We start from the raw sequence: 124,401 nt of genomic DNA, 5'->3' as shown, positions 1-124,401 counted from the left end.
CTCCTCCATCCATGGGGTTTTCCAGGCAGGAGTACTGGAGTGGGGTGCCATTGGCTTCTCGAACTCAACTCTAGGTGTTGCTTATACTGCTTGAGAATTGAAGGAGGCTAATCTAATTGTACAATCAGAGCTGAGTCTAGATGTCATCCAAGTCTATGAGCACAGTTTGGTCTAATGTCTTAGGTCAATTAGGATTCAGCATTAACAGAAGTTAACAGTTTTAAAAACAAAGTATATCAGTTAGGAATATACTCAGCTTTGAGGAATAGAAAACCAAGAATAGTGGCTTAAACAAGTATGGGACTTACATTTCCACACAATAAGAAGTCCAGATATAGGTGGCCCAGTGTTGATGCTGTTACTCAAGAATGTCATTGATGAATAAAGTCCATGTATTTGCCTGCTTCATCATCGTTGACACATGCCTTTGCCCTTATAGTTGCAAGACAGTTGCTAGCTCACCAGAAATCAAGTCCCAGCTCCAGGGAGGGAGAAGGGCAAAGGACAAAGCTGTCTCCTCATGAAGCTTTGCTTTTATTTTTTTCAAAAAAGATATAGAAAAAAAAATGTAGGAATATCAAGAGAGGATGGGGAAGGGATAAATGGAGGTTGGGATTGACATATATATACTGAAATGTATAAAGTAGATAACTGATGAGAACCTACTCTATTGCACAGTGTGGGGGGAGAAAGTTAGATCTGTTTGTAGGACATATATTAAGTTAACCTTAAAAATACATTCCAATATACAGTGAAAAGTGAAAGTGAAGTTGCTCAGTCATGTCCACCTCTTTGCGACCCCATGGACTGTAGCCTACCAGGCTCCTCCGTCCATGGGATTTTCCAGGCAAGAGTACTGGAGCAGGTTGCTATTTCCTTCTCTGGAGATCTTCCAGGGATTGAACCCGGGTCTCCTGCATTGTAGGGAGATGCTTTACCATCTGAGCTACCAGAGAAAGTCAGTAAGTGAAGATAAATACTATTTGATTCCACATATATAAGGTCCTTTGAACAGTCAAATTCATAGAGTCAGGAAATACAATGGTAGATGCCAGAGGTGGGGGTAGAGGGTGGGAGGGTGAGGAGGGGGAATGGGGACTTAGTGTTTAATGGGGACAGTTTCAGTTTAGGAATGAAAAAATTCAGGAGATGAATGATTGTGAGAGTTGCATAACAAAGTGAATGTGCTTAGTATCACCAGATTGTACAATTAAATATGGTTAAAATAGTTGTTTTATATAATGTGACTTTTATCTCAATAAAAAAGTACATTTAAAAATTTAAAAAGAAAGAAAGCCCTCCCTAGGCATTTCTGACTACATCTCATTGGCCAGAATTGTGTTTCATGACCACCCCTAACTACAGAGAAAGCTGACAATTCAAATACTTATCTTTACAGTCTGCATAGAAGAGAACATCAAGAAAGAAATTGAAAGGATGTGGAGTGATCTAACCTTTAATTCTTTAATAACTGCCACAGAAGGGAACCTAGGGTTTCAAGGAAAATACATATATTTTGATGAAAATATAAATATATATTTATTATAAGTCTATATAACACAAATAAATATATTTCTGTATTTTTATATAAAGTATATTAATTTTAACATTAATTTTAAATTTAATATTTCTCCCTGAGGTTGCTCAGGGAGAAAATGTTCTGGTGCATTCCTTTGTAGGGGGTGCTTGACAGTGCTGAATATCACTAGCACCGAAAGTAATAAATGTTATCCTTCTTTTCTATCATGAATATGAATAATGCTCTGAAGGTTGAATGCAACCAAAGAATTTACGTGAGAAATGAGGCATGAAACATTTTTGAAAATATATTAGCCCAAAGTCTGTATTACTGCATATTTTATACCCTTTTCAATATGCTACAAAAGGTTTGAGCCATCAACTGAATGCTGCCAGAAAAGAACAAACAAGAACAAGGATACAAAAATAAATGCTGGGAGTCAAGTTACCCGGAGATGTTCTTTATGGTCATTATAATGATCAAAGGACCAGACAGTCGGTTTTGCTTCAAACTCCCCCCATTAGCACTTCTTCTGCAAGCCTGGTTCTCCAAAGAATTAATCCCAGGACAAGTCAACAAAAAGCTTCATGAAGTGAAGTCAGTTTGGGGAAAGCATTCCATAAACATCTTCCCTCCACTCCTGCCCCTTGGTTCCTTGTACTTTCTTTTTAATACGTCTGAGATCTTCTCATTTTGAGAACATGAAAGGAGCATGTCTGGTTGAGTGTTTTCTGACTGGAAATTCAGTTAATGTTTAAGTCTTTTATTCTGAATGTTTTTTATTGTACAAAATATATTTTGTAAGCATGAAGTACAGTAATGATAACTATAATATGTTTTACATCTTATGAACTTTATCCCATGTTAATGATACTCAGTAAAATGGCCAGTGGTATGAAAATATTTACCTTTTTAAGATAGTATTCAGTATTTTAATCTTTTCTACTCTTATATAGTTCTAAAAAGCTCTGTAATAAATGCATATCATTCCTATAATATGAAACAAATATCAACTTTGGTTTTCCAAAAGGTCTTGTCTTCCCAGGCCCGACCTGAGCCAAATTTGGGCTTAAAAAGTAAAAATGGATGAGACATCAAGGCCACAGACAAGTAGTCATCAATCATCTGATTCCCAGAGTCTCATGGTTCATGTCCTGAGCCTCCTCTGAAAATTCACATAAAAATCCTGATTCCTGGACCCCGGACATGATAATTCACTTGGAATGGGATGTGGCTTAGAAATCTGCATTTTTAACAAATACCCTAAATGAGTCTGATATAGATGGTCCTCAGGCCACACCTGGAGAAACATTGCTCTCCTAAGTCATGTGTTCACGTGATGAGAAGTCACAGTCTGCAAAGTCCATTCCACCTACAGGTCAGTTTTCCCTTCACACCAGAGAATGTTTGCCTCTCTCCTTCATTTTTCAAAGAGTAAACTCATTCTACTTTTCCTCAGTCTCAAGGAGTTAATAGATTAATAATTTGCATAGTACTGCTTAATATTTAATAATACTCTATTACACTGAAGTATGCTGTCATACAGAAAATGTGTTTCTTAATTAACTAAGCTCCACTGAATGCCTGTTATGAATAAGAAGGGGAATATTAAAGATAGATAAGACCACTCCCCAACTCTCAAATGAAGATTTCTAGATTAGCTAGTTCCTGCCTGTCTGTTACTGGGTATGAATTTCCTCAACTAATCTTTAGTGATAAACTACATGGTACATTTGAATGGTTACCATTCTAGAAGGCCAATTAAAATGTACAAGAAGTTTGGTGTTACAGGGCAAGGATTTATCTTTAACCCTTTCTTCTAAGGACATTCTACATCATTTTCTTATTTTTAAGAGATGGTTTTTTTTTTTTTTTTTTTTTACTAAAATCCTAAAGAAGAATTTCGCTGGGCATAAAGCATGTCAGGGGAGCTCTTACTGTAAACCAGTTATTTTTTCCTGGCTATCAGATAATATTTCACTAAGATACTATATCTGAGGTCTTATCTAAATTTGGGAGGATGAGACTGCATGTTTCAGAAATGATCTGCCAGCTGTGCTTGTGACAGTGTCATTAAGTTCCTGCAAAAAGCAAGAGGAGGAGGAAGGAAAAAAATAAAAGAAGAGAGGAAGGTCTATGGTAACAACTGAATTTTTAAAAACATCTCCGAAATGCCAGTCATGAAGCTAAGCAGTTTAATAAAATATCTCATGTAATCCTCATGACAGCCAGGAAATACAGGTTCTTTACAGACTGACTTTACAGATGATGAAAACTGAGGCAGAGAGAGATGAAGTAAATTGCCAAGGTCATGTTGCTACTGCTGCTACTGTCATTTAAGTTGTGGCCGACTCTGCGATTCCATGGACTATAGCCCACCAGGCTCCTCTGTCCATGGGATTCTCCAGGCAAGAACACTGGAGTGGATTGCCATTCTCTCCTCCAAGGGATCTTCCTGACCCAGGGATCAAACCCATATCTTTTATATCTCCTGCATTGGCAGGCAGATTGTTTACCACTGGTGCCACCATGTACCTACGAGGGCAAATTAAGATGCAAGCAGAGCTCTGTTTTTGGAGCTCTCAACCACACATGGCAGGAGAACCCATTGGTAGATGGACTTTGCAGTAAAGTGTAATTGGGTAGAGCTGCCCTCTTGGGAGCACAGTTCCACGACTCAGGCAGCATCAGAGCAAACAGCAGAAACTGTACTTGATCAAAAGTTATGATCCACTGTCTAGGGGCTTCTGACAGCCTCAGAAGTCAGGCTGGCTTTAGAAATTCGAGTTCTCTTTCCTCACCAAATCAACCCCTCCTAATTCATATGCTACATATCCTCTGCCTATTGATCAATCCAGTGCATTGAGGAAGGTCAGTTCTAAATTTTCTAATAAAACTATCAGAATGGTTAAAGAGAGCTCTGTGGCTGTCAGAAAAATATCAAAAATCAGCATGATGCCTGAGTTGGCCCTATTGACTCAGACATGATTTTTTTTTTTACAGGGTGAATAATAATTATTTGACTGGTAATTAATGTTATATTATTGTTATTAGGAAGGCCCAAGGTTCAGACATTCTTAATTGCTTGAACTCCTGGGGCTAATTAGTGCAAGCTTTAAAGGGATATGTCAAAAATCACAGAATATGTTTTTATATCAAACATAGAACATGAGGGACATGCCCCTCACTGAAGGTTGCCAGATAGTTCTAAGCACTTAGCACAGGTCTTGTCAGAGAAAGTCCCAGTATATTAATTTACCAAGTTCAGAGTTCCTTATCAAAAGGCTGTGGAGCATAGTGTTTTGCATAATCAAAGTGGCTTATTAATTCATCATCATTTACTTTTTTCATTTATAGTCCAATTCACAGAGACATAGTCATATCAGTTACAAAACATCCTGCAGTATTTAAATACAAATAGCTACAAGACTAAGTATTGTAGACTATGTACACATCAATAACAAGATGATTTTCACAAAATGCTATATAAATGTTGATTATTTACATTACCTGATAAGAAATATGTTGTAGTTTTTTTCCTTGAAGAGTATGTGCATTATGACTCGAAAGAAAATCATCTTCATTTAGATCTATGAAAAGAGGTGTTATATGAAGATTACCAGAAATTACACAATTTAAGAAGTTTAAGTGCAATTGAATACTTATATTTTTCTTTAGTCTATTAAGGCATTATATTGACTAGATCATAAATATTTACTTTCCTAAAGATATGCTGTTCTTATAAGAAACAAGTCAAACTTAAATAGAAATTAAACAAAATATAAATGAAGAATGTCTCTGACCAGTTGTGTCCTTGAGCAAGTCATGAAATTTTTCTGGAACTCAGTTTCCCCCCATCCTATTTTATAAAACAGTAGCATCCAAGCTACTAAACCACTTCTGACTCCAAAATGCTATGATTTCATGGAACTATCACCTCACTTGTTTCTGTTAAACTCAGCTTTCCATCCCTGGCATTTTGAGCTTCATTAGCTTATGTCTTCGCAACATGAATTATTTATGCTAAAATTGTTCTCTGCCTGCTTTGGTAAAAGCTTTGGAATGTGTCATCCATTCGCTTGCAGCTAAATGAAACCTTTTCAAAAGACTAGCATTCCCTTTCAGGCCCTGAACAAGGGGTCCATTTATTTAAATTTGAAATACACCATGTGCTAAAAGAAGACAGGACTTCATGGATCACTTAATCCAAACCTGCTCGTTTACAGATGGGGATACTGAGACCCACAGAAGTCACCCGGCAATCAGTCCAGTGACTTCTTTTATCACTTTTACTCTGTATTACTTCCAGTCACTACTTCAATTTTCTACTGTTTTTCATTCTTGCATTCTTCAGGGGAGGAAGGGACAGGCAAGGCCTATCCTCTATGCAGAAAACAGGAGCAAATTTTTCCCCAAATCCCCGTTATAGCTATGGTTACAAGCTAAGGTAAATTCACAGCTCAGTCTCAGACTTATTTACACCAATAAGTTAATATTTTACATCCAAGTTACCACACCACAGGGTTCCAGAAAACACTGAAATTTTAAAATGAGCTGTTTTTGTGATCTGGCTCTTCGAAGCAAGATCTTCCATCACAGGGTCAGGAAGCTAGAAGCAGAGTCTTTACAGCCTTTTAAGTTTCTGTAGTTGGAAAAAAAAATGTTCTTTCCTCTATTCCTTTATTTCTTTTTATTGCTTTTCTTTTTCAGATCCCTTTAACCTGAATTTTGGAGAGCTCCCTCTATAATTTTTCTTCTGGGTGCAGGAAAAGAAAGTGAGGTGGACTCCTGTACTCTTGAATCTGGAAGCGTGTGAGTGAGAAAGGTGCACACTGGATTTACCTCCCTTATATACAGTGTGAGGCAGTAAATGAATGACTCAGACACTACTGTGGGGCGAGAACACTAAGCCCCACTGAACTCATGGAAGAGGCAGGGTCGCAGTGGGCTTGAAGAAGGGAGGCAGTCTGGAAACACAGAAGAAAAGTATAAGTTACAGACACAACAGCAATGCTGTCAACACTAACCTGTAGTGTGGAATAAGAGCAACAGGCTTAATTAAAAGTAGAAACTGAGATAGGTCACGTCAGAAGGCAATTATGGATACTGTACGGGAGGAGGTGAGGCTGGGTGGGTGAAGAAGGCCAAATGGTAATGGGCCTTGCGTGCTAGGCAGAGAAATGTGGACATAACCCCCTAGACCAATGTTGCAGATATAAATACCTACGGAAGGCAAATAAGTACTTTAACTAAATGAAGTGAATTTTGACAAGGAGACATGTGGAGATCTTTGGTGAGGCGAAAGTCCACCATTGCTAACGGGCAGCCATTGTTCTGAGCTCTCTCAACTGAAATCACCTCAGATGTTGGACCCAGGATGGACGATTTGCCCCTCATGTTTTTCAAGAAAGTATAAACATATGAATTTTCAGGTGAAATTTCCTGATTTTGAAAATGTTGTCTGACCTAAACAAACTTTTTCTTTTTTTTGTATCAACATTTTCTTTTTTTTTTTTTTTGCTCTTATGTGCATTTATTATTATTATTTTTAAATTTTATTTTCATTTTAAATCCTGAACCCTCCTCCTCCCCCTCCCCATACCATCCCTCTGGGTGTCCCAGTGCACCAGCCCCAAGCATCCAGCATCGCATTGAACCTGGACTGGCATCTCGTTTCATACATGACATTTCATATGTTTCAATGCCATTCTCCCAAATCTTCCCACCCTCTCCCTCTCCCACAGAGTCCATAAGCCTGTTCTATATGTCAGTGTCTCTTTTGCTGTCTCGTATACAGGGTTATGTTACCATCTTTCTAAATTTGCGTTAGTATACTGTATTGGTGTTTTTCCTTCTGGCTTACTTCACTCTGTATAATAGGCTCCAGTTTCATCCACCTCATTAGAACTGATTCAAATGTATTCTTTTTAATGGCTGAGTAATACTCCATTGTGTATATGTACCATAGCTTTCTTATCCATTCATCTGCTGATGGACATCAAGATCATTTTCTTTTTTTTTTAATTTTATTTTATTTTTAAACTTTACATAATTGTATTAGTTTTGCCAAATATCAAAATGAATCCACCACAGGTATACATGTGTTCCGCATCCTGAACCCTCCTCCCTCCTCCCTCCCCATACCATCCCTCTGGGTCATCCCAGTGCACTAGCCCCAAGCATCCAGTATTTATTTGTAAAGCTAGCCATGTGTAGCCTCAGCTTAAAAATTAGGAGAATTTGAGGGTTTTGAACTAAGAAAGGGACACCGGGACAATGGCATTTTATGAAGGGTAGCTATTTGTTTTGTAATCTTATACATTCTATGTATTTGTTATCTCCTGTATGTTGCATCTGTGCATGCTAAGTCGCTTCAGTCATGTCTGACTCTTTGGGACCCTATGGACTGCAGGCCGCCAGGCTCCTCTGTTCTTGGGATTTTCCTGGCTAGAATACGGGAATGGGTTGCCATGCCCTTCTCCAGGGGATCTTCCTGCCCCAGGGAAGGAAATGACATCTCTTTTGTCTCCTGCACTGGCAGGTGTATTCTTTACCACTAGTGCCACCTAGGAAGCCCTAACTTCCAACTGTTACCCTACCCAAAAAAAAAAAAAATTATAAAGATAAGAGCAGTTTGGTCCTAACTATCAACAAAGGCAATAACTGAATAAGGTAATATGCAAGTTACAGTTTCCAAAGACAGCCACAACAATATGTTGTTCTGCAGTGTGACCTTGGCATGCCTCCACCAAGAAACATAATTTAATTCTCCTATTAACTTGAACTGGCCATAATGATCTGTTTGTCAGAGGAGAATGTAGACCTCCAAGTCTGGGTCAGAAGAAGCTGGCAGCTTCTACCTGGATCTTCTGTGATGCTCACTCTCCAGACACTTCCTTGTGTGATATGTGAAGCTCCCTCTGATGTCTCTCCCTCTTGAGACCCAGCCTTTAGCCTGGGAGAAGCTCGAGCTACATGGAGAGGCCACATATTGGCTCTCAGGTGATAGTCCCAGCTGAGCCCAATCTGCAGTTATCCCAAACAGGCACCCAACACGTAAGTGAAGAAACCTTTAGATGATTCTGGCCATCAGACATGTAAGTCCCCCTCAAGTAGCCATGTATGGATGTGAGAGATGGAACAAAAAGAAGGCTGAGCACTGAAAAATTGATGTCTTCCAATTGCAGTGCTGGAGAAGACTTGAGAATCCATTGGACAGCAAGGAGATCAAACCAGTCAATTCTAAAGGAAATCAACCCTGAATATTCACTGGAAGGAATGGTGCTGAAACGCCAATCCTTTGACCTCCTAATGAGAAGAGCCAACTCATCGGAAAAGACCCTGATGCTGGGAAAGATTGAGGGCAGGAGAAGAAGGAGGTGACAGAGGATGAGATGGTTGGATGGCGTCATCAACTCAATGGACATAAGTTTGAGCAAACTCTGGGAGATGGTGAAGGACAGGGAAGCCTAGCATGCTGCAGTCCATGGGGTCACCAAGAGTCAGACATGACTGAGGGACTGAACAACAGCAGCGACAGTCATTTAAGTTTTCCTAAAAGAAGCCTCAGATGTCGTGAAGTGCTGCTGCTGCTACTGCTGCGTCACTTCAGTCGTGTCGGACTCTGTGCGACCCCACAGACGGCAGCCCACCAGGCTTCCCGTCCCTAGGATTCTCCAGGCAAGAACACTGGAGTGGGTTGCCATTTCCTTCTCTAATGCATGAAAGTGAAAAGTGAAAGTGAAGTCGCTCAGTCGTGTCTGACTCTTCGCAACCCCATGGACTGCAGCCTACAAGGCTCCTCCGTCCATGGGATTTTCTAGGCAAAAGTACTGGAGTGGGGTGCCATTGCCTTCTCCACAAAGTGCTAGTTTGACTGAATCCCTGACTTGCAAAATCTATGAGTCTAATGAAATTTTGCTTTATGTCATTAAGGTTTGGGTTGGTTGGTTTGTAGCAGTAGATTATCTGCACATGCATGGACTACATCAGCGGGTCACAAATGACAGTATACTTAAGAATGTATCTTTCAGCATAAACATTCACATTCCAACTACCCTTCAAATGCAGATGCAGGAAAAAAAAGGGATTTGGTTAAAAAATCAATATCTCTACTCAGCTTCAGAGAAGGCAATGGCACCCCACTCCAATACTCTTGCCTGGAAAATCCCATGGATGGAGGAGCCTGATGGGCTATAGTCCATGGGGTCGATAAGAGTCGGACACGACTGAGCGACTTCACTTTCACTTTTCACTTTCATGCATTGGGGAAGGAAATGGCAACCTACTCCAGTGTTCTTGCCTGGACAATCCCAGGGATGGGGGAGCCTGGTGGGCTTCCGTCTATGGGGTCGCACAGAGTCGGACACGACTGAAGTGACTTAGTAGTAGCAGCTACTCAGCTTCTAGGTGATTCTAACGGAAATTAGACTTCTGACCATAGGTAACTCTAATCCTAGTAAGAACTCTCCTGAAGAATGGAAGGGGTTTCAAGATTCTTTTGTACAAAACACTAAATCTTATTATGTTCACATTCAATTCAGATAGATGTCCTTAAAATTAAGAGACTGATTTGGCAGGAAACCTTTCCTCTGGAAGTTTATTCATACATAGCACACAGACAGAGATTCAGGTGTGAAATCAGGCTTCTTTCTGTCATTCCTCACATAGTCCAGTCTAACCTGAGTTAAATCACATGCTCTTGGGAAATAATATCTCAATCAAATTGTGGTTCCTGAAAATTACATAGAATGGTAAATACACTTGTGACTATATACATTTACTATCTTAAAAATGAGGGTAACATGCCAATAAAGAAGAAGACTTAATAAGATCCAGAGAAGTTCAGCCAAAATATTTATATGCTTGCTCAGAAGAGGCTGGCCAAATAATGATACTGACTACAATTCAGGAAGGAATATTTCAAGCAAATGGCAATTCCACTGTTAAACTGGAAGGTCCTAATGTCTCTACCAATGGGATTTTTATAATGAATCTCATCAAAATCATATGTAAAAAGGATTCATTTTAAAAATAATTTTGCAGTAGTATGAGTGGAGTTAATTCTCCTTTCATTACTAACCGTATTTCCTGAGTGTATCCAGCTTCTTACAAACTGTACAAAAATATACCATTTTTTTAAACATATTTTCTGTTTCATTCATGGTATAGTCTACCACATCACACTGTTTGAAAAAAATCTCTGAATCTGCAAATATGTTTTGTTTCTTTTATCTTTTTTAAAAATTTGGCTTTGTTTTTGTTCTTTGTACTTTCTGGTACACAATAATGAAAGCTCTCTTCTTAAAAAATGTCTTTACTTAAATCATAATTTAAAAAAAAATCATAATTTGATCTTGGGTAAATTCCAATGCATAGATTTCAAAAAGTCAATTCTTTTCAGGCTTTTTCCCCCATAAAATTAAGGCCAAAATATATTTAAATTTTTAAAAAATCGATCTTAATTTACTAAAATGAATATTACTAATATTCTGCCTGTTTTGAGTGCTGAAAATAAAAAAAAAATTAATTTCCCTTAATTAATTGGCAAGTTATGCCAATCTTTCAGTTGTAACGTCCTGAGCATTCAGTTTAACCCACATGTATTTTGCAGATGTTGTCTCAGTAGCACGTATGCAGATTGAGATAAAAGTATTCCTAGAAGAAGGAAATGGATCACATCAATGGAAATGCTTCCAGCTCTTAACTTATTGTGATAAATTTTTGTCTTAACCAACATAACACAGTCATATTTTTGGGTTATGTGAATATCTTTATGGATTAAAATACCAGGCACAAATCCTTAGCTTAATATTAATATAACCTGTGGAAGTGTATTTTGTCAGGACTCCAGAGGACTAAATTTTTGCTGTTAATATAACTTGTGTCATGTGGAAACATCATTTTGTAATTGAAATTGAGAGAAATGGAACTTTTTTGGTTCTTGGAGTTTATAATATATTATTTATGTTAACATCACTCTTACAATTTCCCTACATACTTTCTTCTGTTTTATTGAAAGATGATTTTTACAATTTCATCTTTAGTGTTCAATAAAATCATGGGCTGTGGATATTGGCAATGATGTACCTACCTGTCTTCATCTCAGTAAACCTCACAGACTGCCTATCCTCAGGCCCAATAAACCACTCTTAAGTAATTATTCAATTAACAGCAAAAAATAGTGTTTAAAGTGAGAAAGAAATATTATAGGTTGATATGTAGGGCACTAATTGCTTAGAAATATTCTGAGCCTTCCAAAGGAAGCTACTACACCCATAAAATTCAAGTCCACACTTGTGGCTCATCCTTCCCTACTAAATTTCTCCCTTCAATTTACAATGGCACCAACAGCGTTGGTCTCAGGCCTAGCATTAATCCCTAGGCGATGTCCTATGACTCAGCTGGTACTGCTGAAATGTCAACTGAACTTCTTAGGCACATTCGTGAATGCGTGTGTGCATGTGTGCGTGCACAGACAGATTGAACACAGGAGCACTTAAGAATCTGAGAAATATCAAAGTGGAAAAGTCTGTAAAAGCGTTCCTTTTTGTTTTCTGACAAAATGATCACTAATCAGAAAACACCTCACCTTTGGCCAAGATATTTTGCTGCTTTGTCAATATAACTGTAATAGAATTACTTACCTATGACTGCTAATTTTATTTTTTAACTTTACAATATTGTATTGGTTTTGCCATGTATCAACATGAATATGCCTCAGGTATACATGTGTTTCCCATCCTGAACCCTCCTCCCTCCTCCCTCCCCATACCATCCCTCTGGGTGGTCCCAGTGCACCAGCCCCAAGCATCCAGTATCCTGCATCGAACCTGGACTGGCAACTCATTTCATATTTGATATTATACATGTTTCAATGCCATTCTCCCAAATCATCCCACCCTCTCCCTCTCCCACAGAGTCCAAAAGACTGTTCTATAAATTTAAAACAAACACCACAACATTTTACAGAAAGGAAGTTTAAGAAAATAGAACATTTGAAGAAGTTTATGGAAAAATTTATAACAAAAATATTCTATAATATAGTTATAACTTCTTTATTCATAGGTTGATGTGGAATAATCTAAAAGTAACATGCTTATTACAGAGATGGATGAATGAATGGATGGGTGGATGAAAGTTTAATTAACTAACCTAGGTGTGAATGAATATCACTAACATTCATGAGGTAAAGACAGAATTTAATCAAACACAATATAAGTAAAACATTGCCTATCTTATAATTTTTAAAAAATGTCTAATATAATCCCCAAATGTTTCACTTGTTTATTTATTTATAATGGAGAAATCTGTAAGTATTGAAATTAAGCTCAAAACTATTCAGTAGAACATTATTCAATCTTGGATAAAATTGAAGCAGTTCAAAGGAAAATGATTATTTTCATAAATGATTACTTTGTAAATCTATGAGCTCCTTCACAGCACTCAAAAGGCAAAATTTGAACAATCATACTATGTAACTCCTAACTATAAAAATATTTGTCCCCAAATATTAAAATATCTTTTAAAATTAAATTTAAAATTCAAATTAAATTTAAAAATACAAATAGTTAAATAATCAATAACTAATATGAGCAATTATTTATTGTTCCAGTAACACTGAAGGAAAATACCAAGGATATTAATTTTTTATGTTATTGTCCATCTTTGTGAACTCTTAAGACTTTCTGTTTTATTCATAACCTTTCCAAAGTTAAGTAATTTTAATTATGAAATCATTTATTATTAATAAAGTTTTTTACACCTGGCTGCTAATTTGCTCTTCTTAAGACTTTTTTTAAATAAAATGACATAGTTTTGCATTAATAGTCAAGGGTATTTCTCTTAAATATTTAAAGAAAATCTAAAAATCACAAAGGTTAATATATTAATGTTATTTTTATAAGGTTTTTCTATGTGCTGAGTTTTAATATATTTTTGCATTATTTTAGACATTAAAGGATTTCAAATTTTTTGTAACTGATTCTTTGCTTCAACTGGGAACTTAATTAAATTATACTTTCCTTCTGCATGTCTGTCCACTTACACACACAAGTATACATTCTATTAATAATATACAAATTCTATTCTTTTAGTTTTTCCTTCTTAAGTAGACTATAATGCAATGCTTATTTTAATGAAGAAAGATGTAAATTTTTCTTACTTGCCCTTTATACTACTTTGGGAAAATGCAAAGTCAGCGGGAACTAAATTTAGCAATTACCTTTCAGCTGACAGAGTCTTCTCATGTGGGAGTCATTCTCAGATTTGCTGGGTTCCTGCCAAATTGTGTCATTCACAGTTTTTCCCTCTAAAGTAAAGCAGAAGATTGGTTAGAAGTCACAGTAACATCTGTCCAGTAAGTGTAGGAAATTCGATATCAAAACAAATTGAACACACAGGGGTAGCATGGTAAGTAATATGTTGAGAAAGCATCGTGGTCCATTCTGGAGAGTTCTGGTCCCTCATGAATACAACCAACGTTCTGTGGGCTCCCCTTTTTTTTTTTCCTATGAACTAAATAAGGACCTACACGTAGATGGTAGAAGGTTGCTACTGAAATACTCTTGAAAACTTTTGATTACATTATTCTTGGAGTATTTTTCTTGAATTAATAACCATTTATTTTTTATATATCAAAGTAGCTCCATCCTCCACATTCTTCATTCTTTTTAACAAAATGGTTAAGGAAGTATATCGAGAGAACATTGAGCTATTTCAAGAAACTCTAAGACCCTTGACTGGGAGAACAATTTCTTCTAAGTGTTAGCTTTGTTCTCCCAACACCTGGAGCAGGGTCTAAACATGCTGTAAAGAACTGAACTGCACCAGAATGAAGAACTGGAAGCCCTTCTAGTGAATGTCGCTCAGTCGTGTCTGACTCTTTGCGACCCCATGGACTCTGCAGTCCATGGAATTCTCCAGCCAGAATGCTGGAGTGGGTAGCCATTCCCTTCTCCATGGGATTTTCCCAACCCAGGGATTGAACCCAGATCTTCTGCATTGCAGGAGGATTCTTTACCATCTGAGCCACCAGGGAAGCCCAAGAATACTAGAGTGGGTAGCCTAACCTTTCTTCATGGAATCTTCCCAACCCAGGAGTCCAACTGAGGTTTCCTGCATTGCAGGCAGATTCTTTACCAGCTGAGCTACCAGGGAAGCCTGGAAGCCCTTCTAACCTGCTTACAAAGACTAATCATCCCACATGTTGTACCACATCATTGATAAAGCAAAGTTTAAATAATGCAACCAAAGTATTACACAAACTCAGCAGGCTGGGCTGGTTTTTATTAGAGTGTAATTGCTATACAATGTTGTGCTTGTTTCTGCTGTACGATGAAGTGAATCAGCTATACGTATACACATATTCTGTCCCTCTTGGGCCTCCCTACTGCCCCACCCACATCCCACCCATCTAAGCTCTCTGCATTCTACAGCAGTTTCCCACTAGGTATCTATTTTACATGTGGCAGTATATACAGATAGGTCAATGCTACTCTGCCAATTCTTCCCACTCTCTCCATCCCCTGTGCTGTGTCCACAAGTCAGTTCTCCTGCTGTGCTGTTTTTAAAGTCACTATTTCCTTTGATATTTGACTACAGAGAAGGCAGGTGATCATCAAAAACTGTGTTATAGAGTCTTGTGAGCACAAACTGAAAACACTATGACAATGGCATATATAAATGGAAAACAAAAGTTGGCTTGCTTCCTTTCATTTCAGGCCATACACTATTCAAATCAGAGCCGACATTCAAAATATTTAGCAACTACTGCTCACAGGGCCTTGACAAGTGAGACAGAACTCAGCTCCTGTGGATATTACCACTGGTGGAAGCTCAGACCCTATTAAAATGCAGATGTCCTTAGTAGATGCATCCATAGATGATCACCACTTTGGTCTGAGCGCTTTTCATACCCTATCCAGGAAACTGGCTTTCAAAAGAGGAAGACTGGGGTTTGAGTATCCAACTCCTAAGCCCCGCTGGGAAGAAAGTGTGCCCACCACTCTGAAAAACTCCATAAAAAAATGAATTATTGAGTGAATAATCCAGTTGTCTTGTCACTACAGATGTTTTATAACTAGTGACCCCCTATCATCTAAATGGCAAAGAGAAGCATCATCTATTAACTTTCTAAAAATAATTAGATTTTTACTTCAGAATCTGCCTGCAATGCAGGAGTCCCAGGAGACTCAGGTTCAATCCCTGGGTTGGGAAGATCACCTGGATGAGGGCCTGGCAACCCACTGCAATATTCTTGACTGGAGAATCCCATGGACAGAGGAGCCTGGTGGGCTACAGTCCATAGGGTCACAAAGAATTGGACAAGCCTGAAGCGACTTAGCATGCACTAGAATTAAAATACACATCAAACCAATTGCTTCTGTTATTACTATGTATACTATAGCCACAAAAACTGAAGAAAATCGCTGGTACTTGAGATGCTATGATAAGTCTTTTATAATTCAACCATTGTTTATTTCATTCCTAAATTCCTAGCTATGAAAATATAGCTAAGAGATCATCTTGACTATGGGCCCTCCAAGCTAAAGTTGGGAAACTGGAAGGTAATCAGCCAATAAAAGGTTTTTTTTTTTTTTTTTTTTTTTTTAGTAAAAGAAATAATTCTGAATAAGCCAATAGTTTTTTGTCTTCAGTTCAGATCAATTGCTCAGTTGTGTCCAACTCTTTGCAGCCCCATGGACTGCAGAACGCCAGGCTTCCTGTCATCATCCCAGACCTTCTCAGATTCATGTCCATCAAGTCAGTGATGCCATCCAACCATTTCATCCTCTGTTATCCCCTTTTCCTGCCTTCAATCTTTCCTAGCATCAGGGACTTTTCCAATGAGTCAGTTCTTTGCATCAGGTGGCCAAAGTATTAGAGTTCCAGGTTCAACATCAATCCATCCAATGAATATTCAGGACAGATTTCCTTTAGGATTAATGGCTTTGATCTCCTTACAGCCCAAGGGACTCTCAAGAGTCTTCTCCAACACCAGAGTTCAAAAGCATCATTTCTTTGGTGCTCAGCTTTCTTTATGGTCCGACTCTCATATCATATATCTCATCCATATATGACTACTGGGAGAACCATAGACGAAAACCATTTGACTAGATGAGCCTTTGTTGGCAAAGTAATGTCTCTGCTTTTTAATATGCTGTCTAGGTTGGTCATAGCTTTTCTTCCAAGGAACAAACGTCTTTTAGTTTCATGGCTGCAGTCAGCATCTGAAGTGATTTTGAAGCCCAAGAAAATAAAGTCTCTCATTGTTGCCATTGTTTCCCCATCTATTTGCCATGAAGTGATGGGACTGGATGCCATGATCTTAGTTTTTTGAGTATTGAGGTTTCAAGCCAGCATGTTCACTCTCTTTTTTAACTTTCATCAAGAGGCTGTTCAGTTCTTATTCATTTTCTGCCATTAGGGTGGTGTCATCTGCATATCTGAGGTTACTAATATTTCTCCCTGCAATCTTAATTCCAGCCTGTGCTTCATCCATCCCAGCGTACATTCACATGATGTATGCTGCATATAAATTACATAAGCAGGGTGACAACACACAGTCTTGAAATACTCTTTTCCCAATTTGTAACCAGTCCATTCTTCCATGTCTGGTTTTACTCTTGCTTTTTGACCTTCATAGAGATTTTTCAGAAGGCAGGTAAGATGGAGAAGCTCTATACAGTCAGCAAAAACAAGACCGGGAGCTGACTGTGGCTCGGATCAGGAACTCCTTATTGTCAAATTAAGACTTAAATTGAAGAAAGTAGGGAAAACCACTAGACCATTCAGGTATGACCTAAATAAAACCCCTTATGATTATACAGTGGAAGTGAGAAATAGATTTAAGGGCCTAGATCTGATAGATAGAGTGCCTGATGAACTATGGATGGAGGTTTGTGACATTGTACAGGAGACAGGGATCAAGACCATCCCCAGGGAAAAGAAATGCAAAAAAGCAAAATGGCTGTCTGGGGAGGCCTTACAAATAGCTGTGAAAAGAAGAGAAGCAGAAAGCAAAGGAGAAAAGGAAAGATATAAGCATCTGAATGCAGAGTTCCAAAGAATAGCAAGAAGAGATAAGAAAGCCTTCCTCAGCAATCAATGCAAAGAAATAGAGGAAAACAATAGAATAGGAAAGACTAGAGGTCTCTTCAGGAAAATTAGAGGTACCAAGGGAACATTTCATGCAAAGATGGGCTCAATAAAGGACAGAAATGATATGGACCTAACAGAAGCAAAAGATATTAAAAGAAGTGGCAAGAATACACAGAAGAACTGTACAAAAAAGATCTTCATGACCAAGATAATCATGATGGTGTGATCACTCACCTAGAGCCAGACATCCTGAAATGTGAAGTCAAGTGAGCCTTAGAAAGCATCACTACGAACAAAGCTAGTGGAGGTGATGGAATTCCAGTGGAGCTATTTCAAATCGATGCTGTGAAAGTGCTGCACTCAATATGCCAGCAAATTTGGAAAACTCAGCAGTGGCCACAGGACTGGAAAAGGTCAGTTTTCATTCCAATTCCAAAGAAAGGCAATGCCAAAGAATGCTCAAACTACCACACAATTGCACTCATCTCACATGCTAGTAAAGTAATGCTCAAAATGCTCCAAGTCAGGCTTCAGCAATACATGAACTGTGAACTTCCAGATATTCAAGCTGTTTTAGAAAAGACAGAGGAACCAGAGATCAAATTGCCAACATTAGCTGGATCATGGGAAAAGCAAGAGAGTTCCAGAAAAACATCTAGTTCTGCTTTCTTGACTATGCCAAAGCCTTTGACTGTGTGGATCACCAGAAACTGTGGAAAATTCTGAAAGAGATGGGACTACCAGACCACCTGACCTGACTCTTGAGAAACCTGTATGCAGGTCGGGAAGAAATAGTTAGAACTGGACATGGGACAACAGACTGGTTCCAAATAGGAAAAGGCTGAGTATGTCAAGGCTGTATACTGTCACCCTGCTTATTTAACTTATATGCAGAGTACATCATGAGAAACTCTGGGCTGGAGGAAGCACAAGCTGGAATCAAGATTGCCGGGAGAAATATCAATCATCTCAGACATGCAGATGACATCACCCTTATGGCAGAAAGTGAAGAGGAATTAAAAAGCCTCTTTTTAGTAAAAAGTGAAAGAGGAGAGTGAAAAAGTTGGCTTACAGCTCAACATTCAGAAAACTCAGATCATGGCATCTGGTCCCATCACTCCATGGGAAATAGATGGAGAAACAGTGGAAACAGTGTCAGATTTTTTTTTTTGGTGGGGGGCTCCAAAATCACTGCAGATGGTGACTGCAGCCATGAAATTAAAAGACGCTTACTCCTTGGAAGGAAAGTTATGACCAACCTAGATAGCATATTCAAAAGCAGAGACAGTACTTTGCCAACAAAGGTCCATCTAGTCAAGGCTATGGTTTTTCCATTAGTCATGTATGGATGTGAGAGTTGGACTGTGAAGAAGGCTGAGCGCCAAAGAATTGATGCTTTTGAACTGTGGTGTTGGAGAAGACTCTTGAGAGTCCCTTGGACTGCAGGGAGATCCAACCAGTCCATTCTGAAGGAGATCAGTCCTGGGTGTTCTTTGGAAGGACTAATGCTAAAGCTGAAACTGCAGGACTTTGGCCACATCATGTGAAGAGTTGACTCATTGGAAAAGACTCTGATGCTGGGAGGGATTGGGGGCAGGAGGAGAAGGGAACGACAGAGGATGAGATGGCTGGATGACATCACTGACTTGATGGACATGAGTTTGAGTGAACTCCAGGAGTTGGTGATGGACAGGGAGGCCTGGCCTGCTGCAGTTCATGGGGTCACAAAGAGTCGGACACGACTGAGAGACTGAACTAAACTGATTCCTATCTCTTGAAAAATTTTCCAGTTTGTTGTGATCCATACAGTCAAAGGCTTTGGTGTATTCAATAAAGCAGAAGTTGATGGTTTTCTTGAACTTTCTTGCTTTTTCTATGATCCAACGGATGTTGGCAATTTGATCTATGGTTCCTCTGCCTTTTCTAAATCCAGTTTGAACATCTGGAATTTCTTGGTTCATGTACTGTTGAAACCTAGCTTGGAGAATTTTGAACATTACTTTGCTAGCATGTGAGATGAGTGCAATTGTGTGGTAGTTTGAACATTCTTTGACATTGCCTTTTTGGGATTGTAATGAAAACTGAACCTTTTCCAGTTCTGTGGCCACTGCTGATTTTTCCAAATTTGCTGGCATATTGAGTGCAGCACTTTCACAGCATCATCTTTAGAATTTGAAATAGTTCAACTAGAATTCCATTCCTTCCACTAGCTTTGTTCATAGTGATGCTTCCTAAGGCCCACTTGCCTTCACATTCCAGGATGTCTGGCTCTGGGTGAGTGATCACACCATCGTGAATATCTGGGTCATTAATTTTTTTTTTTTTTTGTATAGTTCTTCTTTGTAGTCTTGCCACTTCTTATTATTTTCTGCTTCTGTTAGGTCCATACTGTTTTTGTCCTTTATTGTGCCCACCTTGTCATGAAATATTCCCTTGGTATCACTATTTTTCTTGAAGCGATCTCTAGTCTTTCCCATTCTATTGTTATTTGTCATAGCCATTTAAAATTAGAATAAAACCACATTTCTTTTTTAAATCTTTTCTATATAATTCAAAGACAAATCAATTTGTTTTCATTCATCAATTTCCGTTACTTTATGGCATTAACAGAAGAAAATCACTCTTAGAGAAATAGAATGTATCATGTGCATAAGAAATCTTATGAATTACTAACCAAATACTTTACTTTCAGACATAGATCTCCGGATTGACCTAGAAGAATAAAAGAAACAGATATTTAAGTCTAGATTTAATAAATTATGTTTTAAGTGAAATAGAAATTAGATCACTTAGACATGAGTGCAAAGCCATGGTGAGCAGAAATAAATTCTACCTCTAAGTAAGTTTTACATTTGGACCTGAATTTTCCTGAGCCTAGATGACAAAGTGTAGTTAATCAAAGTATAATCTTGGATTGGAAATTTTCATGCAATATAAAGAAACATTCACAAATCTCAGCACTCCCAACCCTGCAAAAAGAAAACAGTAGGCCATTCTATATGAGTGTACCTCAAAATAATCAAATAGTTCTTCTAAAAATAACTATATTCAATAAATACAGAAAAATACTGCAATTTGAATACAACCACTGTATAATCCCTAATAAAACAATGAAAAATGAAATTCCTCAGTCGTGTCCAACTCTTTGCGACCCCATGGACTGTAGCCTACTAAACTCCTCTGTCCGTGGGATTTTCCAAGCAAGATTACTGGAGCAGGTTGCCATTTCCTTCTCCAGGGACCTTCCTGACCCAGGGATCGAACTCAGGTCTCCTGCATTGCAGGCAGACACTTTACCCTCTGAGACACCAGGGAAGCCCAATAAAACAATAAATGTGTGCAATAATCGCCAATTCTAATTAAAGTTTTTAATTGAAAGGCTGATGGGCAACGTGTGCTGGATGGATCAGTCTGATACCATCTGAACCCAATACGCAAGTTTACAGTCATAAAAATAGAGACAAGCCGATATATGAGCTTCCCATGTAATGCAACAGGAAGTATAAAGTCACTGATGACCTACTTTAAAAATAAATACATAAGACAGAAATAACTTGGATCTTATCAAGCCTTATGAAACTTTAATCTTATCAAGCCTGGAGATCTAACTAAAAATTTACAGTAAACAGAACAGAGAACATGTGTTTAAAAACACACACACACATAGGATGCAATCAGTAAAATTCAAACTATAAAAAATTCCTCAGAAAGAACAATTCAGTTTTTTCAACAAATAAATGGGAGGAGAGACCTATAAATTGAGAAACACGAACAAAATGCAATGCATGAGTCTTCTTTGGATCACGATTCAAATAAACCAGCTACTATTAAAAAAAGCACTTGAGGCTACCAGACACATTTTAACACTGACTCTAGACTTGGTGATATTTGATTATTTTTCTTATTTTGTTCCAGTGTAGTAGTTATGTTTTTTTCTAAATGTGATGTTGTAGTTATGCTTTTAAAAATAATTCTTGTGTTTTTAATGATATAGTGGAACATGAAATTGTATGTCTAAGAAATGCTTTATAAAAATCCCAGTGTGGGTGGTGGGAATGGTGAGTCAGGTGGGTAGAAATGAAATAAGATTGACTATAAATTGATACTTGATTGTGTTAGTCAATTTACACCTTCGGTGAACATAAGCATATTGTGTATGTATAAACAATTTTGTTATAACTGGGGTGTTTTCCATTATTCACCTTTTTTAAGCTCAGGTTTATAAGCAAACTCCTCCATATAGAGTGTTTCTTTTTTCTTAACCATGTTATTTTGTTTTGTTTTAATTTTTTACTGCAAAATACTTATTCAGGACATCTCTTGGGAAGTAGCAAGTGTTCCAAAAAAAAGCTACTTATAATATTATAAAGTGAAGTAGGTGCATAATGACAAAAGGGATTATTCTTTTTAGGGGCGTGATGGGCAAAAGAATTGAGGGACTGAATAAAGTTTTCAAGTTTAACTGGTAGGAATTTGCAAAGCACGTTAATTGATTTGGCTTATGTTTGAAAAACCTAGTTTAGTCATCATCGGGTGCTTTCCCTCTCATTTATCCTGCTTCTGCCCCTCCGTGTTTGGGTATCATCTAATCCGTAGAAGCATCAATCATAAACCAAAAGCTGCAATTTTGTGTAAGTATTTGATTTGGGATTAGCGAGTTCCTTATCCGTGGATAGAATAAACAGTTACATAGGAGGGGCGACTTTTAAGACTGATAAGAGCCCTGATTAAAAAACCCTTCTTTATTCCTACTCATGCTTAAAATGCCACTGATGTAGTTTAAGTAGCTAACTATGGCTGAAATACAACTACCCTGGCAGGTGCTCTAAGCTGTTAATCATGCAATTACCTACTTACTATGGATGCATTTTATATCCTTACTGGGAGAAAGCTTTTAGCAAGAAAGGGAGGAAAGACTATGAAAGCACAAAGTGCTTTGTGGGTGGAGGTGGGGGCAGAGGGAGGTTTGGGGGCTGGTAAGAGCTGTCAAAAAAGACTACATCCAGAAGAAGTTCACATATTGACAATTTAGTCTCAGACCATTCCGGGGTGCAAGGAAGTTGTTCTTCTGTATCATCAGCAACCAATCTGGAAATTTCCCCATAAACCAACTTCCTGCTTCTATGTATTTCCTGCTTATTAGTTAAAAATCCCATTACCTTATGCAACATGTGTGTGTCGCATCCTCTGGCAGCTTGATGTGCTGAATATAAAGCCAAGCCTGACCTAAATAACCCAAATCTCTTTGCAAACACATTTTTATTTGGATTAGAAGAACTCCAGAAGATTAATAGGTCACCAATAGAAACATGTTTTCGAGTAGGCTTCCACTTTAATCTGAACCTAGTTTAGACACGTTTCTTCTTCTGAAAATTTAATTTTTGCATCCTTGTCTACAGCAATGTCACAACACCAGTTTCCTATGCATCAGCATAAATACAAATGGTAGCAGAGTAAAGTATACCTAGATTGGTAAGTGACGATTTTTAAAAAGCACTTTGACAGGAAACCCACTAAAATATTCCATTCAACATTATAGAACTAAGAGAACATAAAGTTTTCAAAGTAAATTTGACTTACTTTCTTTTTGTTTTCCCATTCTCAAAATTAGAAACTTCCTGTAAAATAAAATAAAAAGTAAAATAAAATAATACCCCAAGAAATCATAAAGATATTTCAAGTATAGTTTATCTTTGCGTATAATCCAAATGGAGTTCACTTTGCCTTGTCCTACTAAAATGACTGTATTTTTAAATATATTTAGTATAATCATGGTTCTGGTTTTTACTTTTTTCTCTATTTGTGACTTTGATACATGTTTACCTTAGTGTAAGCCCTTGACAGTTAATAAGCAAATCCTTTAAACAAAAATCTGTAGTTAAATCCTTGTAACCTCAACTTTATATCCTCCATCAACCCTTCAAGACCACAAGGAAAGATATATACGAGTATGTTAATTACATTCTCTTCTTTTGAGAAAGATGGACAGTAGCTTACCACAAAACCCCAAGTGTGCTGAAATACACCTGTGATTCATCCAGGCTTTTTCTTCAGAGAAGCTGATGTCATATCCCTTACACCCTGGCAGAATACAATGTCAACATGTCTTTCACCATCCATCTTTGAAAGGGCTTAAATTGCTTCTAGGCACCTTTAAGAACTCTCTTCAGATTTTCTCTTTATCATTCATCCAGTCTTTCATCCTAAAACCATTTATGTATTTGGTGTCCAAAGTGTTTTTTGAACACATGTTATATGATAGGCAGCAGATCATGTTCTGAATAATTTTTTTGGTGTGGTAGGAATTTTTATAGTAAAGAATTTGGGGACCAATATTCCATATAAGGAGAAAAACATAGAAGCTAAGGCTGAAAGGAGTGGTGAACAAAAATCAGAAGAAGGAAAGTACTTTTTTTTTAAATTAAAGTGTGCTTGATTTACAGTATGGCATTTGTTTCAAGTATACAGCATAGTGTTTTTTGCAGATTTTACTCACAGTTGGTTTTATTACTGCAATGCTTGAGAGCCTGAGTACTGTAAAATCCAAGATAAGCTTTCCCCTACATAGTAACTGAGGGGGCCCTTCCTCAAACCCTTATTATGTTTTTATCAAGATTTAACTTCAAGGACAATTTGAATTACCTATTTCAAGTTGTTGAGTAGAACTGAAAACCCATCTGCTGAAGCAGTCAGTCCCCAAACTTGAACTACTTTTGCCAAATTAAGATGCCTATGGATCACCTAGAGGACAGTCTTGTAGAAGAGAGCTGGGCCAGAAGTAAAGATGAGGGAGTCATAAACCAAGCCCTGACATGAGTTGGAATAGCAACAGAACCTTGAGGAGTTAGTGGTCAGATTGATCACTCCTTCGATTCTCTATGCTTTGTTATCATGTGTCCTAAAAGTAATCAATCTCTATTCATGGTCTTTTTATGAAATTCAGTCTTGGTCTAAATGCCTCTGACCCTCAGCCCAGAAGCTCATTATGTCTTTTCCCTCACAATCAGCAGACACACCAGCTTTGTGAGGGTCATCAGGAAAGGGGATGGCCACCTATCTTTGTGTGGCCATCATATATATGATATATTCCTATCATATATATTTGGAATTTAGCTAGGAAGGACCAAACTTCCCGTCCCCATAAGCATGCAGTTTGGGTCAATTATGTCTCAAAAATCTGAATCCATTGTCCCAGAGTCACATTAATCTGTGTACATGAGTGTAGATAAATCTCTTCAGATCGCAAATCTTGTTCTCTTCAGAATACTTCTGTCTCTTTTGAGTATGTTGAGAAATGGTTAACTCTAAACTAGTTAACCAATACCAAAGACAGATTTGAAACAAGAAAGATAAGAAATGTTAAATATCTTTCGTATTTGTTATCACTTGAAACATATTCTTTTTGAATCCACTTATTGTATCAATAATTCACTGTTTTTTTGCTACCAAAGAGGTTAATTCCAGATGACACAAAACTTGTGTGAAACTGAGCTCCAAGTGTTTGAATTGGGGAAGAGGGCATATTATTCAAGCAGAGTCTCCTGCTTCACCTGGGTGAAGCCTTGGCTAAGTTAATATAATCAGATTTCAATCCTACACAAAGCTGGTTAAATATACATGGCTACTGATGTGGTGAAAGGGACACAGTTACATTAAGAGATGAGGTTTAGAGGTATCTGGACCAAGATTGAAAAAATTTCATGTAACCATACTCGGATACTGGTAATTTTTAAAACAAATATTGTCACAACATTCTCTAGAGACTGTCTACTTTATTCTGTTTTACTGGAATCCAGGTCACAATTTTTGCTTGTAATGAATCAGCTTAGGTTTGGGGATCTTTTACTAAAGAGTTTTCTTTTACTGACTACTTTGAAAAAGATTTTGAGCTAGAATTTCTTTGGAATCTCTATCAAAATGAAAGAGATAATGTGGTGCTTCTTAGGGAACCTGTGTCCTACAAGAGAGTAGGAGAGTGAAGCACACGAAATGTGCTTTCAAGTGTGATGATATGAAGGAAAAGGATTACTCAAACAGGGCAGAAGACGTCTGTTCCCTGGTGTTGCTTAGTAGTAAATGACTACTGAACTGGTTAAGCAATTTTTAGTACTGCTTGTACCGAACAGTCTGCTTACGTAAGCAGACTGTCACATGCTTCGGAGTTCAGACCCTAGGGTCTTTATTCCTGGAGGGGCAAGTCAAGAGGCACCACACACAGCTTTATTTCAGAACTATATCTGTGTGTGTGTCTGTGTGTGTGTGATACTCTGAACTACAAAAGGAAAATATCACTTCAGAGAGTCAATGAAGTCATTCTGTCTACTCCATTAATTTGACACTTGCCATAAATACCAGGTAAAGCGTGCTCCTATTAGCCTTTATTATCCCTTCAGTCAAGTACTAATCATTAGTCTTATCTTTCATTCATTAGGGAATTTGTAGCTTAATTTAATTTTTACCCCTGGCAATTTTTAGGAAAATAAAAAAATGAAATGTAGACAAATTATTATGAATGGGCTGGTAGAAACTAAAAAAGTATGTCTAAGCTGTGTTATTTTTCAAGTAGAAGAGGGTAGGCTCTAGGAGCAAAGCACTTTCACATAACTATGAAACTAGATCAAATTAGGGAAAATTTAAAAACAATTTGAAATGAAAAAAGAGAAGATGCCTTTTAAAAGAATACAGAAATTTTGGATACCAACTGCCATCCATCTAGTCCCATACTGTGGGGTTGAGACTGTCCTTTGGGGTTGAATCTAATATGTGCATGTTTCTTGCATTATTGGTTTTTAAATCTTACTTTCAAATCACAAAGTCAAAAGGAAAAATGAAGCGAATATGTCAGGACTTGTTGTTGCCAAGCTAATGGAAATGTGAAAAGTATTTCTGTACAGAGAATATTGATTGACAGTAAATGATGGTGTAAATCCCATGGTGAGTTTTTAAGACTGAAGAGTTGATGAGATCTGACCTTTGATTTGCAGATGAATAAATTGAGGTCCCAGATGGTAAACTGACTTGTCTAGGGTCACACATACAGTGTTTACCTTGGTTAAACGCTAGACATTTTCATCGCTCCCATATATTCCTTAAAATAATATAATTCATTCATTCATATATCCACAGTTGATTTAACAAACATTAATTGAGCATCTATTATGTACCATACACTCTTTTAGAGTCAAAAAGGTATTGCAACTGGTTCTTCTCTCAAAAGCCATAATTAATGACTACTGCTCTCAGCAGGAGGGTCCTGTTGGATTTCATGATTTTTCTAATTTTGAAGATTAAATGAGCTAGCCTTTATAAAATCTCCAAACCAATCAAGGTACTTACTGATGTTATTTCTCATTAGATTAATTATTCATTAACGGTTACATAGAATTCCGATATTGAGGCAGGAGTCGAACATAAATATGATACACATAGTTGTATACATACATATACTTCTAAGTCACTTCAGTCGTGTCCGACTCACTAGGCTCCCCGTCCCTGGGATTCTCCAGGCAAGAACACTGGAGTGGGTCGCCATTTCCTTCTCCAATGCATGAAAGTGAAAAGTGAAAGTGAAGTCGCTCAGTCGTGTCCGACTCTTAGCGACCTCATGGACTGCAGCCTACCAGGCTCCTCGGTCCATGGGATTTTCCAGGCAAGAGTACTGGAGTGGGGTGCCATAACTTCTTATTAAAATAAGCTAACCCAATTTCTTTTATTTCAACTCATTCTCTTGCAAGAATAAAGCCAATTCACTTGCATAATTAAAATGATTTTAATATCAAAATGCCATTATTCCAAGATTGCTGCACCCAAACTGAATGAGCCTATGTCTGGACATTTCTTAGCCTTTTAGGCTTCAATAAAGGTCCCACAGATGTTCAAAAAAAGACATGGAAATTCACAGAAGTTCCTTTAAGAAAATTCTAAAAGGCATCTAGCAAAGAGGATGCTTATGATGCTTATAAAGTGGGTTAATTTTGCAGTGCATTGAAAGTCACCAGAGAGATGAAAAAATATGTAGCCAGCTTTCAGCTCTGTTCTGAAAACAAGGAGGAGTTTTTTGTGCTGGATAACAAACCATCTCCCTGTGAAGGAGGCCTGCAACCCATGAGTTCTTCCATGCTGTCTCTTTACCAGATTACAAACATGTGGAGAAAAATCACATGAAGAAGTCTCCTAAATTATTGAATAGACAACACCACAAAGAAAATGTTAGTAACTATAGCTAGTCTGAGCCCAGGAGGTTAAAGCAAGTTGCTATTGTTTTTTCTAATTTCTTGATTAACACAGTATCAGAATAACAATGGCAGAATACTCATGGATTATCGAGCATAGTTCCAAATGCTTTATATGTAGTAATTCATTTAATCCTCTCAACAATCTTGTGAGGTTTATATTGTTATAATCATCTTCAATGTACAGATGAATAAACTGAGGAACAGAGCAGTTAAATTGCATAAGGTCACATAACCAGTAAGTGGTAAAACTGAGATTTTATGCCTGATGCCTTAGTGAGTACACAATACTACTTCTATGCATGCATGCATGCAAAGTCACTTCACTTATCTCCGATTCTCTGAGACTCTGTGGACTGTAGCCTACCAGGGTCCTCTGTCCATGGGATTCTCCAGGCAAAGATGCTGGAGTGGGTTGCCATGCCCTCCTCCAGGGGCTCTTTCTGACTCAGGGACCAAACTCACATCTCTAAGTCTACTGCATTGGCAGGTGGATTCTTTGCCACTAGCGCCACCTGGGATTACACAGATAGAAAATCCACCCTTCATCTAGATCAGAGATCCCATAAATGAACGCTGTTGGCCAGAAGGGAGAGTGATGTGAAAAAGAAGAGAAAATATAGTGCTATGTGCCACGACTGGGCTTCCCTGGTGGCTCAGATGGTAAAGAATCTGCTTGCAATGCAGGAGATCTGTGTTTGATCCATGGGTTTGAAATACTCCCTGGAGAAAGGAATGGTTGCTCACACCTGTATTCTTGCCTGGAAAATTCCATGGACAGGAGAGCCTGGCAGGCTACAGTCCATGGGGTCACAAAGAGTCGGACATAACTAAGTGACTTTCACTTTCACTTTTCATATGCCACTATTAAACAGAAAACTCAGAAAAAAATATTCTTAACAAAGCAATAATATGAATAATTTAGTATTTTTGCACATAACCTTTTACTTAATTTTTGGTGGAGTATAGTTGCTTTACAATGCTATGCTACTTTCTGCTGTATAGCAAAGTTATACACATATCCACTCTTTTTTACGTTTCCTTCCCATTTAGGTCACCATGGAGCAGAGTAGAGTTCCCTGTACTGTACAGTAGGTTTTCATTAGTTATCTATTTTAGAGTTGTGCATCCTAGTCTCCCAATTTATCTCATCCCCTTTGGTAGACATGTTTACTTTCTACATCTATATCTACTGTATTCTTGCTTTGCAAATAGTTCATCTGTATCATTTTTCTAGCTTCCACATATAAACAGTATTATACAGTATTTTTGTTTCCCTTTATGACTTACTTTACTCTGTATAACAATTTCTAGGTCCATCCATGTTGCTGCAAATGGCACTATTTCATTCCTTTTCATGGACAAGCAATATCCCATTGTATATATGTACCACATCTTCTTCACCCATTCATCTGTCGATGGATATTTAGGTTGCTTCCATGTCCTGGCTATTGTAAATAGTGCTCCAATGAACACTGGGGTGCATGTATCCTTTCAAATTATGGTTTTCTCCAGATATTTGGTCAGGAGTGGGATTGCTGGATTATATGGTAGCTCTATTTTTAGTTTTTAAACAAACCTCCATACTGTTTTCCATAGTGACGCTACCAATTTAGAGTCCTACCAACAGTGTAGGAGGGTTCCATTTTCTCTATTCATTCTTTAGCATTTATTTGTTTAATGTTTTTGATGATGGTCATTCTGACTGGGGCTTCCCAGGTGGCACAGTAGTGAAGAATCTGCCTGGCAATGAAGGAGATGCAAAAGATGCAGCTTTGACCCCTGGGTTGGCAAGATCCCCTGAAGGAGGAAACGGCAACCCACTCCAGTATTCTTGCCTGGAAAACTCCATGAACAGAGGAGCCTGGTGGGCTACAGCCCATGGGGTCGCAAAGGAGTTGGACATGACTGAGCATGCATGCATGTATTCTGACGAGTGTGAAGTCATATCTCATTATAGTTTTGATTTGAATTTCTCTAATAATTAATGATGTGGAGCATCTTTTCATGTATTTTTTGACCATCCTTATGTCTTCTTTAGTGCAATGTCCATTGAGGTCTTCTGCCAATTGTCTGATTGGGTTGGATTCTTTTTTTAATTGAAGTACAGTTGACTTAAAATGTGTTAGTTTTAGGTGTGCAGCACAATGATTCAGTTATATTTCATTTTAGACACATAGCATGTACTCTTTTTCAGATTCGTTTCCCTTATAGGTTATAATGAAATATTAAGGATAGTTCCCTGTGCTATACAGTAGGTCCTTATTGGTTATCTATTTTATATAGAATGAATATGTAGTTTTATTTGAAGACAAGTGTATGAATAGTAGATTGATGTGTTTTAAATGCACTAATCATTTTGTGAATGCCATCATCATAATCATCAAAGAATACCCAGTAATTTATGATGGCACATTTAATTAAAAACCGGCACTTCAGGAATCATTGAATTTAGATGCCAGACTTCACATTGGAGCCCCCACAGTATATGACTATAATAAACCTATAGTTCTCAGGGAAAACAGATTTTATCCCCCCATGAGAATGCATTCAAGAAGAAGCAGCAGAAGCAATATCAGTTCATTCTGATGTGAAAAGTAGACTTTCTTGCCAGCCCGTCTAGCTCCTGTCAAAGAGTAATAATTCTATGTGCTAATGAATTCTGATTTCCTCAAGAGAAACAGGTGGTGTATGGTATCCCCACAAGGCTCATCATCTCAGGGCAGATCTTAGAACTTGCAGCACCTGGAGAATGCATGAGTACTATGTCTAACCCATCAGGGACAGGGCTGGTAAACTGTGGAGAACTTGGCCATTTGTCTACTGGTGAGCTAAGTGAGCTTTCTATCAATCCCGAACTAACAAACTCCTCTCACAGTGCTATGAACATCCAGGTGGTGAAATAGGTTACTTAGAAGATGGTTATTTGAATTACAAAAGATTCTTCCTTTTCAAAAAGGTTCTTTTCCAGATTTTTTTTTTCATGGAAAGACATCTTATTTTAAAGATAGCTATGCGTAATGTGTCAATCCCAAATTCCCAGTCTATTTCTCCCCACCCACCTTTCTCCCTGGTAACCGTAAGTTGGTTCTCTAAGTCTGTGAGTCTGTTTCTGTTTTCTAAATAAGTTCATTTGTACCATTTTTTAGAACTTGCTTTTGTTTATTATTAGAACTTCCTTGAAGTGAAAGTGTTAGTAGCTCAGCTGTGTCTGACTCTTTGCAACCCCATGGAATGCAATCTTCCAGGCTCCTCTGTCTGTGGAATTTTCCAGCAAGAATACTAGGGTGGGTAGCCATTCCCTTCTCTAGGAGATTTTCCTGGCCCAGAGATCTAACCTGGGTCTTCTGCACTGGGGAGCCACCTGGTAACTTGCTTAAGTATCCTTAGATGTGTTGTGATTCATGAAATTATATTTACACAAGTCTTTAGAGAGAAACAAGGTCCGATGCTGTAAAGAGCAATATTGCATAGTAACCTGGAATGTTAGGTTCATGAATCAAGGCAAATTGGAAGTGGTCAAACAGGAAATGGCAAGAGTGAACATCGATATTCTAGGAATCAGTGATCTAAAATGGATTGGAATGGGTGAATTTAACTCAGATGACCATTATATCTACTACTGTGGGCAGGAATCCCTTAGAAGAAATGGAGCAGCCCTCATAGTCAACAAGAGTCCGAAATGTAGTACTTGGATGGAATCTCATAAACGACAGAATGATCTCTGTTCGTTTCCAAGGCAAACCATTCAATATCATGTTAATCCAAGTCTATGCCCCAACCAGTGATGCTGAAGAAGCTGAAGTTGAATGGTTCTATGAAGACCTACAAGACCTTCTAGAACTAACATACAAAAGTGTCCTTTTCATTATAGGGGACTGGAATGCAAAAGTAGGAAGTCAAGAAACACCTGGAGTAACAGGCAAGTTCGGCCTTGGAGTACAGACTGGAGCAGGGCAAAGGTTAATAGAGTTCTGCCAAGAGAACGCACTGGTCATAGAAAACACCCTCTTCCAACAACACAAGAGAAGACTCTACATATGGACATCACCAGATGGTCAACACCAAAATCAGACTGATTATATTCTTTGCAGCCAAAGATGGAGAAGGTCTATACAGTCAGCAAAAACAAGACCAGGAGCTGACTGTGGCTCAGATCATGAGCTCCTTATTGCCAAATTCAGACTTAAATTGAAGAAAGTAGGGAAAACCACTAGACCATTCAGGTATGACCTAAATACAGTGGAAGTGAGAAATAGATTTCAGGGACTAGCTCTGATAGATAGAGTGCCGGATGAACTATGGATGGAGGTCTGTGACATCGAACAGGAGACAGGAATCAAGACCATCTCCAAGAAAAAGAAATGCAAAAAAGCAAAATGGCTGTCTGAGGAGGCCTTACAAATAGCTGTGAAAAGAAGAGAAGCGAAAAGCAAAGGAGAAAAGGAAAGATATAGCCATTTGAATGCAGACTTCCAAAGAATAGCAAGGAAAGATAAAAAAGCCTTTTTCAGTGATTGGTGCAAAGAAATAGAGGAAAACAATAGAATGGAAAAGACTAGAGATCTCTTCAAGAAAATTAGAGATACCAAGGGAACATTTTATGCAAAGATGGGCACAATAAAGGACAGAAATGGTATGGACCTAATAGAATCAGAAGATATTAAGCAAGAGGTGGCAAGAATACACAGAAGAACTATACAAAAAACATCTTCATGACTCAGATAATCATAATGGTGTGATCACTCACACTCACTTAGAGCCAGACATCCTGAAATGTGAAGTCAAGTGGGCCTTAGAAAGCATCACTATGAACAAAGCTAGTGGAGGTGATGGAATTCCAGTTGAGCTATTTCAAATCCTGAAAAATGATGCTGTGAAAGTGCTGCACTCAATATGCCAGCACATTTGGAAAACTCAGCAGTGGCCACAGGACTGGAAAAGGTCAGTTTTCATTCCAATTCCAAAGAAAGGCAATGCCAAAGAATGCTCAAACTACTGCACAATTGCACTCATCTCACATGCTAGTAAAGTAATGCTCAAAATTCTCCAAGCCAGGCTTCAGCAATACATGAACTGTGAATTTCCAGATGTTCAAGCTGGTTTTAGAAAAGGCAGAGGAACCAGAGATCAAATTGCCAACATTGGCTGGATCATGGAAAAAGCAAGAGAGTTCCAGAAAAACATCTATTTCTGCTTTATTGACTATGCCAAAGCCTTTGACTGTGTGGATCACAATAAACTGCGGAAAATTCTGAAAGAGATGGGAATACCAGACCACCTTACCTGCCTCTTGAGAAACCTGTATGTGGGTCAGGAAGCAACAGTTAGAGCTGGACATGAAACAACAGACTGACTCCAAATAAGAAAAGGAGTACATCAAGGCTGTATATTGTCACCCTACTTATTTAACTTATATGCAGAGTACATCATGAGAAACACTGGGCTGGAGGAAGCACAAGCTGGAATCAAGACTGAAACTAGAACACTTTCTAACACCATATACAAAAATAAACTCAAAATGGATTAAAGATCTCAACGTAAGACCAGAAACTATAAAACTCCTAGAGGAGAACATAGGCAAAACACTCTCTGACATACATCACAGCAGGATCCTCTATGATCCACCTCCCAGAATATTGGAAATAAAAGTAAAAATAAACAAATGGGACCTAATTAAACTTAAAAGCTTCTGCACATCAAAGGAAACTATTAGCAAGGTGAAAAGACAGCCTTCAGAATGGGGAGAAAATAATAGCAAATGAAGCAACCGACAAACAACTAATCTCAAAAATATACAAGCAACTCCTACAGCTCAACTCCAGAAAAATAAATGACCCAATCAAAAAATGGGCCAAAGATCTAAATAGACATTTCTCCAAAGAAGACATACAGATGGCTAACAAACACATGAAAAGATGCTCAACATCACTCATTTTCAGAGAAATGCAAATCAAAACCACTATGAGGTACCATTTCACACCAGTCAGAATGGCTGCGATCCAAAAGTCTACAAATAATAAATGCTGGAGAGGGTGTGGAGAAAAGGGAACCCTCTTACACTGTTGGTGGGAATGCAACCTAGCACAGCCACTATGGAGAACAGTGTGGAGATTCCTTAAAAAACTGGAAATAGAACTGCCTTATGATCCAGCAATCCCACTGCTGGGCATACACACTGAGGAAACCAGAAGGGAAAGAGACACGTGTACCCCAATGTTCATCGCAGCACTGTTTATAATAGCCAGGACATGGAAGCAACCTAGATGTCCATCAGCAGATGAATGGATAGGAAAGCTGTGGTACATATACACAATGGAGTATTACTCAGCCATTAAAAAGAATACATTTGAATCAGTTCTAATGAGGTGGATGAAACTGGAGCCTATTATTCAGAGTGAAGTAAGCCAGAAGGAAAAACACCAATACAGTATACTAACGCATATATATGGAATTTAGAAAGATGGTAACAATAACCCGGTGTACGAGACAGCAAAAGAGACACTGATGTATAGAACAGTCTTATGGACTCTGTGGGAGAGGGAGAGGGTGGGAAGATTTGGGAGAATGGCATTGAAACATGTGAAATGTCATGTATGAAACGAGATGCCAGTCCAGGTTCAATGCACGATGCTGGATGCTTGGGGCTGGTGCACTGGGACGACCCAGAGGGATGGTGTGGGGAGGGAGGAGGGAGGAGGGTTCAGGATGGGGAACACATGTATACTAATTAAATAATTTTCTATTAAAGAAAAAAAAAAAAAAAAAAAATAAAAAAAAAAAAAAAGACTGCCAGGAGAAATGTCAATAACCTCAGATATGCAGATGACACCACCCTTATGGCAGAAAGTGAAGAAGAATTAAAGAGCCTCTTGATGAAAGTGAAAGAGGAGAGTGAAAAAGTTGGCTTACAGCTCAACATTCAGAAAACTAAGATCATGGCATCCAGTCCAATCACTTCTTGGCAAATAGATTTGGAAACAGTGGAAACAGTGGCTCACTTTATTTTGGGGGCCCCAAAATCACTGCAGATGGTGATTGCAGCCATGAAATTAAAAGATACTTGCTCCTTGGAAGGAAAGTTATGACCAACCTAGATAGCATATTAAAAAGCAAAGACATTACTTTTTCAACTAAGGTCCATCTAGTAAAGGCTATGGTTTTTTCAGTAGTCATGTATGGATGTGAGAGTTGAACTGTGAAGAAAGCTGAGCACAGAAGAATTGATGCTTTTGAATGGTGGTGTTGGAGAAGACTCTTGAGAGTCCCTTGGACTGCAAGGAGATCCAACCAATCCATCCTAAAGGAGATGTCCTGGGTGTTCATCTGAAGGACTGATGTTGAAGCTGAAACTCCAATACTCTGGCAACTCTGATGTGAAGAGCTGACTCATTTGAGAAGACCCTGATGCTGGGAAAGATTGAAGGCAGGAGGAGAAGGGGACAACAGATGATGAGATGGCTGGATGGCATCACCAGCTCAATGTACATGGGTTTGGGTGGACTCCGGGAGTTGGTGATGGACAGCGAGACCTGGCGTGCTATGGTTCATGGGGTTGCAAAGAGTCGGACACAACTGAGTCTGAACTGAAGGCTTTAGAAAGGAGAAAGACAAGTAATGTTTAAATTTCATGTTGCCTGCCACTTATATCATTCTTATTTATTCCTCACAGCCCCAAATGGAACAAGAAGAAAACCTGTGAAAAGTGTGATAGGAAATAGATGGGTAAAGCTATCAAGCTCCATTCTTACAATGAACAAGCACTGGACTGGCACTCCAGAACCTGGCTTGATTTCCCAGTGGGTGTGTGTGCTTGGTTGCTCAGTCACTCTGATTCTTTGCGATCCCGTGGACTGCAGCCCTCCAAGTTCCTCTGTCCATTGGAATTCTCCAGGCAAGAATACTAGAGTGGGTTGCTGGCTGCCCTCCTCCAGGGCATCTTCCCAAACCCAAGTCTCCTGCATTGCAGGCAGATTCTTTACTGTCTGAGCCACCAGCAAAGCCCAAGAATACTGAAGTGGGTAGCCGATCCCTGCTCCAGAGGGCACCAACCCAGGAAGCGAACCGGGATCTCCTGCATTGCAGGCAGATTCTTTACTAACTCAGTTGCCTGGGAAGCCCTGATTTCCCAGGTCTGCTACTAAACTAGGTAAGGTCCAAGAACCTTCTCAGAACTTTAGTCTCTACACCTATAACATGAAGGTTGGTGAACAAGAACTTGAAAAACTCTTCCAGTAGAAACAATCCATGTTTCCTTTTCTACAATATTTCAATCCAAAGTCAATAGGGATGACAGAAGCTTTTAAGAGAAAATTAAAATGGGAATGGGCTTTTTTGCTTTACAGCCTTTTCTTTAAAACATGATTAAAGAGATAACATGGCTTTCATTCGATTCAATTAGTAATTGTATCCTGAGCTTAGGAAATAAAAAAAGAGAATAGGGAATAATTAACCTTAATCTATTGATTTCATTTTAGTTTAATATATGTCTCTATTTACAGGAGGAAACTATTTAAAACCACCAGAAATGGTTCACATACGAAATGGTGGCAGAAGAATAGTGATATGTGACTAGATATAATGAATAAAAAATAAAAATGAAAGAAAAGTGCAGTTTTTTTTTTTTTTTTTTTAATTTTTTAATTTTTTTTTTTTTTTAAATTTCAGGTATACACGTGCTCCCCATTTGAAGCTGATCTGTGTTTTTTATGTCAACTTGTTATGAGTCATTTCACAATCTAGAAATCAAGAAAAGGATTACATGCATTGTTTTGACACTGATTCCTCTTGTTCATAGTTTGATGAAGGCCTGGCTGATAGGATGTCTTTGTTAATCTCATTTTCTTCCTTTAGTGTCTATGTTATTAATAGCTATGTCAATGCTGATGCTAATATGGAGACAGAACAAAAAAATTCCCAATTTTAGTAGTTTGGAGGCAAGTAAGAAATGCAGTTGAATGGTTAGAATACCAACCTGGGAGTTACCTACTTTGACTTCATTACTCACCTATTCTAAGATGACATGTCACATTTTGGTGTGTTCATGTATCCATTTATAAGACACTCAGTTCTAAGTGCTTTTTAAGGCCTTTTGTGGAAGATGCTAAGACAGGGTGCAGCATTAATCTATTACTTACTTTCCCTTCACCATTTTTTAACCCTAGCTCTTCCTTTTCAAGCCCAGCTTAAATTTTACCTTCTCCACTGAACTTGTACCATTAAACCACAAACCACAATCATGTTCTTAGTGATAACGCTTACTATTGACCATCTATTTTGTGCCTGCCACTGCGCTAATAATGTTAACTGGGCTGTCACCTTTTATTTTCAAATGATGAGTGAAAGTAACAAGCAGTTTATTTTATAGGAGAAGAAACTGGGTTTAAAGGACTTGTCTGAGATTACATAGCTGGTAAATTTAAAAGCTGGGACTTTTATGTTTGACTCTCACATTTTGTGCTCCTATTGTATTATTTTTTTGAAATTCCTTCTGAGAATTATTGTAGAAGTTGGGCTGTATACTTATAATGCAGCATTTAATTACATGGTGTTTCATGTCATCTCTAGATATTTTTGATATATATATTTCCTGCTGTAGCCAACATCTGTCATTCACTAATCCTAAAATCAATGTGTAGAAGAAGGAGGAGGAGAGAGAAAGAGAAGGAGAAGCAAAGGAGGGAAAGAGATAAGGAAGGGAAGAAGTAGAGAAAGAGAGAAGAATCCTTTCGTTATTAGGGTAAGATGTGTGTCTTAAGTTCTATCCATCACATGGACCAACTGAAAACACTGATTCAAAACTGACTAACATGAGAGAAAAAACAAGGTGGGTATCCATTTTTATTATCTCAAATCTCAGCAGAGATAGTGTAGTTATGAAGCCTGCTGCTATAATAGTGGCATCTGGATTTCACCACTTATGATGGATGATGCTGGAAGCAGCGGCTCTCTTCCGGATGGCAAGTTTTGCAGTGTGCTTCTCAGTCATTTCTTCAAACTCAGCTAGAGGATCTATCTTCAACCTCCCAACAATTTGGAGAAATTTTAAGCCTGCAATCCATTTCTTTCTGTTTAAATGAGCTAACTTGGATTTTGGTTATCTGCAAAGACCTCTGACCGATAACTTATCAAGGTAATTTTAGACCTGCATTAGTTCGACTTCACTTTCACTTTTCACTTTCATGCATTGGAGAAGGAAATGGCAACCCACTCCAGTGTTCTTGCCTGGAGAATCCCAGGGGCGGGGGAGCCTGGTGGGCTGCTGTCTATGGGGTCGCACAGAGTCGGACATGACTGAAGCAACTTAGCAGCAGTTATCTATTACTATACAATATATTACTTCAAAATGTAAGGCCTTAAAACAATACAAATGTATCATTTCACAAGTTCTTTGTGTCAGGAATATGAGCACGGCTTATGGGGATCCTCTGTTTCAGGTTTGCATTCAAGCTATTGGCCCAAAAGTCTGAGGTCTCATCTGAAGGCTTAGCTGGGAAAAGAATCCTCCTCCAAGCTCTCTCAGCGATTGTTGACAGCATTGTTTTCTATAGATTGTTGAAGTGAAGGCCTCTGCCCTTGCTGATTGCAGGCTGAATGCTGCTCTGGGTTCCTGGCCACACGGGCCCCTTCTAGATGGGATCTGGCTTCACGGTAACATGCAAGCAAGAAAGCAATGGGGAGAGTCGGCTTGTAAGACAGACGTTATAGTCTTTTATAACTTAATCATTGATGTGACTTTCTATCACCTTTGCCAAATTCTGCTGGAATCAAGTCACACACAAAGAAAGGTGAGTATTACATAAAGACATAAATACCAGAAAGCAAACGAAGGTGAATTCTGTAGGTCAATTTGGCTAGGCCACAGAACCCGACACTTGGTCAAACACCAATGAAATTAACACTGAAATAGACTTTGAGTAAAGCAGATTACTTTATATTATGTGGCTGGACCTCATCTCAACAGTTGAAGGTCTTAAGAAGAAAAGACTGTAATCCCCAGTGAAGAGGGTTTTTGCCTCTAGACTACCTTTCAACTCCTTATTACATCAGCCCTTCCCTGGGTCTCAAGCCTGCTAGCTTGCCCTCCAAATTTCAGACCTGCCAGCCTCCCTACTGGTCAAGTCCTTAAAATAAATTTCTCTTTCTATATATCCACATCCTATTAGTTCTGTTTCTCTACAGAACCCTGATTTTTTCAGTAGGGTTTATTAAAGGCCATCTTAAAAGTCTGCCTTCAGTTTCAGAAGGAAAATATTAGTGTTTTATCTTAAAAAAAAACGTTCCTTCCAAAAAAATATTAAAACGTACCCATGGAACCAGCAGCAAGGGGACTTGGAGAACATCTAGTCTAATCCTATTATCTTATAGAGGTGGCAATGAAGAGTCAGATTATGTAATGATTATTCAGTGCTATTTAAAAACAAAGCCAAGGCAAGAACTCAGTTTTCTCTTTTAATGCCCTTACCATTGCCCCATAATGAAAGTTGCTCAGTCATGTCTGACTCTTGTGACCCCGTGGACTATACAGTCTATGGAATTCTCCAGGTCAGAATACTGGAGTGTGTAGCCTATCCCTTCTCCAGGAGATCTTCCTGACCCAGGAATCGAACTGGAGGTCTCCTGCATTGCAGGTGGATTCTTTACCAACTGAACTATCAGGGAAGCCCACTCTTGCCCCATAAATTCTGCCAAGTTGAAAGCTGAGAATTGCACTAGTGGCCTGAAGACTGATTATAGGGAAGTAAAACCTTCATGGGCAGATAAACTATTGGTCAGCTGGGTTGTTCTTCCCTTCAGTGGATCTCCGTGTAGTGGGTGATGGTGCCACCTCATCCTCTAACCCAGATTCCTTAATGATCAATGGCAGGCATGGCCAAGATGGCAGGCTGGGTCATGGATCCTGCCAGTGGCTATGGAACAGAGCAAAACCAACTGGCCAAGAGGGGATTAAACCCTTGACCTTGGCCTCATTAGTGCTGAGCTCTAACCAACTGTTAGACATGCATCGTATCATTTGTCTTTAAAACTCTGTTTGAATCTGCTATATTACACTCTCATTAATATCTGGTAGCTGGGAGCAATTTAATTGATTTCTCCAGTGCTTTTTATCAGTGCTGAATGTTGATGAGTAAGAACATAAAAATAAAGAAATAAATAAACTTGCATTTAAAAAATATTTAACTTAAAATGGACCAAAGAAACACCTGAAATATAAATTAAGATAATAAGAGTCACTGTGATAGATTTTCTTGTTTACTATTATTTACACATGGAGGGAAATCTCAGAATGAATGTCAAACATTGCACTCAAACCAGTTGTTCATGATTTGAGGCAATTTGTGGAGATTAAAATCTTGGGTTTTCTAATGCACATCAACAATAAATCCTGTTGCTTCTTCCTGTCCAGCCTGGTAAAAAATCAATGCTTTTAGGTAAGCAGTGTTGATTACAAATTTTTTGAGCAGTTATTTTAAAAAGACATCCAAGCTCAAGTGAGAGTTTGACTTAAAGTCATTTAATCAAGGATATTAAATTAAAGGATCACTCTGCCCTGGTGTGATGGGTTGTAGAAGGAAGCAAAGTGAACATTAACATACATTATGCCAGGTGCTTAACATGTGTTATAACATTTGATCCTCACTACAAACCAAGAGACAGACATCTTTATCCATATTCTATTGCTCAGAAAACTTAGGGTCAGAGAAGTTCAATAACATTTTCAAGGATACAGAGTTTTCAGCTGCCTGGGGAGCAGGAATGAAACTCAAGTTTATTAACTTCATTGTCCATCTCAAGTTCTCTCTGCCATGTCATATATATTAGATTAGATTCAGTGTATATAACAAGGTTGGATTCTTTATCTTTCTGTCTTCCCCACCTCTTCACTTCTCATCTCCCCAAAACATATTCTCCCACTCAGCCTCTCCTACTCTCTAGCCTACTCTCTTGCCTAGACATGCAAAACATACACACACACACACACACACACACACACGCATGCTTGGACAGAGAGGTTAAAGAACAAGATTAGTATTTGAGAAGCCAGAACTGCAGTCTTGACTGCATCCATTTCAGACACATCACTAATCTCAGCTTCCTCGCTGGTTAATACACTTATTCCCTATAGTCTTGTCTCTTAAAAGTATATAACTGTTTATCATCAAGTATTTTTATACTTTGTATTTCCCGAAGTAAAGTGGGGAGTTAATATTATTTGGTTACTTGGATACCTCAACATCACCAGCAATTTCAAGCCTCTAATTCTACACTGTCCAGGTCAGTAGCCATTCTGACTGTATGTGGCTACTGAGCAATTGGTATATGGCTAGTCTGACTGAGGAACTAAATTTTAATTTAATTTAAATTTTGAAATTGAAGCTGGCTCAAAAATACACGTTTTATTGTTTCATTAGGAGCAGGATTCACTTTAACCACTGAAGTTTTAGCATCAAAATTGAGATGTATAAGATACACATCTTATTTCAAAATCTATGTGAATATAAAGTATCACATTAACTTTTCATAATAATTACAAGTTGAAAGATTAAATCAATAATATTTTACATATACTTAAGTACAATATTATTAAATTAATTTCTACCTGTTTTTCTTTTTAAAAATGTTGCTTGCTAGATCAGCAAACTTTTTCCATGAATTGTCAGATGGAAATAGCTTAGGCTCTGTGGGCCACATACAGTTTCTATGGCATGGTCTTCTTTACTTTTGTTTTTATTTATTTTTTTAATCTTTGACAATTTTATTCACTAATATATGCCAACTGACTCTAACAGTGCCTCACACAAAATAAGTGCTAAAAAATTAATTAGAAGCAATTAGCTGATAAAATTCAATAGTGACAATTATCCCAACTCTTTGGAATTCTTACTAGATAGATATTTGAGATAATTTATTTATCAGTGTTTAAAAATTAAAGGAGTGGCCCTTCTCATCTGGCATCAGACAGTAGAATTGCTGCAGGGCTGAGGGTAAGGAGAAATAGTTGTAGCCCACTTATGGGCTCCTCTAGAAGCCCAGACAGTAAAGAATCTGCCTGCAATGCAGGAGACCCAGGTTTGATCCCTGGGTCGGGAAGATCACCTGGAGAAGGGAACAGCTACCCACTCTAGTATCCTTACCTGGAAAACCCCATGGACAGAGGAGCCTGGCGGGTTACAGTTCATGGGGTCACAAAGAGTTGGACACAACTGAGCGACTAACACTTTCCCTTTACAATGGGCATACTTAATTGTTTTACTGTAAAAACTGTTCCTAGCTCATGGGCAGTACACATACAGGCTACCCAGGGCAGCAGTTCTAGTCACAGCTCTATTGTAATACATCTGTCATTCTAACTTGAGCACTCAATGGAAAGCCAGGATGCTCTTCTCTGAAAATGAACTAGGCTGAATCCATACAGAGGATTGTTGTCCTCATTCTACAGAGGAGGACATTGAGGTCTAGGGAATTTTAACAGCTTTTACAAGTCAAATAGCTAGTAAGTGCAAAGTTAGAATGCCCACCTCCAAAGCTCATGTATGACACTGCATCATACTTTCTCCATAATTAAGACTTTCTTTAGCGTGACTAATAAATTTTCACTGATTCGTTCATTTAGCTTACCAATATTCATTGAATGAATATTTATTCATTCTACAAATAATAGAGATACATCCCCTGTTCCACATTTAAGCTCATTTTTGAGAAGGGCTTCCCTGGTGGCTCAGCCAGTAAAGAATCTGCCTACAATTTGGGAGACCCAGGTTCTATCCCCAGGTTAGGAAGACCCCCTGGAGAAGGGAATGGCCGCCCACTCCAGTATTCTTCCCTGGAGAATTCCAAGACAGAGGAGCCTGGTGGGTCCCAGTTCCTGAGATCACAAAGAGTCGAACACAACTGAGCGACTAACACATTAACACTTGAAAAGGCTTAAATATCTTACCGACTTAATTTATGAGATACAAAATGAAGTGGAAAACTGACAATTATTGGCTTTCTCCAATCAATATAGATGGCAAGCTTGATAATTCAGGCTTGATCTTGTTAACCCCAAACTGGCAGAGGTACAAACATTTTATGTTCTCACTTTTTTTCTAATTCAAGATCATTTATTAGCTTAAGACATAATAAAGTGGTGCTAAAATAGGTACAGAATCAAGCAGTAACAACCGACATTTTAATTAACGTAATAAAGTAATCAGTCTTTAGCTAGGCTAGTATGTTAGTCTATTTTCTTTCAGCATATTTGCTTAGCTGCATGATTATTCACTCTATCAAACTTTTTAGCTATTATTATTATTGTTAATCTTTTTTTGGTAGTAGCCCTCCAAAACTCTCTGGCTTTGCTATATATTATAAATGAACCACTTATTATTATCTTCATAAAATTTAGTAAAGTCTCATTTAAAATAAGTTCTTCTTTAGACTATTTAGCTCTCCATTACCAATCCCTCCTAGAAATTCAATTAAAATGTAAACTGGATATTTTTGACGTTCTTCATTTAAAATCCCAACATTACTTTTTTTCCCTTAAACATCTCTCTAATTATGCAGTTGGTCTACACCTGATCTTCTCTTTGGGGGCCCTGGAACATCTTACAACCCTTCTCACTTCTAATAAGTATGCATAAATAAAATAGGTTAAGAGAAACCTAGAGGCCTAGGATTCTTCTCTCCTTTTGTTTTTCTTTTCAATTCATGTGGCAAATGACATTATTTTTAGTATGAACTATAAATTTCCACTCTATGTATGCGGTTGGGTTGGGTGTAAAGTGTTTAAGTTTGAGAATACCTCTCCCCTACAGGAAAATTACAAACACATTTGGGCTGAGGACTCTCAGAGTTGAGGAATAATTCCATTAAGTTTAGACGTCTTTTCATAGTATTTTCAGAACATTAATCCATAAAGAAGCATCTATTTTCAATACTATTATAACTGGTCCAAATATTTTCCCCCTTGAATTAGGAAAAAAGAAAGGGAGAGTAGTAGGAGAAAAAAGGCTCCATTCTTCAGAAACTTAGATGGAAAGTCAGGAAAGTTCTAAAATCACTAAATTTCATGATTAAAAGACTAATTTTGTTTTATCCAAGCTATGGAATCATTTTCATCAGGAATAAAATAGGTGTCCATAATAATCTGACACAATTGGTGTAATTCAACAATTGAATACTGGAATCAATAATTGAACCAGTTGCTTTTCAGTGTGACTGTGTGTATATATACACATAAGCATGTGTTAGTTGCTCAGTTGTGTTCAACTTTTTGTGACTCCATGGATTGCAGCCCACCAGGCTCCTCTGTCCATGGAATTCTCTAGGCAAGAATACTGGAGTGGGTTGCCATTTTCTTCTCCATATATACATTCATATACTGGCTTCCCAGGTGGCGCTAGTGGTAAAGAACCTGCCTGCCAATCCAAGAAACATAAGAGACACTGGTTCAATCTCTGGGTCTGAAAGATCCCTTGGAGGAGGGCATGACAACCCACTCCAGTGTTCTTGCCTGGAGAATCCCATGGACAGAGGAGCCTGGTGGGCTACAGTCCGTAGGGTTGCCAAGAGTTGGACACAATGGAAGTGATTTATCACAAGTGGATATTTATATACATATAAACATTTATGTTGATATATATGCATATATTTTAAAGTTAAATTGTGATACATATATATTTATTGTATACACATATATAAAATGTATACATTTACCTGAGTAATTATATATATATGGAAATACATATAAATATATATATATATATATATGGCTCAGCTAGTAAAGAATCTGCCTGCAATGTGGGAGACCTGGGTTCAATCCCTGGGTTGGGAAGATCCCCTGGAGAAGGGAAAGGCTGCCCATTCCAGTATTGTGGCCTAGAGAATTCCATGGACTGTATAGTGCATGGGGTCACAAAGAGCCGGACACAACTGAGTGACTTTCACTTTCACTTCCACTTTCACATATATATATGGAAAGAGAGCTGTAACAATTTAAATCATGTTTTATTTTCATCTACTTTTGCAGTGTAAATGAAGTTCGATAACAATCCTAGTAAACTAGTTGGCCATGAACTTGTTTATTTTTCTTGCATACTTATTAAATTCATACATTTAAGGAAATATCTTGAATCTTTTAATCCTATTCACCTTTTCTTTTTAATTATAGAGAAAAAAATGCTTACATTTTGCAGTGTCAATTGACATTCCCCATGTAAACGGTCTCTCTCTCTCACATTGAGATGTAAAAATACTGCTGCTTCCTCTTAAACATATCTTCAGTTCAGTTCAGTTCAGTTCAGTCGTGTCTGACTCTTTGCAGCCTCATGAACTGCAGCATGCCAGGCCTCCCTGTCCATCACAAACTCCCAGAGTTCACTCAAACTCACGTCCATCGAGTCGGTGATGCCATCCAGCCATCTCATCCTCTGTCGTCCCCTTCTCCTCCTGCCCCAATCCCTTCCAGCATCAGAGTCTTTTCCAATGAGTCAACTCTTTGCATGAGGTGGCCAGAGTACTGGTTTCAGCTTTAGCATTAGTCCTTCCAAAGAACACCCAGGACTGATCTCCTTTAGGATGGACTGGTTGGATCTCCTTGCAGTCCAAGGGACTCTCAAGAGTCTTCTCCAACACCACAGTTCAAAAGCATCAATTCTTTGGCACTTAGCTTTCTTCACAGTCCAACTCTCACATCCATACATCACTACTGGAAAAACCATAGCCTTGCATATCTGTCAACATCAATATTTTAAGGATATTGAAAAGGATACAGAGTGGAGTTTCCACTGCACTGAATTTTTTAAATTATATTTACTTACTGAGACTTATTATTGAACTTGTTTATTGGAGGAAATGGCAAACCACTTCAGTATTCTGGCCTGGAAAATCCCATGGACAGAAGAGCCTGGTGGGCTACAGTCCATGGGGCCACAAACGCGTCAGACAGGACTGAGCAACTAGGCACACACGCATAATAGTATATTAGCCTTTAGTTGATCTAGGTTTCTGGGAAACAGAAACATTAGGTAAGCTGGGAAAATAAGTTTCCAATGTCCCCAACGAATAAAATAGGTAGCTGTGCAGGTTGGTATAACATTGGAAGGTATTTTAATCTAATCTTTTCTCATCCTCTCTTTAACTGGGAAAGTTATTTAGCCTTTCTCAACATTTCTAAACTTCTATAATGTTACTGTGAGGACCAGCATAAATAATTTCATATAAAACATCATCCAGTATAGTCCCTGACAAAAAGAAAGCACTGAGTAAATAATAGTTGATATTATTTTTTGTTGCTGTTATTGAGGAAATACGTGATTACAAAGGTAAGAGGTGACTTCTACATCTGTAAGTATAGAAAATTTCGTTATTTGCTGCAGACATAGGACTTTTTATATCGTCCTAAGTCAAAGTAGAAATGAAATAAGTTTATTAGAACGGGATTAATTTAATTACAGCACAATTGACTAAGAAAACTGCCTGCACTGTAAAACAGGAACAGGGCTAATTTTGCAGAGCATGGAGAACTCTCTGCCTCTGGTAATTATAAATATAATTCACAAAACTATTTGCCTTTGCATCCTAATAATACTCAACATTTTGTAAGTTGGTGGTGTGTGTCCATAAATTTAAGCAGCAGCTTAGTAAAGAAGTAGCACAGATTTTAAAGCAGTGAATGGTATGCTGAAGTTGGTGCTAGAAAGAATGAATAATTAAATATTCAGGAATTGTAAACCTGTTATTAAACCATTGGCAGCTTGAAGTCAACCATAGTAGGACCATTCAAACCATGGGAATTGGCAAATGCTACAAATCTCAGGTTCTCCCCACTCATCCCGAAGACCTGGTTTACCAGTAAACTTCTGATGTGGACATATATAAATGTGTATTTAATTGCCAGCTTTAACACTAAATGGTTTATAGACTTTAACAGGTTATGTTGTATTTCTCTCCTGCAATTTCATCATCTGGAAAGCAATACAATTACTTCTTTGTCATAAGTTTGCTTTTGATTAAATAATTTTAGCTACATGATCATTTAATACATACTTTGTAAGTGGTAGCTCATACTAATAAGCCAAAATCACGTAAGACAAAACCATGAAAAGTAGAAATTAAAAGTAAATGAAGAAGTTTCAGAAAACAGGGTCTTTTGCCATATGTACATGCTTCTTTAAGGAAGTGATTCTACATACACAATAGAAAGGAGGTGATTCACTCAAGTTTCACTCACCGTGAAGAGAGTGCTGTGTGATCTTCCACTCTCCTCAGAGCGTGAGAAAAAAGAATCAGCTCTACCCGAGCTCCTCTCTTGGTGAGCTTGTTGCTCTGGGACTGGCTCATATAAGCTGTCCATAGAGCCTTCCTGCAGTAGAGAGATTTCTGAGTTAATTAAGGCATAAGGAAATGATAATTTTCATTTGGAAAGTTGTCTAACCATCTACCCACCTTTATACAGTACCCTATCTAAATGATCCTTTGCACTGGGATTATACTTTATGGTATGTCAGTGTTCAACAATGAGCAAGACAGCAAAGAGAGGCATTCTCAGCACTCACTAGAGAGCCAGGAATTAAAATAAAACTCTAAGTGTTGGTGAAAATGAAAGGGTTAGTTGCTCAGTTGTGCCCGACTCTTTGCAACCCCACAGATGTCTGCTAGGCTTCTCTATTCATGGAAATCTCCAAGCAAGAATATTGGAGTGGGTAGCCATTTCCTTCTCCAGGGGAATCTTCCTGACCCAGGGATCAAACACAGGTCTCCTGCATTGCAGGCAGATTCTTTACTGTCTGAGCCATGAAGGAAGCCCCAAATGAGGCAGTTTCTCAAGAAGCATGATGAGAACATAAAGTTCTAGGTAAGAAAAGACCTCTTTGGACACCAATAAACTTCACTGGCTGTCAGGTCAGAGTTTTTAGTTATATGCATCCCTCTGATGGGAATACCAATTAGTACTATGTCCTTGTATAAGAAACACAATCTGTACTTCAGCTTTCTCAATTGTAAAGTTGCAGTTTCATTCACCTTAAAAGAAGAACTCGGAATAAAATTAAATACAGTGTATGCTTTGAAATAGCAAAAATATCTCACAGGTACAATAAAGGCATTAACATTTATGTTTAAAGTATTTATATTAATAAGTTATATTATTCACTTGTTTTTATCTTTTTGGAATAATGAATTTTAAAATGTATGACTCTACATGTAACACTATTGTGAACTCTATGTATTTGGGAAGCAAACTTACTGACTAATTAACTTGTTATGATTTTTTTCCTTTTAAGATTAAATTGTATTGTGTGGCATCAGCTGGAGACAGTCTTAAGGGAGAGAGGTATACACTCAATATACTGAAAATTTCCAGTGATAGTAACTGGTGATGCTGATAATGATGTCATCAATATAAATGTCTGCTGGATTACAAAAAAAGCTTTCTTGCTTGAAACAATGAGTGAGAAATCATAGTATTGTACAACAAATGTTCTCATCTTTAAAAATACCTCTTGTTAAGATTCAAACAAAATAAAGATTGAATTGTATTCACATTGTCTACCTTTAGAAATTTCAACCAATAAGCTCTGTGCTACAATTCCATAATTCAAGCAACTTGAGCTCCAAATGAATTATTGGGAAAATTTAAAAGACCTAGGTTAAGTCCTAAGACATGTATGCTCTAAATGCCTAAACATGTAGGAAAGTTGAAAGCCTAACAGAATCACAAAGTGGTGACTGGAGGTTAAGCTTTGAACCTGTTAAGTGTCTGCCCACAAACAGGCAGCACTGCCGGATCTTGGATCTTGTGGTATAATGTGTGATGGTGGTCCTCCACATGAAGCAAGCACCCTGATGAAATCCAGGGGCTGTAGCAGCACCCACAGGAGGCTGAAAAATGAAAGGAGGAGGCGGAAAAAATCTCCTTCCCAAAGCTGCGAGGCTGTTGCTTCTAGGAAGCCATAGGCCAGAAAAGTAAAATTCAATGCAGCCAGCAAACTGGGATCAGAGACAAGCTGCCAACTGATTCAGTGACTGGATCAGTAATAAACCAAGAATCACCCTGGGATGAGATACCTGGACCAGCAATGCAAACCTTGTTTCTAAACTGGGGCCTCAGAAAGACTGGAGATTTTTGCCTCACAGCTAGATGGAGAAAGGTAAAGAGGCCAGGAAGGAGAGAAAAGAGAGAGAGGAGGATGGAGGTGAGAGGCAGAGGAGAAGGAAAGACAGACCGAGACACTCGGAGACACTCAGAGAGAGAGATGAGTTATGCTCCAGCACCGGCCAGAACACATGTAGGGATCAAAAGCTGAGAAAAAGTCAACTGAACTGACAGTCTGAGAATAAAGCCATTTCCATTTCCATTCCATTGCATGAATGTAAAATCATAAAACAGGTGAAAAATAATTTAAAGAGAACATTTATCATCTTCACATGAGCTAAATAAAAAAGGAATATTACAATTAAAATAATTAACCCATGATGAAACCAAAACAGGCAGAAACAAAAAATAAAACAAGAAGTCTTGACAATAATATAACCACAGACATTTGTATTAAGTAATCAAAAATTGGGATGAACTCTAGACCTCTCAAAAGAATTAAAAAATGCTGACGAGTTCACCCAAAGTACATAAAAGAGTAAACAGAAAACCCATGAATCATGCGGGTAAATATGTGGAGGACATATTGAGGCATTACAACATCAGATTATCAGGAATTCTAGCAAAATAAAGTGAGAGATTTTTCTTGCCAATCAAGAAAACAAGGGTCCAGTTTTACTTATAGTTTTAAGAACTCCTAAATGCAATGTTAGCAAAATTAAATTTAATAATGTATTTAAAAATTCACCATGGTCAATTACAGGAATACAAGGATATTTCAACAGTTAAACATAGTGTAACATGCTTAAAAATTTTTTATCACTTCAATAAATATTTTAAGGCTTTAAACAATGTATTATTCATCCTTGATAAAATCTCAGCAAATTGGGAAAAGACAGGACTTCCTCAATCTCATTAGGGTTATTTATCAAAAACCTCAGGAAGACTCAATTAGAAGTAATTACATGAACGTTAGAAGCAAGACTAGGATGCCTGCCATATACTATTTTTATTTGTCAATGTTATAGGAGAGAGAGAGAGAGAAGCTGAGAATGATATAATTGCTACAGAAGAGGAAAATTTACAGATTATCTACATAAAAAGTACTAGAAAAAAACATAGATTGTTAGAAGCAGGAAGACCAAGGTTCAATTCCTGGGTCGGAAAGATCCTCTGGAGAAGGAAATGGCAACCCATTCCAGTATTTTTGCCTGGAGAATCCATGGACAGAGGAGCTTGGCAGACTATAGTCCATTGGATTGCAAGAGTCAGACATGACTTAGCAACTAAACCACCACCACTTCCTTGCAATATCAATATTTGAAAATCAATGACACATCTACAAATCAGCAAAAACAAATTAGGAAAAAAATCACAATAGCAACCAAAATTCTTTAGACTACTAGCAATTAACTTAGCAAAAGTGTACAAGAATTTTTTAGAGAAAATTATAAAACATCTTTAAAGGCCATGAAAGATTAGAATAAGAGGAGAGTTATACACGTTTGTGGATGAGAGAACTCAACCTCAGAATGAAGTCAATTTCCTCTAAAGGTGTAAAATTTAAATTTATTTTAATCAAAATCCCATAAAAATCTTTCACATAACTTGATAAGATGATTCAGTATATTTATAGAAGCAAAGAGATTTAAAAAGTCCACATTATGAAGATGAACAAGAAGAGGACATTCTTAGGAGTAAGATATCTGCTGGGCATTAGAATTACCTTAATAGGTATGTAGAACAGTCAAAAAGAAAAGGATGGAGATATACCAATGGGATAAAATATATAAACCAAATAAAGATAGGGGCAGCATTGCAAATCACTGAAGAAATGGTGCACGGGAAATTGATTTGTAACCTTACTGGGTTACAAAGTCAAGCTAAGCTCAATATCTCTATGATGAGCTCAACAAAAAAATCATCCTGCTTCTAATGAGCAGGTTTTCTAAAAGCCTTATCACCATGTAAAACTCTAAAAAAATTTCTGGATTCAGAGTGGCCCACATAAAAGGATAATCCTGCCTCCCTTTTGAAAAATAGACCCCATTTGGAGTTTATAGATCCAAAATAATAGCAATCACCTTTAATGGATTATTTATAGTATCCTTGGTTAAAAATGGGTAGTTCATTAAGTTTGGCTTTATATTTCTCTTAAAAACCCCATTTACTAAAAGATTTACAATTTCCCCCTACACTTAAGAGAATGTTTAACTCATTCATTGACTTTCCTAATGCTAATCTTTATGCGATGCTTATTATTTAGCATCACCTATTTCTTAAAGATTTAAAGGTCAATATGTTTATTTACACTTCCATTTTTAAATTCTACAATCTCTCCACTAAGTCAGTAGTTTTTAATCTCTTCTTTAAAATGCTGTGCCCCATGTGTTCACATTCCTATAGGCACAGATAAAATGTGTTTTGAATTACGCACCAATTCCTGGCAAAAACTGTGACCCCACCCCTTTTTCACAGCTCATAACAGCATGGTAGGGTGTCACAACACCCTGATTGGGAGCCCATATGCTAAATAACTTTATTTATTTATTCCCCAAGAAGGAATAAAAATATCTAAAATAGTTGTAATTTTTTTTTTTTAACCAAGTACCTTGTGGACATTTTCTTATTATAGAAATTACTTTTAACCTTATATAAACTTCGGAATGCTTACCCACAATAAGTCAGTGTTAATGATGGTTAAACCTAAGCTAATACGTTTCTGAACAAGGCTGGTTTAAAGAGATGGAAAAGAGTTGGCAGTTAAACTGAGTACATGAGGCATGTCTTTGAAGCAATCCTTTTTGAGGGCATGCCACTTTCCCTATATTACAGAGAAAGACAATCACACTCATTATATGGTTATGTCTTTACTAGCAGGATTACAAAGCATATGCCATGCTATGCTGAGCTCTGCTATGTTATAGAAACATTAGCATACTGCTTATAGCACCACTCAGCCTGATTTCAGAACAGGGTCGGCTCTGCCGCTACACTGCCTATTTCCATGGGAAGTATATTCCTGTAAACCACATATAGCTCTTTTAGAGCAACTAGAAGCAAATGCATAATACCACTTAAATCACCTGAAATGGGATTTCTCCAGTCAGATTTATATGGCACAAAGCAAAGTTGAGCACTGGCGGTTATTTTGTAAATTAGGAGTATATAGGCAAGCTGAACTCGATGATTCAGCCTGCCACAACTCACAATTGCATTTTATTTTTCAAGATGCTCTAAGATTAAATCCCATATCTTGGCTTAAAATGCCTCCTGTTTAGGTATTACAACTATGTCAGCACCATCTCTAGCACTTATGTTAATCTTATTTGCAATTTGGAAAGAAAACAAACATCAAAGTAAACCATTTTATTTCCTCAAATGACAGGGATCTCCCATTGACATCTTGAAAAACCAATGAATAGGCATAATACCGTGCTGTAAACACAGATAGAAATGAATAAAATTATTTTTGAAATCCATTTTTAGCATTGGCAGATGGTCACAACTGCAGGTTGGAGTTATAAAATATTTCCAGATCTATGACTACCTGCTAACTTCCACTGATCCACTTCAGGCTAAAAGGAAAAAAAAGCCATAATGTAAAAAAGAATTTGAGAGCTGCCTACTCCCTTGAATGAGCGCATCTGCAGGACTGGATTAATCTATTGTATCTTGCATTTACAGGGCTGTATAACTCAGAAAGCTGCCTCCATGGTGGGTTTAACCAAACCAACATTGAACTGAATCCATTACTCAAACAATAAAGGAGGAATTTTGATTACTCAGAATGTCCCAAAGCAAAACCAGTAAGCCCAATGCAGCATATTTTGCAAAATAAAAACTCTTGTGCTCAATAATGAAAAGAAGAAAATAGTTCCTCAAAAAGACTATCTACATCTCACACTTAGAAATTCAATATCAAACTGTTAAGTAATTAATCATTGTTATAGATAAATATATGCTGCTTTTGTAAATTACTTGCCTCGGCACACAGTTGGCTAAAGTTCTTTAATGAAAATGTTTCCTTATTTTTCTGACATAGACTTTCTTATGAAATCCTACAATGTATCCTAAAATATCACCACTTAGGGGGTTTAGGGTAGACCCTAGTTCCAGACAATAAAATAAAAATGAGGATATAAATGGTACATGTATTAAAAATCTTACCAGCGAAAAGCAGAAAAGATTCATTTTGGTCAGTTTCCGCTCCTTGTCTCAGTGCCCTCCCTTGGCTTCACAGCTGTTTGGACAGTGCTCCTGGGAGATTACTCCAGAGTAAAATCCTTGCCGTAATCCCAGGGATTCACAGACCATTATCAAATGAAACAGGTCTTTGTTGAACAAACAATTTTCTAAATTAATGAGGAGCCCTGACTAATAAAAAGAGAGAATGAGACTAACCATGATCTTTGTAAACAGATTTCAATGGTGACAATAATATTCCTAAAATCTGGGAGAAAAATGCAGTGGGAACAACCATAGGCCTATTTGAGTTAAAAATATGAAGCACACCCTGGAAAAAATGGCATTCTCCAACATGAAAGCAGCCCCTTCCCTTGAAAGAACTGGTTCAAAGCTCAGTACCAGGTGCACCCCATCACCCATGTCTTCTTCCTCTTCCACTGATTAAAATAATGTTGGATCCCTTACTCTTTTTATGATGGTAAATTATGCATCATTTAAAGTTTCCCATTTTAACCATTTTTAAGTGTACAGTTTTGTGGCATTGGGTATACTCGTGTTATTGGGCAAACATCACAGCCATCCATCTCCAGAACATTTCCGTCTTATAAAACTGAAATTCTGTACCCATTAAACACTAACTCTCCTCCATTCCTCCCTCCCCCCAGCCCCTGGTAACCACCATTCTACTTTTTGTTTCTGTGAATTTCACTATTCTAGGTACCTCATTTCGGAGAGGGCAATGGCACCCCACTCCAGTACTCTTGCCTGGAAAATCCCATGGATGGAGGAGCCTGATGGGCTGCAGTCCATGGGGTCACTAAAAGTCGGACACGACTGAACGACTTCACTTTCACTTTTCACTTTCATGCATTGGAGAAGGAAATGGCAACCCACTCCAGTGTTCTTGCCTTGAGAATCTCAGGGACAGGGGAGCCTGGTGGGCTGCCGTCTATGGCGTTGCACAGAATCGGACACGACTGAAGCGACTTAGCAGCAGCAGCAGGTACCTCATTTAAGTGAAATCATGCACTACTTACCTTTTGTAATTAGCTTCTTTCACCTAGCATAATGCATGTATCAGAATTTTATTTTAGTGTAATTGAGAGTCCCTTGGACTGCAAGGAGATCCAACCGGTCCATCCTAAAGGATATCAGTCCTGGGTGTTCATTGAAAGGACTGATGCTGAAGCTGAAACCCCAATACTTTGGCCACCTCATGCAAAGAGTTGACTCATTGCAAAAGGCCCTGATGCTGAGAAGGATTGGGAGCAGGAGGAGAAGGGAATGATAGAGGATGAGATGGCTGGATGGCATCACCGACTCGATGGACATGAGTTTGAGTGAACTCCGGGAGTTGATGATGGACAGGGACGCCTGGCGTGCTGTGATTCATGGGATTGCAAAGAGTCGGACACGACTGAGTGACTGAACTGAACTAAACTGAGTGTTCATTGGATGAATGTACCACATTTTTCCAACAGAAATGGAGATGATTAATTCATTTATTTATTCATTCATTCGTTTTTATCGGAGTATAGTTGATTTACAAGGGCTTCCTTGGTAGCTCAGTTGGTAAAGAATCTGCCTGCAGTGCAGGAGACCCGGGTTCAATCCCTGGGGTGGGAAGATCCCTTGGAGAAGGAAATGGCAAACCACTCAAGTATTCTTGCCTGGAAAATCCCATGGAAAGAGGAGCCTGGTACGCTACAGTTCATGGGTTGCAAAGAGTTGGGCACAACTGAGCAACTAACATTGCCGTCTTAGTTTCAGGTATGCAGAAGAGGAATCAGTTATACATATGCATATATCCACTTTTTTAGATTCTTTTCCCATATAGGCCACTACGGAGTATTAAGTAGAGTTCCCTGTGGTATATGGTACGTCTTTGTTAGTTATCTATTTTATGTATGTGTGTAAATGTCAATCCCATCTCCCAATTTATCCCTCCTTCCCCCCAAGATGTATGTATCACAATTTGTTTATTCATTTATGTTGATGGACACTTTGGTTACTTTTACTTTGTATCTATTGCAAACAATGCTGCTTTGAATATGAGCATACACGAATCTGTATGCATCCCTGATGTCAATTCTTTTGACTGTTTACCCAAAAGTAGAAATCTTGCAAAGTTAAATTTAGATCTTGCAAATGTGCTTTTATTTCAGCTGGCCTTGGACTTATTTTTCCTTTAAATTATATGTATTTCTGGTTCCCCACTAGAAATGGCATCTACAGTTGTCCCTTGTCCTTTAATTAGAAATACCTGGAGAGTTGCATGGTAAACTTCTACTTTGGAGTGTTATTATCTAAGAATACTTTGAGTTCCATGTAATAGACTGCAGGATAGACTGCTTACTCATGACTAAGAGCTGTTCTTCTCATATAAGTGTTGGTCTGTTGATTCACAATTGTTGGCACTAATGCAGAGCATTGCCTTTGACTGTGTGGATCACAATAAACTGGGCAAAATTCTTCAAGAGATGGAAATACCAGACCACCTGACCTGACTCTTGAGAAACCTGTGTGCAGGTCAGGAAGCAACAGTTAGAACTGGACATGGAACCACAGACTGGTTCCAAATAGGAAAAGGAGTATGTCAAGGCTGTATATTGTCACCCTGCTTATCTAACTTATATGCAGAGTACATCATGAGAAATGCTGGGCTGGAAGAATCACAAGCTGGAATCAAGATTGCCGGGAGAAATATCAATAACCTCAGATATGCAGATGACACCACCCTTATGGCAGAAAGTGAAGAGGAACTAAAAAGCCTCTTGATGAAAGTGAAAGAGGAGAGTGAAAAAGTTGGCTTAAAGCTTGACATTCAGATCATGGCATCTGGTCCCATTACTTCATGGCAAATAGATGGGGAAACAGTGGAAACAGTGGCTGACTTTATTTTTGGGGGATCCAAAATCACTGCAGATGATGATTGCAGCCATGAAGTTAAAAGACATTTATTCCTTGGAAGGAAAGCTACAACCAACCTAAACAGCATATTAAAAAGCAGAGACATTACTTTGTTAACAAAGGTCCATCTAGTCAAGGCTATGGTTTTTCCGGTAGGCATATATAGATGTGAGAGTTGGACTATAAAGAAAGCTGAGCGCTGAAGAATTGATGCTTTTGAACTGTAGTGTTGGAGAAGACTCTTGAGAGTCCCTTGGACTGCAAGGAGATCCAACCAGTCTATTCTAAAGGAGATCAGTCCTGGGTGTTCATTGGAAGGACTGATGTTGAAGCTGAAACTCCAATATTTTGGCCACTTCATGTGAAGAGTTGACTCATTAGAAAAGACCCTGATGCTGGGAAAGATTGAGGGCAGAAGGAGAAGGGGATGACAGAGGATGAGATGGTTGGATGGCATCACTGACTCAATGAACATGGGTTTGGGTGGACTCCGGGAGTTGGTGATGGATAGGGAGGCCTGGCATGCTGCGGTTCATGGGGTCGCAAAGAGTCGGACATGACTGAGCAACTGAACTGAACTGAATTGAACTGATGCAGAGAATCAGTGAGGTCAGAGTCATGGCCACAGGCCACAGTTCCCTTGCCCTTCCCATCAAGGTCTGAATCTGGATGCACAAGCTCAAAGCATGAAGCTCTCACACTTTTAGATGAAGGCATCAGACAGCATAGGCATGAGTGTCAAGTAGCCCTCTGTGTTTGGCTGCTTTTTTATGATCCTCCCTAGAGTCTTGGCATCCCTGTAAGTTACACTATTTCTGCATGCTTTCTTAAGTTAGTACTTTTGGGGAGTATTATTTAAGGTATATTTTGAGAAGATATAATATTAAAATTTAATCAAAACCAGATGAAACTAGGACTTTGAGCCTCTTCTTTAAGGTCTCTTTTAGAAGCTATAACATTAATTCAAGTGCCAATATTTTTAAAATTTCATTATGAAATTTTCACACATCCTCAAAAGTAGAGTTCAATAATCCCTTCATATTTCCATCATCTATGTGCAAAAAACCATCAAGATGCCCTGTTTTATCCTTCTCATTTTTCTTTCCTGCCAAAGTGTTTTAAACCCCAGACACAATGTCATTTCACTCCTACATACCTTCACTTTGTGTCTCTAAAATGTTTTTTGACATTTTCTTAGATAATCTAAGGGCTATTGCTACACCTAAAAATTATTCCACGATAATGTCAGATACTCCTTGTGTCACACCTGCCTTGGAAAGAGAGAGTCTCTTCTCCAATCTCTTGACTATGAGCTGAGGCTGGAACTTGATACATAGAACATGGCAGCAGCATCATTGTGCTAGATCTAAGCCTTGTCTTTAAGAGGCTGCCAACTCCCCCTGCCTTCTTCTTTGAACGCAGCTGTTTTATGCATGCAGAGACCTGCATGAAGCAACACTGAAGACTCCTGTGAAAGCCCCAACTGCTCTTCAAGCTAGCAGGCAGCACCAATACGCTAGCCCTGTGACAAAGGCCATCTGGGGAGTAAGGCCCAAGTCCCTGGCGATCCACATTAACTATGCCAGATGGAGCAGAGAGTGTCCTCAAGAGAGCTGACCGAGTTACAAAATTGTAAGGAAATAAATTACTGGGTTTTTTTAAGCCACGAAGTTCTGGGGTGGTTTGTCATGTGACAAGATAGCCAAAGCACTTTCCATAATTAAATTCCACAATGATCTTTTTTTTTTTTTTGGGGGGGGGCGCTGATTACATTTATTTGATGGTTCATTTAGCTTTTAAATACACACATCTTTTCATTTCCAGTCCACCCAAGGAGAAGAAACAACCACAGGTGCTGGGAATTAACCTAGAGAGTTCATACCAGATTTCGCTGAAGGTAGGCTGTTCTTTCCCCTTCCTCGAAAGTCAAACGTTTTACATTTGTACGTAGATCTGAATTTTCGTGTTAGAAAGTGGTGGTCCCAGGACGTCCCCAGTACTTTCAATGGTCTTGAATCCTCAGCACCATGGCCTGTGGTTCGGTTCTGACTTGACTGTTTTCTGTGCTCAGCTTGCTTGTCTGTTCTCTAGCGGAGCCCATCTGGGCCCCACGGTCTTGGCACGGGCTCTTTGCAAAAGTGCAGCTGAACTTCTTCTCCTTTCTTCCCTCAGTTTAGCTCTGTTTTATATACCAATGTCATATCTGTATCCATTACCTTCATCTTGTTTTTAGTTGCTCAGTCGTGTCTGACTCTTTGCAACCCCTTGGACTGGGACCCGCCAGGCTCCTCTGTCCCTGGGATTCTGTAGGTAAGAATACTGCGGTGGGTTGTCATTTCCTCCTCCAGGGGATCCTCCCAACCCAGGGATCAAACCTGTGTCTCCTGCATTGGCAGGTAGATTTTTTACTGCTCAGCCACCAGCAAAGCCCCCAAGATTGTTTTTTTTTTTTTTTTCTCTTGTGATTTTTATTTTTTTTTTTTTTTTAACTTTTATTTTATTTTTAAACTTTACAATATTGTATTAGTTTTGCCAAATATCGAAATGAATCTGCCACAGGTATACCCGCGTTTCCCATCCTGAACCCTCCTCCCTCCTCCCTCCCCTACCCTCCCTCTGGGTCGTCCCAGTGCACCAGCCCCAAGCATCCAGTACCGTGCATCGAACCTGGACTGGCGACTCGTTTCATACATGATATTAGAACTGATTCAAATGTATTCTTTTTAATGATCCAGCAACCCCACTGCTGGGCATATACACTGAGGAAACCAGAAGGGAAAGAGACACGTGTACCCCAATGTTCATCGAAGCACTGTTTATAATAGCCAAGACATGGAAGCAACCTAGATGCCCATCAGCAGATGAATGGATAAGAAAGCTGTGGTACATATACACAATGGAGTATTACTCAGCCACACAATGATCTTTTTAAAAAAACAGTGATAATTTTCCTTTGCTCCATTTGAGTCAAGATGCAAACAAGGACTACATGTCACATTCGGTTGTCATGTCTGGCAAGTTTCTTTAATCTCCCTACTAATTCCTCTGTTTGTCTGACTCTCTCTGTCTCTATCTTTTTCTATTTCTCTTTTTCTTCCTTGCTATTAACTTTTGCAAAAATTAGGTGCTGTAAAATATATCACATTCATATTTTCTTTTTGCTTTAAAATTTTTCTTTCTGTACTTTTTCCCTCAACTTGAAGTTCTCCTACCCTATATCTTTTAGAAGCAATCAAAACAATAAAATATCCTTTTTTATTTTTTTTTTGGAAAAAGGTCTCTGAGGTGTTTTATGTTACATGAAGACACTACCCAAAAGTCATGGCTAATTCAAAGAGCAGAATAGGTCCTGATGGGGACAGCAAATCCTTCTATTGCCTCCCCTCACATTCTTCTTTTCTCAAATGCTGAAAAAAAAAACTGTTTTTTATCTATTTCCTCTGAAGATAGAATTTCTATACTCTGTAAGTTGATAATTACTTTTCATTCCAACAGGTAGTTATCACGATAGTATGCAAAGGACATAAGTTTTGGAACCAAATAGACCTGAATTTGAATTCAGTAACTTGCTATTAAATCTTTGACAAGTCACTTAATTTCTCTGAACGTCAATTTCCACTTCTATTTAAAAAAAAAAAAGTGATGAAAGGATCTTTCTTAAAATCTGTTTATTTAAATTGATGCATGTGTGATAAGTCACTTCAGTCATGTCTGATTCTTTGCAACCCTGCAATGGCACCCCACTCCAGTACTCTTGCCTGGAAAATCTCATGGACGGAGGAGCCTGGTAGGCTGCAGTCCATGGGGTTACTAAGAGTTGGACACGACTGAGCGACTTCACTTTCACTTTTCACTTTCCTGCATTGGAGAAGGAAATGGCAACCCGCTCCAGTGTTCTTGCCTGGAGAATCCCAGGGACGGGGGAGCCTGGTGGGCTGCCGTCTATGGGGTCGCACAGAGTTGGACACGACTGAAGCGACATAGCAGCAGCAGCAGCAGGACTGTAGTCAGCCAGTCTTCTCTGTCCACTGGATTCTCCAGGCAAGAATACTGCAGTGGGTTGTTATGCCCTCCTCCAAGGGATTTTCCCAACCCAGAACTCAAACCCACATCTTCTGTAGCTCCTGCATTGCAGGCAAATTCTTTACTGCTGAGCTACCAGGGAAGCACACATAAATTGATACCAACGTATGTAAAGTGAATTGCAAGAGGAATTCAGCAAATGCTATTGTGAATTAGTTTGGTCACCTCTTCGAATTGCAGTGTGTACCAAGAGCAGCCACTAAATTCCACTGTCAAACTAAAAGAGAAGGAAGAAGGGCTGTGTCATGGTCAAAACACATCACAGCAGAAGCCACAAGATCTGGATAATTTTATACCTAGCTTTAGAAATAAGGAGCTCCCTGACAAAGTCTCCCAAATTTAGAGGATTTTTTAGCTTCTTAATCTACAAACAAAACCTATAGATTAGTCTTTCTCAACATTTTTCACATTAAAGAACACACACCAAAAAATGGGTGTTTCCTTAAGGTTCCATTGATCACTGCAAGTTCCAAGGAGGTGTTATATTAACATATATGTAACCATTCTTAATGTATCAGCAGCTCACTACAGAACAGTTGGGAAACTCTGGTCTGAAAGATATCTAAAACTCCTCTAGCTCATGACACTCATGGTGGATATTTCAGAGCAGTAAAAATGGTAAAGTTAGAATGAGGGAGAGGAAAAACCTTTCAAATTACATAGAGGTAAATCTAATACTTATATTCAAATTTACTGCATGAAACTATAGTACAGACAATTCTGAGACCCCACCTTATCCCCAGGTGGTACTTCCTTAAGTTAAATTGAAGTAATTATAAATTACCCACTCTTTTCATTGAAAAGGAATGTCTTAACTCAATAAATAATCATTTATTGTTTCAAGTCCATTTCTAACATTTCATAAACAAAGGACAGGAATAAAGTCATGGATTTTGAAGAAGCATAATTAGAGTAGCAGAACATAAAGTATGTATCATTTTGGAAGTTATCTGTAGACAGGATTACCATCATATCTATTAATTTATTCACCCAGATAACATTGTTCTCCCATTTTTAAGCCATCAAAGGAAAAGGGAGGAAAGGAGAAAGGGAAAGGAAGAGGGAAAAAGAGGGAGTCAGGAAAGGGGGGGTGGGTACTCTTACAGTACGTATATTCTTATGACAGACAATAAGTATCTTAACTTTCATGGACTGATTTTGAAGGACAGCTATAGTGTTCATTGCTCAGGCATGTCCTACTATTTGCGACCTCATGGACTGTAGCCTGCCAGGTTCCTTTATCCATGGGATTCTCCAGGCAATAAATAATAGTGGAGTGGGTTGCCATTTCCTCCTCCAGGGGATCTTCCTAACCCAGGGATTGAACCCAGGTCTCTGGCATTAAAGGCAGTTTCTTTACCCTCTGAGTCACCAGGGAAGCCCAACCTTGGGGTCTAAGTAAAAGTACACAGTAAAGGTATGGATCAAAATTCCCTCAAAATCTATGATATGACAGACGAGGTTAGTAGTTCTAATTCCCCAGACAGTTACGGAATGGTCAAAGATGTTGAAAGTTGAAAGTGAAAGTCACTGTCCTGTCAGACTCTTTGCGAACCCATGGACTATACTTGGAATTCTCCAGGCCACGATACTGGAATGGGTAGCCTTTCCCTTCTCCAGGAGATCTTCCCAACCCAGGGATCGAATCCAGGTCTCTCACATTGCAGGTGGATTCTTTACCAGTTGAGCCACAAGGGAAGCCCTTGTCTTTAACAGAATGGTCAAAGAGACCAGGAAAAGCTCACCAAAGAAGGGAAGTTCAGTCTACACACTTTGCCCATAGGCTATCAATAACTCACACACACACTGGCACATCATAGAGTTAGTAAAATAAAGCAGAAAATGTGTATACTGAGAAAGCAGAGAGGCTAGAGCTCTAATTGTTCTTACCTTGTCCTGAAGATCCCGGACGAGCCCCCAAGATGATAGCCTATGGTGAACGATGTCGAATCCATGATCTCTGAAGAAAAACATTTAGCTATGGGATCAGGGACTAGGCTTGATCACTCAGAGCTTTTGTGTGGCAGAAGTTTTATTACAGTGAAAAAGGTCAGAGAAAGGTTCTGACCTAGACATCAGAAGGCGGACAGAGAGTGCCCCCCTCACTAGTCTTATCCAGGCCTTATATACTTTAGCCAGACCCACTCCCACAACATATATCTTAAATTAACAAGATTAGAACTAACAATAGAAATGTTTTACCAGACCCACACCCACAATATATGTCTTAAGATAACAAGATTAGTCAGGTTGTTCTTGTTAAGGAGAAACCTGTCCTCAAGTAAGTACATTGTTATATTGATTAAGACAAAAAATGTAGGAAAAAAAAGTTTGTCCTTTTCTCCTCCTTGAGAGTCCCAGCTAAGGGACAGCTAAGGAGCACCATATTTGTTAAATAAGAGTTTACAGGAATATGTTGGTTTTGAAATTATGAAATTTCTAGCTTTGTCTGATAAAGATTTTCAGTGTTTCCTGCAACCAAAGTAGAATTTTATAAAGAATAAACCTTTAGGAAGTTTAAGAGATTTGTTTTAGAAAGTAGCTATTTGCAGATATGGTAGAGAAGAAAAATGTTGCTTAAAAGGTATTCCAGGGGTTCAGTTCAGTTCAGTTGCTCAGTCGTGTGCAACTCTTTGCGACTCCATGAACCGCAGCACACCAGGTCTCCCTGCTGCTGCTGCTGAGTCACTTCAGTCGTGTCCGACTCTGTGCGACCCCATAGACGGCAGCCCACCAGGCTCCCCTGTCCCTGGGATTCTCCAGGCAAGAACACTGGAGTGGGTTGCCATTTCCTTCTCCAATGCAGGAAAGTGAAAAGTGAAAGGGAAGTCGCTCAGTCATGTCCGACTCTTTGCGACCCCATGGACTGCAGCCCACAAGGCTCCTCCGTCCATGGGATTTTCCAGGCAAGAGTATTGGAGTGGGGTGCCATTGCCTTCTCTGCCAGGCCTCCCTATCCATCACCAACTCCCAGAGTTCACCCAAATCCATGTCCATTGAGTCAGTGATGCAATCCAACCATCTCATCCTCTGTCGACCCTTCTCCTCCTGCCCTCAATCTTTCCCAGCATCAGGGTCTTTTCAAATGAGTCAGCTCTTCTCATAAGGTGCCCAAAGTACTGAAGTTTCAGCTTCAGCGTCAGTCCTTCCAATGAATATTCAGGACTGATTTTCTTTAGGATGGACTGGTTGGATTTCCTTGCAGTCCAAGGGACTCTCAAGAGTCTTCTCCAACACCATAGTTCAAAAGCATCAATTCTTCAGTGTTCAGCTTTCTTTATAGTCCAACTCTCACATCCATACATGAACACTGGAAAAACCATAGCCTTGACTAGACAGATGGAACTTTGTTAACAAAGTAATGTCTCTGCTTTTTAATATGCTGTCTAGTTTGGTCATAACTTTCCTTCCAAGGAGTAAACATCTTTTAATTTCATGGCTGCAATCACCATCTGCAGTGATTTTGGAGCCCCCCCAAAAAAGTGAGCCACTGTTTCCCCATCTATTTGCCATGAAGTAATGGGACCAGATGCCATGATCTTAGTTTTCTGAATGTTGAGCTTTAAGCCAACTTTTTCACTCTCCTCTTTCACTTTCATCAAGAGGCTCTTTAGTTCTTCTTCACTTTCTGCCATAAGGGTGGTGTCATCTGCATATCTGAGGTTATTGATATTTCTCCCAGCAAACTTGATTCCAGCTTGTGCTTCTTCCAGTCCAGCGTTTCTCATGATGTACTCTGCATATAAGTTAAATAACAGAGCGACAGTATACAGACTTGACGTACTCCTTTTCCTATTTGGAACCAGTCTGTTGTCCCATGTCCAGTTCTAACTGTTGCTTCCTGAACTGCATACAGATTTCTCAAGAGGCAGGTCAGATGGTCTGGTACTCCTATCTCTTTCAGAATTTTCCACAGTTTCTGGTGATCCACACAGTCAAAGGCTTTGGCATAGTCAAGAAAGCAGAAATAGATGTTTTTCTGGAACTCTCTTGCTTTTTCCATGATCCAGCAGATGTTGGCAATTTGGTCTCTGGTTCCTCTGCCTTTTCTAAAACCAGCTTGAACATCTGGAAATTCACAGTTCATGTATTGCTGAAGCCTGGCTTGGAGAATTTTGAGCATTACTTTACTAGCGTGTGAGATGAGTGCAATTGTGCGGTAGTTTGAGCACTCTTTGGCATTGCCTTTCTTTGGGATTGGAATGAAAACTGACTTATATCAGTCCTGTGGCCACTGCTGAGTTTTCCAAATTTGCTGACATATTGAGTGCAGCACTTGCACAGCATCATCTTTGAGGATTTGAAATAGCTCAACTGGAATTCCATAACCTCCACTAGCGTTGTTCGTAGTGATACTTCCTAAGGCCCATTTGACTTCACATTCCAGGGGCAGAAAAATCCATAAATGATATCTCTGTCCCTCAATTTCATCAGTAAAGCATATGACATAGAATTGAATAATCTCAAGTCTCTTGCATCTTTTTCCAAACTCTTGTAGAAAGCTGCAAGAAATGAAAGATAACTTTAAACTTTGTGAGCAAACTGGAATAAATTAGAGTTTTAAAATATCTGACAACACTAAAATGAATGGGGAAAATGTATTTAATTTAAAAGGATGCTCTATGAATACAAATAAAATTGTCAGTTTTTTTCCATTGATAATTTTTTTAAACACTTTAGTAGCAAAGTTATAGATTGGTAATAGCAAATATAACTAGTATTTTCTACCCAAGAGATTTCAAGAGAAGGTCTTGGTCACTAGCCCCAAATAGCTCTCCGTGTGAACTACATGATGCTGATGACTCTGGAATATGGCCTTTTATCCAACTAAATTGAAATGCTTTTCCTTCATAAGATTTCATGACTCTAGGAAGTACTCATTGTTGTTTACTGTTAATCTCTTTGCTTTTGGTATGGTACAAATTTAGTATCAAGGAAAATATGTGCCACAAAAGGGCTGTCAGGGTGCTCGATGAATTCCTCCTTTTGCTCATGTAGGCTTTATGTCCCATTATCCAGAAAACCTCAGACTGTATCTGCGTTTATGCCAATGCTTTGTTTAATGATGCTAAAACAGCGTGCATTTTCTTGGAGCTGGCCAAACCAAAAATACTGATATGCCTCCAGGCCACCAGGCAGTGCCTCAAGGGACTTGCGATCCCAGACCTGTCCCCTCCAGCTATGTAGAGTGTCCGGTGTCATAAATATCAGCATTATCTGTGTGTGCCATAATGACACAAGGGTTGGGAGCTATGGTGGTGAGATGACAAGAGCAGATGCTTAAAGTACTTTATTCGCCTACAAGAAACGAGGCAAATTTTTCTACATGATTTCTTAATGATAAATTATTTGTTTCAGGAAATAACATCATGTACAACTTTAAAAAATTGAGCTATAATTTAGGTTCTTAATTTTAGCTGTTCTGGAATATGTGTTTTAAATGTGGTTTTAATGACATTGAACTCCTTTTCATGTTTCTTAGCCTTTTCAACACTGAGAAATGTTTATTCAAATCTTACTTCAAATTCTTAACTGAGGATGGTAATTCAAATACAAATATATAATTCAAATACAAAAAAATACAAAAAAAAAAAAAATGTAGGCCTTCCTAGGTGGCCTTCCTAGGTGGCCAGGTGGCTGGCCTTCCTAGGTCAGCTGGTGGTAAAGAATCCAGCTGCCAAGCAGGAGACATGGGTTCGATACCTGGGTCAGAAAGATCCCCTGGAGAAGGATAAGGCAACCCACTCCAGGATTCCTACCTGGGAAATCCCATGGACAGAGAAGCCGGTCCATCTATAGTCCATGAGGTTGGAAAGGAGTCGGACACAACTTAGCAACTAAACAACAACATATTAAGGGGTGTTTCCAAGTGGATATGTTTCTGGAATCCCATCTTATTCCATTGGTTGACCTTTGTGCCAATTTTGTGCTTTTTTAATTACTATAGCTTTAGAGCAAGTCTTGCTATCTGGTAGTGGATGTACTCCAGCTTTCCTCTTTGTCTCTGATGTCATCTTGGCTATCTTAAGTCCTTCCATCTATTTTTAAGAGCATGAGATTGAAAACCTGGAAAGAAGTTTAAGTTTCATCTTGGGCACTGTCTAGCTATGACCTTGTGAGAGACATTTAACCTCTCTCTCTGCTTCTTATTTGTAAAATAGGCAGGTCCTGAATTTGACAAACCCAAAACCTCTTCTTGCATTTGTGATTTTCTAGCCCAATTCACACAGAAAAGGAAGGCAATTGATGTTCATAAATAAAACACAGGAAACATCCCTTGGAAGGATCATTGCTTAAATGCAGCCAGTTTTTTCTTCCACAAATATTACTTCATGTTTAAAATAATGCATCTGAAAGTGGGTTTAAAGATCATGTTTAATACATTATCAAAAGATTTACAAATTCATAAAGTTTCTAATCTGATACTTTAACAACAACACAAAAGGCATGGGGGTTTGGGGGAAATAAAATTTGGATAATGTTGGAAAGATTGGATCACATATATTTCTCTGTTACTAGGGCAAGAATTGAAGTCTACAGAAACTGGCACCACAGTCTTACCCTGCAAGCCATCGTCTCCATTTCATCATGTCAGTGGCCCAACGTCACACTTCGTTTTGCTCTTAGGCATTTCCCCATGTAATTCTTCATACCTAAAACATTCTTTTGCCCTGTTTTCAACAGTTCATGTCTCTTAATTTCCTACAAGTCACTACCTGCTTGGCTTCGTTGCGTAACCTTACTTCATGCCTTTCACCTTTTCACTTTGTTCTCTACCTGCACTGCCTCCCACACTTTATACACAAATTATATGAAACATGTCATTCTCTACTGCTTCCATGGCTCCTATGCCTCCTGCATTGGCAGGTGGTTCTCCACCACTAGCACCACTTGCGAAGACAAGTGAGGATGCTAGTCTCTTAGTTGTGTGACTCTTTGTGACCCTGTGGTCTGGACCCTGCTAGGCTCCTCTGTCCATGGAATTCTCCAGGTAGGAATACTGGAGTGGGTAGCCATTCCCTCCTCCAGGAGCTCTTCCCAACCCAGGGACTGAACCCAGATTTCCTGCATTGCAGGCAGATTCATTACCTTCTGAGCCACCAGAGGAGCCCAATTAGAGTCTAAGATACTTCTATTTTAAATTGTCAGCAGGATGGGGAGTGTTGCATTTAGTGTTGTACAGTTATACCCGGGTCTTTGGGAAGAACTCTTAGGTTGCACGTGCTTCTTCTGCACCAGTCATATGTGCATCTCACTTCACAAGATCTGGTGAGGCAGTTTGCAGCCAGTATCCTCTTATTTTATAAGTGAGGAAAGATTTATTACAATTAGGTAACATGCTCAGTGTGAGCGTCTGATTCTCTTCTCCCAAAAGCAGAGATGAGGATGGGAACAAATTGAATTAATGGTTATTTAACAAATAACCAGCCTATTTTTACAAATAAGGACAGAGAGAGGGAGGTTAAATGTCTTTCATAAGGGCATAGCTAGATAGTGTCCAAGATGAAGCTTAAACTTCTTTCCAGGTTCTCAATCTCATGCTCTTAAAAATAAACTGAAGGACCTAAGATGGGAACAAACCGAATTAGCTGACTATTGGGGTTGACTATTGGTTGTCCTAAGGGACACAGACTAGAAACAGGATGTTTTTCTTGCCAGAGACAAGAGACCCTGGGACTGGTGAGAGGATTAAGAGAAATCAATCAAATCTGGTCAAGGTCTAGGCTGAGAGATCCAAGAAGGATGCCAAATCCTGAGGAGCAGAGTTTGAAATAGAGCGGTTATATGAAACAAGAATGGTTTGAAACACAGTGATGGGGCTGAAAGGACGAGGATGTGCAGCAACAGAAAGAGAGTGAGTGATTAGTAAGTATCTTCTGGGTGCATAAACTCACATGTAAGTGAATGCCTTATAAGGTATAAATGAGAGAAAGGCATCAAAAACTTATTTTGAGATTTAAAACCTGGACAATTGGTAAATCTTAGTATTTGTTGGACAGAACTAGAGAAGTCTAGAGAAAATGAAAACTTCAGTAGACAATCTGGAAACAGAGATTTTAGTTGTGGGACATCCAACCTAGAATGTCCAATAAGTAATGGAAAATGCATAGAGTTCAAAAGAAGAGATTAGAGTTGGCAGTTTAAGAAATGCTTTACATGCTTCACCTTATCCTCAAAAAACAAATGAACAAAAAACTCTAAGTACATTGGAAATTTAAAATAAAGAAATTTATTAAGCGAAATTATTTGTTCTAAGTGACACATCTAATAGGTGGATGGTCTAGAATCTGAACTCACATTTCTAATCATAAAGTTCAATAGTAATTCTATTATGTCATACTTCTCCTTTCTCCCCCACCCTCCCGTAAGAATGAGTGTGTGTGTGCATGCCAAGTCGCTTCAGTTGTGTTAGACTCTTTGTGACCCTATGGGCTGTAGCCCGCCAGGCTCCTCTGTCCGTGGGATTCTCCAGGTAATTCTGCCATGCCTTCCTGACCCTGGGATTGAATCTGCGTCTCTTATATCTCCTGCATTGGCTGGCGGTTCTTTACCACTGAGCCACCTGGGAAGCCCAGGAATGAGTACATCATCCAAAATAGATAGAGGCTTTCAGATAACATGATTCTATTTGGGCCTCAAACATGATAAAGTCTTATGCTAATACACACAGCTCCAGGTAACAAAGAACTGAAATTTATCAAACACAGAAAATTGACCTCCCCCTTGGTTAAAGTTTTTTTTTTTTTTTTAATTCATACTAAGAGTTACTCACTTGCTGCAAGTTGCCTGCTACTACGGACATAGCTGACCGCATCAGCTGTCTGCCAAAAATAAATGTGCTGGAGGCTGTAAGTGGATTAAAATGTTGTGCCACAGCATAAGGCCCAATAGAACCATCAAAAATTCCACCTCACCCAAAGATGTTCCTAAAAACTGAAAATCAGAGAAGAACATATTTAGAAAGCCTCGTGAGACAGAAGATCTAAAAGAAATGACACAATATACAAGCAAAGAAATCAAATATTTGAAAATTTGCAAAGTACCTGGAAGTGGAAGTTCAGAAAAAAATCTGACTACTGCTGATTTTCTAGAACACTCTGGGCATTCTTTTTTAAAGTAAACTAGAACAAACTATGTATTAGTTATCTATTGCAGTAGAATGGGCATCTTTATTTCTCCTGCCTTCCCTTAGCCAAAGGAAGTTACAACGCAAGCACAGATTCAGTGTGTGGGCAAGTAGATGCCTCCTTTTAATGGAAGCAGCTGAGAAGTCACATGGCAATGGATGTAGATGCCAAGTGGCAAGAACAATTACAACCATGTTGCAATTGGTCTGCCACAACTGGTAACAAGCTGTTTGAGTTTAGGTAGTTCACTTTGCCTCTCTTGGCCTCAGGTTTCCTATCTCTAAGAGTCAGGACCAGAAGTTCCCTGCGATTTCTTACAGTTCTCTATTTCTAATGCAATGACTTCCGAAACTGCCTTTATGGCAAATCAGAGGATTTTTAGTTAACTTGAAGAAAAGTAATTTAAAAACAAAGTGGCCTGTATGTGTTTGGTGAAAGTCATTTACTAAAGTGCAAAACTATGTAGAATATAAAAGCAAAAGAGAATGTCATATAATTAAACAACATTACAGAAGTGCAAGCTGGATATGACTAAAAATTACCATCTTAGCCATTGGACAAGACTAATATAAGTCATCCAGAGTGGTTCCAAATACTTTTTGTTAGAAATTGAACTGTCTACTTTGTGTCCTAAATGACTCATCTCAGCACTGTTTCATCATCAATATGCTGCTTTATAGATTTGTCTCCATCAATAGTTCAGGAGGTGAAAGTGTTGGATGTTAGACTTACTTAGATTGACTGTTAACATGGTTTAGATTAAGTGGTTAATTGTTTTGTCTTCTATCTTACTTGGACCACTGGGATTTAACCAAGTTTAGGAAGCCCAAACTTTAGCCAAGCAGATACTAAGAGAAAGAAGCCAGTCAGTCAAGGGCACTCCGGTTTAGTTTGTGGGAAAGTAGCAATGGCATCCCACTCCAGTACTCCTGCCTGGAAAATCCCATGGAGGAGGAGCCTGGTAGGTTGCATCCATGGGGTCGTGAAGAGTCGGACACGACTGAGCGACTTAGCAGCAGCAGCAGCAGCTAAAAACCCCAACTTTAAGAGGAGACAAAATGCTCTCTTTTCACAGACTGATGAGGAAACAATGACTAAAATAGAAAGTATTACTGTCTAGAAACAAAAACAAATCTTCTTTGAATGCTAACAAAAAGATTTTAATATTTTCCATTGCTGTAATATGCAAAATATCTGTACGCTTTGTTTTTCTACAGAATACACAGTTAAAATGTCAAACAACTGGAATCTGGAGATGACTTTAATTAGATCTGGCCTGTTTTAAATTAAAGCAGGCTAAAGAAGTTAACCTTAACCACCCCCATCAGCAAGAAAGGATATGTCTGAATTTAGCGCTAATTGCAGTTTATGAAACTCTACCATCAGGCAAGAATGAGGACATGCTCAGAGCTGAATAGAGCTGTTGCTGTAAGGAAACCATTTCCTGGATATCTGCATGTTCATCGTCTTGGCTCTCAGGCCCCCAGACAGCCGTCTTGGACTTTAGGAAATTCGACACCAAAAAAGAAGATCTGAAAAACTAAAACCCACTAAGTCTGTACATGGCAGACAGAGGTCATGCAGAGCTATATTTAGGATATATATTGAGAGCTCTTTTATTTTTCTTTTGGTAGGAAGGAGTGGATGTTAAAAGTGCTCACGTACACACTTAGAATTTAGAGAACTTAGCAAGTTGATGAAGAGTAGCAACCTACACTATTAAAACTTAGAGTGTTCATCTACTTGTTTACTGCTAGGGTGATGAGTAGTACTAATCCACACACATGGTGCAGTCTTTATACTTCCAAAATACAGAAATTTAGATGATGTTAGCAAGGGGAAAAAATGCATTTTAGAAAAAAATAAACTCATTTTCTTTTCATTCTTCTCTCCATTGCTTCTGAAAATGTTTGAAAATCACTAGCACCATAAACGTTACAGTTCCATTTGCCAAATTGACTCCTTTCTTCCCTCACTCTCAATCCTTGGTTATATTCACCTTCTGTTTCTGTAGCACACAGATGAAGACACAGCGTTGCATTGGCAACAAGCACTGTGACTTTCTTCATGAGCATGAGCTTTCGGGAATGCATCAGAACAGTTAAAAGAGGAGATTTCACAACTGACATCCGTCTTAGAACAGCTTCCTGACTTCCTTCATCCCCTGAGGTGTCTGGCATGTAAACAATTTCTCTTTAACTTGGCAATGCGAGGTTAATCTCCTTCTATGTTCTTGATTCACCCTCTCCGCACCATCTCTTCCAGAGCAAAGACCTTACACTGCTAACTGATATACTTTCAGCCCTCTCACCTGTGTTTGTTCTATCATTGCAGTCCATGCATCAGGGTAAGCCGCCCCTGCCTTTAAAAACAGAGGAATGAATACAGAAGATTTGCTATATATATCTATATACCATGGATTATTACTCAGCCATAGAAGGAATGAAAGTGTGCCATTTGCAGAGACAAGGATGGACCTTGAGATGGTCAGACAGAGTGAAGTCAGAAAGAGAAAAGGAAATATCATATATTAAAGCATATGTGTGGAATCTAGAAAAATGGTACAGATGAACCCATTTGCAAGGCAGAAATAGAGACACAGACATAAAGAACAAATACCAAGGGAAGAAAGGGGGGGTGGGATAAATTGGGAGACTGAGATTGGCATATACACACTGCTATGTATACAATAGATTACTAATGAGAACCTCCTGTATAGCACAGGGAACTCCACTTAATGCTCTGTGGTGACCTAAATAGGAAAGAAATCAAAAAAAGAGGGCATATATGTAAATCTATAGCTGATTCACTGTTGTATAGCAAAAACTAGCACAACATTATAAAGCAACTATATTCCAATAAAAATTTTTAAAATACCCTCTCTGACCTTAAATCTCTTATTAACCACCACTCTCTTTTCCTTATTTTTATAGCCGAATTCTTCTGAAGATTGGTTTATAATCACTTGGTCAGCTCCACTGTTCTTTAATCTGCTACAAACAGTATTCTTTCATCATCATCCTATGAACAGGGATTTGTGGAAGATCATTAATGATTCAAATTCCCAATCCAGTGGAACCACCGCAATGCCATCTCTGCATAGCTCCTGGCACAGTTGGTTGCTTCTTCCCTCCTAGAATGGACAACCCTTTCTCCTAGCCTTCTGCTATTCCTCTGACCAATCCCTATCAGTCTCCTCCAAGGCCTTGATTCTATTCTCTCCCCATCTACTGCTGTAACACCTGCCCAGTGTCTCCACATTGGTCTCCACCCTCCAACTCTCGGGTGCCCTAATTCTGCCTTTACAATCTTTCCTTAGACTCTAGCAATCTTCTCATCAAGAGTCTTGTTGCCCCTACTTTCTTCCAATTCTACCTCCTGTGATCCCTGGCTGTGAGTGTGATATCTCAACATTACTTTTATCTAAAACCTTTGGACTCCTTCCTAGCACTTCTTATCATCATGTGCCTTGGCTGGAATTTCCCCAGCAGCAGAGCCTGACATAAGGGTTCACATGATGATAGCTGATTTGGGAATACACGGAATACCAGTAAGAGAGTGGGAACTCATGCAGAGACAGGAAGGCAGGGGGAATGGAGTTTAACCCTGTTGGAATACATGGGGCAATGCAGCAAAACTCATGTCTCAGAGCTATCCCACTGGAGGGTGAGGTTTGTGGGGGTGGGTGCACATCACCTCCAGTCAGTCTGCTCCTTGAAGAGAGCCTCACTTTCCTTGGCACTTCTAGTCCGCTAGAGTGAGCAGAATGACCCTCTACAGATGCACCCAAGCCTCAGTCACAGCTCAAAATCTGCACTAGAGCACAGTGAACTGATTGAGGTACAAAGGATGTGGGTGAGGCTCTGACAGCACCTGCTACAAGTGACTTACAGATGTCTTAAGCTTCCTTCATAGCGCATCTTCTTCCCTTATTGCCTGTGGCACCCTACCTCACCTGCTTCTTGCACACAGTGCTTGCACTCTCAGGGAGTACAAAATTGAGAGAGAGAGAGAGACCAGACCACCTGACCTGCCTCTTGAGAAATGCGTATGCAAGTCAGGAAGCAACAGTTAGAACTGGACATGGAACAACAGACCGGTTCCAAATAGGAAAAGGAGTACGTCAAGTCTGTATATTGTCACCCTGCTTATTTAACTTATATGCAGAGTACATCATGAGAAACACTGGACTGGAAGAAACACAAGCTGGAATCAAGATTGCCAGGAGAAATATCAATAACCTCAGATATGCAGATGACACCACCCTTATGGCAGAAAGTGAAGAGGAACTCAAAAGCCTCTTGATGAAAGTGAAAGTGGAGAGTGAAAAAGTTGGCTTAAACCTCAACATTCAGAAAATGAAGATCATGGCATCTAGTCCCATCACTTCCTGGCAAATAGATGGGGAAACAGTGTCAGACTTTATTTTGGGGGGCTCAAAAATCACTGTAGATGGTGACTGCAGCCATGAAATTAAAAGATGCTTGCTCCTTTGGTATGACCAACCTAGACAGCATATTAAAAAGCAGAGACCTCATTTTGCCAACAAAGTTCATCTAGTCAGGGCTATGGATTTTCCAGTGGTCATGTATGAATGTGAGAGTTGGACTGTGAAGAAGGCTGAGCGCCAAAGAATTGATGCTTCTGAACTGTGGTGTTGTAGAACACTCTTGAGAGTCCCTTGGACTGCAAGGAGATCTGTCCAGTCCATTATAGAGGAGATCAGTCCTGAATATTCCTTGGATGGAATGATGCTGAAGCTGAAACTCCAATATTTTGGCCACCTGATGTGAACAGCTGACTCATTGGAAAAGACTCTGATGCTGGGAGGGATTGGGGGCAGGAGGAGAAGGGGACGACAGAGGATGAGATGGTTGGATGGCATCACTGACTCAATGGACATGAGTTTGAGTAAACTCCAGGAGTTGGTGATGGACAGGGAGGCCTGGCATGCTACAGTCCATGGGATCACACAGAGCTGGACACGACTGAGCAACTGAACTGACTGACAGAGAGAGAGAGACAGAGGAAAGATTAGAGGTAGGGAGGGAGGGAAATAAGGAGGGAAGGCAGAAAAAGTTTTCTTAACAAAATATTATTCTCAGGCTTTAGAACCTAAGGAGGGAAGGCAGAAAAAGTTTTCTTAATAAAATATTATTCTCAGGCTTTAGAACCAGATATGGTAACTTGTTCTTGTTCTCAGAGTTGGGCACTGAGCTACAAATTAGTGGCAAATTTGAATTTGGTTATTTTCTCATACTACTTGCACTTACTTATTATATAATCCAGCTCCTGGTTATCAACATTAAAAAAAAACTATATGTTTTAAGTTAGAAATAAATAAATGATTGATTTTGTTGCCTTAGGAAACCAAGAACTACTAAGTCCATCACCACATGTATCTCAGAGCATTCTTTATACCTTTTGGGATAAATTTTGTTGCTAGAAAATGAACCATCAATGGTTTCTGTGTAGTGAGGCATTGTAATGAATATCTTCAGAACAAAGCCAAGAACCTTAGTATAGAGGGAAAGGCCCCTTATGACCCAGTCCTGATGTCCTCTGCTCTCCCAATGTCCCCAGCTCTCCTGCACACTTCATGCCCTGCCACGCCAACTTCTTTTGGGTTTCCTTAATGCACCATCTCTCCTGTCTTTGCATGTGCTGTTTTTCCTTTCAGGGTACCCTGCTCTTTCATCACTCATAACTTCAGCTTCCTTTTGAAAACTTATTTACAGGTCACTTTTTCTCTGAAGTCTTCTCTGTCTCACTTTGATAGTATTTTATGATTATCTTCCTTGTAGGTTGCCATGGTTCCTAAGCAAATCTCTATCATAGCGTTGATCAAATAAGATCATAGGTGTCTGTTTACACATCTGTCCCTCTGTAAAGGGTGAGCCTCCAGAGAACAGAAGTTGTCTTTTATTAACATTTGTGTTGGTAACCTCTATGCCCAACAGTGTATGGTGTGAGTAGGTGTTCAGTCAAAATTCCCTCAGTGAAAGAACATAAAGTCAGCTGAGTAAGAAGATGGAGAATTCAGGGAAGTAGAAAGCTTCCCGGTCATGTTTCAACCAAGGGAAACTGTCCCTCAGGCAAGAAGTAATTAAGAGCATGCATTTGGCAGAGCTTGACGCTGAGTGAACCCCTTTAGAAACATAAAAGATAGAACTTCTACTTAAAGTACACTCTGAACAATTATATAAGCAAAGGCAGAGAATTGTCTACTTGTAGCAAAAGGAACTTGAAGTATGGAAGAAACCTCCCAGGGCAAAATCTCCTGTTACCTAAGAAGTTTGGCAGAATTTGAGCAGTAGGAAAATGTAACCACTGAAATCAACCCTGAGCAGAATTCTTTTCTTCTAATTAACTAAATAAATCTACTCACAAGGCAAGATTGGAAATTAATATTATACATAACTATCATTCAGTTTATTGCAAAAATTATGCTGAATTTTATTATATGTTAAGTTTTAGTTCCCAGTGCATTGTTATTCTTAATGAATCATTTTGTTGTTTTATAAAATATCCTGTTTAAAGAAAACCTAACCTCACGGTCAAGATTGGAGGCACCAGAGTGAAATAAACCAGGTAAGAAGGAAATGATTATTAGTGATTATTATTCTGTAGTGATTATTTCTGTAATGAAATTTATCCCCACAACATGTTAAACTTTTACTCTTAGCCCATGTAAAAGGGATTTTCATTTTTTTTAATTTATTTATTTCTTTATTTTTTGGAGGCTAATTACAATATTGTATTGGGTTTGCCATACATTGACATGAATCCACCATGGGAAAAGAGGCCAAGTGCAATGATTTAATAACAAAGAGAACAGCCAGCATCCTGAAGTTGCCAGTGGAACATGGTTCTGCTGAGCTGGGGAGAATTTTGATAGTTCTAAATAGATCAGGGAAAACGTTCCTCGTGAGTTACTATTCCTATGAGACGTGTGATAGGAAGATGTGGGAAAGAGGATGTTTAAGAAATGTTGCAACTCTTATTGCAAGATTCAGCATGCCCTTGCCCACTGGTGTGCCTGTGAGGGAATGATGTGAAGATTTTAAAGGCCTTGTGAACATTCCCAGTGCCAGAATAAAGGCTTTTCAAAAGAACGCCTCAACAGTTGGATGTTTTTTAGGTTAACACATCATTTTAGATGTTCTATTGCGCTATGATAATATCTGTTTGCTGCACCAAATTTTGGGCTTCCCTGGTGGTTCAGATGGTAAAGAATCCACCTGCAATGCAGGAGATCTGGGTTCAATCCCTGGGTTGGGAATATCCCCTGGAGGAGGGAATGGCTACCCACTCCAGTAGTCTTGCCTGGAGAATCCCATGAACAGAGGAGCCTGGCGGGCTACAGTCCATGGGCTGTAAGAGTCAGACACGGCTGACATGGGCAGAGTCAGACATGCCTGAGAGACTAAGCACACACACCAAATTTATGCTGTCTTTAACAAACAATATTGTGTGTTCCCACCGCCCCCCCCACCCATGTCTTATTCTCTGACCTTCCATGTAGGCTCTCAGAACAAAGATTGACAGCACAGGCTGTGCACCCAGACTGCAGCCTGGCTTGCTGTCTGGGTGACCATGGGAGACAGGTTATGTAACTTCGATTCCTTATGTGTATAATAGGATGGTAATAGTTCCTTGCAGGCTTATTATAAGGATGAAGAGTTACTATGAAGTTACTATGAAGAGTTACTCCAATCAGTTCCTAGAACATCATGAGCCCTGAATGTGCTTGTTCGAGAAGGTAATGTAAGGCAGTGAATAAGCCACATCTTCACAGTGCATAAAGAAACCTTATGGAATACCCACCCTGTGACTTAAACACGTCTGCTCATCCCCTGGGTAATAATGATACAGTGAGAACAGTTATCATTACTATTTCCACCCCTAAAATGAGAAAAATCAATCACAGAGAAACCAGACGATGTGTTACCATCTCACACACCAAGACACAGATAGAACTGGGCACCCTCAAACGGATGCTCTGACTCCTCACAGGCTCTAAGGGGCCCTGCTGAGATCCCTGCTCCAACATCCATGAGTGACTCATACAAGACTCCTCCTTCTGTGGCCTCCCTTCCTGCAAAATGAAGACTTCAGTTCCCTTCTTGAAATGTGATACATGGAGAACTTGATGAATCATAGAAAGAGGGCCAGGCAGACTATTAGAGCTCTTAAAACTCTACCATTTATTTTTAAGATAAAGAAACTCAAAGAGTTAAGGAACTTGCTTTGCCCCCTGGTTCTGCCAAAACATCCTAGAGTGGCTTAGACCAATAAGTTTTCCAAATGTTCTGATTGTAACAGCTAAAACATTTTAAGAACATGTTACATAAATTATTTAGATTATTTCAATTGATAAGAAAATTTGTTTCTGTTTAAAGTAGCTGAAAGTAAGCTATTTAAAAACTCAGTCCTTAAATTTTGGAAACTCTATAGGAGCACATAACTCTGTTCACTTTCTTTGGTGTCATAATTTGCTTTCGGAAATTCTTGAAGTGATTTGGTTTATTGACTCTTTTATTTTAATATCTAATATGGCACATAACACTCGATGGATATTTTTCCTTACTAAGATCCCTGGAGAAGGGAAAGGCTACCCAGTCCAGTATTCTGGCCTGGAGAACAGTCCATGGACTGTATAGTCCATGGGGTCGCAATAAGTCAGACACGGCTGAGCAACTTTCACTTCACTTTTATGTATATATGGCCCTTAAACTTTGCTGAGCATGAGAATCATTTAGGATGTCTTGTTAAGAAGGTGGATTCCCTGAGTATCGTCCCCAGAGGAGGCTGCCCCACTGGCCTGTGGGCCATTTTTAATAAGCTCCTCCTGAGTCTGAGGGAAGCAGCTTTACATAATATTCAAATTAGAAATACAAATAATAGCCTGGATCAATTTGCCATTTTTCTTCATTATTTTATCCAAACTTTTCATCCCCAGGAATACTTCCCAAGGCTCTCCTACAAGCAGTCTCACTCACATGACACAGAGATCTCGGTAGTGCTTTCTTTTCCCGGCCGGAAATGCAATAAAACTTCAGAGCAGTATTCTCTTCATGCCTCAACTCTCTCAACTATTCATTATTTTTTCATTTTTTATTTTGTTATTGAGACTTTTGATTGAGAGAGAGTTGTTTAGAAAAGTGTTGAAGGGAAAAACTTGACATTTTCAGCACAATGGGAAACGTGAGTCCTCCTGCAACCAGGATGCAGTCAATATATCCTCAACTCTGTCTTTTTGCCAGTTTCCAGGTATTTTAAATTAGTACAATGATCTCAGAGTCAGGCTCACACCCTGAGAGACTGAGTGATAGAAGAGCAATTAAATGACTAATATGAGTCCTGGAGGGCAGGCATCCACAAGAAAGGTTGTCTGGGGTCAGTTTGAGACATCCTGAAAAGAAGTGAATATTGCACATAAACACAAGTACATGTTTAGACCGAAATTCTTCAGATTGAAAGGTCTGTGTGAACTTCACGCACTGTTCTCAGAGCTCTTTTACTACTTGGTCTGGCTCTCACGGCAAGTAACAAGATCATGGCTAGGACTTAAGTGAGGCTTATGTAGAAGATGACATCTACATGATGCCTTTTCTCTCTTTCTTTATTTTTGGTTTGGAAATATTTGTTTAAAAATGTGGTTTTGGTTTAATTGTCATCAGTAAGTAACTAAGAGACTGGAGACATAATACCGTATTATAAATTAGACAACATAATGTAATAGAAAAGTGATATTTCTGGAAACTTACACGGTAAATACAATAATAGACACAGCTGCTGCTGCTGAGTATGTGAATAAGTTAGACTCTAATATTTTGGACATAAATGCAGAGTCAGGCATCTGTTGGGTAAATGGGAGATGAGAGAATTGTGAATTTGCCTCTTATCTTACATTTTCTCAGTTTTCCAAGCATGCCCTTGTTACCTGAATCCATCCACAGCATGCTTTTGTTAAGACATGAGACGTGTTAAAACTTGAGATGGAGACCTGAAGAAACAGCAAATGTAAAAGATTAATCTGAGTTCAAAGTGATATAGTCTACCCAAGCTTGAGGGGACAGCCAAGGAGCATGGTATTTGCTGGGTGTAAATGGGACTGGTAGTCAATGACACTGATAAGTCCTGCACTATGATAATAAAAAAAAAAAAAGAAAGAATATTGTGTTCCTATCCTTAAGGAACTTACAAACCATTGGTGGAGAAGAGCATGACATAAATGTGAATTTTTTTAAGTATCAGAAACATATATACACACGAGAGAAGACAGAATAAAGTTTTAAAAATTAAATTTGGACAGAAATAGGTGACCTGGTTTCATGGAAAGGGGTGGGAGTGATGTTTTAGGTGAGGACAATGGCAAATCTTCAAGAAAGAAAATAATAAAGGAAGCAGGATGGAAAATAGTTTATGTTCAGCTGCAGAGAAGTGGGGAGAGCAGTGTACAAGGCCAAATCAGAACAGCGAAGCACAGGATGGATGAAGAAAGCCAGACAGAACATTGTATTTTAATGCAAATGAAAGCTAGGCATTCTTTTAAGTGGCATAACCAAAAGGATGATTGCAGAAGATAGTTTCTACTACTTATAATTGGAGGAAGGAAAAAGAATATTGAGGTCTGATGACTTTAAAATTTCATTCATTTGAAAGCCTCCATGGAGGACAAATGTAGATAAAAAACTTGAAAAAACTTCCCAACTTTCATCTCAGAGTTTTTGGCAGGAAAAGTGAGGACACCTCTGTACTAGACCGTGACACCAGATGAAAACACACACACACACACACACACACACATCCTTCTTCCATGGGAACAAATAATGTGTGCCACTTCTGCCAAGGTCATTCTGCTTATACAGATGGCTTAGGTGGCTCAGTGTAGCTAAGTCTTTTGGCAGAGGGAGACAGATTTCCATCAAATCCTTCCCCTGCTTGCCGATATCTGGCCCCCAGCCTCGCTTGATCTTGACATTTCAGGCAAACTGTGTTGCGTTGTTTGTTGCTGTTCTTATTTTTTGTTTTTCCAGCCCCGATATCTACTGTTGCAATTATTAGTGGTAACATAAAGAGGAAGCCAACTCAATATTAACCTCAGAGAGGTAAGCCATCTATCTCTGTCTCCACCGCCAAAGTGGTGTGGTTGGGGAGAGTCTGTTAACACAGCTCTCCTTGGCTAGGATTCACTTCAGTGTTCATAATTTCTCTGAAGACCCATTGAGCAACCTGGCCTGAGTTTGAATTTGTGCAGAAAAGCCTCTAACCAGGTGAGTCGCATATTGCTTCCGGCTCATTAGAGAGGTTTTGGACAACTTCTTTAATGAGGTTTGACATCTTACTACCACCGCATATGTGACTTTCTTCACCATGTCTCCCTCCCCCCACTCTTCCTCTGCTTTGCCTCATTTTTTGTGAGTGAATCATCTGATCCTGTCCCTTCTATGACCATGCACTCGTTTGATTAATCTCCCTCATCAACCCTCCTTCCTGAATCCTCTGATTAAATCTGGTCTTCTCCCTTCCCCCCAACTCTAATGCACGAGACCTTTTAGCAGCTATTCATTATTTAAAAGAGCGGCTTCTTTTCTTTCATGCCAGTCACAGTTTTCTGTCCACCATGTAGCCTCTGTTGAAAATTATTAAATCTTACTAAGAAAAACTTTCCAACACCAAGTTCTAAAAGCTAGAAAAATATTCTTTTTCTTTTACATTCACAAAACTGCCAGGCTGGAGGAGGAAATAGACACAATATGAGAAGAAAATCCATTTCTTCCTCCAGTCCTAAATGGCATACTGTACTCACCAACAGATTGAGGAAATGTGATTTAAATCAAACTATCAGCAGGTGAGTGTAAAAGCCCTAGAGGTCATTCCCAAGGAGCTTTACTGTGGGTGTTTCTGATCCTGCTGCTGCTAAGTCGCTTCAGTCATGTCCGACTCTGTGCAACCCCATAGACAGCAGCCCATCAGGCTCCACCGTCCCTGGGATTCTCCAGGCAAGAACACTGGAGCAAGTTGCCATTTCCTTCTCCAATGCATGAAAGTGAAAAGTGAAAGTGAAGTCGTTCAGTTGTGTCTGACTCTTAGCGACCCCATGGACTGCAGCCTACCAGGCTCCTCCATCCATGGGATTTTCTAGCAGCCAAAATTCTAGTAGCATTCCACCTATATTAGACCTTTAGACAATATTATTTTATTAAAAATCCAGCAGTTTTGAAAAGTGACACAATAAATTAATCAGTTGCTTCATTCAAAAAAGCTGCACAACTGACTGGACTGACTTTTCACCCATTCCGCTAAATCAATTGAATATTGATCACAGGATAGACTCTGCCTGCCAATGCAGGAGACACAAGAGATGCAGGTTCAATCCTGTTTTGGGAAGATCCCCTGGAGTAGGAAATGGCACCCCACTTCAGTGTTTTTGCCTGGGAAATCCCATGACCAGAGGAGCCTGGCAGACTACAGTCCATGTGTCCACAGACACGACTGAGCGACTAAGCAGCAAGGTATAGATATGGTCTTTGGTGAATCTGTTCTCTAATTCATTTTCAGATGGCTATAAATTAGCCAAAACCAGTTACGATAAGACATGACTTTTATAAGCTGAAATAGCCCGTGGGTCTAATAGGATGAAGGAACAAGGCGCAGCTCATGTCAATTAGGTAAGGAACAAGAAAATATCCAGAGAGAGCTGAGCTGACTGGTCTAAGAAAGGCATTTGAATTCAGAGATGACCCCACTGGAAACTTGGCATAATAACACAACACTGTAAGTAAAAAAAGCATCATTCTTAGCTGTATTACTAGGCGAATAGCTTGTCAGGAAACATGCAGAAATCTTCATCAACAGTCACCATGCAGAGCTAATATTCAGCCACTAAGCACCAGAATGACACACAGTACAGGCAAGGGCAACCATGTCAATTTGTCAAAGCCTTTAGTGTTAATATTTAAGATTTTATAATACAGTGTTATGAGGAAAGTTCGGGAGACCTGGGTTCGATTCCTGGGTCAGGAAGATCCCCTGGAGAAGGAAATGGCAATCCACTCCAGCACTCTTGCCTGGAAAATCCCATGGACGGAGGAGACTGATAGGCTACAGTCCATGGGGTCGCAAAGAGTCGGACACGACTGAGAGACTTCACTTTACTTTCACTTTCATGAGGAAAGTTAGCATTATAAGAGGATATTCTTCTGACAGCAATTAAAGGGAAATAATGACCACTTTAAAATTTGTGGAAGACATGGATACCAGTTTTGTCTCTATCCTTAATGAGAACCAAGTCCTAGTTATTCCTGTAGATCTTTATTCTAATACAGAGAGTTAGGCTAAATAATACTAATGATCACTTCCAACCCTAAAATTCTGAGTCTACGGAAACTTGTTTTAGGATTTCTCAAACTAAATAATTTTAGAATATGAGATAAGGTGTATGCCATTCATATAAGACTTGCATCTGAAAAAATCCTGCGTTTTAAATATTTAGTAATATTTAACTTTTTACATTACTGCTGTGTATATACGTGGGTGAACCGTATGCTTCTCCCTAATAGTAAAAATGTAAATAGATAAAATAAAACCTTACTGTCACTCAGTAGTACACTGGTTGGAAGCACTAATGTGAACATATAATTTTACTGTTCTATTTTTAGTTGATATTTGTTTCTGTTTCATTGAAGAGATTGTGTGCTTGGGGGTGGGGAGGTGTGGATATACTGGTTTGGATGAAGAGAAAGTCACCTGCAGTCAAATTTACAGAAAAAAGAATTCTCCTTATCCTTCCTATTGCCCAAATGATCATTCTATATAATCATTTAACCACATTTCATAAATCATAATGTAGAAGAAGCAGCACTGATACCAAATACAGATTTGGCCAGAAATTTTCCTGCAAATGCACATTATTGTTAGTGTAGTTGAAAAGTGTAGAGAACATATCTTTTAGGAGAGAATAAAGCCGCTTCAGGATGCCCCTCTAGTGTAGCTCATCTGTAGAAGTGAAAAGCCTCCTGGGTCTGAAACTTTTTTTTTTTTTTAGTCACTACGCCTGGGGATCTTAGTTCCCTGACCAGCAACTGAACTCCCATATAGGACAGAGAGAGTGTGCAGTCCTTACCATTGAACTACCAGGGAATTCCCCCTCGTGGGCCTTGCAGCATCCCAGTTAAATACTTTCTCCAGCATTGTCCAAGTATTGCCTCAGAGGTGTACTAATTAAACAAGGCTTATTAAGCTGCTTTTTAAATACACATATACTTAGTTATAAGAAATGGAGACAGAATCAATATAAAGGAAAATAGTTTTTATGGTAAACATTTGGCAAGCAAAGTGGATTTCCACACATACACACACTCATGTGTACACACACACATGCATACACACACATACACACAATATGATGAGAAATATCAAATAGGAAGAAATAAAATTAATTCTGGCTAGTAAAATTCAAATTTATTTGAGATTCTTTTCTTCTTCAGAAGAGATGAATGAGAGAGGGATATAACATTTTCTCCTTAAGAACTAAGAATTACTGAACATGGAGGATTTATTTAATGCAAAAAAGTCACATTATTGAGATTAGACATCTCTTTTTCAAGGTGCTTCTGGGAGATAGTGGCTCTCATACCTATAATTCAGTGGAGGCATCTTTGCCTGGTAAGAGAAAAATGGACCTGAGGACTAAAGTTAACACCTTCATCTCTGCATAGCACAATTTTAAGAATAACTCTAGAACATATTTGCTGTCTTACATCACTCTCATTTTTAAAATTTTCTTTTAAGGAGTGGACTCTGTGAGTATTTTTCCTAAAAATATGGCCAATTTTAAGACAAACAAAAAAACAGAAAATATCTCACATTTTCTCTAATCCATGAAAGAATAACTTATAATACTGTTGTATTAATAACTACAATTAAGGTGGGAAAAAAATGAAACTTCAACATGAAATGGGCAAAAGAATTGGAAAATAACTCTTCATTTGTATAATCTGTATGATGTAAAACCTTATTTTAAAATTAAAAGAAAAATAAGAAGGCAAGTGATTTTATCATTTTTTTGATCACCCTGAACATGCTTACTCCAGGAAGAATGAGTACAAAGAAATGTTGATTCTCAGGAAGTATTGGGTTGGCTGAAAAGTTGGTTCACATTTTTCCATATCCTGTATAAAGACAAGAACCAACTCTTTGGCCAACTCAGTAGATGGTGTGCTTGCTCACCTCATCAGCCTCTGCCTCCACCCTGTTCATTTCCTCTAACAACTGAGTCCATTACAATCTTCTTTTTTACTTTCATTACACTATGGTTATAACCTAATTATAACTTCCTCAATCTTATCTCTTCACGGTGAAGGACATGAGTCACAGGCTCATTTTGCCCTTGACCCCAGCCTGGAAGCCTAATTGAACCTGGAAGCCTAATATAGTGTGGCTAGGTCACCTGTCCCAGGCATCCTGGCCCACCTTGCACAGTCCAATCTTAAGACTGTGAGTAGGTTTGGTCAACACCTACCCCTTTTTCAAGACTTAATTCTAATTCCATTTAACACCAACATGATTCCCTAGGTTTCTCCAATTCAGAATGGCTGCCTCCCCTGAATTAACAGTGCTTAGATGCTGTGCATGTGGAAAATTACCTTGCCTTTTGATACCTACCAGGTAATATTCTAAAGTGTTACTTGTGTTTGACATCTGAACTTTGCAATAAGACCAGTGATGATCACACTTGCCATTTTTGAGTCTATTATGTGAAAATTCTAGGGACAGAGGAACCTTGTCAGCTACAGTCCATGGAGTCAGAAGAGTCAGACACAGCTTAGTGACTAAACCACCACCAAGCATTAAGGGTCATTTATTGAGCTTCCTTGGTGGTTCAGTTGGTAGGGAATCCACCTGCAATGCAAGAGACCACCTGCAACACAAGAGAGCTGAGTTCAATCCCTGGGTCTGCAAGTTCCCATGGAGAAGAAAATGGCATGCCACTCCAGTGTCCTTGCCTGGAAAATTCCATGCACAAAGAGCCTGGTGGGCTATAGTCCATGGGGCTGCAAAGAGTCGGACACAACTTAGCAACTAAACCACAGCAATGTATTTGAAAGTTTACATCAAATCTGCACAGTAGTTATTATCTTCACTTTACATAGGAGTAAATGAGACACAAGGGTTAACTCATTTGCGTGGAACTACATAAGTACTGTGTTCACACTTGGATTGGAATCTTACATATTTAGAAGGCAGAGATCATTGCCAAAATTTTGGTAGATCTCCTTGGCCACTTTCATAGTGCTTTACCTATAGTAGCTACTAAAATATCATTTTCTGATTGATTGGTTTTAAGTACTGACTTAAAACTGTCCAGGCCATCACAACTAATGTTCTACAGTATCAACCAAAATTAATATTTAATGCTGTCTAACCAGCCATGCAGTAGACTGGCACTAGACCAATGCAATCAGTGATGATAAGAAAAATAATTCCTGAGGCAGAAGATAAATATTTGTATGGATGCATGATCAGGTATATGTACTTTAGAAATAAGCAATGATTTTGGCCAAGACAGTGTCTTTCTTTGAAATGCTAATGAGCTGGGGAGAAGAGACATTAAGAAAAGAAACATGCAAGAATATAAGAGCATTCTCTTCAGATCTCAAGAGCCAGATCCAAGCACATATAAAATAAAGGAGTTAGACAAAATAGTTCTGAGCATGGATAATGTGAAAATATTTTAAAAGGAGGAGAACATGGGCATGCACCAATCAGTACTGACAAAAGAAGCTTTAAAATGGAAAATAATGATTTACAACCACCACGGACAACAGGGCCAGCCATCCACATGCATGTTGCCTGAGCATCGGTCCTGGTTACGTGGTACGGACTGGCTAAAACACTTTTTCAATACATGCCTTTCTCATCCTCAGAATAGTTCAACTCTAGTCTCCTGAGATTTTCAGATTTCTGGAATTATCATACTCTGCAACCAGGCTATGTAGACCATGGTGATTCATTCAGTAGACATTTATTGATTACCTACTCTGTGATGTGCATTGTACTGGGCACTAAATAGAGAAAGACAAATTAGACATCATCTTGCCAGGGAGTGAACATTCTCACTGACTCTTTACCAAAAGTTGTCTCTGGTGAAATTCAAGGAACTGTTTTACCATGAAAGGATGAAGATAACATGCTTTCCTATGAAGTCTATGTCTCGTTTGGCTTCTCTCCAGGAGCAGATCCTAAGGCAAGGATTATGCACAAACTTAGCTTGCTTGATTAACAGGTACTTCTGTTGTTCAGATGGTAAAGAATCTGTCTGCAATGCAGGAGACCTGGGTTCGATCCCTGGGTTGGGAAGACCCCCTGGAGAAGGAAATGGCAACCCACTCCAATATTCTTACCTGGAAAATCCCATGGAGAGAGGAGCTTGGCGGGCTACAGTCAATGGGGTTGTGAAGAGTCGGACATGACTTAGTGACTAAACCACCACCACCACCTGTTGGCAATGTGAGGAGTCAAAACTAGTAACCTAGCAGTAGACCCTCTTAGTTAGACACTGCAGGGCAAAATCAATTTCTATTACCTGCAAACAAAAAATTTTAACTAAATTATGGCCATTTTCAGACATGTTTGAGGAACATCATTTTTGTGCATAACTTTTCTCACACAGGGTTTCCCAGCTAGCATCAGTGGTAAAGACCCTGCCTGCCCATGCAGGAGACATAAGAGACACGGGTTTGATCCCTGGGTTGGGAAGATGCTCTGGAGGAGGAAATGGCAACCCACTCTAGTATTCTTGCCTGGAGAATCCCATGGACAGAGTAGCCTGGAGGGCTATGATCCATGGGGTCACAGAATCAAACATGACTGAAGTGACTTAGAATGCATGCATGCACACATTCTTCATACAAGAGGGGGATGGAGAAGAGATAGAGGGAAGGCAACAGTGAAAGTGCATTATTAAGCGAGTAACCATATTGGATGACTAAAATTCAACACCGTGACAAACTTGGAGTCACCCTGGCCAATGATCCCTCCATGTTCATCAGTTATTGGCTAAGAGTTGCCTCTGCAACAAATTCCCAAGGGCAGACCTGCACCAAGATGCTAAAGACGTTACTGAGGAATCATAGACTGTCTTCTACTGAAATGTAAAGAGGATTCAAACAGGCGATACTAAAATAACGTAAACTGCAGGATTTTATTTAAAAGTTATGGATCTCATGAAATTAGCATGACGACCATTGTCAAAAAATAAATATCAGAGATTCACTTTTATTAAGACAATATGCTAGAAACTGAGAGACAAGAGATGGCACAAAGTAGTAATTCTATTTCCTTATACTCTACATTATTTAATGTTAGCCCCCAATATGACATTTTTTTGCCCTCCAGATTTTTACCTAATTCTTAGAATCCACAGTCATATCCAAAATGCAGTCACCTAAAATCATTGCTATCACTGGTCAGTTCCCTCAATGGATATTTCTTGTAAAATTCAACTTTCTTTTGACTATTTTTGTATTTATCTGGTTTTCTTTTTGTTTCTCATCTTTTTGATACATTAAGGATTTCAAATACAGTGGAAGAAAGAAGGGTGGGAAAGAGAGACAGAAACAAAAAGAGAGAACTAGAGGTGGAGAAAGATTCACCTTCAGTTCAGTTTAATTCAGTCATTCAGTCGTGTCCGACTCTTTGTGACCCCATGGACGCCAGGCTTTTCTGTCCATCACCAACTCCTGGAGTCTGCTCAAACTCATGTCCATTGAGTCGGTGATGGACTCCAACCATCTCATCCTCTGTCGTCCCCTTCTCCTCCTGCCTTCAATCTTTCCCAGCATCAGGGTTTTTTCTGATGAGTCAGTTCTTTGCATCAGGTGGCCAAAGAATTGGAGCTTCAGGTTTAACATCAGTCCTTCCAACAAATATTCAGGGTTGGTTTCCTTTAGGATTGACTGGTTTGACCTCCTTGCAGTCCGAGGGACTCTCAAGAGTCTTGTCCAACACCATAGTTCAAAAGCATCAATTCTCGGTGGTGAGCTTTCTTTATGGTCCAACTCTCACATCCATACATGACTACTGGAAAAACTATAGCTTTGACTATACGGACATTTGTTGTCAAAGTAATGTCTCTGCTTTTTAATATGTTGTATAGGTTTGTCACAGATTTTCTTCCAAGGAGCAAGTGTCTTTTAATTTCATGGCCGCAGTCACCATCTGCAGTGATTTTGGAGCCCAAGAAATTAAAGTCTGCCACACTTTCCATTGTTTCCCCATCTATTTGACATGAAGTGATGGGGCCAGATACCATAATCTTCATTTTTTAAATGCTGAGTTTTAAGCCAGCTTTTTCATTCTTCTCTTTCACTTTCATCAAGAGGCTCTTGAGTTCCTCTTCATTTTCTGCCATTAAGGTGGTGTCATCTGCATATCTGAAATTACTGATATTTCTCCCGGCAATCTTGATCCCAGCTTGTGCTTCATCCCCAGGCCAGCATTTTGCATGATGTAGTCTGGATATAAGTTAAATAAGCAGGGTGACAATCTACAGCCTTGACCTACTTCTTTCCCAACTAGGAACCAGTCCACTGCTCCTGGTCCAATTCTACCTGTTGTTTCTTGACCTGCATATAGGTTTCTCAAGAGGCAGGTCAGGTGGTCTGATATTCCCATCTCTTGAAGAATTTTCCAGTTTGTTGTGATCCACGCAGTCAAAGGCTTTGGCACAGTCAATAAAGCAGAAGCAACGTTTTTCTGAAACTCTCTTGCTTTTTTGGTGATCCACTGGATGTTGGCAATTTGATCTCTGGTTCCTCTGCTTTTTCTAAATCCAGCTTGAACATCTGGAGTTTCACAGTTCACATACTCTTGAAGCCCTGCTTGAACAATTTTGAGCATTAACTTGCTAGCGTGTGAGATGAGTGCAGTTGTGTGGTAGTTTGAACATTATTTGTTATTGCCTTTCTTTGAGATTGGAATGAAAGCTGGCCTTTTCCAGTCCTGTGGCCAGTGTTGAATTTTCCAAAATTGCTGGCATATTGAGCACAGAACTTTAACAGCATTATCTTTTAGGATTTGAAATAGCTCAACTGGAATTCCATCACCTCCACTAGCTCTGTTCATAGTGAGGCTTCCTAAGGCCCACTTGACTTCACATTCCAGGATGTTTGGCTATAGGAGAATGATCACACCATCGTGGTTATCTGTGTCATTAATATCTTTTTTGTATAGTTCTTCTGTGCATTTTTACCACCTTTTCTTAATATCTTCTGCTTCTGTTAGGTCCACACTGCTTCTGTCCTTTATTGTGCCCACCTTTGCATGAAAATTTCCCTTGTATCTCTAATTTTCTTGAAGAGATCTCTAGTCTTTCCTATTCTATTGTTTTGCTCTATTTCTTTGCATCAATCACTGAGATTCATCTTACCTAATTTTATTTTTCTGTTATCACATGTTCTGTATTTTACAAATTATAGTGACTTATTTTCATCTTGTACATTGAACTTTTGTGTTTGTATTGCAAACATTTAAACCAGACTTTGAAAAACACTTCCTTAAAATTACAGTTTTTCTAGCAATATAAATTTACTAGCAGTATAAAATTACTAATATTGTTCTTGAAAATAGTTGATGCTATGTTATGTATAACTTTTCTAATAAAAGTTGTGTTATAAGCTGTAAAAATAAATAAATAATTTACTAGTAATACGTAAAAAATAAATTATAATCAATTGCCCAGAAATGATAATCAATTATATTTGAAAAATGTAGTAAATTTATTAGGTATTTATTTGGTTTTAGGAAATGTATTCTGTTAACTAGCTTATTATAAGAATGTCAAAATCACTTTTCCTGTCGCATCACAAAACTTCCGATTTTGTACAAGAAATAAAGAAAAATAGATTCCCTATCCTAGATATACAGTGAGGGCTAAAAAGACAGTACAGAGGAGAGAAAACATGGAGAAGCATTGCAAGTTATTGAACAGGAATCCTTCCTTCTTGAATCTGCCTGAGGCCAACTCTGAAAGCCCCGTTTGAGCTCGACTTTTCAAAGCAGTTCTTCTGGACAAACGATAAGAGATGGTGAAATAACTCCAGGAACATTGTAATCAATGTTTTATTTATATCTATATGACTAAAGCATCTGTTAACAACTTTTTTCTTGCAAAAGCCAATGCCTTATGTAGTTCATCCAATACAAAGAAGAAAAATGAAAATATTTACACATCAAAGATAGCACCTTTCTTGCAAAGCAATATGCTTCCCCCAAAACATTTTTAACCCCTTTGGATGAAATTTTATTGTTATTTATTTTTATTGTTATTTATTTATTGACACCAGCTTTTCTGGGAGCATGCTCTATTGTATTCATTTAGCAGGAACTGTACTAACTTGCAATGCAACTTTTTGCATTATGGTTGTATTAGGTGATTGGTTTAAAATATATATACTTTCTAGCTTTTATAATGTGTAAGCCAGATAAACTAATGCTTTAGAACTCTCTATGCTGTATAAATGATGGAGATTTATGTGTTATCCCTGATAAAGTTGAGGATACAAAAAACAGTTTTAATCCTTTTTATACCATGACTGTCTATCTGCAACAAGTTCAGAGAATGGCTATACAGCACGAACAGCCATGGGACTAATTTTCAAAGCCTGGTAATATTACTTGGTCACATATTTTGTATTTATTTAAAATATAAAATAACTAAATAAGCTGATACAGATCAAGTGACTGTTACGCGAAATGAAAAGGAGTTTTTTTATAGGCTGAATTCAAGCCAGGTAAAATTTCCATTTGTTAGCATTGTGGCTGTTCAAAGTGTCAACATTTAGGAAAATTCTAATCTTTCATTAAAAATAACCAGTACTTTTTATGCTAGAAGTGACAATGATAAATATAGCCAGAGACAATCTTTTAATTGCACCTTTAAGTGTTCTGTCACCTAGATCTAATGTCTTCACTTCAGCTTTATGCTTCGGATTATATTCGCCAGATGCATTTCTTCTTCTAATTACAATCAGGATATGTCTATATGAAGTGGAAAATGTGAGCAATTATTTAGATTTTCCAAAAAAATAAAGCAAGTTCAGCTGAAGATATGCAGTAAGTGGTGTAGAATATTTGAGGGTGAGAATTCTATTAAATCACCCCCAGCTCTCTGTCTTACTTCTATAAATAGTTTCTCTCTATTTTTATTTTCTTCCAGTTTATGAATTTGTCAATCTGGCTGCAGATCCTCTTTAAATAATCTTGAGGCATTTTTCTTATAAACTAATGATAGCAAGGTTATCTGTTTTCAGACCCTACCCTCAGAAAAGTGAAGACTTCTGTGAGTGCTTGGTGCCAAGGATGCTCTGTATAACTTGTTAGCAATATTTATAGAAATAAAGCATCACTCAAAGGAACCAGCTTCTCTTTGCCATATGAAAATATTAGTCACTCAGTCGTGTCTGACTCTGCAACCCCAAGGACTGTATATGGAATTCTCCACGCAAGAGTACTGGAGTGCGTAGACGTTCCCTTTCCCAGGGATCTTCCCAACCCAGGGATTGAACCCAAGTCTGCATTGAAAGAAGATTCTTTATGTCTGAACCACCAGGGAATATAAATGAGTGGTATTCAGAGGTATTCTTTATGAGAAGGCAGTATGAAGGCAAATAACTCCTTCTACCCACACGACCCTCACCACATTCCAGATTACTCACCCTGTGTCTCATTCCTTCAGGGTTCTGGGAGGTAATTGATTTTTTAACTTCCAGTCACCTTTACTTCTCACTTCCTGGCGTTTTGTTTTAAGCCAGTGTTTGCAACATGACATCACTGGGAGCTTTCAGAAAACACATCTCTTGTTGAGATAGATCCTATCCCAAACTTACTGAATCAGAGTCTGCATTTTAATAAGATTCTCAGATATTTGAAAGGATGTTAATATTCGAGAAAATCTGAGTTAGATCTCGTTAAGCCATAGTCTGACTCAGTTCAGTTCAGTCGCTCAGTTCAGTTCAGTTCAGTCGCTCAGTCGTGTCCGACTCATTGCAACCCCATGAATTGCAGCACGCCAGGCCTCCCTGTCCATCACCAACTCCTGGCCTTCACTCAAATTCACATCCATTGAGTCAGTGATGCCATCCAACCATCTCATCCTCTGTCGTCCCCTTCTCCTCCTGCCCCCAATCCCTCCCAACATCAGAGTCTTTTCAAATGAGTCAACACTTCACATGAGGTGGCCAAGTACTGGAGTTTCAGCTTTAACATCATTCCTTCCAGAGAACACGCAGGACTGATCTTTAGAATGGACTGGTTGGATCTCCTTGCAGTCCAAGGGACTCTCAAGAGTCTTCTCCAACACCACAGTTCAAAAGCATCAATTCTTCGGTGCTCAGCTTTCTTCACAGTCCAACTCTCACATCCATATATGACTACTGGAAAAACCATAGCCTTGACTAGACAGACCTTTGTTGGCAAAGTAATGTCTCTGCTTTTGAATATGTTATGTAGGTTGGTCATAACTTTCCTTCCAAGGAGTAAGCATCTTTTAATTTCATGGCTGCAGTCACCATCTGCAGTGATTTTGGAGCCCAGAAAAATAAAGTCTGACACTGTTTCCACTGTCTCCCCATCTATTTCCCATTAAGTAATGGGACCAGATGCCATGATCTTCGTTTTCTGAATGTTGAGATTTAAGCCAATTTTTTCACTCTCCACTTTCACTTTCATCAACAGGCTTTTTATTTCCTCTTCACTTTCTGCCATAAGGGTGGTGTCATCTGCATATCTGAGATTATTGATATTTCTCCAGGCAATCTTGATTCCAGCTTGTGCTTCCTCCAGCCCAGCGTTTCTCATGATGTACTCTGCATATAAGTTAAATAAGCAGGGAAACAATATACAGCCTTGACATACTCCTTTTCCTATTTGGAACCAGTCTATTGTTCCGTGTCCAGCTCTAACTATTGCTTCCTGACCTGCATATAGGTTTCTCAAGAGGCAGGTCAGGTGGTCTGGTATTCCCATCTCTTTCAGAATTTTCCACAGTTTCTGGTGATCCACACAGTCAAAGGCTTTGGCATAGTCAAGACAGCAGAAATAGATGTTTTTCTGGAACTCTCTTGCTTGTTTGATGATCCAGCAGATGTTGGCAATTTGATCTCTGGTTCCTCTGTCTTTTCTAAAACCAGCTTGAACATCTGGAAGTTCACGGTTCACATACTGCTGAAGCCTGGCTTGGAGAATTTTGAGCCTTACTTTACTAGCGTGTGAGATGAGTGCAATTGTGTGGTAGTTTGAGCATTCTTTGGCATTGCCTTTCTTTGGGATTGGAATGAAATCTGACTTTTTCTTGTCCTGTGGCCACTACTGAGTTTTCCAAACTTGCTGGTATATTGAGTGCAGCACTTTCACAGCATCATCTTTCAGGATTTGAAATAGCTCAACTGGAATTCCATCACCTCCACTAGCTTTGTTCCTAGTGATGCTTTCTAAAATTGACTTCACATTCCAGGATGTCTGGCTCTAGGTCAGTGATCACACCATTGTGATGATCTGGGTCGTGAAGCTCTTTTTTGTACAGTTCTGTGTATTCCTCCCACCTCTTCTTAATATCTTGTGCTTCTGTTAGGTCCACACCATTTCTGTCCTTTATCAAGCCCATTTTTGCATGAAATGTTCCCTTGGTATCTCTAATTTTCTTGAAATCTCTAGTCTTTACCATTCTGTTGTTTTCTTCTATTTCTTTGCATTGATTGCTGAGGAAGGCTTTCTTATCTCTCCTTGCTATTCTTTGTAACTGCATTCAGATGCTTATATCTTTCCTTTTCTCCTTTGCTTTTCACTTCTCTTCTTTTCACAGCTATTTGTAAGGCCTCCCCAGACAGTCATTTTGCTTTTTTGCATTTCTTTTCCATGGGGATGGTCTTGATCCCTGTCTCTTGTACAATGTCACGAATCTCCGTCCATAGTTCATCAGGCACTCTATTGATCAGATCTAGTCCCTTAAATCTATTTCTCACTTCCACTGTATAATCATAAAGGATTTGACTTAGGTCATACCTGAATGGTCTAGTGGTTTTCCCACTTTCTTCAATTTAAGCCTGAGTTTGGCAATAAGGAGTTCATGATCTGAGCCACAGTCTTATTTTTGCTGACTGTATAGAGCTTTTCCATCTTTGGCTGCAAAGAATATAATCAATCTGATTTCGATGTTGACCATCTGGTGATGTCCATGTGGAGAATCTTCTCTTGTGTTGCTGGAAGAGGGTGTTTGCTATGACCAGTGCGTTCTCTTGGAAAAACTCTGTTAGCCTTTGTTCTGCTTCATTCTGTATTCCAAGGCCATTTTGCCTGTTATCCCTGGTGTTTCTTGACTTCCTACTTTTGCATTCCAATCCCCTATAATGAAAAGGCCATCTTTCTTGCGACCCCATGTCTGCAGCATGCCAAACCTCCCTGTCCATCACCAACTCCCGGAGTCTACTCAAACCCATGCCCATTGAGTCAGCGATGCCATCCAACAATCTCATCCTCTGTCATCCCCTTCTCCTCCTGCCCTCAATCTTTCCCAGAATCAGGGTCTTTTCAAATGAGTCAGCTCTTTGCATCAGGTGGCCAATGTATTGGAGTTTCAGCTTCAACATCAGTCCTTCCAATGAACACCCAGGACTGATCTCCTTTAGGATGGACTGGTTGGATTTCCTTGAAGTCCAAGGGACTCTCAAGAGTCTTCTCCAACACCACAGTTCAGAAGCATCAATTCTGTGCTCAGCTTTCTTTATAGTCCAACTCTCACATCCATACATGACCACTGGAAAAATCATGGCCTTGACTAGACAGACCTTTGTTGGCAAAGTAATGTCTCTGCTTTTTAATATGCTGTCTAGTTTGGTCATAACTTTCCTTCCAAGGAGTAAGCATCTTTTTATTTCATGGCTGCAGTCACCATCTGCAGTGATTTTCAAGCCCAGAAAAATAAACTCAGCCACTGTTTCTACTGTTTCCCCATCTATTTGCCATGAAGTAATGGGACCAGATGCCATGATCTTAGTTTTCTGAATGTTGAGCTTTAAGCCAACTTTTTCACTCTCCTCTTTCACTTTCATCAAGAGGCTCTTTATTTCTTCTTCACTTTCTGTCATAAGGATGGTGTCATCTGCATATCTGAGGTTATTGATATTTCTCCTGGCCATCTTGATTCCAGATTGTGTTTCATCCAGCGCAGTGTTTCTCATGATGTGCACTGCCCTCTATTTAAATCACACTGTAACTGGAAATACAGAGTAATGACCTCTGATACTCAGGTACAGTTCTGTAATTCCACAGGAAATCTGTGTTCACATTTCCTGATCCTCTACTGTGTCTCAACAGCATGGGAATATTTTAAGTGTTTTCTCCTGACATGGACAACTTCTTACTCCAAATACCTGTTTCTTCTACAATGATGAGAATTTGGGATGCAAGTAAGGGAACAGGCAGGCAAGGCTTTTGAAGTTGTTCCTTAAATCATATCATATAAGCAATAATGGAACCTACCTACATTTGAGGAAGTTTTTTTCATATTTGCATTTTTTGCAAAGGAAATAAATCAGGCATAACAGCCAATGTTCTACTATTGTGGACTGGTCTTGACAGTGCATGCCAAGATAATGTCTCTGCCTAGATTTTCATAAAAACTACCCACAGTTCAGTTCAGCTCAGTTCAATTGCTCAGTGGTGTCCAACTCTTTGCAACCCCATGAATTGCAGCACGCCAGGCCTCCCTGTTCATCATCAATTCCCAGAGTTCACCCAAACTCATGTGCATCGAGTCGGTGATGCCCTCCAGCCATTTCATCCTCTGTCGTCACCTTCTCCTCCTGCCCCCAATCCCTCCCAGCATCAGGGTCTTTTCCAATGAGTCAACTCTAGGTCTCCCCATTTTGTGTTGATTCTGAAATTCTTGATATTATCCTCTGAATTCCTAGACCACACATAAATTTGATCCTCAGAAGACCATTAGTTCTTTTTACTTTCTGAAAAAGATGAGGAATTACTCATTCCAGCATTGAAAATACATCTGCCAAGAGCAATTCACTTTGACTTTGTCAAAGTTGAATAAATACAGGCAACTTTATAGTCCTCCTCACCATTCTGCTGCCTGAGAGAAGTTCTTTTCCTTTCCTCTCTCTCTTTTCATTGTCACAGTCCATGTTCTTATCTTTTCTAAAGTAGACTATTGTTATTTTCTCCTAATAGTTTCTGTAACTCTGATCGCAAGCCATCCTCTTCACTTCCCACACTTTCTAAAATATACATCTGATCATGTCACATTCTGTTCCAAAATTTTTCAATGGCTCTCACATTGTCTGCTCAGTTATAATCAGACCTGATGGTAAGTCATGCAAGGGTTTGCTTGTCCAGGCCATTGTCTTTCTGTGCAATCTTGTGTCCCTTCTCACCCTTTCTGCATAAATACCAGACGTTTATCTTATAATTATCTTACACCTGGATTCCTTTGTCTAGAATGCTCTCCAACTTTTTTGATTTTAAGTACTTACTCATCCATCAAGTTTCAATTCAAATACTGTTTCTGCAAAGCCATTCTTGGTATGTTCCAGAAATATTAGATTATCTTCCTATTATACTTTATGTATCTTTATATGACAGCATATTTCTGTAACTGCCCACAAACTGGACTATAAACACCCTAAAAGCAAGGAAAATCTCTTTTCATTATTTAGTTCCAGTTTCTGGCAAAGGGAATAGTTGTAGAGCTTAATAAATATTACATATTGACTGCAAGGAGGCATTTATATGTAGTCAATAGTATATACTGTGTATAGAGATAGCTCTATATTTGATGCTGTGCAGGCCACATAAACTTATTAAACATAAATCTATTTAGTGTATGTCATCATTGGTCTGGGCATTTAGGAAACAAATATAATCCGAGATACATATAATAATTTCTGGAGAGATACAATCCTTATCCTAAATTGCCTGCATTGTTTTGAAAATAAGACTTCATGAAACCATATTCTGATTAATGTGCCCTAATTAATCTGAACCCAAATTAAGAACATATAGCACAGGGAATCCTACTCAATACTCTGTAATAATCTAAGATTCTGAAAATGACTATATTAGTATGTGTATATATGTATAGTTGAATCACTTTGCTATACACTTGAAACTAACACATTGTAAATCAAATATATTCCAATAAAAATTAAATTAAAAAAGAATGTAAAAGAGAGCTCTTTCAATTCCTTTATCTTTTGGTAGTTTATCAGTGCTCATACCTCAAGTTGTATGAATGAAGATTCTGATTAATTACATCTCAGTGCAACCTCAGATACTGCTTTTGTAAGAGCTTTCAAGTGATGCCCATACTACTGGTCTATGGACTACATTTTTTAAGCAAGGATTTAAGGTTTAAAGACAATCCTGAACCCTCCTAGGAATGAACCCTTCTCATATTACCAAAGCTCCAGAGTATTCTCCTGTGTTCTTCAGATCCATGGATCAGAATGCAGTAAAGATGGAACAAAGCTGACCTGAGTGAGGTACTGTGCTAGGGAGATGTAGAGACAGTATTTTCAAAGTTCTTTGGTCCATCCACCCCTGAGCAGGGGCAAGGAGGCAAAGAAGAAAGGGCAGCTGGATGATAATGAAAGTTGCTTCAGAAAGTTGCAGGAGCAGCATTCTAGAAATTAAAGCTGGTTCCAACTTAGTCTAAGCAACAGACAAAACAAGTACCTCTAGATAGCAACAAACTTATTTTAAATAGACATGTCATTGCCCACCTTCTGCGGGACAAAATTTTACATATATTTTTCTGCATTTCTCTCAGCACTAAAGATAGTGCCCTCCCTAAAATAGAGGTTAAACATACTTTGGCCACCTGATGTGAAGAGCTGACTCTTTAGAAAAGACCCTAGTGTTGGAAAAGATTCAGGTCAGGAAGAAAAGGGGGCAACAAAGGATGAGATGGTTAGATAGCATCACAGACTCAAAGGACCTAAGTTTGAGCAAACTCTGGGAGACTGTGAGGACGGGGAAGCCCGCCGTGCTGCAGTCCACGGGTTCACAAAGAGTCGGACATGACTTAGCAGGTGAACAACAACAGATATGTGAAATGAATGAGTGAATGAGTTTTCTTTATTTTATAAGATAATTGGAAGCTTTCAGGGTTGCAGTGTTTTGATTGACTTACTAGCTGCAGAAGAGAGTCTAGACATTATTCAAATGCTATTGACAAGCACTGTGTTATGCTGGCTTATAAGAAAATTCAAGAAAAGCACACACCATATAAACTGCCTTTTAACTGAGTGGGATGGCTGACATTTAAGCACTGTGGCTTTTATGTTCTGTGCGGCTTGTCGGCCACAGTCTAACTGAAGTTTAACACTTAATAATGTACGTGAATTGGGATAGAATTTGCATTTATATTTCATATGGTTTGTTACCCAAATAGAATTGAGTGGCTACATTTTTCCTTTTTTGTTGTTGTTGCCTTATTTTGTTAATCATTCCAAACACATTTATTCCATTCCATAAAAGTGAGCAGCTTACCTTCCACTTTTGTGAAATCACTGTTAATCATTCTGTAATGTCTGCATTATCCCATTTAAACTGTTCCCCTGTGGTTTTACAATTCCTTCTGCTCACTAATCCAGCAGGAGGAATGATGTGCAAACAAGCAAATATAGAAAAACAAATAGGTCTTCCTTGTGAATCATCATTATAAGCCTCATCAGCAAGATTAGAGTTTCTCAAATTGTTTTTTAAAAGTCAAATTATTGATACAGCATCTGAGCCAATGGACTTGAAATTTGTCCAAGGGGTGATATAAGCCTGATAGAAGATCATTTTATATTCATGATTCATACCCACTTCCTGCACCCAACCATAATCTTGACTAATAAGATATTAATATTAAAACTTGATCATGGTTAAAGAATAATTGCAAACATATAAGACATATAATGGAAAAAGAAAATGCATATAATTTTCTAAGGCCTATGTCCCTCTAACTACCCAAACTCATCTCAGATGACAAAGGATTGCACACCTCTGTGTGATTGCTTCATGAGCAAATACATCAATAAATATTGCCAAATATCTGCATGCAGTATAGAAACACCTAATCAGTTAGCTGGATATTTCTGAAATGATGCAACTGGATGTTTGGTATCACATAAGCAAAACATCTGGTTATTTAACTAGAATTTATGACTCCATGTGAGTGTTTTATATTTTGTTCACAAAAATCTGAATATGTATTTTGGACCAAAATTTGATCTGGTTTTTGAAATTATATAGCTGTAACATTATGTATCATGCCACTTTTATTTTATGAATAAATGTGACAATTTACTTGATTGGTAAATTAAAGATAAGAGCTTTCAGGTTTACCCTGACATATAGATGCTAATCCAGTAATTCAGTTCAGTTCAATTCAGTCGCTCAGTCATGTCCGAATCTTTGTGACCCCATGGACTGCAACATGCTAGGCCTCCCTGTCCATTACCAACTCCTGGAGTTTACTCAAACTCATGTCCATTGAGTTAGTGATGCCATCCAACCATCTCATCCTCTCTTGTCCCCTTCTCCTCTCGCCGTTAATCTTTCCCAGCATCAGGGTCTTTTCCAGTCAGTCAGCTCTTCACATCAGGTAGCCAAAGTATTGGAGCTTCAGCTTCAACATTAGTCCTTCCAATGAACATTCAGGACTGATTTCTAGAGGATGGACTGCTTGGATCTCCTTGAAGTCCAAGTGACTCTCAAGAATCTTCTACAACACCACAGTTCAAAAGCATCAATTCTTCTGTGCTCAGCTTTCTTTATAGTCCAACTTTCACATCCATACATGACTACTGGAAAAACCATAGCCTTGGCTAGACCAGTAATACCTATAACAATTCCCTAGGGCTAGGGAAGAAGGAAGAACAAGAACCCTAAATAGGGATACATGCCATTTGTTAAGTTTCTTTCTAATAATCATCTGAGATATAAATATGAAAAAAAGTGTTCAAAGATAGTAATAAAATAAGAAGCTGACTAAATACCAAGAGTATCAATACTACACTTAAATTCTAAAATGAAACCCTTCTCTGTCAGTTAAGACAAATTTTTCATTTCAATAAAGCTTACTTTCTTTTTGCCACAATTTCAAACTCTCCTTTTCTGTTTTGTGTGTCTATGGTCCTTACAGTGATGTCATGCTATAATTATCCTCAAGTGTGGGTCAGTACGAAGGGGAAATATTCCCCTACATTCTTCTTCATGCTTTGTGGAAAGTCACAGGAGGATGTCAAAGATTATCATGTATATTATGCCATGCCTCTGTCATTGACAATCATAGGAGATATTGATCCAAACATGAAATATACCACTGTTAATTTTCACTGTCACTGTATATTGAACATGGAGATTAGATACACACGTAAACCGACGTTCTCTCAGTCTCTGATGGTATCCTGAGTTCTCACATTCCTTTTTAGCCTACAGCACCACTGGCATACTCATACACCTGTTCTTATATCTGTTGAAGTCTTTTATAGACAACCCTTTTCTAGGATTTACACCTCATTATAAAAATCAAATTTCTTGACTGTCAGAAAGGAATGGAGTGTGGCAAGCTGGGAACTAGTTCTCTGACATACTGAGATGGCAGATCAGCCTGGAGGTGAAACTCCCAAAACAGAAATTTGGAATTATAGATACCACCTACATTCAATCATAAATAGAAGAAATAATGACGGTACAGAATAGTGAATTTTCAAATCATGGTGCAAACGATCCTAAGTATCATTTTAATTAAAAAAAATGATGTATGATTAAAGATATCAAAATTCACTAGGGCTCATTTCCCTCTTGAACCATAAATTAATTTCACATTTACCTTATTGGAAAAAAAAGAAGTATTAATGATTTAATAAAATCAGATACCATGGTTCAACTCTTCAGGAGAATCTGCCAAGTTTCTTTAAAGCTCTACTTCTAATCAGGATAACCTAGTTATTTTCATTATTTAAACTTTAATCTGCCCTTTTGGCCAGTTTGAAAAGATATGTAATGTAGGCATAGCTTGTAACTGTGATTTTTAACTAATTATGAATTAAAGTTTCTAGGTAAATTGGGATCAGTGAAAAGAACTACAAATTTGACTTCAGTTCAGTTTAGTTCAGTTCAGTCACTCAGTCATGTCTGACTCTTTGCGGCCCCATGAATTGCAGAACGCCCGGCCTCCCTGTCCATCACCAACTCCCGGAGTTCACTCAAACTCACGTCCATCGAGTCAGTGATGCCATCCAGCCATCTCACCCTCTGTTGTCCCCTTCTCCTCCTGCCCCCAATCCCTCCCAGCATCAGAGTCTTTTCCAATGAGTCAACTCTTCGCATGAGGTGGCCAAAGTACTGGAGTTTCAGCTTTAGCATCATTCCTTCCAAAGAAATCCCAGGGCTGATCTCCTTCAAAATGGACAAATTTGACTTATACCTTCATAAATCATGTCCTCTGCATTCATTATTTATTAAGGTGCTCATTTTTTAAAAGACGTAATGGATTCTATTGTTTTTCATCTCCTTCCACTCTCCATTCTCTCACCATCAGCATTTAACATGCTGCTTTCTCATGAACAGTAAATGTATGTAATGAATTTATGTGTCACCTAGAGTATGTGTATGTGTCTCTTTCTCATTGATGAGAAAGGGTATGGAATGTGCATTCCTGGAAAGCTTCAAGAAGAGAAAAAAAAAAAAAAAAAACACCTATGTTGTCTATGATGCATTAAACCCCCAAGGATCCTGGGCCAGATGATCTCTTAAAGTCAGGTTTTTATCTATAACTAAATGATCAGTGAGCCAGCTTCAGGTCGCCTTATATTTAGTACATAGAGCCACTGCTCAAGAGTACTAAATGGTGTCCCTGGGCTCTGAAAAAAAATTAATGTACAACCCTTAGGGTCCAAATTACTGCCAGGGAGTGATTTAGGTAATGGGAAATGAATTCCATTAATATCTAGTTAGGTGGTTAATCAGAAAGTAAAATAATAATAATAAAAAGTAAGGAGTTAAATCCATTTTCTCATTTTGTCCTCCATGAACAGAAAATCATAACTGTTAGGTGTGCTCCTCCTAAAAGCTTTAATAAATTTTAAAGTAGTGCTCAAGACTTCCCTTGAGTTCTTCATCTCTAAACTAAATATGCCCTATTCCTTTAATATTTACACATAAGATCTGTTTCCACATCTTTAATCACTTTTATTGCTCTTTTCAATTTCATTTTCAGTTTATCCACATCTTTATCAATGTGATGATCCATAATATCAATCCAATGAAGGATTAGAAGAAGCTATAAGAAGTGCTTGTTTTTGCTTATATTTTTATATGTTACATGAATCTCAGGGCAAACACCAATGTTATAAAGGCAGATCTGTCATTTTTGCAGTGACCTATTGCAATCATGAGCAGACCTTCCAGCCAGTTATGATAGTACCTAAAATATCTCTAGTTTATGTGTCAAGCTTATGAACTAGCACTGTTTAAAGATAATAGTTTTGGCAACAAAACATTTCACTAACCACAGGAAGGTAAGAAGACGTATGCAGTCATATTAGATGACCTGCTGCTGCTGCTGCTAAGTCCCTTCAGTCGTGTCTGACTCTGTGTGCCCCCATAGACGGCAGCCCACCAGGCTCCCCTGTCCCTGGGATTCTCCAGGCAAGAACACTGGAGTGGGTTTCCATTTCCTTCTCCAATGCATGAAAGTGAAAAGTCAAAGTGAAGTCACTCAGTCGTGTCCGACTTCTAGCGACCCCATGGACTGCAGCCTACCAGGCTCCTCCATCCATGGAATTTTCCAGGCAAGAGTATTGGAGTGGGGTGCCATTGCCTTCTCCGATTAGATGACCTACTGTAGTATAAATACATATAACACACATACACTCTTCCAGACCAATAGCAACTCTTGATGCCCAGATAAGCTCAAAGTCTTATGTCCCTATCTTACTATGTTCAATCTTTTTCCAAATGAGAGAGTTAAAGTTGAATGTATCACTTGATACAGCTATTTTGAAAGATAGTTCACCAAAATATGGACTCTAGGAACTTTGTCATTGGTAAGAAGAGAGGGAAGGAAGAACAGTCAGTGAAGAACAAAAGCAGATGGCCCTGTCCTTCTTCCTAGTTCACATCTATTTGCTACTGTGGTACATTGTCACCTATTCCACAATGTAATTATAGCCTATTGAGACACCAGGTATGTTACAGTCCATGGGGTCACAAGAGTTTGACATGACTTAGCGACTAAATCACCATCAGAGAACACTTTGGAGAACATCTTATATAAAAAAAGAACAGATAAAATCAGTCCTAACCCTATGAAGGGGGTAACTCAGGTGATAGGTGAAAAATCAGAGGGATTGACCTTCATTCAGGGGCAAGAGTTGTGGTCAGTCCATTGTGGTTAGATGTCATTTAGGAAAGATTCAAATGTACATATGTATATAGGTCAAATAGAATACAAGGTTAATATTTGAGAGACTTATTAAAAGAATTGGGACTGTTGGTAACAGGCTTAATTTCCCCAGTAAAATCAGTAAAGTCAACACAAGTATCATTGACAATATTAGACATACACATCAAGATATAGAATAATCAAATTGTTGAAAGCCAAAGAGATTTTTGAAGCAACAAGAAAGAAATAACTCAATGTATATAAGAGATCTTCATTAAATTATCAGCTAACTTCTTGTCAGAAACCATTAAGGCCAGAAAGCTATGAATTGACATATTCAAAGTGCAAAAGAAAAATACTATCAACCAAGAATTCTATATCCAACAAAACTACCCTTTAAAAATAAGACATTCCCACTTTCTGTATGATGCAGGGAGCTCAACCCAGCACTCTGTAACAACCTAGAGGTATGGGATGGAGTGTCAAGGCTGTATATTGTCACCCTGATTATTTAACTTATATGCTGAGTACATCATGAGAAACGCTGGACTGGAAGAAACACAAGATTTCCGGGAGAAATATCAATAACCTCAGATATGCAGATGACACCACCCTATGGCAGAAAGTGAAGAGGAACTAAAAAGCTTCTTGATGAAAGTGAAAGTGGAGAGTGAAAAAGTTGGCTTAAAGCTCAACATTCAGAAAACAAAGATCATGGCATCTGGTCCCATCACTCCATGGGAAATAGATGGGGAAACAGTGGAAACAGTGTCAGACTTTATTTTGGGGGGCTCCAAAATCACTGCAGATGGTGACTGCAGCCATGAAATTAAAAGATGCTTACTCCTTGGAAGGAAAGTTATGACCAACCTAGATAGCATATTGAAAAGCAGAGACATTACTTTGCCAACAAAGGTCCGTCTAGTCAAGGCTATGGTTTTTCCTGTGGTCATGTATGGATGTGAGAGTTGAACTGTGAAGAAGGCTGAGCATCGAAGAATTGATGCTTTTGAACTGTGGTGTTGGAGAAGACTCTTGAGAGTCCCTTGGAGTGCAAGGAGATCCAACCAGTCCATTCTAAAGGAGATCAGCCCTGGGATTTCTTTGGAAAGAATGATGCTAAAGCTGAAACTCCAGTATTTTGGCCACCTCATGCGAAGAGTTGACTCATTGGAAAAGACTCTGATGCTGGGAGGGATTGGGGGGCAGGAGGAGAAGGGGACGATAGAGGATGAGATGGCTGGATGGCATCACCAACTTGATGGACATGAGTTTGAGTGAACTCCGGGAGTTGGTGATGGACAGGGAGGCCTGGCGTTCTGCGATTCATGGGGTCGCAAAGAGTCGGACACGACTGAGTGACTGAGCTGAACTCAACTGAACTGAGGGGTGGGAGGGAGGCTCAAGATGGAGGTGACATATGTATACCTATGACTGATCCATGTTGATGTATGTCATGTAAAGCAATTATCCTCCAGTTACAAATAATTTTAAAAATAAGACATTCCCAGATAAGTAAAAGCTGAGATAATTTACTACTGCCAGAAGAAATACCACAGGGAATACTTCAGACTGAAATTAAAGCATACTAGACAGTAACTTTGATCCATGTAAAACAATAAAGAAAAAAAAGCTCATAAAAGCTCATTTTAAAAACTCATAAAAAGGGATAGGAAGGCTGTGGAGTGAAGTTCTTTATATATTCCCCTTTTTGTTAATAACCATAAAGATATTAAACTGGATTAAAATGGCAAAGTGTTCTTAGAACAATTCCCACAAATGCCAATGTTGATTCTCATGCCTCTAACCTTTAGTAGCTTGTTACAATGCATAACAGATTTCCCTGGTAGCTCAGCTGATAAAAAATCTGCCTGCAATGCAGGAGGCCACAGTTCAATTCCTAGGTTGGGAAGATCCCCTGGAGAATGGATAGGCTGCCCACTCCAATATTCTTGAACTTCCCTGGTGGCTCAGACAGTAGAGAATCCACTTGCAATGTGAGAGACCTGGGTTCAATCCCTGGGTTGGGAAGATTCCCCAGAGGAGGGCAGTATTCTTGCCCAGAGAATCCTCATGGACAGAGGCGCCTGGTGGGCCACAGTCCATGGGGTTGCACAGAGTCAGACATGACTGAGCAACTAAGCATGCACGCACAATGCACAGCACAGCTGTCTACAAGAGGTATACTTTAGGTTCAAAGACAAAAACAGACCAAAATGAAAAGATGGAAAAAGATGTACAAGGTGAACAGCAAGTAAAAGAAAGTCAGAGTAGCTATACTAATGTTAGACAAGATAGATTTTATTTTGAGACCATTCAAAGTAAAGGAGAAGAGCCTATTATACAGAGTGAAGTAAGCCAGAAGGAAAAACATAAATACAGTATACTAACGCATATATATGGAATTTAGAAAGATGGTAACAATAACCCGGTGTACGGAAAAAAAAAAAAAAAAACAAAGTAAAGGAGAAGAAGCATAAGATATGTTTCCTAAGTCATTGATTGTCTCACCCTAGGGTAGTGGCTAAGAGAGTGAAGAGCATCTGTCACCAGTTTCTACCTCTTCATTATTGTCCCCTCTGTTTCTGTGGCTTCGTGAAGCAAGAATTTCATAAAAAACTAAAATTGATTACAGATCCTATCTAACATACAGGTGTTTTATTTGGTTTTATCTCTATTAAAATTCTATTATATGTGAAAATATAGTCATACTTTTATTAAATAACATATACAAAAAAGAACACAAAATGTAAATGTAAGCTCAATTGATTTTCACATTTTTAAGTACACTTATATAACCAGAATCTAAATCAATAAATGGAACATTAATAACATCTCAGAGCAACCACTTTTGTTTCCTCTTCTAGGTACTTCCTCCTTCAAAGGATCACTATCCAGACTTCTGACACTATAGATACGTTTGATCTGTTTGCAAACATTACTGAATGTAATCAGAGAGTGTATACATTTTTGTGTATGGCTTCTTACACTTAACGCCATATTTATGCAGGACATCCATACTGTGGTTATAATTGTAGTTTACTCATTCACACTGTAGTATTGGATTCCACTGTCTGATTAACTATAGTGTATTTATTAATTCTACAATTGATGGATATTTGGTTAGTTTCCAGTTTGAAGTTATTTGTGTAGAGTGGTAATAAAATTTTTTATATATCTTGCAGTGAATATATGTAAATATTTCTCTTGAATATATAAATGAGGTTAAAACTGTTGGGATAGGATATATCGATGTTCAACTTTAATAAGAATAGTCAAATATTTTCCAAACTTGTTGTATGAATGGACACTTCCTCCAGCAATATATGAGAGTTTATTAATTCTATATTCACACCAATATTTGATACTGTGTTTTTTACTTTAGCTATTCTGGTGAGCATGCAGTTGTATTAATTGTGATTTTAATTTGCATTTTTCTAAAAACTAAAAAGCTTAATATTTTACCATACATTTATTGGTCATTTTGACATCCTCTTTTCTGGATACCTGCTTATTTTTTTGTTTGGGTTTTCTGTATTTTTCTTATTGATTCACAAGTATTTTCTCCCAATCTACAGATTGATATTCTCTAAATAGTATTGTTTGATGGGCATTCTTAAGAGTTTAATAATTTTTCTTTTATGGTTATTGATTCTGAAGCCATATTTAGGAAATATTTCCCTATTTTAGGAAAATGAAGATATTTTCCAATGCTTCTTCCAAAAGATTTATCGTTTTCCCTTTTACATGCAGATCTGTAGTTCATTTAGAGTTGACTTTTATGTGTAGTGAGAGATATGAGTTGAGACATGTGCATTTTCCTATGGAAGGATAGTCAACCGACCCAGCACCATTTATTAAAATAACCACCCTTCCCCACTGCCCTCTAAGACTACCTTCATTGCGATTTTAGAGGTCTATTATCTTTTTGAACTGTTAATGAGAATTATGATGATTTTATCCAGTATGTATTGATGCATAGAAAGCCATGAATCCAGTTCCTAGAAATAAAAAATGTTGATACTATTATTTCTACTATTATTTAGTGATTTATAGTCTAGCCATGTTTATTACATGTCTTGTTCTCATGCATCTTTTTTCTTCTTTGATCAATAAGTTTCTTAATAAATAATATCATTCATAGATTTAAGAAAGTAGAAAATACAAAAAATAATAGAGAAGAAAGTAAGAATGACTCATAATCTTATCAACCAAAAGAAAATCACTACACATTTTTGGTTTTCTTCTTATTTTTTCCTAATAAATTTATTCTTCATATTTAATAAAGTTCCTAAGTACATAAAGAGCCCTAGGTTCAAACGGTAAACAGTCTGCCTGCAGTATGGGAGACCTGGGTTTGGTCCCTGGATCAGGAAGATCCCCTGGAGAAAGATTTGGCAAACTACTCCAGTGTTCTTGCCAGGAGAATTCCATGGATAGAGGAACTTGGTGGGCCCCAGTCCATGGGGTCTCAAAGAGTTGGACACGACTGAACAACAATCACACAAAAGTATGTAAAAGCCCAGGGATTTATAATGACAACATAGAAGATTACATCTTACTTATCAAAATATATTTTCAAAAAACGTTGTTGTTGTCCCTAAGTCATGTCTGACTCTTTTGCAACCCCATGGACTGTAGCTCACTAGAGTCCTATGTCTGTGGGATTTCCCAGGCAAGAATACTGGAGTGGGTTACTATTTCTTCCTCCAGGGAATCTTCCCAACCTGGGATTGAGCCTGTGTCTCCTGCATTTTCGGGCATGTTCTTTACTGTTGAGCCCCCAGGGAAGTCCTCAAAATATATATTCACTTAAAAATGCAAAAGGGAAACAAGATGATGTAAGACATCATTCTTTCTTCCTCTCTTATTAAATACAGGTTAAAACTCTGAAAATAATCCAACAGAGAACCCTGAAAGGGAAAGAGAAGATAGGCTAGCTAGAGACCCCAGGGATGAATAGACAACACAGAGGCCTGGATCTTCTCACATCCTCCTGCCCCTTCCTGCTCCAGCAGAAGGTAAACCAGATCTAGCTTCTGCTGATCCCTAACCTAAGAGATGAACATGGTTCAGGTACGTTGATTCCTTCTCCAGATTGAAAAAGTGTACCACCAGAAACAATTCACCTGGAGAATTGTTCTCTGCCCCTATGGCTAAGACTCTCCCCTATCCCCAAGCTCAAAGTCACAAGGCAGTCTTTTCAAGCAAGGATTGAGTGGGATTCCTGCCGACAATAGGAGACACATGGAAATTTCTCAATCCCATGAGCAAGAATCTCCCTTCTCTCCCCTAAAGACTCCGGGTGGTTGATATGGTAGCTGGTATCAAAAAGAATCATGAGGATACCAAATGGCACTAAGCAAACCAAAGAGATTAAATAGACTAAAAACACTCAGAAAACTAAATTGGCAGTGCAACTATAGCCCACAAAATGTAGGTCTTGTGCTACATGATAAACCTGAGAATAAGACATAAGATAAAGAAAACCACAGATGGCAGCAGACATGATAAGGATGACTGATAAAGCAGAAAACTTCATTAGGACCCAGAATATCTCAAAATAATAATGAAAATTTCCAGGAGACATTTGAAAATCATTTGCCATAACAAAAAACAGAAAAATCACAACTTGAATGAGAAAAGACAACAGATGACAACACTAAGATAAATAGGATACTGGAATTATCTGATAAGGATTTTACCATAGTCATCATAAAAATGCTTTATAAGCAATTATGAATGCCTTCGAAACAGCAGGAAAGAAGTAAAATTTCATCAAAAATTTAAAAGACCAAATGGAAATTGTGGAAATGAAAAATACAATAACAAATTAAAAATTCAATGGAGGGGCTCGATAGCAGAATGAGTACGACAAAGGAAAAATTCAGTAAACTTGAGAACAGAATAAGCTAATTTGAACAACAGACAAAACAGACTACATACATACACACACATATAAATCCTCATAAAATTGTGGGACAATAATAAAAGATCAAATATTTATGTCATCAGAGTCCCAGAAGAAGAGGAGAAAGCGAATAGATCTGAAGAAATATTTGAAGAAATAATGATTAAAATCCTCCTAAATTTGGTGGAAGAAATAAACTATAGATTCAAGAAGCTGAGCAAATTTCAAATATAAAAAGAATAAACTCAAAAAGGTCTATACCAAGATATATTAAAATTAAGGTTTTATTTATTTTTGACAAAACTTTGAAAGCAAACACAGAAAAAGTAGCCAAACAACATATTATTTATGAGGAGACTACAGATATTTTTCTCATCTGAAACCATAGAGGCTGGGAAGAAGTTAAATGACATTTTTCAATCACTTAAAGAAAAGAACTGTTAACCTCAACTATGTCCTTTCAGTATGAAGAGAAAATAAAGTCATTTTCAGACAGAGGAGATTTAAGAGAATTTATTAATGAGCAGAAGTACCTTTAAAGAATGGCTGAAGAGATTTCTAAATAGAATGAAAATGACGAGATGAGATTAGGAATTCCAGAAGAGAAAGATAAACAAAACAAAGGGCAAAAATACGGTAAGACTATTTTCCTCAGCATAATTTTTAAAAATAACGTTTGATCACTGAAGCAAAGACCCTATATTCAATATATAGAGTCAAAGTTGGAGGATTAAGAGACTGAAATGAAAACAATATTTCTATACCTCACTGGAAGTAGTAAAACTTGAAGACTAGTACACTGTTAATAGCTTACATATGTATATTATAACATCTAGAATGACCACTAAGAAAACAATATAAAGACATATATTCAAAGTCATTAAAAGTCAAAGTGGTATCCTAAAAAAATAGTCAAGTAACTCACAGAAGGCAAGAAAAGAGAGAGAGATGGAAAACAGAGAGAAACAAAAACAGCAAACAAGTAATATGGAAGACTTGCTGCTGCTGCTACTGCTAAGTTGCTTCAGTCGTGTCCAACTCTGTGCGACCCCATAGACCGCAGCCCACCAGGCTCCCCTGGCCCTGGGATTCTCCAGGCAAGAACACTGGAGTGGGTTGCCATTTCCTTCTCCATGGAAGACTTAAGCCCTATCATATCAAAAATTATCTGTAATATAATTGATCTAAGTACAGCAATTAGAAGAAAGAGTTGGCAGAGCAGAGAGAAAAGCATGACCCAAATATATATTGTCTATAAGAAATTCACTTCTGAAACAACCTAGGCAGGTTGAAAGTAAAGGGATGAGAAAAGATATTCCATGCAGACATGAGTTTAAAATAAAGATTTAGAGAGAGTTCTTTATGTGTTTATTAACATACTCAACAGTGCTCACATAGTCTAATATATTGTGGGGCTCAGACCTTGTGTAACTGATTGATGATTACAGATTTGCAGACTTTTAGTTCTTCCTGAACCAAATTACTCAAGTATTAAGTCCAGATCTTACCAATATTGAACAGAAGAGTAATAACTAGAAAATCATCTAGATGAACATACTGATAAGAAATTGCTGGCAGGAGGTTGCTGGTCCAAAGAGCAGCCAAAGCTAAAGGAAACACGTATGCAAGATCAGTTAGATAAATAAGAGCTCAGCTTCGTATTTTGCATTTGAAAGAGAGCTTTGATGCATTACAAAAATAGTAAGAGAGGAGAGACAAGCAGGAAGATAATTTTCATCCTCAGTTCTGTGGTGTGGCTTGTGGCTCTACTCTTTTCAATATCTGTTCATTTCCATCAATATATGCCTGCATAAAAATTCAGGAAATTATCATTTGAAAGGCTATAAAATTGCCCACACAGTGAAATTCACCTTTCCACTTGTAGTTTGACAGCAAGGTTGATAAGTTACATCCAGATAAAATTAGCCTTCAGGAAGATGCTTTCAGGCTCCCCAGGTGGCGCTAGTGGTAAAGAGCCCGCCTGCCAAGGCAGGAGACCTAAGAGACATGGGTTGGATCCCTGGGTTGGAAAGGTTCCCCTGGAGGAAGGCATGGCAACCCACTTCAGTGTTCTTGCCTGGAGAATCCCATGGACAGAGGAGTCTGGCAGGGTACAGTCCATAGGGTGGCAAAGAGTTGGACAGGACTGAAGCGACTTAGCACCACATGCACACATGCAAGAGGCTTTCACATTACTGTAATAAACTTCCTGGTACATAAGATGGGCTTCTCTGGTGGCTCAGACAGTAAACCATCTGCCTGCAATGCGGGAGACCTGGGTTTGATCCCTGGGTCAGGAAGATCCCCTGGAGAAGAAAATGGCGACCCACTCCAGTACTCTTGCCTGGAAAATTCCATGGACAGAGGAGCCTGGTAGGCTACAGTTCATGGGATTGCAGAGTTGGATATGACTGAGCAATTTCACTTCACATAAGATATCCTTTGGAGGACAAGAAGCTTCACCCAAATGGACCTGCAAAAACTGTTGACTGAACTTTCTTGCATGCAATCAACTAAAGTGCTGGAAATCTTGGAGAGAAAAGTAAATGTGTCCCTTACCTTCTCCTTTTCTCCCCTAGGCCACTGTAGAAAAATGAAGCTTTTCTCTAGGCATAAGTGGAAATATTCTAGACTTTCTATATTTGAGCCTATTCTAGGATGCCCTATGGGATCTAGAACTTATGACAGATACATTGAACCTACAGAGAAATCCAGGGATTGCCCCCAACTCACTCATAAACTCCTATATGAAAACTGCCATAGATCTATAAATGGATCAGGACTGAGCCTTCCATAATCTTATAAGAGGAGGCACAAGAAAGCTTGACATGACATTAAAGTGGGAGTATGACCCTCCCACAACCCTCCTGCAATCTTTCATGACCAATCATCAATCTCATCAGAAATAACTAATTTAGATGCTTAGTCTGAGAGCAATCTTTTTTCTCTCAGTTATATTCTCTCCCTAACCAGATGCAGTAAACAGATATGCACTATGAACAGTGTGATGAGCTAAACTGATTCCATATTTCTAACTCTGGATTATGCTATGAGTTTGTGGGGGGGATGGGAGAGAGAGGATGATGGAGTTGGATCATCTTTCCCAGTATTTAAAATTTTCTTCTTTCAATTCAGTACAGTTCAGTTCAGTTTTATAAACATTAATTGGGCATTTGATGTGACAATTCACAGAGTCAATAAACCAGAAGACAGAAGTAGATGTCAGTCTCATAAAGGAGGATATTGAAAACAACAATATTGCAAGATATATCCCTCTCTCCTCTTTCTTCCTTGTTTTCTTTTTTCCTTCCTTTCCTTCCTTTCTTCCTTCTTTTTTTTCTACACACCCCAGCTTTACTGAGATATGATTGACATATAACATTGTATAAGTTTAAGGTATACAGTGTGATTTGATACTGGTAGCTCAGATGGTAAAGAATCTCCCTTCAATGAACAAGACCTGGGTTTGATCTCTGGGTCAGGAAGATCCCTTGGAGAAGGGATAGGCTACCCACTCCAGTATTCTTGCCTGGAGAATTACATGGACAAAGGAGCCTGGCGGGCTACAGTCTATGGGATCCCAAATAGTCAGACACGACTGAGCAACTTAACACACACACACATATATATGTGAAAGAATTATCCCAATAGGGTTGGTAAATACATACACTATCTCTCAAAACTACCATTATGTGTGTGTGAGTTTGGTGAGAACATTTCTTCCTGGGGCATGGTCTTCTTAAAGAGACATTAGCAAATTCAAGTAAATGTTGATTTTCACCAATATCATTTCTCTAGCATCTTCTCTAGTACTCACCAATCGACACCAATGCCCTCTTACAATAGGCATCATAAAAGCAGTCACTCCCTTTGCAGAGATCTGGAGAGCAAGGAGGACTTTTCTCAAGGTCACCTTCTACTTTCCTGAAGCACACAAAGCAAACACTAGCACCTCTGTTCTTGGGTAAAGGCATCTCTCATACTGCAGTTTTCTGTCACCAACTGTAATGCACTACTGGTGATTTTCATCTACTTCTATATGAAAACATGATAGAATGCCCCTCTTCCCTGGGTTATTTTCATAGCTACTGTATTTATTATATTAATGTTTATCACTTGGATGTCATTTAATGAATGTCGGCAGAGGGGAGGGAAGAGATAGAATGTTCACTGAAAGAAGCTGTGCCATTAATTCAAATGGATGGTAAAGACAAGCACACACATCCACATGGCCATATGGGGGCTGTTTTAGAGCACTGGAGCAGTTAATTTTGCTTTAAAGACACAGGCTTAGATAAAATAGATCTTTTTGACTTTGTTGAGAATTGAAATTATAAAGCATGCAAGGCTTCAGATCAAAATGCTGTATTATTCTCCCTCCCCACTTTATCTGAGGAGCGTAATGCCCTTACAATGGGCCACTTCTTGAACTCTTTCCAATTTCAGATATTTCCTATCTCTTTTAATACCTCATTGCTTTTGCATCAATTACAGCCTGACCTAAAGCTGCACTGGAAGTAGAAGTGATATATAGTGGAATCCATTTAAATGAATTTCTGATGAAAGAATAAAACTGTTAAAAGAATAAATTTACTGCACACAAATTTATACAAATCCCATATATGCTGTGAAATCCTCTTAAATGAAAAACTGATGAAAGATTAAAACGTTAAATGAATTAAAATCCACCATACTGGTGAAATATAATGATGATTTGACCTACTAAATGAATGGTTGAAATGAAGATATAAATTTGAAGTGCTCCAATGTCTGTCAATTTTAAATGTGTAGTGAGCCAGCATAAGACAAAAATATGGCTCTCACTATTAAAGGAACACATTCTTTGTTGAACTAAACATCATTTAGAAACACCTGTCTTGTTGGTTCTTTGCATGATTATAAAAACAGGGTAAATATCCTATTTCTTGCAGAAGGTAACATTATACATTAAACTCTCTCCTAATATTTTATCACTTTATCTCAAGTTATATTTCAGCTTACATAAAATATGCAAGGGGTCAATAAGAATTGGACCCTCCCATGGCCGTTTCTACCACTCAATATGGGCCCTTATAAAAACAGAACTTATATCTCACTCATAGAATAAACATTAGCCAAAAGCTAATATTAGGGTATAAATTTTCTGTGAGACACGGAGTTAGCCAAGCAGTTCCTACTAAGAATTACTACTCTACCCATCTAATTCCAAATTTAATATTAAAAAATTTTGTTGTAAAGTTCCTAGCAGTTAAAAGAAGTTTGCAAACTTGTTTCTTACCTGAAAGAATTATAGGTCTCAACTCAGTTTAGGTCACAGGTGATATGTGTTTTGTTAGTAATAATCTTAAAACTTACTTAAACCTTGATCACTCAAAAATCATATTCTCTAGTTAGGTACAATTGGAAAGTTTTGATCATTGCCGGGAAAAGAAAATTACCCTATGAAAACTTCACCCAGAAGTCTTTTGATCTATGTTCAGATTATGTTACAGACACTTGAGATTAGAATCTATGGCCAGGAAGGGGTCATTATTGCAACAGGCATCTCTGATAGTGCCCAAATTTCTGGGCATATAGCCAAATACATGTGGCCATTCTTTCCAATGCAGCTCCCGACCATCAAATGATACATAACCTGTCTTAAAGGATTAAAAGGAATAGTGCTTTTATTTCAATCAGGTCTGGCCAATCCTGAACCTGCATCTAGGGAGAATAGAAAGTTGCTTGTAGAAAGGTGTTGAATGTTTTCCCCAACTCTAGATATTCTGGAGTAGGGAATTATCCCAAGCTTTGTGGTAGAATGCCTAAGGAGGAAAGAATTCCGGGTATGGTTGCAAACGATCTGGGCTAGTCTGTGGTGACAGTGCAAATAGCCTTGAAGTAAATGTTGTGGCCACTGCAGCAGCATCTAATTTACTGCAGCTAGAAGGCCAGGGATTTTCCCTTAGTAGATAATCTTGAAGTAATTTTCTGCTACATTACTCACTACACCAGCTTGTAAAATACCTCAAGAGAGGGAGCAAGTCTTAGTTACCTTTGCAATTCTATGGAAACCCAAAACTCTCAATAAATGTCTTAAATAAATAAATTTACTTAAATGGAAACTACACAGAGCAATTTTACTCTGGTTGAAGTCATAAGTAAACAAGACTTGGGCCTTTAGCACCCCCTGGGGGATGCCATAGTTGACTCCCCTTTATATTTTCTCGTTATTTCCTGAATATTTATGGACGGTCTCTGATGAGGTGCTCAATACAGTACTAGAAAAGGAATACCTGTCCTCAAGGAGCTTTCTATGAGAAATCCTGAGAGGCCCTGACTAACTGTTGTCCAGGGACTATTTATACAGCAGCAGTTACTACCATGGCCTGTAGGAGGCACTTAGATACAGTATTCAGTTCAGTTCAGTCGTCCAGTTGTGTCCTACAGGTTGTGTTCTGTCACCCCATTGACTGTTGCGCTCCAGGCTTCCCTGTCCATCACCAACTCCCGGAGCTTGCTCAAACTCATGCCCATCGAGATCTTCCCAACCCCTGTATCTCCTGCTTTGGTAGGGAGATTCTTTACCACTGAGCCACTTGGGAAGCACCTATAAAGGGGTGTTTAAAATGAGTGACCTAATCTACCAACTTACTTTATTTTGTGGTTTCATATGTTCTAATATTTAGATTTGTTGGTTCATTAACAATCATTTTCATTTTTCAGATAAATAATAAGAATATTTAGCTTTACCAAGTGTGTGATACCTTTTGAAAGGCTGACACCTTTTGAATAGCTGAAGAATATCCATAACTTTGGGCTTCCCTGGTGGCTCAGTGTAGAGAAGTGTTCTACAAAGTGAGCCAGATATATAATTTCTATCACTTCACTTTGTACCAAGTAAAGAGTCTACCTGCCAAGCAGGATGTGCAGGTTTGATCCCTGGGTCAGGAAGATCCCCTGGAGAAGGAAATGGCAACCCATTCCAACATTCTTGCCTGGGAAAATCCGATAGGCAGAGGACCCTGGAGTGCTACAGTCCCCAGAATTGTAAAAGAATCAGACACGACTTAGTAACTAGACAGCAACAATGCATAGCTTATGCTTATGATTTCTTTTTGTCCATGTATCTATCAGATAGTCAGGTGTTTCATACAAAAATTCAATACTTATTGATATTATTATTATCATAGTGTCATCTGAGGACTTAAAGACTTCGAGTACTTATTAGATTCAAAGTGAAAAAGTATTGACTTAACTAAGCTAAATAAAGCATAGTGCAAGTGTATTAAATTACTAAAGATTAAAAAAAATCTATATTATTTACATTATAAGTAAATATTTAAAAAAACTATTGTTCTTTAGGTTTTCATTGAAATGAGTATTTATTTTCACTCAATTTTAATTGAAACTCTAGAAGTTAATTAGAATTATAGACTAATAAAATAACATATAAGAAATAGACATGAAAATCAACATGAAAGACAACTAGGAAAGTCATTTTTTATCATTTCAAAGACTCCCTTTTCTCAAGTCATTTTTTCTTTACTTCTAGTTTAAATATATTGGGAATTGGAAAACCATGCAAATCTTAATTCCTCATTACAGATCGAACTGTCAAACTTCCATGTGTGTACACACTTCATCCTTTCTACAGTGAGACTTGGTATAAAGTGAAATGATAGGAGGTCCAAATATCTGGTTCACTTGATGGTAACTCAGACTTCTCACACAAATATGTGTGAGCTATCTGCTGATCCATCTTGGAACCATCCACTGCGGAGTACCCAAAAGGCAGAGTTTCCTAAGGAGTAAATCTTTGACCACCTTTGTCAGAATCACCTGGAGGGCTTCAGTTCAGTTCAGTTCAGTTGCTCAGTTGTGTCCAACTCTCTGTGACCCCATGGACTGCAGCACGCCAGGCTTCCCTGTCCATCACCAACTCCCTGAGCCTGTTCAAACTCATGACCATTGTGTCAGTGATGCCATCCAACCATCTCATCCTCTGTCATCCCCTTCTCCTCCTGCCTTCAATCTTTCCCAGCATCAGGGTATTTTCCAATGAGTCAGTTCTTCACATCAGGTGGCCAAAGTATTAGAGTTTCAGCTTCAACATCAGTCCTTCCAATGAATATTCAGGACTGATTTCCTTTAGGATGGACTGTTTGGATCTCCTAGCAGTCCAAGGGACTCTCAGGAGTCTTCTCCAACATCACAGCTCAGAAGCATTGATTCTTTGGCACTTAGCTTTCTTTATAGTCCAACTCTCACATCCATATATGACTACTGGAAAATCCATAGCTTTGACAAGATGGACCTTTGCTGGTAAAGTAATACCTCTGCTTTTTAATATGCTGTCTAGTTTGGTCATAGCTTTTCTTCCAAGGACCAAGTGTCTTTTAATTTCACAGCTGCAGTCACTATCTGAAGTGATTTTGGAGCCCCCCAAAAATAAAGTCTCTCACTGTTTCCATTGTTTCCCTATCTATTTGCCATAAAGTGATGGGACTGGATGCCATGATCTTACTTTTCTGAATGTTGAGTTTTAAGCCAATTTTTTCATTCTCTTCTTTCACTTTCATCAAGAAGCTCTTTAGTTCTTCTTCACTTTCTGCCATAAGGGTGGTGTCATCTGCATATCTGAGGTTATTGATATTTCTCCCGGCAAATGATTCCAGCTTGTGCTTCTTCCAGCCCAGCGTTTCTTATGATGTACTCTGCATATAAGTGAAAATATGCAGAGTGACAATATACAGCCTTGACCTACTCCTTTCCCAATTTGGAATAGGTCTGTTGTTTCACGTCCAGTTCTAACTGTTGCTTCTTGACCTGCATACAGATTTCTCAGGAGGCAGGTCAGGTGGTCTGGTATTCCCATCTCTTTCAGAATTTTCCATAGTTTGTTGTGATCCACATAGTCAAAAGCTTTGGCATAGTCAATAAAGCAGAAGTGATGTTTTTCTGGAACCTCTTGCTTTCTTGATGATCCAACGGATGTTGGCAATTTGATCTCTGGTTCCTATGCCTTTTCTAAATCCAGCTTGAACATCTAGAAGTTCACATACTGTTGAAGCCTGGCTTGGAGAATTTTGAGCATTACTTTGCTAGCATGTGAGATGAGTGCAATTGTGCGGTAGTTTGAGCATTGTTTTGCATTGCCTTTCTTTGGGATTGGAATGAAAACTGACCTTTTCCAGTCCTGTGGCCACTGCTGAGTTTTCCAAATGTGCTGGCATATTGAGTACAGCACTTTAACAGCATCATCTGTTTTAGGATTTGCAATAGCTCAACTGGAATGCCATCACCTCCACCAGCTTTGTTCATAGTGATGCTTCCTAAGGCCCACTTGACTTCACATTTCAGGGTGTCGGGCTCTAGGTGAGTGATCACACCATCTTGGTAGCTTTACAAAATGTGTCATCCTGGTCCCATGCCAGGTCTATCGGATCAGCACTGGGGAAATGCCTGGAAAACTGAGTCTTAACAGCAACAACAAAAATGTTACTTTTGTGTACACTTCAACTTTTAATGGTGAAACTTGATAGAAGGTAAATCTCCAAATCACAGAGCCTTGAAGAAGAGTCCAGAAATTCAATTCCCTTGTTGGCCAGGATTGTGACTGAGAATAATAGAAAGATTGAAAAGAAAAAAAAAAAAAATATATATATATATCCCTGTAGCCGAGAAGCCTAGTATGTTGCAGTCCTTGGGGTTGCAAAGAGTCAGGTATGACTTAGCAACTGAACCATGAAAACAATCCCTGGTAGCATCTAGAGAGATTGGAAGGGATTATAGTGGTGATCAGAAAGAAGAGAGATTCTTTCCCAACTAAGATGCAGCTGCACGCAGGAAGAATTACAGTTCTTTAAAATACAAGACAGAGTCAACATCCTGTGAGAAATCATTAGCAGAAAATAGAAAAGGGACTGGAGTTCTGAAATCACACATTCCCTGGGTCAGATACAGTGTAGGAAGTGTTAACCTCTCAGTCGTGTCTGACTCCTTGTAACCCCATGGACTGGAGCCTGTCAGGCTCCTCTGTCCATGGAATTCTCCAGGTAAGAATACTGGAGTGGGTTGCCATTCCCTTCTCCAGGGGATCTTCCCAACCCAGGGATTGAACCCAGGTCTCCCACACTGCAAGCAGATTCTTTACCATCTGAAAAACCTGGGGGAAGCCCAATCTAAAGCAAGTTTTCCCAGTATAAATAGATAATTGTGATTAATTCCTGCTTAATTTGACAGTAAATATTGGCAGAATTGATCAGATAGGCATCCTTTCACCAGTGGCTTCATCCTGAACTTGATACATAGGTCAAGAGTTTGGGGATTTAAAACAAGCAGCAGATAATTTCCCTGGCAAAGTGTTAAAGTTAAAAGCTCTTGGCCTAAGATTCAGAGGGCAAGATTATAGTACTAATTCTGCTATTAATTCACTGTGAGAACTTGAACAGGTTATCGAATGCTGATTTGCAAAAAAAGAAAATTAGACTATTATTCCAAAGGCTTATGCCAGTCATAATTGGTAATACGGTGAAAAGTAGTTAACAATTGGATTTCCATGGGGGAAAAGGTCCTTATATTAGCATTTTCAAATTTATACGGAGTGAATATTCCCATTGTAACTGGTTTCAGGCTATCAACATGATGCCACAAAATGCAGAGTTGGAAATAGATGCACACAATATTACAAGCTGAAAGGAGGCAATATTCTATGGTAACATCATAATATTTTATGCAGTTATCCTTCAATCTGGACATTTACTTTTTTAAGCTTTTTTGCCCTTCTTCAAAAACTTCCACAAGTTTCAAAGGACTTGTGTGAGCACTTTAAGGCTCTTGATTGTTGTTCAGTCCTGAAGTCATGTCTCACTCTTTGCAACCCCATGGACTGCAGCACACCAGGCTTCCCTGTCCTTCACTATCTCCCGGAGTTTGCTCAACTCATGGGTTTGCTCCTGGAGTTTTTTCAAACTCATGACAATAGTTATTAAGGCTCTTGATAAATATTGCTGAATTATATTTAGAAATATTGTTAACAATTTGTATACCCACACACAGTGAGGAATGAATATTTTGCCATATGATTGCCAACTTGTTTAGTCGCAAAGTCATGTCCAACTCTTTTATGATCCCAAGGACCATAGCCCACTAGGCTCCTTTGTCCATGGCATTTTTCAGGCGAGAGTACTGGAGTGGGTTGCCATTTCCATCTCCAGGGGAATCTTCCTGACCAGGGATCAAATCTGCATCTTCTGCATTGGCAGGATAATTCTTTTAACCACTGAGCTACCTGAAAGTGAAAATGAAAGTGAAGTCGCTCAGTCGTGTCTGACTCTTTGAGACCCCATGGACTGTAGCCCACCAGGCTCCTCCATCCATGGGATTCTCCAGGCAAGAGTACTGGAGTGGGTTATCATTCCCTTCTCCAGGGGATCTTCTGAATCCAGGGATTGAACCCAGGTTGACCATATTACAGGCAGACTCTTTACCATCTGAGCCACCTGGGAAATCCCATATTACATATATTTGCTGTATTTCAATTGCTCAGTCATGTTGACTCTTTGCAACTCCATGGACTGCAGCATGCCAGGCTTCCCTATCCTTCACCATCTCCCAGAGCTTGTTCAAACGCATATCCATTGAATCAGTGATGCCATCCAACCATCTCATCCTCTATATATTAATATATAGGTAGATATATTTGGCCTCTAAGTTGTGTCCAACTCTTTGCAACCCCTCCAGCACAGTAGGCCTTCCCATCCTTCACTGTCTCCTACAGTTTGCTCAAAATCATGCATATTGAGTCAGTGATGCTATATTTATAAACTCCAATACTTTGGTCACCTGATGCAAAGAGACAACTCATTAGAAAAGACCCTCATGTTGGGACAAACTGAAGGCAAAAGCAGAAGGGGGTGGCAGAGGATGAGATGTTAGATAGAATCACCAACTCGATGGACATGAATTTGGGCAGACTCCAGGAGATAGAGAGAGGAGCCTGGCAAGCTGCAGTCATGGGGTCACAAAGACTCAGGCATGACTTAGCAGCTGAACAACAAATATACATACCACATCTTTATCCATTGATCCATCAGTGGACACTTAGGTTATTTCTATATCTTGGCTGTTATAAATAGTACTGCAGGGAGCACGGGGGTACATATTTCTTTTGACTTAATGTTTTTGTTTTCTTCAGATCAATAACCAGAGATATAATTGCTGGATCATATAGTAGGTTTTTTTTTTTTTTTTAATTTTGAGGAAACGACACACTGTTTTCCATAATGGCTGCACCAATTTAAATTCCCACCAATAGTGTACAAGATTTGTTTTTTTCCCATGTCCTGGCTAAAATGTGTTATTTCTTGTTTTTTGATAAAACTGTAATTTGTATTATACTTTAAAAATTTAATCTGTGGACAATTTTCCCTTGTATTTGCCAACTTTTCTGGGTTTTATTTTACATTTAATTATTTAAACCACTTGAATTTACTTTGACACATAGTATATGAAAATGTACCCCCAAATTTTGCCAATTTCTACCTATCTCTTTTGAAATATCTCTCCTCCCAAACTAATTTATGATATCATCTTCAGCAAATGTTAAATTTTAATATGTTTAAGCATCTGTTTTTGTCCATATAGGCTTTTCTATTAAACTCTCTACTCTCACATCAGTACTTTCCTATTATAATACATGCCATATTATAATCAATTTCAATATCTATTAGGTAAGTTCTGGAGTTAAGAAGTCCATAGTTAAAAGGAGATTTCAAGAACTAAACTTTTTAAGGAGTAATTGATCCTGAAATCTATTTACAAAACTCGTTTATTCCATTGGGGATGTGGTGGTACTGGTATGGTGGTGGTGATGGTGGCGATGGTAGGGAATCAATTTTATTTTCATTAGACAAATGTCTATATTCAACAGTCTTCTGCTTGGTAGCAGTTATCTGCAATTTATAGAGTTGTTAAAACTCAATGAAACAATGAAACCTACAAAAATGCTGTAGAATCAGGTGACCTGAAAGAATGTGTTTAGGCAACACTTAGTTTTTAGCTCATTTCAGTCTTTCATACTTTTTCCTATAGTCTCTATGCTAGGCAGAATAATGGCCCCTACTCCCCAGAGCTAATGAATATGTTACTTTGCATGGTAAAAGAGATCATGCAGATATGACTACGATGTGGATCTTGAGATTGGGAGATTGTTCTGGATTATACTGGTAGGTTCAATGTAAACACAAGGATCTTTATAATAAAAGAGAGAGGTAGGAGAATCTGAATCAGGAAGGAGCTGTGATGATGGAAGCAGAGGTCCAATCGATGCAGTCGTTGGCTCTAAAAATGACAGAAGGAGGCCATGAGCTAACAACTGAAAAAGGCCTCTGGTTGTTGTTTGGTTGCTCAGTCGTGCCTGACTTTTTGTGGCCCCATGGACTGTAGCCTGCCAGGTTCCTCCATCCATGGGAATCTCAGGCAAGAATACTGGAGTGCGTTGCCACTTCTTTCTCCAGGGGATCTTCCCGACCCAGGGATTTAATTCATGTCTCCTACATTACAGGTGGATACTTTACCTCTGAGCTACCAGGGAAGGTAGCTCTAGAGGCCCAAAGAAGGCCTCTAGAAGCTGGAAAAGGGAAAGAAAGAGATTCTCTCCAGGACATCCAGTAGAAAGGCAGTCTGCTGACATCTTGCTTTTAGCCTTGTGAGACCCATTTCTGACTTTCAGTCTTAGAACTATAGGATAATAAATTTGTGTTGTTTTAAGCCACTAAGTTTACGGTAATATTTTTATAGAAGCAATAAGACATTAATATACTCCCAATCATCTTCCACTTTGAGATAATAATAATCTCAAAGAAGGATTATTCTTGATCACAAAAAAGACTGGTCCCATATTTTGGACATGATGATTTATGTAGGTCCTGCAAGAATGTTAATGAACCTCTGAGATTATTTTGCAAATCTACAGCTGCACAGTATCAAACAAAAATACCTTATAAAGTTGAGTGAATTCTTCTATTCTGAGGGTCTCCAAAATTTTAAGATACCTGTCCTGTAAGGAAGAGACCATCATATCACCTGTAAGACCAGAACTTTGTGAGCCAATATTCCTGGGAGAGTTTTGTGGTCATCGGTTCTATAGTAATATCAACTTCTGAAAACTGACTTGCCGTATTTGATTAAACTACATTATTTTTTTAAAATGACATTTAGGGCAATGTATTTGTTACAAAGTTGGTTTATCCAATTGTAATCTGGTAAAATAAAGGGCAAAGTCTTATTGAACTTAGATATATAACTATATCACCATCAAAAGTGAAGACATTTCAGAGCTTTGGAATTCTAGAAAGTCAGTGAGAATCAACTATCATTTAAAAATTTTAGTTTCTAAAAACAGCATTTACTAAATTGTTGTGGGTTACAAATAGCTTTAAAAAAAGAATGGACTTCATCTACCCAGAAAATAGAAAAATGAAACAACAATATTCTAAAAAAATTACTATAATAAAAATTCCATATTGGTTCACCTTGATCTATTTAATTAATTCTTGATATACTGGATCTAGGGCTACCAGTTTCATGAAGCCATCTACTTTTCAACTAAATACAGTTGTGAAAATCCACAGCAGTCCCCTGGTAGAGTCTGAGAGCAAGCTGTTTCTGTAAGATCTCAGACTGTAAATATTTTAAGATTTTCAAGCCAGATGTTCTCTGTTGCAACTGTTCAGCTCCACAGTTATAGCACAAAATTGGCCGGAGGGAACACGTAAATAACTGGGCATGACTATGTTTCAATAAAATTTTATTT

General features: G+C 38.6%; 1 protein-coding gene across 1 annotated transcript; it reads right to left on the bottom strand.

Annotated features, from left to right (window-relative positions):
• Nucleotides 1-3,085: 3,085 nt before the first annotated feature.
• LOC138991825 (putative uncharacterized protein ENSP00000383407) lies at nt 3,086-53,125 on the bottom strand. Its single transcript, XM_070388381.1, has 7 exons — nt 53,102-53,125; nt 47,069-47,200; nt 23,201-23,238; nt 20,295-20,332; nt 13,743-13,829; nt 5,030-5,109; nt 3,086-3,103 (listed from the first exon to the last, which is right to left on the bottom strand). Exons 1-7 carry the CDS (start codon nt 53,123-53,125, stop codon nt 3,086-3,088), a joined length of 417 nt encoding a protein of 138 aa, XP_070244482.1.
• Nucleotides 53,126-124,401: the final 71,276 nt, after the last annotated feature.

This window comes from Bos mutus, chromosome 1 (genome assembly GCF_027580195.1).
Source record: "Bos mutus isolate GX-2022 chromosome 1, NWIPB_WYAK_1.1, whole genome shotgun sequence".
In the NCBI taxonomy this organism is placed as follows: Eukaryota; Metazoa; Chordata; class Mammalia; order Artiodactyla; family Bovidae; genus Bos; species Bos mutus.
The sequence above is the reverse complement of the archived record's forward strand: the minus strand, read 5'-3'. Positions and strand labels throughout refer to the sequence as shown.

Excerpts from the sequence above, each read along its gene's own strand:
- LOC138991825 (XM_070388381.1), bottom strand. The coding sequence starts at position 53,125 with ATGAATCTTTTCTGCTTTTCGCTG. Across the intron at positions 47,201-53,101 it reads ATCTTTTCTGCTTTTCGCTG|GAAGGCTCTATGGACAGCTT; the intron begins GTAAGATTTTTA and ends TCTCTACTGCAG. Across the intron at positions 5,110-13,742 it reads AAGACTCTGTCAGCTGAAAG|ATCTAAATGAAGATGATTTT; the intron begins GTAATTGCTAAA and ends CTCTTTTCATAG.